Genomic DNA, 121896 nt, shown 5'->3' with positions numbered 1-121896 from the left:
AACACCCTGGAGTTGTTCAGGGAGAGGTGGGCACCGCAGCGAGTGGAGCGCATTATTTCCCCTCCAACTCTATTTTGATTTAATCCCTGCCCTCCTCTTCACTGTTTTGATCACACAGCATTGCCCTTTGATGTGAAGGGCGGTGCTGGTAACTGGCTACTTGGGTGTTTCCTTTCTTCCTGGTGGTGGAAACTGAATAAAGATTCGTGCACCTTGTGTCTCTCACACCTGCACAAACACACCATGGATGCTGGGGGAAAACAACAGGAGTGTCGAATGTCCTGTTATATTTTTTAAAAAGTACATTAGAGCCCAGGTGTCTCTGGAGAAGGAGCACACGGGTGTCCACCACCACCTTTAAGCAATTCAGGGAGAGGTTGGCACCACAGGGAGTGGAGTGCATTATTTTCCCCTCCAACTCTATTTTGATTTAATCCCTGCCCTCCCCTTCACTGTTTGATCACGTAGCATTGCCCTTTGATGTGAACACACTGCTTGGCACTGGCCACGTGTGTTTCTGTTCTTCCTGGTGGCGGAAACTAAATAAAGATTTGTACACCTTGTGTCTTTCACGCGTGTGCAGGTGTGAGACACAAACATGGGTGCTGGGTGGGGAAAAAATAAGCACTACCACAGTTAGGCAGGAGTGTTGGGGTATTTAAAAAAGCAGGAATGTCAAAAAAAAGGATGAGTGTAAGAGACTGACATAATAATGTTTGAGCCCATTATGAAGCAGTACTATAATCAAGCACAGTTCACATGTAAATGAAGACGAATTGGTGATGGGATGTCAGCATTCATTGCATTGTTGAAATGATAGCGGCAGCTTTCTTCAACAGCCATAGTGAACAGAGCATTACGTAGGACTGCAACACTGGAAAAGAAATTAAGGCATGCGATTGAGTCATAATGTGAGAAACATTAAGGAAATTGAACAACATGATGCCCATATCCTTCAATTCATTATCCATCTTGTTGCCATTAATTATTCACTTAAGTATCTTTTACAGAACAATAGCATGCTAGTGCATACAAATTGTATGTAGAACAGCTCAGGTCTTTTCCAGAAGGATGCTTTCTTCCTTAAAGTTAATATAGCCATACTGATAGACAGTTAAACAGCTCCTCTACCCTTATGCCGTTGTTGGGAGATAGAGGAATTACAGGGTAAAATTCCACCATTTCCTTACCTCCCCTTTATCTCAGTGATTATTGTCATATACCAATGTTCGTTCTAAAGCAGGTAGGGTAGGTTATGTGTACAGAGTACTGTGCCTACCACATATCAGAAACTGATGAGCCCCATTTGCTAGTATTTAGCAAATATTTTTATAAAACTATCCAGACACTTTTTAAGTGCTGTAATGGTATCCATTTCCACCACTTTCTCTGGCAACTCCTCCCATACACACATTGTAAGTAATCCAATCTACTTACGCCAGTGTGGAAACAGGCCCTTTGGCCCAACAAGCCCACACCGACCCACCGAAGCGTAACCCACCCATTCCCCTACATTTACCCCTTTACCTAACACTACAGGCAATTTAGCATGGCCAATTCACCTAATCTGCACACTTTTGGGTCTGCAGGAGGAAACCGGAGCACCCGGCGGAAACCCACGCAGACACGGGGAGAATGTGCAAACTCCACACAGTCAGTTGCCTGAGTCAGGAATTGAACCCGGGTCTCTGGCGCTGTGAGGCAGCAGTACTAACCACTGTACCACCGTGCTGCCCCAAATAGGGTGATTAGCCATGGTTTTTTTGCCTCAGGAGTCCAAAACAAGAGGGCGCAAACTTAAGGAGAGAGGGAAAGAAGCGGAGGGACCTGAGAGGCAACATTTCCAGAGTGATTCATATATGGAATGAACTGCAAGTGGAAGATGCAGGTACACAGTTACAAGATTTAAAAGACATTTGGACAGGTACGAATAGGAAAGATTAAGAGGGACATAGGCCAAATGCAGGCAAATGGAACTAGTGTAGTTTGGGAAACTTTTGACCCATAATCTTGTCTACTATAAGCAATACATTCTACAAAATTGGAAAATCCAAAGTGTGGTCAATTACAATTCTGATGCTCACTATGGACATTTTAACCGTGCCAACAGTTAAGCATTTAAAAGGTAACCAATTCCTTATTTCACAAGACATGGAGTTGCATTAAGCCAAAAAAAAAAGCATTGCTGTGCAAACTCTCCAGAGACAACAATGCTCAGTCAGTTTAGTGAACCAGCTGAATGAGAAATGCAATGTTTCAACAGGAAAATCATTTGACTGCAGCATGGGCAATCTTACATGAAGTGACCAGGGATAAAAGCTTTTTCAAAAAAAAAATCAAATATGGTTTCCAGTTCCTCTTAGTAGCAAGATCATGCAGGACTCTGGCTCTACAAGCTCTAAAGGATTACAGATAGTTTATTTGCAAATATAAATTGGAAGAATGAAGGCTTAGATTACAGAGAAGTAATTTTCTATATTAAAAAAAAACTGAGGTGCAATTGTGAGGTCAGTTGATAGCTACGGAAGACAATAATTTTGATGGAAGCTGGATCTGGATACTTCAGGGACATGCCAGCTCCAGGACGGACGGACGGACTTAAAGTAGCAGCTTGACATTCAACAGAGGAGACAGCAGTAAGATCGGACAAGGACCGCCAAAATACCTGGTTATAGCCCAACAGGTTTAATTGGAAGCACGAGCTTTCAGAGCGCTGCTCCTTCAACCAATACCCATAAGCAAGCTGAAAATTGCTCTCCCTCGTAGTTGGCAAAACAACAAAAAAAGTGTTTGAGAAAGAATGAACAATTCTAAACCAAAACCAAGACCTAGGTCCAAGTGACCAATTACCAGATTGAGGACCAGCACCACCACCGTGATATTGCAACCAAGAGCCGAAAAGAATAAAGTCACCTTATGCCACTCCATTTGCAGTTGGGCTTTGGTACAAAGATATCACGCCTTTTTGTCTATCTTCCACCTGTGACATTTCTAAGACTGCCTCATCTGTCTCTGCCCAGTTTATGAATGTGTGCATGAGCATGTCGGGTGGGTGTTTAGGTTTGCAATTGTAATTACTATTGTTTCTTTCTCAAAAGGACAGGCTCTTTATTATGAAAGATTAAGAAAACAAATCCTTCTTAAATCTTGTCAGATTGTGGTGACAGTCAAGCATTAACCATCCTGATCAAATTGATCATGTTTCACATGTGAAGACCCAAGGTAGTAGAGCTTGATTTCCAGTGCACAGTTCCTACCATGGTCACAACAATGCATACTGCTAGGAAGCCTCATGTTAAAAGGTACTGAATTGTTAGCAGCCAATGTACCAGTGATCACCTGCTCCAGAAATTTAAAACTACCCTACCTATACAAGTGCCAAATCTTGAAATTCTCTTTCTCCTCCTATGCCAGAGGCTCAACTGGAAAAGTTTTTTGATGATCGATAAAAGCATTGAGATAATGATGGCAGCATCACTTTACCGACCCGTGATCAGGAAAAGAATAAATGTTTTTTCTTTTGAAGAAAATTAAAGAAGGTTAGGATCTGAATAGTGCTACAGAATACTGTGAAATCGACATTACTTTCAAAAGGGAATTAGCCAATTATCTGAAAAGATTTACAGGGCTTAGAGAATAGCGAAGTGCTTGCTTAGGAGCGCTTTTGGGACAGAGGACAGAATGGATACAGCACAGGAATGAACTTTTTTTGGAAAAAAAGAATTGGTGACAGTTCTGCAGCAGGAAGATGATAGGGAAAGCCGATCACAATAGGACTGAACTCCACTTCGATCTTCCATGGAAAAATGGCCCAGCAAGGCTGTGTTCAACACCCAGACAAGCATATGATAGACAATAGGTGCAGGAGTAGGCCATTCAGCCCTTCGAGCCTGCAGCGCCATTCAATATAATCATGGCTGATCATTCCTAATCAGTATCCTGTTCCTGCCTTATCTCCATAACCCTTGATTCCACTATCTTTGAGAGCTCTATCCAACTCCTCCTTAAATGAATCCAGAGAGTGGGCCTCCACTGCCCTCTGGGGCAGAGCATTCCACACAGCCACCACTCTCTGGGTGAAGAGGTTGCTCCTGAGCTCTGTCCTAAATGGTCTACCCCGTATTTTTAAGCTGTGCCCGCTGGTTCGGCACTCACCCATCAGTGGAAATATGTTTCCTACTGCCAGAGTGTCCAATCCTTTCATAATCTTATACATCTCAATCAGATCCCCTCTCAATCTTTGAAACTCAAGGGTATACAAGCCCAGTTGCTTCAGTCTTTCAGTGTAAGGTAATCCTGCCATTCCAGGAATTGACCTCGTGAACCTACGCTGCACTCCCTCAATAGCCAGAATGTCTCTTCTCAAATTTGGAGACCAGGACTGCACACAGTACTCCAGGTGTGGTCTCACCAGGGCCCTATACAGCTGCAGAAGCACCTCTTTGCTTCTATACTCCATTCCTTTTGTTATGAAGGTCAGCATGCTATTAGCCTTCTTCACTACCTGCTGTACCTGCATGCTTGCCTTCATTGACTGGTGTACAAGAACACCCATATCTCTCTGTACTGCCCCTTTACATAAATTGATTCCATTGAGGTAGTAATCTGCCTTCCTATTCTTGCTACCAAAGTGGATAACCATACATTTATCCACATTAAACTGCATCTGCCCACTCACCTAACTTGTCCAGGTCACCCTGTAATCTCCTAACATCCTCACTTTTCACCCTGCCACCCAGCTTTGTATCATCAGCAAATTTGCTAATGTTATTGCTGATACCATCTTCTATATCATTAACATATATTCTAAAAAGCTGTGGTCCCAGCACGGATCCCTGCGGTACCCCACTGGTCACTGCCTGCCATTCCGAAATGGAGCCGTTTATCACTACCCTTTGTTTCCTATTAGCCAACCAATTTTCAATCCAATCTAGTACTTTGCCCCCAATACCATGCGCCCTAATTTTACTCACTAACCTCCTGTGTGGGACTTTATCAAAAGCTTTCTGAAAGTCCAGGTACACTATATCTACTGGATTTCCCTCATCCAACTTCATAGTTACATCCTCAAAAAATTCAAGAAGATTAGTCAAGCATGATTTCCCCTTCATAAATCCATGCTGACTCTGTCCTATCCTGTTACTACTATCTAGATGTGCAGTAATTTCATCCTTTATAATAGACTCCAGCATCTTTCCCACCACTGAGGTCAAACTAACTGGTCTATAATTACCTGCTTTCTCTCGCCCACCTTTCTTAAAAAGTGGTATAACATTAGCCACCCTCCAATCCTCAGGAACCGACCCTGAATCTATTGAACTCTGGAAAATAATCACCAACGCATCCACGATTTCCCGAACCATCTCCTTCAGCACCCTGGGATGCAGACCATCAGGCCCCGGAGACTTATCAACCTTCAGACCTAACAGTCTCTCCAACACCAAATCCTGGCAAATATAAATTCCCTTAAGTTCAGGTCCTTCAGCCACTGTTACCTCAGGGAGATCACTTGGGAAGACACAAGCAAACACAGATCTGAAGTACCCATTTAATTCCTCTGCCATTTCTTTGTTCCTAGTAATATATTCCCCTGTTTCTGGCTTCAAGGGCCCAATTTTTGCCCTAACCATTTTTTTGCCTTGCACATACCTAAAAAAGCTTTTACTATCCTCAATATTCTTGGCCAGTTTACCTTCGTACCTCATTTTCCCTCTGCGTATTTCCTTCTTAGTAATCCTCTGTTGCTCTTTAAAAGCTTCCCAGTCCTCAGTTTTCCACCACTGAGGTCAGAATGATGAACTAGCTATTGCCATGCAGCTGAAGACAGCCAGCTTTATGAACAGTGGTCAGCAAGGAGTCAACATCTTGGAATATGTCTAAGTTTATAAAGAAAATTTAAAAATCCAAAAGGTCAGCTACAGTAACACAAAAGTAATCATAGGTCACCTTCCCCAAAGTAAAACTAAACCCACCACATCTCTTCCGTGAAAAAGACTGTTTCTACCCTAACCTCTCCCATTAACAAGTAACCCATACTCTAACTATGTAAAAGGAAATTTCTAACAAGCGTTTTTTAAAAAAGCATTTGAATTGCATCAAATTGTCAGACTGCTTGTCTTGTAGCAAGGACTGGGTGACCAAAAATTCCCTCCAACTAAACATCAAGACTGAAGCCTTTACTTTCAGTCCCTGATCCTATACCATTCCTTAGGCAACTAATATGATTAAACCAATCCATTTTCAACCCAGTGCGGCCTAACCATAATCTAACAGAGGCCTTAAATTCAGAGAGGGCGGTCACAGAGTGGGCGGTCACAGAGCTGTTCCCTCTTGTGGGAACCAGTACATCTCGGTATTGGTACAACAGTAGTCACTAAGAAATCCAGTGAAAAATTCAGAAGAAACCTACTTCCAAAATCGTCAGAAAATGGAACTCCATTATCACATGCAAAAGGAGGAAGAACAAATTTGATGGTTAGGATGAGAATTAGATGAGAAATTAAAGAATTAGGTGAGAAAATAAAAGATGGCAATAAAAAATTTGGAAAATGCTCAAGTGGAGTATAAACATTAGACACTAAACATATCTGTTTCTCTCCACACATGCTACCAGACTTCCTGAATTTCTCAAGTAGTGTTTTTATTTCAGATCCCCAATACGGCACAGAACAGGAGCACGGGTTCGATTCCAGCCTCAGGTAACTGTCTGCAGTTGAGTTTCCACATTCTTCCAGTGTCTGTGTGGGTTTCCTCCCACAATCCAAACTGTGCAGGTTAGGTGGATTGGCCATGCTAAATTGCCCATATGGTGTCCAGGGTGCACTCACCTACCTCTCCCAAAGTATAAGATAGTTACAGTTTTCCATTAAAACAACTCTGCTACATGCTTTGCAGTTACACAAAATATATTAGGCAGATTAGCCATGGTAAATGCAGGGGTAGGGATAAGGATGCTCTTCAGAGGTTTGGTGTGGACTCAATGGCCACTTGGCCCGCTTCCACACTGTAGGGAAGCTATGTGTAGTATCTTGGTTTCGCTGCAATGCTTTTGCTGACATTCGAAGGTTTACCTCCTGACAAACCTGAAGCCATCCAAAACTCTGGCTTTTCATGTGCCAATTCACATTAAGTTCTACTCCCTCACCTCTAGGCTTGCTGATCTACATTATATCCTGGGTATACAATATTTCCATCTTAAAATCTTATCCATTCTGTGAAACCCACTGGCCTTAAATTCCATCTGTCCTCACCCAATGTAGCTCAATGACAAATTTTGTTTGATAATGCTTGTAAAGTGATGTCATGACATTAAATGGCACTGTATAAATGCAAGTCATTGACTGTGCCTAGGGTAGCTGTTCACTACGTTGCCTGACATTTCTCTATTTGCATGCTAAAATGCAACAAATGTTGTCTAGCAACATTAACATGAAAATACTGCTGTGATTTCTAGCATTGAGTTTAAATGAACATAGCACCTTAATAAAAATAAATATCAGGAGTAAATTTTGCAGCAAAAGCTTTAATTTACACCTTTAACAGGCATATTGTACTTAATGCATAATGACTGACAACATAGGAACAGTACATTCCTGGCTAAAAGAGGTCCTGATGTTTCAGATCACTTGACACATGCATTTCTCTTTCAGGAAATATTGTCTGGCTCAGTTACTTCGGAAAGTGATTCAACCTCAGAAATTGCAGACATGATTAGTCTCTATAGTTAGCATTGGGCTAAACTAATTTTGGAGCTTCAAATTTTAAATGTCAAGTGAGTTGCACAGTTTCAGAATCCAGGACTACTCCTTGTTGTATTAATTCATTAGCAAGGGCATCGGTCTCACCACTGATTTGTGGTTTTTCCCATAATACACCTGAAAGACTTTTCACTAAACATGTCATTGCATTTTCTATGGCTTTAATCCATGTTCTCAGCATGGGATTTTCTTGGATGTACTTTTAAACCACTTAAGCTCACTGTCAGCATTATAGCCCTTATTGTAAATTTCCCAGAGCTTAAATTCAACACTTCCATTACAGTACCTTAAAAATCTTATTAGTCAGGAATAAAACTGGAGATTACAACTTCGCTTTTAATTGGTAAAGTTTAATCTTTGCTTTGATAATAGTTTCATCTGATTTAGTTGGTGTACCAACAACCCTAAAATAGTTTTAATATTTTCTCCAATTTTGCATCTCATTTAGATGATACTCCCCTGACCTTAAATCACTTTGCTTTTAAAGTTAAAATGCCATTTCTGCTATTTATACCGGATGGACTTTTTTTTGCATGATATAACAGCATCTCATTAATACTGAAATGGAGAACCTGCAGCTCCAATATTCACTCTCAGGCACACCACAAGCACTGACTATCAAGGGAGTTTCTGACCTAACACTGCCTCCCACATCTCAGCTACAGTCTGCCCATCCATTCAAAAGTCAATTTTAAAATCCAATAAATCTTACAAGTGTTCCACTTGTTCAGGGGGCTTGACAAGTCAAAGCAAATTACCCACATGTGAATAGATGATTTAAAATTACTGTGCATTGTGATGCCAATACTAACAGCCCAGTGCCCCTCAATCCAAAACTGTACTGGATCCCAAAGGAGGTCTCACCCATGAAGGAGTAAAATTAAACAATGCAGAAGGACCTGTCACTGTACTGTACTATATGTTCTACATTCTGTAAGAGACACAGTACTCACTAGTGAAGTGCAAGAACTAATCTCTCCCCTTTCTTTCCTAGATTTACGCCAGCACCAACCCCCAAAAAAGTATAAAAATTAAAGTGTGCAGTGTATTTAAAATATTTAATATAACAAGAGCTGTCTTAAGATGGTATTCAAGTACACTGTAAGCAGAATGTAAGTTATTGTACTAAAGTACAATTAGTTGCATAGAGTTCAATCCATTGGATCCCTATTTTGTTTGAGTTCAAATTTTAATAATTTCCATGAAACAAAAGTGCAATTGAGAGGTTTTACACAACTGAAACTGACAACTCATACTGGAAAACAATTATATTTTGGAAGAACTTTCACTACAGGTGACAGAATTCCAAAAATCAAATTACATGAAAATATACATCACCATTTCTCTTTGTACACTCCAGCAGAAAATCTGCATTATAGCTAGAAAGGAAAGAAAACGCACACACACAAACAGCATTTTAATACCAAAAAAGTCCTCAAACTCCCACTGAGAAGGGTGAAAGCCTACACCTAAACATGTGAAACCTACTTCAAACACTCCCCACAAGTCAAGCTCAAAACATTGTTTCAGCAGTTGGGCAGTGAAGACTAATGAGGTCACCTTGGCTAATTTTCAAATTCAGGTATAAACTTTAACCCCTTGCTGTAGAACCAAAAGTATCTGCATATTAAATTTGAACATCTGCAAATTATTCATGCCCAAAATATTTTAGGCCAAGTGTTAATGCATCAGAATATCTGGCAAAACATTCTCACAATGGAATCCATTTTAAAACATTGATAAATGCAACTTTCAGTTTGACAGTGCAAGATACCTTTTACAAGACTGGTTTCGTTTTAATAGTAAACTTAAGAAAATTGAATGCACAAAGCCCCCTTGCTAAAATCTTTCAGAATTTACACGATTCTCTAACTACAAGCAAGCTATAATTTGGTACAATGCATATTGTGGGTGTCTAAGTACAGTATATAGAATATCCAGATAATGTTGTGCTATGTACACGTCTTTACAATTTCTCCTGAAGATCAAAGCAGTTCACAGGAATCCTGATGCATCATTTTGTCCCCCCCTCCCCAAGTTGGCACGATAGGTTTTACTCAACAATGAGGATGGCATAATTCACTCGCAGCTCCATAATGCCTATCCAGGATTTCCAACTTGTTACCAGTTTGAAGAGGTCCAACAATTGGTGGGTTGAGTGCAGAAAGTCAACAGTGCCATGTTGGTTCTTAATTGGAGACCTGCAACTCAAATTTCCCATTAGTTATTGCTTCAATTTAGTGCAAATTCTTAAAACAAGCTTTAATACCATCGTTTAAAAGCAAACATATCCTACCAGTACATCAGATGCAGCCTCACATGGGCTACAAGTCTCTTGTGGAGATCTCAAAAGCATTTTTTAAACAGATTTCTAAAAACTCTGAAAAACCTATTTTCCCAGTGTAAAACATATCAATTTAGCTTCCTTTCAAACAGTAACTGATTAATTATACACTACTGGGGATTGTGCCACAATGTATATGAAATGCAGGTAAATTGGAGCCACTTGGTTTCTTTATAGTTGTTTGTAGAATGCTAATGAATCCAATTTGATTCATTAGTATTCTACAAAATGTAAAGAAACCAAGTGGCTCCAATTTTCCTGTATTTCATATTAACTGGAAGATTAAGGGTAAAGGATTTACAACTGGGAGCTTCAATCAGGCAACTGCTAACTTCCAATTTTCCATACTTGGCAAGCTCTCCCTGACTGTTTCACTGGTGTTTTATTTAATTGCTGATTAATATTAATCCCTTTCACCACATTCATACTACTCTACCCCTCCATTCTCACTGATCTGAGCAACTCTTAAGACTTGTATGCCCAAAGGCCACTGAAGCAAATAAGTTTGTTGTATTTTCCCCAGCACTATTGAAAATAACATGGGAGGAAAAGAAAAAAAAAGAGATTATGCTGATTGGTGGGGCTTGATATGGAAATAGTGTAAACTTGAAAATACATGCATCGAAAATGATTGGATATCACCTACATTTTGGTAACAGGGCGTAGCTGCCAGTTGAGAAGAAACATCATTAATTTTAAGTGACATTTAAGGCTTTTCACTAGCAGGAGCTAAAATTGACTTGGCTTACGAACTGTGAGCCTAGTCAACGGTGGAGGAGCCTCAGCAGTAAGTGGTCTACTCCTGCATCTAATTTCAATGTTTGTATGAGTAAAGGCAATTGTGAAACTACACATTGCAAGACCCTAACTTGTTCATTTTTGCTTTTCTTTTTGAAGGAAACTTTTCCATGTCCTTTCCATGTCTAATCTGACTCCAATACCAAAAGCAATGAAATTTACTTTATGTGTGGTACCCTCTCAATGTGGCTGTCAAATGATTTAAAACCTATTCTTTGTTCAAAAAAAAAAAAAGCAGCTCACCATTATCTTGAAGGGCAGATGGACAATCAAAGCTATTTTGTTATTGAATAAAAAGACTAAATAATTAGTCATTCTTGGTGGAATCTGCAGGAGATGCTGCTGTCCTGGACAACATGCAAACCAGTTGGCTTAATCCACAGGACTGCAAACTGTGGGAGGAAGTGTTCAGGGCACCTTTCAATCTCATTATGCTTGCTCCCAGTAGCAAACATTAGTTGGGAAACTCATTGGTATTTTTAAAAAAGGAAGCACCTTCACTTAAGATGGTTCTTGCGTCACAGTGCCAATTATCAATTCATGTATCACTGGTTAGTTTACAAAGAGTTTTACCTTTGAAGACACCAAGCCTCAGTAAATTCACCTTCAACAGGAATTAAAGAAAAAAAAATTAATCCAAAATGCCAGGCATACATTGTAGACTGAACAAGTAGAACAGCCTTATGGGGCAGAATAGCTTACTCCTGCCATTTCATATGACTTGTGACATTTATAGCATTTGGATGCTAGCAACTATGTGACAAAAGATCAGATGAGATAGTAAAGCAAACCTGGAGCTTAATGGACTTGGGTACTTCAGTTGACCTGTACCACGCAGGAAAGAATTTTACAACGATAAGCATAGCTCTCGAACTATAGCACAAACTTCAGATACTGGAATATAACTCAAACAATGCTAAATCTGACTATAGTCTCATCCTGAAGTCAATGTGAAATAAGAGTTAAGCGTTGATAATGTTTTGCTTTGGCATGTGCAGTAGATCAAGTCATACCATTGACCTTAAAGGCTTCAACTGTCCATACTTGCTGGACTTGGGATGGCACAGCGGCTCAGTGGTTAGCACTGCTGCCTCACAGCGCCAGGTACCTAGGTTAGAGTCCCACCTCGGGCGACTGTTTTGTGGAGTTTGCAAATTCTCCCAGCGTCTGCGTGGGCTTCCTCCAGGTGCTCCGGTTTCCTCCCACAATCCAAAAATGTAGAGGTTAGGTAAATTGGCCATCGTGTAAGGTGCATTAGTCAGGGTAAATATAGGGTAGGGGAATGCGTCTGGGTGGGTTACTCTTCGAAGGGTCGGTGTGGACTTGGTGGGCCGAAGGACCTGTTGCCATACTGCAGGGAATCAAATCTAAGGTTAAAACAATAGCATCGGGAGGCCAGTGAGGTGGTGCTGTAGTCCAATCTGTGCATTTTGCTGTTCATAAGTCTCGACAATAAACTAAAAAACTATATTATTACTGTTTAACTCTCTCCAATCAATCAACATGACAAAACAGCCTGATAGTGGAAAGATCCTAATTAGTCAATTTTGCACTCGATTGAAAGTTCACTATCTTCCTTACCAGAAAGTGAAGCTTCCTGGTGAACGAAACATCACTCAAATGCAGTTTCTTGACTTTTTCTTACACAGCGTGCAACTTTTCTTTTGAATTCCCCATTACGGTCTTCCCTCCATTCTTTCTACAATTGTAAGCCAGAGAAAAGAACGAACAAAATCAGAGTACATTCATCTGTTGCCCAAATATTAAAAATTGGGGAGTTGCAGGAGGGTGAATACAAATCACAGGGCAAAATACCAAGATGATCATAAACTCTTAATGTAACACAAACTTATTTTCCAATCATGAAATTCAAATTGCAGCATAATGTGTTCCCTCAGGGTGGCCAAAAACAAATAGTACAAACACAGAGGTTTTAGTTTGGTGGCAATTACAGCCAGTGTAGGAAAGCAATTAGTACACTGTGAAGTCAAAACTGCAGTGAAAGCAACAATGAGATAACTTTTAAGTATTGGTCAGGATATGAAGATCATAAAACTGATAGATGTCAGGCAGGCAGGGGGACACCTGAACTGTACAGTGATACACAAGAGTGCTGAGAAATTTCGTGTTCAACAGGAGGTTTTAATAAATGCTGGAGTCCATTTTGAAGTCAGCTCCACAAGCATTCAGGCAGAGCTTTGACAGAATTAACTATGATGATCTGTACACTATGCCTGAATCTTGCTTTCTCAGTTCCGTTAACATGCAGAGTAAAAAAGGTGCCAAAATTTCATTTTGCAACAGTTTTGCGCAAGTATTCTTTTGACTAAATATCCACCAAAACTGTCAAAAAATGTAACCATTCGGCAGGAGCAGGACATTACGAATTTCAAATACTAATTAAGGAGCCAACAGGAGTGGATAATCTCACTATACAAGTTCAAAGAAGTGGAGAGATGTGTGATTTACAACAGAAATCAAAAGCTGTAAATTTTAGTATGGTTTTCACAAAAGATATACAGAAGGCAAGACAGCATGGGAGGGTGTCATAAGAAATCCAACAAAACCATGATCACCAGGATGTTGAATTTCCACATTAATGTGAAAGTATCCAAAAACCAGTTAATTGTGACTCATTCCTCTAACAAAGTATGTTAAACTACAATACGCAATAGCAAAATGAGGGCTGAGTGACCAGGAAGTAACTGCAGATCCATCAAGGCTGGCAATGGCAAGTATACACAATGGTTGCATTTCAGGCTAACTCAAGGGCTGCACTGTACAAACTTTCATGGGTTGAATATTTTTATGCTGAGAAATTGGGATCAATATCAAAGTTCTGCCTTCTTTCTAAATATGTCGAAGGGTTTGTGGCAGAGTGGTAGTGCCCCCACCTTTTGATCAGGAGGCCTAGGTTCAAATCCTACCTACTCCAGGAGGTGTGTAATAACATATCGAAACAGGCGGATTAGTAAATATTGTAACTCAAGGACTGGGTCTCCTGTGGTGCAATGGTTTTGCTGCCACGAGTCAGGAGTTGAGTTAAGAGTCCTGGAGGTGTCTTGCAGGATATCGGAGGTGGCTCATTAAAAATAACTAAGCCAAGGGCTATTTCTCTCCAACCAGAATGGATGCAAATATGCAACCATTACAAGACAACTCCAGTGGGCTGCAACAAAGCTGGCTAAGCGCCAACCTTTGCTCAGGTGCACCTCAGCTCGTGCTGAATTACTAAGTAAGTAAAACAATGTTTTCTCAAGGTGAAAAAAAGTGGCCAAGATTTCAATCAACACTGAAGGCAAACAAAGGGGTCAGAAACATAATTGCCAGTATCTGTAACGTCCAATCCTGTCAAAAACTTAAGTTTTTTTGTGAAATAGAAAAACATGAAACCAATTAACATTAGCTAACAACTTCCACCCTGCCCTCAAATTCATCTGGTCTATCTCAAACACCTCCCTCCCCGGTCTTGATCTGTTTCCATCTGTGGAAACAGTTTATGGAACAATATTTACTATAGACCAAGACTTCCATAACTACCCGGACTCCGCCTCCTCCCAACTTGCACCCTGCAAGTAGTCCAGCCTGTTTTCCAATTCGTCCATCACATCTGATGAGAAGTTCCACTCCCAAGTATCCCAGATGTCCTATTTCAAACAATGATTCTCCCCCCTCCCCTCCCAGCCCAATCAATCATCCAGACAGCCCTCCACCACACCTCCATTCTCTGTTCCACTACTCTAAACCTACCCCTCCAAAAACAAAGATAGGATCTCCCCCCACCTTGTCCTCACTTTCCACCCCACCAGCCTCCACCTCTAACACAACCTCAAAACACTTTCAACAACTTCAATCTGACCCTACCACCCAGAACATCTTGCTCCTCTCCACCCCTCCCTGCCTTCTGCAAGGACTCATGCTCTACACCACTTCTTGGTTCGCACCACTCTCCACCAACCCCTCCCGTACGTTCCCCATAACTGAAAAAGATGCAACATCTGCCTTACACCACCTCGCTCACCTCCATCCAGGTGAGATGGAAGTTCACCTTCATCTCCTCCAACCTAGTCTACTGCATCCAGTGCTCCCAATATGGTCTTCTCTACATCAGTGAGATCAAATGTAGACTAGTTGACAGTTTCACCAAGCATCTTCGCCTGGCCCAAAACAGCCAGCCTGACCTCCCAGTCACTGCCCGTTTCAATTTCCCCTCCAACATATATCCTTGGCCTCTGCCATTGCTGCAATGAATCAGACTGCAGCTTTGAGGAACACCACCTTATCTTTCACCTGGGCAGCCTACAGCCCAAGGGATTTAACAGAGTTTCAATATCCTTCACACCTATCCCATCTCCTTTCCACCTACCAACTCTTCCTACCAGCTAACAACCAGATTTATCACTCCCAACCACCAACCAGGTCATACCCACTACCTTTGTCCACCTATCACTACATACCTCACCACAACCCCAGCCCCTTTATCTGTAGCTCCCCCTACCTCCTCATCTAGTCCCAAAGGGTTAGCAATAAAAACATTGACTTCTCCACATCCTGATGCTGCCTGGCTTGCTCCATTCTTCTAACCTCCTGTTTGTCTACTTTGGACTCCAGCATCTGCAGTTTTTGTTTAACATTAAATGCTGGATTTGTAGTGATACCCATATTCCATGAATATATTAGAAGCAAATTTAAGTACAGTTGGTGTACAGTCCAAAGCAAACTTCATCATAGATGCCATCTGATAGTATTGAGTTTCCAAGGCATACTGGTGTATTTTAGATTAGACTGGTGCTGGAAGCACAGCAGGTCAGGCAGTATTGGAGGAGCAGGGGGGGAAAAAAAAAAATCAGCGTTTCAAGCAAAAGCCCTTTATCAGAAACAGCACCACTCCAATATGGACTCTAAGCTCCAGCATCTGCAGTACCCACTTTCGCCTACTGGTGTAGGTGACAAGTAACACTGACTGTGGGAGTGACATGAAGAACACTGCAACAAGAATTCTCTACCAGCATTTCCCAAATGGCAATTGAATTAACTATGTCTCTGAAGTGGGCATTCCTAGGTATTATCAGAATAAAAAAAAAATGTCAATCTAGATCTACTTGAACGGCAACATATTCCCCTATTCCCAGGTTTTCATACAGCAAGACAATAGCAGCCAAAATGATAAATTTAACTTTTCCCCAAAAATCTATTAAAAAGACAACATACTGACTAGAACTGTGTTCAATGAAGTTGCTACTTATTAATGAGATGTCACTTCCAAGACTTAAAATTTTACAAAATACACGATTGAAAAATTTAATGCAACCCCATTGAGGATCAATAAAGGATAATCTAAATTACAAAGAAACATCATATATAATATAAAAAAAGCAGTTATCAATTTAGACTCACTTCATCCCACTTATAATTTTTAAAATTATGAAAATAAAAAAAGAGTTCATTTGTTCTGGTCTTAGAATTTCACAACCTGTTGGATTTAATCTGACCTCTGATCAGACTCCCCAGATGAGAATCTTGGTCTTGCTGTTACTCATAATGGAAACCAATGTTACTAAGAACACCATTATAGCCTCAGACTAATTTTGTTTGAGAAAACCTGGCCATGAGAAGCAATGTTAGTGCTGAAGTCCCAACTCAAAACAAAAGATCTTACTGCTGCATCTACATTGGCTGGCGAGTCTCCATTTGGATCTGCCAACATTGAAATCACACTAATAAGAATCGTCTCTACAGTGTGAATTGGCAGCCAGCGCTCTTCAGGTTTTTCATATCCATATTTATCCTCCCCAGGCTCATGAAGGATTGAGATGCACACCTCACCATTCTTATCAACTGTAAGAAAACCAAAAAAAAAGAGATCCTTAACTCCAGTTAGAGCATTTCACTTAGAGTAGTGCACTGATTCTTTAGAAAAATATTCAAAACAGTCAACATATTGCTATGTGTTTTATATTGCTATACCATCAAACTAGAAAGCAGCAAATAAATCCTCTAGGGAAAAAAGGAAGGAGACAAAAAGGAAACTACAGGCCATTTAGCTCAACATCAATTTGTGGGAAAGAATTGATTAAGGAAGTTACAGCTGAACACTTCAAGGATGAATTGGGAAGAACCAGCATGGTTTTATGAATGAGAAACCACATTTTTTAAAAGGAGTCCTTTGAAGTAGTAATGTGCAAAGTAAATAAAGGGAAGCCATTAGATGTACTGTACTTGTATTTCAAAAGGCACTTAACATGATGCCACACATGATTGCTGGCAAACAGGAGTTCATGGTGTGGGAGAAAATCCGATAGAAGGCTGACTGGCTTGCAGTAAACATAATACACACAAATGAGAGTCTTATTTTGATTTACATGGAGTTACATGCAAAAACTGCAGCCTCAACATTTTACAATTATATCAATGACCAATATGACATGAGCAAAAAGGCACAGTAGCTAAATTTACAGATGATCAAGATAATTAGGAGAAATGCCCTTGCTTTCATGTGAACAGTTCTATTGTGGACCTGCTGTAACTTTCTAATGAAGAACAATACAAGCTCAAGGAACACTACCTCATTTCTGGTTTACACATTTTACAGCCTTTAGGTTTCAATATTGCTTTCTAAAACTCCAAAGCCTGACTGCATGGCGGCTGGTCGCTATTTGTCTTACATCAGGAGATGGAAATGTGAAAATTGGAACAGATCAACCATGATCTTACTGAATGGTGGAGTAAGCTCAACAGGTCAAATAGACTGCTTCTGCTCCTATTTTGTATACTTTTGTGGTATTGTGTCACAACCAGCCAGTAAACCATTACACTTCATTAGTGCATTCGCCCATTAAGCAAACCTTAGGAATAAAGCATTATTGAGGAACCTGAGCAAACAAATAATCCTCGCAGTTGGTTATAGAAAAACACAAAATCCTTGCATTTTGACAGCTGTATACATACCGTACTGCTAAATGTATATGAAATTAATTCATCTGAACTGATAGCATATATTTAAAACAAAAATCAGCTTTTCTACACCAGTTAAAAGTTATTTTTTTCTACAGGACAATCAACAAACCCACACTTGTTATCCAAAACATTTGGAAAGGGTTAAGTTTGTGCTACTTATTTTTCTATTTTCAACTAGAGCCAGAGAACAAAAAAGGGAAAAATTCAATTTCCAAAGAAAGACATGAGTACTACATGTGATGAACAGTTATGACAAGCACTCAAGTTCTGTAAGTATTGTAAAATCTTCCCCATTTAGCTGAAGTATAATATGTTAACTTGAACACAAGGCACACAAACTGAAACCAAAATCATATTGATGCAGTGACCGAGAAACAGTGCAAAAAGCGAAGATTCTTGTATTGGCCATGGGAGGAGAGATAACCCTTACTACTTGCAATCAGTCTGGTTGTTTTGGAAAGGTAGGCATGTGTTTATAAGCCTACTTTAGCATCTGGTTATATTAAAGAGTAGGTTTTAAAATAAATAGTTATTCTCTCACCCAAAGAAATCTAACCATATTATCATCCACACACCACATTCAACCATTAAAAGGAATGCATGTTTAGCTCAGTCAAGTGAAGGCAGAAGACTTTTCCACTATAGAATTGTATAGTTTGTTTGAATTCAAACTAACAAACGTCATATCAAATTTATTGCCGAATCCCTCAAAAGAAAAAGAACATTCAACAGGTCATGAAGTCAGGTACTTTTGGCTTTCATATCAGGATATCCAATGGGCTTGGATTTATCAATTGAACTGGGTGACTTTAAATGTTTTACAATCTCCAGGGTCTCCAAGACAAATATGGAACATTTTTCTGCAGCTGTTGTCTCTACAGGTGACTTCTCTAGACTGTATCAGCCTTTTCCTGAGTCTGGAGATAAAAGATTTCAGTACCTGAGGCCAGAATCTGTTACATGATCAATAGCCTCTGTGTACCTAAAACGATAGAGATTGGATGGCAGCCATTCACACTTGCAGCTGCAAACTCCACAGATGACATTAGTTTTGGTGTGCTCATTCCAGCAGTACGTGCCCACCCAAGGGATTCAATTTCTTTGCAAAGGAGAGAGATTCTGAAGAGGTCACATGACATTTGGCAGCTCCCTCAGCTAGCCTGCATGCATTCATTTGAAAAGCCAATTCCACAGGAAGTGCCTCCATGCTTGAAGTTACGAATACAACATGTCTTTACTGGACGTGGCACTGTATTATTGAATACAGTGACAGCGATGTAAACAAGCAGATCTTCCTAGGTTTATTGGGCACATTTCCAGGGAGAATTGCTCCAAAGACCATTCAATGCCATCATCCCTCTAACTGCAATACTCCAAATTCCACAAAACAAAAAAAGGTGGATAGGGTGACTTGATAGCAGGAATCTGTATTTTTAAATTCACCTTTTGAAGAGGAGAACTACAATTATCAACTTGCCCATGGTCCCGACACTGAGTGGCCAGGGACAGAGTGTGCAGGCTCAAGAGATGGCTTAAAGCATTTTCTTTACTGAGGGGCTCAGCCAGTGTGTCTACATGGGGAGCTGGCACAAATTATCTGGTGGGTGCATGAAAACTAATCCAGTTGGGATTAGATACTGTAAGCCAGTCTGGCCAAATCCACAGAATTCCAAACCAGAAGATTAAGCAACAGAAATAAGCAGCTGCTGAGACAAGTTCTGCTGCCTGACAGCTACTTGCAGCTAGACACAAGACAGCCTACAGGCTGAGTTTGAAGGGGAGTAAATAATAAAGCCAATGGCCAAATATTTAAGGACAGACAAATTCCTCATGGAGGGAGACAAATTGAAAAAGGACCCTGTTTCTCATGTTTCAGTAAAGTCCAAGTTCACTGCTGAGTAAATTATTAAAACTGAGACACCTGGAATTCAAGGTTTAATTTATGATTTACATTCATTCATTATTGGCTGCAATGCTTCTGTTCTGGTATTCAATCTTAAACAGCCAGAAAGATGGTCAAATTACATCTGATGAGCTTTACAAAATCTGAAGGCTAAGTGCATATACAGTGACATCAACTTTCAGCTCCATTATATTCCAAACAGCTCCAGTAGATTTTCATCAAAGAGTGGAATAGTATTTCTGCACAGATGAAGCAACGTTTTTATAATAAACCTTGCCTGGAGGTCAGAGATCCTATCAAGGAGGGACCCAAGCCAAGGTCACCCTCATGACAGTCAGCTGTGTTTAGCTGCATCAAGTTGTGCTTAGACCCGCAGTATGCAAACTCGAAGTGTCACTATGTAATCAGATTCTACCTTTCCCTGGTGTTTGGCCATGCTATTGTGAAATGCTCCAAGCAGTTGGGACCATACGTACATACATACATGTTCCTCATTGAGAAGTTTGTGCAGAAAACCAACGCTGACCACAAGTCCATCAGATGTTGGTCCACACGTAACATTCCCAAAGCCCTGCAGAAAGACGTGGTAGATCCATTCGGATTGTTCCTGGAGCAGATCAAAGTCATTTGGCAGAATGTTTAAATTTGCACCACGACCAGGCTGAGAGCTGCTCTTAGGAACATACACTATCAAAAACATCAACTTCTGCCAGGGATCATCGTTTTGGTGAAACTTGCTCATCAGTCTAACAAACTTGTTCATCTTCCAGTGAAAGAAGTTGCCCACCACACATTGTTGCAAAGTGGTACGTTCCAAGCTCGAAAGCTACATGCTAAGGGGTCAGTAAAGCTTAGAGCAGACATTACAAAAGGCACAAAGGGGGAGAACGACCATTGACAAAGCCCTTTCAGCCATCGCCCACTGACAGGCTGGAAACGGTCAAACTCCTTAAGATGTATATCTAAAAAATACTTACACTGCAACTGTATTGAGGCATCTCAAAGTGCAGCATAGAAAAGTTGACATTTATTGCATTTTATGTGCAAATTGAAAGGTTTTGAAATTTACTTCTGCAAAAGTTATGAATAAACTATATTTTTGGAAAGTTACAATATGAATATGAAACAGACATTACATCCGGATAATGGAAGATAGATTGTAAAGTTTGTTATAGTGCAGAATACTACATGAGATTTAGAATGCACGGTAAAGTTGCCACAGTTGTACCAGACCACAGGACTACTTTCTCAAGGAGACAACTGGTGGTCGCTTAACCCAAGGGTCACCACACTTCAGGGGAGTGAAGAAGTTGACAAGGAGTGTCTTTCACGTAACCTCAGCCGGCATGGGAACTGAACCCATACTATTGGCATCACCATCACAAATTAGCTGTCCAACCATCTGAGCTAATTGACCCATCGAGTAGAAACATAAATCATTAACTTTGGGAAAACGATTGGAGAAAAATTGATGAACCTGGCATCAGAAGGCATCATTTTAAAAATAAAAACTGCCAAGTTAAATGCAGATGGGAAAGTTATGCATCTGAACCTATAAACACCACCTGAATTGTTGACATGTATAATAAAGGAATATGTCAAAGCAAACAAAAAAGGCCTTTATAATTTGAAGTATGATTTATTTTCTTTCAACTACAGAAGATTAAAAGAATAGCTAAATTAAGAACTTCAAAATGTAGGACTATAAACATTTCATATCCCTCCCTCACCACTTTTAGAATTTGGAAATAGTACTGTTATGTCAGAAAGTGTCTCACTAGCAATTAACACTGACAGTGATATTTCATTATACATTTGAGTAGAAGAACAGTTCGCGTCCATGACTTTCAAGCATAATCAGTTGTAGAAAACAATTAAGTTAAACTGTGTTCCCAGACTTTTGAATGAACCTCTAATGTTAATCTCTCTGCACCTTCCCAGCAGCTGTAACATTGTATCCTGCACTCTATTCTGAAACCCTGATATAAGTGTATGGTACGATCTGCTTGTAAAGCACTAACAGTACACTTTTCACTGTACCTCTGTACGTGACAATAATAAAATGTTCTATGCTTTCACAAAAAAATTAAGCATAAAAAACCATAATTGCAGCATAGTTTACAAGCATATGCAGCCATTGCATGAAAGTCAAATAAAACTTATGTATTTCATAATTTAATCTCTCCTGCCTTCCATCCTATGGTAGAAGTTTATTTTCCTTCCACCCCCACTTTTTTTGCCCCACACTATACTTGCTAAAACCAATTACATTAAACACTTTCCAGCCCTGAAGGTCATAAACCTGAAATGTTAACTTTTTCTCCACAAATTCTGCGTGACCTGATTTCCAGCGTTTGTTTCTATTTCTAATTTCCAGTCCATGAGAACTCCTGTTCCTCTGATTCGGTTTCCACAGTTTCAATTATCCGCAATTTACCGCAACCCAAAAGTGTTACATGGAACATTGCAGAAACAACTCGGGGGGGGGGGGGGGGGGGGGGGCGCTTCTGGAGAGTTAGGTTTGCCATTTAAATGGGAGGGTTTGCTACTATCTATGGTTTTGGGCATTCGCAGTAGGTCTTGAACATATCGCCCATAGATATGGAGGTGGGTGGGACCTGTGCCTGCAACATTTTGCTTTTTATTCCAGATAGGAAATGATCTGAGTATACTACTGGATTGCAGGCTTTACTTTCATTAGTGCTTGTTATTTTTACTGGTTTTTCAGAATTTCTAAGTAGTACGTGGTTTAGGAGAACAGAAGACCTAGGAACAGGAGAAGGTAGTCTGGCCCGTCGAGCTTGCTCCACCATTCAATAAGATCATGGTTGATCTTTTCATGGACTCAGCTCCACTTACCCACACTCACCCTATCCCTCAATTCCTTTGTTCAAAAAAATCTAATTTGCTTTAAAAAAAAAGGTACTGAAGTAGCATCAACTACTTCAGTGGGCAAGGAACTCCATAGATTTTACGACCATTCTCAATTCAGTCCTAAATTCACTCCTTCTAATCTTGAGGCTATGCCCTCTTGTCCTAGTTCCATCTGCCAGTGGAAGCATCCTCTCTACTTTCTTATAAAAAAGGTATAAAATTATGAAAAGGAATAGATATGATTTCCACCTCATTCTTCTGAATCCCAATGAATATAATCCCAGTCTACTCAGTCTCTCCTCATATGCCAACCCCATCAACTCCAGAATTAACCTAGTGAACCTCCTCTGCACCCCCTCCAGTGCCAGTACGTCCTTTCTCAAGTTTTATATTTCAACAGCAGTATGCTGCAGGCTATAACTCGACAATATTCAGCACACCCTTTTTATGTGCCAAACACACGCCACAAAAAAACATTAAAATTACAGGCACTGGAAGTTAGCAGATTTTGTCAAAACACAAGTTTATGCTTTCTCCTCTTAATTCTCTCATTTCTTGATCATCAATGCCCCAATCTACAGTAAATATTTCCAATACTGAGGAGTTGATTCTCACCATTTGGATGCCAGATTTCTGTGATGAATTTCATCTTCGGCGGCCTGAGAGGATAGTCCTTGGGGAATGTAAGATGAGCTTTGAAAACACCACCTTCACTGTAAATAAAGATACAATATTTACACAATATAGCAAATACATTTAATTCACAGAAAATATCAAACTGGATAAGCACAAAATTAAGTGGGGGAAAAGGATCATTTGATGACCAACTGATTTTACACAGCTTTACGTAAAAAGGTCAAACAAACTAAGAGCTAAGATGTTGGAGACGTTGGATGCAGGTGTGACTGGATCATCGCAAAGCCATCAAACACGCCAGGAGACAACTCCGGACGGAACTACAGTCCCAGACAATGCCTGCATGCACCACTTCCTCAGTTCATTCCACACTCTAAATCACTTAAAATCTTAAACCTGGAAATGCGTTGCTGGAAAAGCGCAGCAGGTCAGGCAGCATCCAGGGAACAGGAGAATCGACGTTTCGGGCATAAGCCCTTCTTCAGGAATGATTCCTGAAGAAGGGCTTATGCCCGAAACGTCGATTCTCCTGTTCCCTGGATGCTGCCTGACCTGCTGCGCTTTTCCAGCAACACATTTCCAGCTCTGATCTCCAGCATCTGCAGACCTCACTCTCTCCTAAAATCTTAAACCCCCTGGGTCTTTAAAATTTCTTGCTTCTCACCTTAAAAGTATGCCCCCAATCTTCATATTCCCCCATCCTAAGGGAAGACACCTATCATTAACCCCATCTATGCCCCTCATTTTATAAACCTTTAACCTCCTACATTCCAAAGAAAAAACCCAGGCAATCCAGCCTCTCTTTATAACTCAAACCCTCCATACCCAGCAACATTCATGTATCACAAAAAGGTTAACAAGCAGGTATAAAAAAAAATTAGAAACAAGATTTTTTTTTTTAAAATGAGGGAAGCAATATAAAGTAGATAAGGTTTGCTACCACTGTAGCACATTGGTGAGAACACAACTAGGAGGACTCTAGATGGTCTCCTTACAAAAGGAGGGGCACGCTTGCATTCGAGGTTCATTAGGTTGATATGCTCAGAGGGGACTTAAAATATTTGAGGGGATTGGAAAGGGTATGTGTTGAGAGGCTGTTTCCACTCAGGTGAATTTCAAACTAGGGAGCACAGTTGCAGAATGAAGGATCTCCCAAATATTGCAGACAGGAGGAAAAATTTCAGAGGGTCTCTGGAATAAGTCCACATAGATCACCTCATCTGCTGGTGCCCTCATCCTCTGATACTTCAAAAAAACTCTACCCCATGAGACAAGCTTTGTCATTACATGTATTGAAAGCTTATTTATGCGAATCAGGCAGAAAAGTAGAGTTGAGGCCACCATCAAGTAAACTATAATCCAAGTGATGGACGTCACGCAAAAGTGGGAATGGCTGATCGTTTTATGTCTTGGGTTTTATTTTAACAAATGGGAAAAGAAAAAGGAAGACAGACAGAAAAATCAAAATGAGAGATGTCCAAAGCAATCATTAGCTAAGACTCTAAATTCACACAGCACCAATTTTTAAATCTTCTAGCTGACCCCTTTTTTGATAAATTGTGCACACAATTTTTGCCATAAATACATTTGAAAATAATGACCATGTTATCTGGAGCATTGTCAGAGCACACTTGCAGTCAAAAACACATGCTTTACAGTTCTCACAGGAACTGCTTGAACGTAACTCCAGCATCATGTTTAAAATCTTGTATAGATGCACAATAGGCTACTTACCTCCTCCTACCGTCCCCTTGACCATAACCCCACCCCCCACCACCAAACCATCATCTCCCAGACCATCCATAACCTCATCACCTCAGGGGACCTCCCATCCACCGCCTCCAACCTCAGTCCCACAACCCCACACCGCCCGTTTCTACCTCCTGCCCAAAATCCACAAACCTGACTGCCCCGGACGACCCATCGTCTCAGCCTGCTCCTGCCCAACCGAACTCATCTCGGCATACCTCGACACGGTCCTGTCCCCATTAGTCCAAGAACTCCCCACCTACGTTCGTGACACTACCCACGCCCTCCACCTCCTCCAGGATTTCCGCTTCCCCGGTCCCCAACGCCTCATCTTCACCATGGACATCCAGTCCCTGTACACCTCCATCCCCCATCACGAAGGACTCAAAGCACTCCGCTTCTTCCTTTCCCGCCGTACCACCCAGTACCCTTCCACCGACACCCTCCTTCGACTGACCGAACTGGTCCTCACCCTGAACAACTTTTCTTTCCAATCCTCCCACTTTCTCCAAACAAAAGGAGTAGCCATGAGCACCCGCATGGGCCCCAGCTATGCCTGCCTCTTCGTAGGGTATGTGGAACAATCCATCTTCCGCAACTACACTGGCCCCACCCCCCATCTTTTCCTTCGCTACATTGATGACTGTATCGGCGCTACCTCGTGCTCCCACGAGGAGGTTGAACAGTTCATCCACTACACTAACACCTTCCACCCCGACCTCAAATTCACCTGGACAGTCTCGGACTCCTCCTTCCCCTTCCTAGACCTTTCTGTTTCTATCACAGGCGACCGAATCAACACTGACATCTACTACAAACCAACCGACTCCCACAGCTACCTGGACTACACCTCCTCCCATCCTGCCCCCTGTAAAAACGCCATCCCATTCTCCCAATTCCTTCGTCTCCGGCGCATCTGCTCCCAGGAGGACCAGTTCAAAATACGTACAACACAGATGGCCTCCTTCTTCAAGGACCGCAATTTCCCCCCCGACGTGGTCGACGGTGCCCTCCACCGCATCTCCTCCACTTCCCGCTCCTCCGCCCTTGAGCCCCGCCCCTCCAGCCGCCACCAGGACAGAACCCCACTGGTCCTCACCTACCACCCCACCAATCTCCATGTACAGCGCATCATCCGCCGTCACTTCCGCCACCTCCAAACAGACCCCAGCACCAAGGATATATTTCCCTCCCCTCCCCTATCAGCTTTCCGTAGAGACCACTCCCTCCGCGACTCCCTTGTCAGATCCACACCCCCCACCGACCCAACCTCCACTCCCGGCACCTTCCCTTGCAACCGCAGGAGGTGCAACACTTGCGCCCACACCTCCCCCCTCACTTCTCTCCAAGGCCCCAAAGGAAACTTCCATATCCGCCACAGATTCACCTGCACCTCCACCCACATCATCTACTGCATCCGCTGCAGCCGGTGTGGCCTCCTCTATATTGGGGAGACAGGCCACCTACTTGCGGAGCGATTCAGAGAGCACCTCTGGGCCACCCGGACGAACCAACCCAACCACCCTGTAGCACAGCATTTCAACTCCCCCTCCCACTCCACCGAGGATATGCAGGTCATTGGACTCATCCACCGCCAAACCACAACAACGCGACGGTCGGAGGAGGAGGAGCGTCTTATCTTCCGACTGGGAACCCTCCAACCGCAGGGGATGAACTTGGACTTCACCAGTTTCTTCATCCCCCCTCCCCCCACCTTGTCTCAGCCGAATCCCTCCAGCCCGGCACCGCCTTCCTGACCTGCAGTCGTCTTCTTGACCTCTCCGCCTCCATCCTACTCCGACCTATCACCCTCACCTTGACCTCTTTCCACCTATCACATTTCCAACGCCCCTCCTCCAAGTCCCTCCTCCCTACCTTTTATCTTCTCCTGCTGAACACTCTCTGCTCATTCCTGAAGAAGGGCCTGTGCCCGAAACGTCGAATCTCCTGTTCCCTGGATGCTGCCTGACCTGCTGTGCTGTTCCAGCAATAAAGTTTCAACTTTGATCTCCAGCATCTGCAGACCTCACTTTCTCCACTTAGCCTGTCAATCCTCTCCACCATTCAACAAATCACCTGTTCCGACAGTCAATTCTACATACTGGTCTTTGCCCCATATTCCTGAATACATTAACAAAATATTTAATTTTAAAATTATTACCACCTACAACAGGAAGTTCTAGTCATTTACCAACCTCTGAAAAGGAGTTTTAATGTCACTTCCAAAAGCTGTAGTTTGAATTTTAAGCCAGTTTTTGGTCATTTAGTCCAAGATTCCTCAACTAGTGAATACAGATTTCCCAATATTTTTGTTTTCTTTTAATACCATGAAACTGCAACCAAATCAACCCTTAGCCTTCTAAAATCCAAATAATTTGACCCCAGCTCGTTTAATATTACCCCAGCTTCACATTTGGAGCCCAGGTATTATTTATTATTCATGTACTGCCTCCAAGGCCAAAAACACCCTTCCTAAAATTGTGGCTAGAACTGCTTGTAGTATTTTCGTGACCCTGAAAATAGGACTTTTGCTCCCATGCATGCTAGCCTTCATCCTTTGACAGATGCCATTAACATTGAAGGAGAAAAATGCAAAATGGGCAAACACTTTAATAGGATTAATTAAGATCACAATTCAAGATATATGTAACATTAACCATTAGGTCATAAACCAAATCTGGCTCATTAAATCTATATGGCCCTGCAATACAGCTGAACAGACAGGCATAAAACTAAAGTTTTATAGCATCAAACAGAAAACCTGTCTTCCTTTTGAAAAAGCTCTTTCATTCTAAACAGGATAGTTTGGAAGATACATGTTAACAGATGGCACTGTAGAAAACAAGCAACTTGCCCAACGCACACAAGTGTTGACCTTATTTCTGAAAATACAGGGTTACAAAGCAGACTACCTGCTAGCTCTCCAAATTGGGTAGAATAAAACTCAATTACAGTTTCATTAGAGATTATTCTTCTTTATTGTTGTGACAGGATTCTACATAGTTGCTAAATACGAATATTGGAGGATAAAATAGTACAGGGAGTCCATTCAAATCAATTTATACTTAAATTGGAAAAGAATGCAAGAGACAGCCACCCAAGGGTGGTGGCACAGTGGTAACATCCCTACTTCTGGGCCAAAAAGCTAGACCTCAAGTCCCACCTGCTCCATAGCTGCGTCAAAACATGGCTGATTAGTTTGAAAATACAGTATAGTATGAGGAAACTTTCATATGTTGGATTTTTAAAGTTGTACTGCTATGGCATCACGGTTGTAAATTGGGGACATGGTTTACCAGTAATTTCTATTCTCCCATGTGCTTTAGAGACTTGGACAAGCTACAGAAGGTATTTCAAAGCAGTGGAGAATAAAAGGGTCCAATGCCAGACTCCCACAGCAACTGCTCTAATCAGATCAGAGGCCATCAGGGGTACAACAGAAATGCTTTAGAAATGACCCTGAAGCATTAATGAAGGACCACAGAATCCCTATGTTTTATAAGGTGGCCATTTAGCCTATTGAATCTGAAGAGGATCTCATCCCCATCCCACACCGCCCCCATAGCCCTGCGTGTGTTTTTTTTTTGAAAAAACATTCCTAATCCTCCTAACCAGCATATTCACAGACCATGGAAGGAAACTTGCTGTCCACGTTAGAAAGAGGTCATAAAGGATATTTTAAAAATTCCAGTTGACTCACAGGAGTTCTTAGCTCGAGACACACCAACACAGAGGGCAGGAAGGCACTGAACTCAAAAAGACTTCACAAAAGGGAGGCCAAAAACCCAATAACCAGGCTACCTGACTAAATGTCCTGTAAAGTTTCAAATTTAGAATGCAGAGTCTGCAGATTGTGGACTTCCAAGCATCTCAGTACCAACATATCATCCTCAATCCCAATTCCAGAAAGAAAAGAGTCTGGGTGGGTTACTCTTCGGAGGGTCAGTGTGGACTTGTTGGGCCAAAGGGCCTGTTTCCACACTAAGGAAACCTAGTCTAAACTAGACTGCCTCGAAGAAAATGCTAAATACAAGACAATCAGTTATGTTCAATTTCTCAAGTTTTTACAGTGCAGATTAATAAAAGCTGAAGTAAATGTGACAAGTTGAAAATCATTTTAGTGTAAAAGTCTTGTGCCATTTGTAGTCTGCACTGAAATTTGCGCAAAAATGGTTGTAACGAATGTCCCCAAGCTCAATGACTGATCATGGTACATGGTCTTCAACCTTCTGTATTGCTCTGCTACTTTCAAAGTAAATCACTTCAACTCATTCCTCAATGCCTGCCCTGCTGAGTTGCACCGTCCTGGTCAGATTCCATTCGCACCTACCTAAATCAGAATATGCTAGTGACTTCTATTCTTGCTCCCACATTGATTAAACATCAAAAGATCAAAACCACTGCGGCTCATCTCTCCTAAAGCCCCTCTCCCTGGACAGTGGCTAAAACCAGATTGCTTTCAATCCCAATGCCCCTTTTGACCAAGAATATCTTCTCCATCACAAAGACTATTTGCTTCCATTCTAATATTGCCGATAGCTGTCCCAGCCTCATCTCATCTGGGCTAAAGTTCACACTGTTGTTACCTCAACTATTTGAATGCACTTGGGTGACTTCCGAAACCATACAATTGTATTTCTTAATTCACAGATGCTTGCCCATCAAAACTGTTCATTTGGATCCATGGGTCCAGATCCACCAACAGCTTAACTTCTCAAGTGTTAATTCTACATGGCAACATCCACAGCAACCAGGAGATAACCCCATTTGGTGGGGTTCACTAAAATAGGAGTAAAGGCACGGATATCATGACCAACTGGATGCTCGCAGTTGAGGGATGGATGATTTATAAAGTAATGACTCAGCCACGCCAGCTGATTTATTTAATTGGGAGAGGTGGTTTTTCAGTTACACCAATGCAATTCCATGTTCAGAAAACAAAGTAGTGAAAACAGATATTCAGAAATGCGGTTTTCACGGTATACTAACAGATCGTGAAGAATATGCTTTTTAAAGATAGTATCACAACCAGTCTTGGCTCTCTTGCAATTTCTAAAGCATCAGTAAACAAGATGGACCACTTTAAACCAGTTTCCTGGAATTTGATAGTATGGAAACAATCAGAAACTTAAAGGAAAATGTGAAGCAAGAGCAAAACATTATGAGCTAAGAGTATGACAAACAGAAGGAAACAAATTCAATCACGTTTTTTCAAAAATAATTTTGACTATCATGGTTTTCTCACTAAGGTGCAGTCTGAAATTGACAGATCTGTAATGCAATCCTTGATAACTGCTCCTTTGTTTCTGGCCCACGACACAGTTGAGTGTTGTGCTGTGAGGATTAGCGCAATTTGAAACAGAAATGCAAATAATGCGCTGTGCAATTTTAACCGTCTGAATGAGCTACTGAAGTCCGGTAAATAGTTAAAACGGAAATTAAAGCCAGATCATTTCAGGTTCAAACAGATAGGCTGGGTAATCCATCCACATTCAGAGAATCTGGTAGTTGGTAAAAGCTCAAGGATTAGATAAGATTCCTTACAGTATGGAAACAGGCCATTTAGCCAAACAAGTCAACACTAACTCTCCGAAGAGTAACCCACCCAGACCCATTCCCCTACCCTATATTTACCTCTGACTAATGCACCTAACACAATGGGCAATTTAGCATGACCAATTCACCTGATCTGCACATCTTTTGATTGTGGTAGGAATCCGGAGCACCCAGAGGAAGCCTGTGCAGGCAGAGAGAATGTGCAAACTCCACACAGTCGCCCATGACTGGAATCAAACCCGGGTTCCTGGCGTTGAAGCAGCAGTGCTAACTGCTGAGCCACTGTGCTGCCCATTTCACTCATTTTCTTAAGAGAAGGTTTCCTAGATAGATCAAAAAACCAGGGCTGAATTCAATTGAACATGCTTGCAGGCCAGGATGACTGTAGTCTTTCCTCTGAAAACAACCGGCTTTCCTCCTGATTATTTGACTCCCATAATCCTTCCTTTGACACAACCTCTGATCTTTCACCTAGTCGGAGGAGGTACAGAAGGGAGGCCATTCAGTCCATTGAGTCTATGTCTGCACAATGTTGATCAAATCAGTCAGCCCCATTCACATTTACCTTTGTAGTCCTTTAAGCTCCTATCCAACTTACTTTCGCAACCTTCTTTATAAGCTTCACTTCCAGGCAGGGATCTATAAATAATTTCAGTTGGAAATGTGTATTTCGGTTTTCTATCCAGACCTCTTCCCCAGCATCCTCACTGTTAATGCCTTCAAAACTTCTCCTTCTGAAAGATGGACTAGTAGTCGAACTAAGGCATCTTATTTAATTAAAGATTGATAAATGTAATGCCTTGTAAAGGCTCCACCTATCCAGTACAGGCATCACTGCAAATTCAAGTTTGCAATTGAGGAATCCCATAATCTCTAGTGCGATGTCCATTTTTTGAGCCCCCACCTCCATATTTCTTGACTAATCATCAAGAACTTACATCAACAATGCACATTATCAGCTTTCAAAACCATGTCAGATTGCAACTACATATAGACAGAGCTCAACTCCTCTACTGTATGATCTGTATTTACCCAACATCCAGTACTGGTGGAACAGACATTTCTTCTAAACAAAGTAATGCCTTCACTCTATTCCTGGACTGATTTCATCCATCTACCTGGTAACTACTGAAACTGAACTAGTAAAAAATAATTTTTAACCATAGTGCCATTTAATTGAATAAGCCTCTGACCACACATCCACACCATATCCAAACTCTCTACCCCAACTTCCAGCATTGCTCATCTGTACCTCAATGTATCTGAAATTTTCCACCATATTCACATTACAGGTAACAAACTGATAGAATAAGAGTCATACAGCATGGAAACAGACCCTTCAGTCCAACCAGTCTATGCCAACCAAATGCCCAAACTAGAAGTCCCACCTGCCTGTGCCTGGGCCATACCCCTCCTATTCATGTACTTATCCAAATGTCTTTTAAAGACTAATTGTACCCACATCCACCATTTCCTCACGAAGTTCATTCTACACACATGAACCACCCGGCTTAAAAAAAAATTTGTCCCTCATGTCTTTAAATCTGTTGCCTTAATGTTCCCTCTAGCTTGATCCATTCACTATATAGTGTCTTCCAAGGAGTAACCAGTAAAATTCAGACTTGAAGGAAAATGCCAACTTTTGTGAAACAATTCTAGTCAAGCTGTCATTCCTTCATCCAATGTGTACACATCAGTTCTTCACTGGCATAATTTCTACTTGTAATAGGTTCTGTTACAACTGCTCATTTCCATTATAGACTACATGTAATTACTTTTCCTTCCAATTCCATGCAGTGTATTGTTCTTTCTTATTACCATCACAATAGTGACCACAAACAGTACTAAAACTGGACTGGGGCATAGGACTGGGTAATGAACATGGAGAAGTGTGTTTGCAGTCTGAAACTATTAAACTCAAATGTTGAGTCCTGAAGGTTGAAAATGTGTTGCTGGAAAAGCGCAGCAGGTCAGACAGCATCCAAGGAGCAGGAGAATAGACGTTTCGGGCATGAGCCCTTCTTCAAGAATGTCTCCTGCTCCTTGGATGCTGCCTGATCTGCTGCGCTTTTCCAGCAACACATTTTCAGCTCTGACAATATTTGACAACTTGTTAGTTTCATCCAATAAAAGTCTTGACTGGAGTAGTGTATGAAGTGCTGAATATCTGGTTTGGTTATAACTGATGAGGAGCAATTTGTTAGAAGGGTCTTTTCAAAATCTGAAAAGTTGAGTTACTCATTGGTTATTCCTCAATTATAAACTGAAGAACCCATTTCAAACAGCCTTTAAAAAGTGTATTAAAATGTTTCAAGTTAATACAATTGCAAAACCTTTTTACCCCCTTCTGCAAATGGGAGCAAGTTATCAGTATGCCCAAGGATAATATTGCAAATCACTACGTGGTGCATGCTGGACTCCTGAAAGGGCAAAGAAAGCACAATCATAAGAATAGGCCTATGGATTCAATACTTACAATAGCGTATCAGGAGGGCCTATGATAAGTACTTCCCATCTGTATAGGTCATTATCGTCGATCAATCCTGCTGAAAAGCCATCAACAGGATTCTTGTTCAGCTCTAGAAATGATAAGGATGGACAAAGGTTACATTTCTAGCAAGTTCTAATATTTCACACATCATGATAGAGCATCATTCAAAACTAAACACAAGTTTGACTTTTGTCTGCAGGACTGACTAAAGGTCTAAGACCATTGTGAAAACACAATCTGTTACTCAAAAGTTAAGAACACTGAATTTTTAAATTGCATTGATAATGAATGCAGCATTTGACAGACCAGCTTAATTAAATTACATTTTAATGGCCAAGGTAAGCATGAATAAGGTTCTACCATATGCTTAAGCCCACATCTACACAAACTGCAAAGGCTCTTGTGGTGCACTGGTACGGTCCCTACCTCTGAGCCAGAGGCTGGGGCAGGTAGGTCTTGAACTCAGAAGTGCAAGATAACAGATCCTTGCAGGCCAATTAGAAAATACCTACAATGAGTCTTCCAAATGCGTGCAAACAATACTGGAACAAGCCACTCACCTTGGACATGCTGCAACTACCCTGTATTTACAGCATTGACACATCCTCCAACCATAAACCATTATGATGGGCAACATGTTCAGGCATACTCAACGTCATGGCAAAAATCATTGGAGACTGAAGACCTCAACATGCAAAGACAAAAAACAGTACAGGACAGGAACAGACCCAAGACTGTACTAACACAGCACCTTTGAAGTAAAATTCTTTTGCTTCGATGCAGCTTGTAGTCCCTCCATTTCCTGCCTACTCCGGTGAGGGGAAAGATTTAAAAAAGGGACCAAAAGGCAACTTTTTCCACACAAAAGGGTGCCATATGTATGGAATGAGCTGCCAGAGGAAGTGGGGAAAGCTGGGACAATTACAACATTTAAAAAGGAATCAGGATGGGTATACAAATAGGAAAGATTTAGAGGGATGTGAATCATGTACTAGATTAATTTGGGTTATCTAGTTGGCATGAACGAGTTGGACCAAAGGATCTGTTTTTGTGCTAAATATCTGACTATGTATCTGTCAAGGTACCTCACACATTACTATTGTATCTGTTTCTACCACTTCCTCTAGGAAGTACATTCCAGGCATTTACCACTCAAAATACTTGCCGCATCTCCTTTAAAACTTATTCCCTTTTACTTTAAACCTCTGTACCCTAGTAATTGACATTTCTACTCTAGGAAAACTATCCATGCCCTCAGATTTTATAAATGTCTAGCATGTCGCACCTAATTCTCCAACATTCATATTTATCCAATTTTTTTCCTCATAGTTAATACCCTCCAAACTGAGCCACATCCTGATAAACTGTTTCAGTCCCCTCTCCAAAGCCTCCACATCCTTCTGGTAGTGTAGCGACTGGAACTGTATGCAATATGCCCTCATTGAAGTGCTTTACAGCTGTAACATGACTTGCTAATTTTTAATACTCTATTCACTTTCAAGGAATTGTGGACCTATAATCAAGATTTCTTTGTATGTTAATACTTCCAAGGGTTCTGCCATTTACTGCATACTTCCCTCCAGCATTAGACCTTCCAAAATGAATCATCTTGGATTTGCCCGGTTTAAATTCCATCTACATTTCTCCATCCCAAAACTCCAACTTATCTATACTGTTGTATCCTCTGGAAATCCTCCTCACCACGTATAGCTCCCAAAGTCTTTGTGACGACAACGACAACAACGATATAGCATTGATCCAGATCCCTGCATCTCACCAGTGGTCAGTTAGAAAAACACCCTCGCCACTTTCTTTGACCAAGTCGGCTCGACATCCACTTACCAGCTCACTGTGGATCCCATGTGACTCCACCTTCTGTAACAGCCTGGCATGACAGATCTGAGTAAATCCTGTCCACAAGAAGTTTCTCCAATAATTTCCCTATGATTCATGCAAGGCTCATTAGCTTGTAATTTCCCAGATTGACCTTGCTGCCCTTCTTAAACAAAGGAATAACACTGACTATTCTCCAGTCCTCTGGGACCTCACCGGTGACTAAAAGGAATGTAAAGATTTCATACAAAGGTGCCAGCAATTAGCAATTTCCTTCCTTGCCTCAGTATTTGGGATAGATCCCATCAGGTCCTGGGGGACTGGCCTACCTTAAAACACCCAATACCACCTTTTAAAAAAAATCAACATGCCCTAGAATATTAATCTACCCCTTTCTGCACTCACCATCCAGCATGCCATTCTCCTCTGTGAACACAAAAAAGAAAGAATTTGTTAAGAACCTCACCCATGTCCTCTGGCTCCACGCACAAATTCCTTCCTTTGTCCTTCAGTGGACCGACTCTTTGGTGAGCTATCCTCTTTCTCCTTGTATAAGTATAAAGGATGTTGAGATTTTCTTTAGTCTTGTTCCAAGAACACCACCATTTATCCCTAACTCCTTATTTAAATGGTTTCCTGCTTTCTTTATATTCTTCAAGGGCTCTGTCTTCAGTTTCTACACCTTAAGTATGCCTCCTTTTTTTTTTGAAAGAGCTCAATTTCTCATCATCCTTATCCTTTGTTTTCACTGGAATATTCCTGTCCTGAACTCTAATCAACTAGCCTTTAAAAGAATCCAACAGTGTCAGATATGGACTTGCCCTCAGTCACCCCAAATCTACCTCCCCAGTTCCTGCCTAATACGGTCAGAGTTGCTGGATGAGCCCTCCCAGGAATCATCCCTTAGTACAGCTGTGATTATCTCCCTATTCAGTCATGTAACTCCCCCACTTCTTATATCCCCCTCTATATTGCCTGAAATATCTAAATACCAGAACATTAAGCTGCTAGTCTTGTTGCTCTCTCAACTAAGTCTCTGCCTTACCAGTCATATTTCTTGTATTAAAACAAATACACCTCAGACAGACAGTCAATCCTACAGAGTGTTCGGTAAGCGCTTCCTGTTAGTTTCTCACTCCTCGCTTCACTTGCTGACCTACTGCTCTGGTTCCCACCCACTGCCAAACTAGTTTAAACACTCCTTCCAACCCCAATGAAATAATCTATTCTCTCGTGGGAATTGTCCTCTTAAAAAGATTTGTCAAGTTCTCTGCAGAAAATCCACAACCACATTTCAGGAATTAGCATCCAGAAGGAAACTAACTTGGTTCAAATATTAAAGCTCTTTAAATCAGAAAGAAAACTGTTTTGTGGCCTCAAAGTGTAAATACACACAGTCTCAGCTGGTTATAAGATTAAGGCGATGCATGCAAATAATAAAACTGGCTAATTCAGCATAAATTAACAGCAAATTGATTAACTTAAAAACCCTTGTCAAGTTGGTTGGTCATTCTTATTATCAATGCAAGGAAGTTTTCATCTGCATGGGTCAAAATCAAAACTCTAATGCCGTGTTGCTCAGCATGTTCACTAATAGACCACTACTTATTATCAGCCCCTAATCAAGAACTAACCACACACATTGCTCTTAAACAGTAACCACACAGTCAGATCTTGATAACATTTATCAAAATATAATTGTCAGGTTTCTAATGAACCACAAGTTGAAGGGCCACTAAGAAAAATATCTGCTTTCTCTACTTCTGCTCCGACTGCTTCTAAATGACAATGCATTTAGATTCTGCAGGACTGTTCAATGAAGTGCTGTAAAAGTTACTCGAGGTGAATCCAGTAACACAGGCAATGCTAATTGAATAACTTGATTTTAACTTTGCTTAGTTGTCAAACATTTGAGGTGCGCAGGTGTTGGATTATATTAGTCATCGCAAATGAGGGTAGAAATGAGGACGGCACGGTGGCAGTGTTTAGCACTGCTGCCTCACAGCGCCAGAGACCCAGGTTCAATTCCCACCTTGGGCAACTGTGTGTGGAGTTTCTCCCAGTGTCAGCATGGGTTTCCTCCAGGTGCTCCAGTTTCCTCCCACAGTCCAAAGATGTGCAGGTTAGGTGAATTGGCCATGCTAAAATTGCCCGTAGTGTTAGGTGTAGGGAAATGGGTCTGGGTGGGTTGCTCTTCGGAGGGTCGGTGTGGACTTGTTGGACCGAAGGGCCTGTTTCCACATTGTAAGTAATCTAATCTAAAAAAAATGCCAATAAGCTAGGCCAGTGTAGCAAATTCCAAATCTGTTCAGCCTTCATCCTAACATTTGTCAAGATGAGTAGTTGTTTGGTTTTTTTCCACTAAAACATCAGATGTTTTGGTGTAAAAAGGAGCAGGATTACTGGAGACAGTCCATGAACAAAAGGCCTGTTAAAAATCTGAAATGGCAGGCAATGGAGTGCAAACAAGAGAAGAATCAGGGTACAAAAGCCAAAAAGAGATTTGTAGATTGTTTTCCCTCCAAGTCCAATATACCAATTGTTAAATGTAGACAGCATATCCTAAGGTTTTAAAAACAAACTGCAGAATGTGGTCAGAAAAAGATTAGTTAAGAAAATATCACCACCCTTTGCAACCTTTTCAAAACTATTCTCCTAGATTTAGTAGTAATTGCATGCATCTTAAACGCTGTTAGCTTAAAACTTCAATCCTATTTTGTTAGGAAGCCAGTTACTATAGAATGCATATTGCTGAAAAACATTGTGAAATCTTCTTATTTTGTATTCAAGGCCATTCACAAGGAATACCACAGTTAAGGGGAAAAACCTACATGACTGGAGTTTTGAATCATTAATAAGTAAATTCTGATATATCAAGACATTGGCATATACCTCTTCATAATGACTGGCAAACTCAAATTTCAAAGAAAAAGTTAACTTGATTGGTCAAGGCACTGGTTCATTTCTCAGGTCACACTTAGAGAACTTCAGTACAAGTGCACCAAATTGCATGCCTGACTGAATCCTAAAATCAGTTGTCAGCATAATTTTTTGCACAGGTTCACAAAGCAAATGCTGTCCAATGTAGAATCACATGTTTTGTTGTAAACAGTATTAAAAGCTTTGCAAACACGAGCTGGATGAGTGGTACCAGCATCCCCTCCAATTTCCTTTCTTGCTCTCCAAGCCTCCAAAGCTTGCGCATGGGAGCAATTTCTGGAACCAAAGTCAATGTCGTGATCAGAATGCTATGACAGACCACATGCCTGGAATCTTGGAGCTAAAAGGAAACATTGTTAAGACCTTGTGCATTATAAGAACTGATGCAATGTGACACTTGGTATAATCTTCCAGTTTTTGGAATTTGCAGTACACATATCTGGCAGCATACAGGCACTGAAACTCATGTACCATATTACTAATTTGAGATGCAGACAAAATGTTTTGGCGGCTGGATGTTTTAGCAGCAAACATCACTAGTATTGCTAGTGTATAATTTTTTAAAATATAAACTTTTTTATAATTAACCTGTTCAGAGATGTTATTGCACAGCACTGGAGCAGTGGGACTTTAACCTGGGCTTTCCAAAGAGGTGAGACACCACTACGCCACAAGAGGGCCACTGCTGCTGCAGCATTGTTGCAACATGTACTTAACTTCACCTGTCAATCAAAACCTTGAGATCACATTGCTCCAAGATAACCTAGGTACAGGTCGTTCTACGATAATGCTCCAGTTGCGTTCCTCTGCAACCCCATGCTATAGAAAATTGCACTATGGAAACAGCTAGAAAATCATGCTGTACATGATTGCTGTAGAAACTCACTATTTCCGTTCAGTACAAAGTTCACATTATCCAAGCAGCATCCACAGTTCATCGATCGTGTTTAACCAAAATGACCTGTAGGTTGGACACTTTTCTGGACCCAAGAGATGGTCTTCGGACTGTTCATAACAACGTCAACACTACTTTTACTTCTTTATAAATTATTACAACTTCATTTTGTAACAAGCCACAAATATGGTTAACTGATCTACAAAAAATTGATGAGATTAATAATCCTATTAGATAATACTTTCCCAATACAAGTTTTAACCAGTACTATTGGTAGGAGATTAGACAGACCTGGAAAAACAACCTGAAATTCTATTTGCCTTCAAGTTTTCTCATATGGTTTGTGCACAAGGTCAGCTTATTCCCTACAATAATTAACAAAATGAGATTGCACAGCATATAACTTTTACCAAGGAGTCTTGTGACGCAGTGTCTCTCCATGGGCGAGAAGTTCAATGTTCAAATCTTTGCTACCCTATAGGTATATAAAATATCCAAAGTCATAATTAAATTGGCCTGTTGATGTAATCTTTGATGGTGTTATGGTGAGCAAAATGAGTCTATCCAAAGAAGATTGATTTAAAAACTCTTTCAATTGGTTAGTGGAAAATTATAATCCTTAACTAGGAAAAGTGAATGATTTTTCATGATTGAAAACTAGTTACTGTAGAGGCTCCACCCAATACATGCTTAGGCCAAGAAATTCAGGCAGGAAAACAAAGCTTGGTTACATGCCCAAAAATGTTAACCTTGCATCTGGTTATTATTATTCTTGGAAAAAGTAGTCACTCATTCCCATAACTTGCAAAATATCACTAAATTCTTTCAGAGACAGCATGTGCACAAAAAGTGCCTCATTGAGAGGGACCTTGGGGAATGTTAGTACACTTGTATAAAGTTATGCTGGCAGACTAACCTAATTTTAATGCAACATTTGACTGGCAGTGATGTACTTTTAGAACAAAACTATTTAATTATTGACTCCACTTCAGTCAAATTATCTGAGGCAAGTTAATTCTAAGATGTTGAAACAAAACATCCTTATAAACTCTAGAAAAATCTTACTCCAAATCCAGGTTACACAAGTAAGGACAGTTCCACAGCACTGCATGAATAATTACATAATAGGACTTGTATCATTAGCAACTCAGATGTATGTCACACATTTTAGATAATATAAATTTGTTAGTAAACCTTGGAAGGTTTGGGCTGTTGGGAGGGCACAGTACATTGTGTTTTGAGTTTGAGAATGTCACTTGTAGCATAGGGAAAGCAGAACTAGTTGATAATAAACTGAGGGCAATTTCCAAGCTGCAGTCTCTAATTGTTTTCTGGCTGCTCAGGCCTCTGATTCAGAATCAAAATTCACTGCCATCTGTTGGGAACCTCAGTGGCTGTGCATGCACGTGGCTTAGAGGAAACGTGTTTGCAAGTAATATCAATACAGATAGCAAGAGCTTTGTTAAAAGTATGAGAAGGAAGAGCAGCTAAAGTGCACGTAAATACCTTGGCGAATGAGACTTGGGAAGTAATAGGGAATCACGATGGCAGAAGAGTTGAATAAATACTGTGCATCTGGTTTTACAATAGAAGACATTAGCTTTGCCGAATTACTAGATATTCAAAAGCTTAAACGAGAGAGGAAGTAAACACTATCACTGAAAAGGTGAGTGAAACAAAATGGGGCTAAAGGCCAATTAGACCCCTGAACTGCTAATGTAATCTTTTCCCTTATTTGGAAAGGAAAGGAAATCAACCAGTTTGTAGGCTAGTTAGATTAATTGGAATATTTTAGTCTATTATAAAACTTTGTTCATTATAAAGAACAGAGCATTTAGAAATAATGCTTAAGCAGAGTCCATGTGGCTTCATTAAGGAGAAATCTTGCCTAACAAATTTATGAGAATTCTTTTGGAGGTGGTAACCAGCAGGATAGATAAATGGGGAAGTAGGGGGATGTACTTTACAGCAAACGTTGTTTTAACTGGCAGTTTATAACCTGGTGCTGTTGATAAATGGGCAAAAGTTATATATCAGGTACTTCAAACACGGCACAGCTTATCGTGATCGTGATTATCGTGATCTCCATGTCTGAGTAGTCATTTGAAGGCACAAGTAACAAGTCTGTCTGCTGGTAAGTTTTATTTAAGGCAAAGTTGCATTATTCAAGTGATTTATTTAAAAATGGGGTCATAGTAGGACAATGTTTGGAAAACACTATACAATATTTACACTCTTCCTCTCACACTGAAAGCAGACTTTTGTGGTCACTTTTGCTAGCTTAACCCTGTATCCTGTTTTTTGTTTTCAGTTATGTAATCTTTGATTTTTTAAAAAATCCTTCCAATCCTCAGACTTGGCATGCTCTTTAACAATTTAAATCTTACTTTTAAGCTAGCAACTTTCTCTCCTTGATGTTTACCACAGGTTAGTAAACAAAATTAAGGCATAATGGATTTGGGATAATATAGTGGTATAGATTGAGGATTGGTTGAGAGAAAGCAGAGTGTACAAATACCAAGTCATTTTCAGGATGCCAGGCTATTACCAGAAGGGCTGGAAAGATCAGTACTTGAACCACAGCTGGTGTGAGGACAAACTGCAATATTTCCAACTTCCTGATGGCATACGTAGGTGGTCTGAATAAGAGTTGCAAGAGGATACAAGGGAGGTTCAAAAACAGACCGGGACAGATTAAGTGAACTGGCAAGAACAAGCAGATGGAATACAAGTGGAAAATCATCCACTTTGGCAGAAAAAGGAGAAATGCTTTGATTTGTTTTGATAAATGAAGGGGGCTGGGAAATGTGGTGTTCAGAGAGACCTGACATCCTTACTCAAGTCACTCCCTCAGGAAATAAAAAGCTACCATGAATATGAGTACAAACAGTTGTACTAAGTTGTTAGCTTAAAAGAAAGAGATTACATTGTTAAAGAGAATGCCAAGTCTGAGGATTGGACTGAAAGGCAACAGGACTGAAAGCAAGAGAAAGCAGGATACAGGGTTAAGCTAGCAAAAGCAATCACAAAAGGCTTCTTTCGGTGTAAGAGGAAGAGAGTGTAAATATTGTATAGTGTTTCCCAAACATTCTCCTATGACCCCATTTTTAAATAAAATCACTTGAATGATGCAACTTTGCCTTAAACAAAACTTACCAGCAGACAGACTTGTTACTTGCGCCTTCAAATGACTACTCAGACATGGAGATCACGATAATACATTAAGCCGTGCCGAAGTACATGATATATAATTTTTCCTCATTTATCAACAGCACCAGATTATAAACTGCCAGTTAAACCAACGTTTGCTGTATAGTGCGTCCCCGACTTACCCTTTATCTACCCTGCTGGTTACCACCTCCAAAGGCATGCTCACAAATTTGTTAGCTGAAAATGTGTTGCTGGAAAAGCGCAGCAGGTCAGGCCGCATCCAAGGAGCAGGAGAATCGACGTTTCAGGCATGAGCCCTTCTTCAGGAATGAGGCAAGTGTGTCCAGCTAAGATAAAAGGAAGGGGCGTTGGAAATGCGATAGGTGGAAGGAGGTCAAGGGGAGGGTGATAGGCTGGAGTGGGGGCAGAGAGGTCAGGAAGAAGATTGCAGGTTAGGAAGGCAGTGCTAGGTTCGAGGGTTGGGACTGATAATTTTGGGGGGGGGGGGGGGGGGGGAGGAAATGAGGAAACTGGAGAAATCTGAGTTCATCCCTTGTGGTTGGAGGGTTCCTAGGCGGAAGATGAGGCGCTCTTCCTCCAGCTGTCGTGTTGCTAGGGTCTGGCGATGGAGGAGTCCAAGGACCTGCATGTCCTTGGTGGAGTGGGAGGGGGAGTTGAAGTGTTGAGCCACGGGGTGGTTGGGTTGGTTGGTCCGGGTGTCCTCTGAAACGTTCCGCAAGTAGGCGGCCTGTCTCTCCAATATAGAGGAGGCCACATTGGGTAAGGCGGATGCAGTAAATGATGTGTGTGGAGTAGCCATGGGCACCCGCATGGGCCCCAGCTATGCCTTGCTCTTCGTAGGATATGTGGAACAGTCCATCTTCCGCAGCTACACTGGCACCACCCCCCACCTTTTCCTCCGCTACATCGATGACTGTATCGGCACTGCCTCGTGCTCCCACAAGGTGGTTGAACAGTTCATCCACTTTACCAACACCTTCCACCCCGACCTCAAATTTACCTGGACCGTCTCAGACTCCTCCCTCCCCTTCCATTTCTATCTTGGGCGACCGAATCAACACGGACATTTACTATAAACCGACCAACTCCCACAGCTACCTAGACTACACCTCCTCCCACCCTGCCCCCTGTAAAAACGCCATCCCATATTCCCAATTCCTTAGTCTCCGCTGCATCTGCTCCCAGGAGGAGCAGTTCCAATACCGTACAACCCAGATGGCCCCCTTCTTAAAAGACCACAATTTCCCCCCCAGACGTGATCGACGATGCCCTCCACCGCATCTCCTCCACTTCCTGCTCCTCCGCCCTTGAGCCCCACCCCTCCAATCGCCACCTGGACAGAACTCCACTGGTCCTCACCTACCACCCCACCAAACTCCAGATACATCGTATCATCCGTCGTCATTTCCGCCACCTCCAAACGGACCCCACCACCAGGGATATATTTCCCTCCCCTCCCCTATCAGCATTCCGAAAAGACTACTCCCTCAGTGACTCCCATGTCAGGTCCACACCCACCAATCCAATCTCCACTACCAGCACCTTCCCCTGCAACCGCAAGAAATGCAAAACTTGCGCCCACACCTCCCCCCTTACTTCCCTCCAAGGCCCCAAGGGATCCTTCCATATCCGCCACAATTCACCTGCAACTCCACACACATCATTTACTGTATCCGCTGCACCCAATGTGGCCTCCCCTCTTTTGGGGAGACAGGCCGCCTACTTGCGGAAAGTTTCAGAGAACACCTCTGAGACACCCGGACCAACCAACCCAACCACCCCGTGGCTCAACACTTCAACTCCCCCTCCCACTCCACCAAGGACATGCAGGTCCTTGGACTCCTCCATCGCCAGACCATAGCAACATGACGGCTGGAGGAAGAGCATCTCATCTTCCACCTCGGAACCCTCCAGCCACAAGGGATGAACTCAGATTTCTCCATTTCCCCCCCACCCCTACCCCGTCTTAGTCCCAACCCTCGAATTCAGCGCCGCCTTCCTAACCTCTCTGCCCCCACCCCCACTCCGGCCTATCACCCTCACCTTTACCTCCTTCCACCTTTCACATTTCCAACACCCCTGCCCCAAGTCCCTCCTCCCTACCTTTTATCTTAGCCTGGTGGACACACTTTCCTCATTCCTGAAGAAGGGCTCATGCCCGAAACGTCGATTCTCTTGCTCCTTGGATGCTGCCTGACCTGCTGCGCTGTTCCAGCAACACATTTTCAGCTCTGATCTCCAGCATCTGCAGTCCTCACTTTCTCCTCAAATTTGTTAGGCAAGATTTCTCCTTAATGAAGCCACATGGACTCTGCTTAATCATTTCTAAATGCTCTACTCTTTATAAAAGAAGAAAATTTTATAATAGACTAAAAATATTCCAATTAATCTAAATAGCCTACAAACTGGTTGATTTCCTTTCCTTTTCAAATAAGGGAAAAGATTACATTAGCAGTTCAGGGGTCTAATTGGCCTTGAGCCCCATTTTGTTTCACTCACCTTTTCAGTGATAGTGTTTACTTCATCTCTATTTTAAGCCTTTGAATATCTAGTAATTCGGCAAAGCTAATGTCTATTGTAAAAACAGATGCACAGTATTTATTCAACTCTTCTGCCATCGTGATTCCCTATTACTTCCCAAGTCTCATTCGCCAAGGTATTTACGTGCACTTTAGCTGCTCTTCCTTTTCATATTTTTAACAAAACTCTTGTTATTATTGATATTACTCGCAAACACGTTTCCTCTAAGCCACGTGCACGCACAGCCACTGAGGTTCCCAACAGATGGCAGTGAATTTTGATTCTGAATCAGAGAGGCCTGAGCAGCCAGAAAGCAATTAAAAAGAGACTGCAGCTTGGAAATTGCCCTCAGGTTTTTAACACTTTTGTTTTTAAAAACACATTTCTCTAACTATTTATCTGAGATTGTATTTTTTTCCTTTCAATTGGGTGCTATCCTGAACTTCCCTGGGTAAACAGTTGACTTGGCCCCTTTCTAGAATCATCCTTCCTCACTGGATGGAGTGTGAAGCACAAACTCTTTTTTATAGCATCTGCCAAATGTCTTTTTGCTAAATTCCTTTCCTAGTCCACTGCAGCTAGGTTTTTGCCCCCAATTCATTTGTGATTATCCTTATCTAAACTCAGTTGTTTCTGGCCCAAGTTCCTCCCTCTCAAATGTTAAATCTAACCATGTTACAGTCACTGCATCAGAGGGGGATCTTCGACATTTGTTAAATCTGTTTCATTACACCAGCAAATTCAAAATAGCATGATCCCTAGATGGAATCATACATTGTATTTGGGACATTTTCTTAGAACATCAATTTCTTCTCACAATTAGCAGGCTTCCCCTGCTAATGTGACTATCCCAATCTACAAGATTGAAGCCATCCAAGAATGTCTTGCCTTTGTTACATCCATAATTATCTAATTTATTCTGTGCACTGTATAGCTATAGTTACAGGGCCTACAGACTCTTACCACTATCGTTTCTTTCCTTTATTTCTTACTCCACTACATGGATTCTAAGTCTTCAGATTCAAGATAATTTCTCATCATACTTATTCCAACCCATATAAAAATGCTAACCCACTACTCGTTCCTTGCTTCCTCTCCTTTCAAAAAAGGAAACACATATTTAGCTCCCTGCGTTGATTTCTATGCAACCATTTCTTCCTTGATGGCTATAAAATCAGTTAAAAATCACAACTCCAGGTTATAGCCCAGCAGGCTTTTCGGAAGTACTAGCTTTCAGAGTGTGCTCCTTCATCAGGTAGCTGTGGTGCAGGATTATAAGACGATTTATAGCAAAAGATCAGTGTCATGCATGCAGCTGCGAGGATATATTGAACAAACCTAGATTGCTGTTAGGTTATCTAGCAGTCTAGGTTTGTTTAATATATCGTCTCATTGCATGCATGACTGATCTTTTGCTATATAAATTTTGTGGGATTACCATATAACAAACCTGTTAACTATAACCTGGTGTTGTGATTTTTAAAATTTGTCCACCCCAGTGCATCACCGGCAACTCCACATTACAAAATCATAGCACAGAAGCAAAAGTACACCATTCAGCCACTTGAGCCCATTCAGCCTTTCAATGTGATCATACCTGACCTGTTATTGAAACCCCATACACCTGCCCTTGACCCAGATCCCTTAATACCTTTGCTTAACAAAGTTCCTCAGATTTAAACATTCATCCAACATCAACGGTTTCCTTTCTCGAGGAAACAGATTAAATTTGAACACGGTTAATACAATCTTCCTAAAGTGTGGTACCCAGAGCCGCTCTTCGTTTACTAAGTGGGGTTTAACCAGGGCATTATATACAACCAGTTATATATCACAGTTTATAACTATTGATGAAGGGTTTATGCCCAAAATGTCGATCCTTCGGCTCCTCGGCTGCTGCCTGACCTGTGTTTTTCCACACTCCGACTCTGATCTCCAGCATCTGCAGTCCTCACTTTCTCCCTGTTGTATAACTACAGTACAACTTCTACATCCCAATACTCCATCCCTCTAAATATAAAGAGGCCAGTATTCCATTAGCTTCCTTGATTATGTTCTGTAAAATCACACCTATTAACCAATCTATATTCGTGCTGCCGGTTCATTCAATTTGTTCCAAACACTAACCGTATTTAACGGAAAGTAATTCATTTGTCCCACCGTTTGGCTTTGCTAGACGAAAGAAGTGTTGTTATACATCGCTCCTTCCTGTTCCCGACACCCCGTCCGGTATCGGTGTCACACACACGCGCACACACCAGTTGAATGGATTACAGATACCAGAGGGGCCAGAAAATTATAGTTTGGAGGTTCTGTGCAAGCAAATCAGGAAGTGTAGCCAAGTACAGACCTGGTGTGAGAACTTGTTTTGAGAGTAGAGTGGAGAATTTAAAAAAAAAAATCAACACTATTTGCTAGGTTGTAAATTTGCTCACTGAGGTGAAAGGCTTGTTTTCAGATCACCATGCTAGGTAACAGTGAGCCTCTTCTGTTCCACTTTCTATTTGTGTCTTTTGGTATGTTACGGTGAGTGATATCATTTCCGGCTTTTTCTCAGAGGTTGGTAAATGGGGTCCAAAATCAATGTTTATTGATGGAGTGCCGGTTTGAATGCCAGGTCCCTAGGAATTCCTATTTAGCCTATCCTCGGATAGATGTGCTGTCCCAAAGTGGTATCCTTCATCTGTAAGTAAAGATAGTGATAGTGGGACATGTCGTCTTTTTGTTGGCTAGTTGGTGTTAATGTATCCTGGTGGCTAGTTTTCTGCCAGTCTGTCGTTGTAGTGTTTGTTGCAGTCCTAGCATGGTATTTTGTATGACATTAGTTTTGCTGGTTGTTGGTATTAGGGTCCTTTAGGTTCAGTGTGTTGGTAGGTTTGTGGGTTACTAAGGGGTTAAAGTAGTCTGATAGTCATCCCCAAGGTGTCTTTGCATAGTAGTGTGGCTCGAGTTTGAGGGTTTTGTCTACTTGTTTGGGTTTGTTGTTTAAGAATCGGCAGACTGTTTATTTTGTACCCATTCTTGAATACTCTATTACATATTTTTCTTCTGCTTGTAGTTCGCTATGGCCCATTTAAATAATTCCTAATGCAGCTCCATTTGTGGGTGCTGGGAATGGTAGCTTCTGTAGTTAAATATCTGGTCTTGCAGTTCTCCATTAACTTTGTTCCACTGGTAACATCTAGAAAGGGGAGTCTGTTGCTCGCTTCTGTTTAATGAAATTTATGCCAGTAAGGATATTGTTGATGTTGTAGGTTTCCTTTAAATTTGTTCTGTTTTATGACAAAGGTGTCATCCATGTAGCAGACCCAAAGTTTAGGCTGGATCGCGGAGAGGGCTGTTACTGCTGACTCTGTCTCTGGAGTCTCTGCATTACTGCTTCTGCTAAGAAGCTCGATACTAGTGATATCATGGGTGTTCCTTGATTTGTTTGTAGGTCTCGTCATTGACAGTGAAGTGGGTTGTGAGGCACAAGTCTACTAGTGTCAGGGTGTTGTCCTTGCTGGTGAAGTTGGTGCTATGTTCTTGGTTCTTCTAGTAGCGTGGTCAGTGTTTCTTTGGCCAGGCTGCTGTTAATTGATGTGAATAGAGCAGTTACGTCAAATGAGACCATTATTTCATCCTCTATTTTGGTGTCTTTGATGTTCAAAAATTATTGGGTGAAGTGAATGGTATGGCATGAATCTTCTACTAGGTATTTCAGTTTTCAGTGAAGTTCCTTTGGTAGTCTGTATGTTGGTGCGCTGGAGAGTGAGACAATGGGTCTGAGGGGATCCATCAAGTTTCATATTCTAGAGACCTTTCTTGTTAATTTTTCCTGATTCATGTAGCTTCAATATAGCCGCGATGCTGTTTTCTAGCTGTGGAGTCAGGTCTATCACCACCTGTTGGTAAGTGTCAGTTTCTGCAAACTGAGTTCACCTTTTCAACGTACTGTGTTCTGTTTAGAATAGCAGTCTTGTGCCCTTTGTCTGCAGGTGGGATTACAATGTTTCTGTCTTTGAGTCCTTCAAGGGCTTTCCTTTCCTGTGTTGAGGGTGTTCCCTTCCTTTTTCCTGCTTTGTGTTGGTGCAACTGTCTGACAGTCTGCTGGGTTTCTTCTGAGAGTCCATTGCCTTTCAGGGTTGATTCTAATGCTGCTAAGTAGTCCTGTTTGTCCAGGTCTCTGTATTTGTAGTTCATCCTTCTTGCTAGGATGGCTTTTTTCCTGTAAGTGGTTGATCCGCTAGGTTATTAATCCAAGCTTGTGTTGTTTTGAGCGCTTGTCCAGTTTTCTTATGGGGATCTTTTATTTTTCGTGGTCTGTTGTTTGATGCTGATGGCTCATTCTAGTGTCCTTGTCCATTCGTGGTGTGTCACATTGGTGTACAAAGGTTTGTAGCACAAAATTTCCTGATTGTTCATGGAATCTGTTGTGGGCATCATTTATCATTTCTCTGAGCATTCTGCACCCACTCTGCTGATATTCTTCTGACTTGTGGGGTATTGAGCAGCGGTTTGTACTGGAGACATTTTGGTAATAGGTGTTTCCTGAAGCATTCATGTAGAAAAAATATAGTTGTTAGCAGGTGACGCTCAGTTAGATGGCCTTGCATTCAAAGCTGAACTCCATCAATAAACATCAATTTGGACCCCACTTACCAACCTCAGAAAAATAATCGGAAATGATATCACCCACATTAACAAACCAAGACAAATAGAAAGTGGGACGAATACCAGCACTTCACCAGAGGCTCACTGATCACGTTACCTAGCATGGTGACAAATGTCTGAGAACAAACCTTCCTGCTGCAAGCAAAATTTACCACCGGAGCCACCAATCTTCCCAAAAATTGCAAACACTATCTGCTAGGGTCTGCAGATAGGTTAGAGTTTGTCAAAAATCAAGATAGACCATAAGACATAGAAGTAGGCTATTTAGCCAGAGTCTGCCCTACCATTCACTGACCCAATAATTCACAACTCCACTTTCCTGCCCACGCACCCTGCTCCACCACCTGGATTCCCTTACTGGTTAAATATCTCTCAGCCTTAGAGATATACTTAATGACTCAGCTTCAACAGGAAACCCAGAATCTTCAATTCAAGTGCAATTCACCTTCAAAACACATTGATTTATTTGTTCTAAACACAAACACCACTTGATCTGCAAAGAGCAGAATCAAACATCCTAAGTTCGAGTACTGATGCATGCAGTCTGACACAGGTGAAAGGAGACCCTTAGCCCAAGCACAAAATCGGAGATGAAACAAACAAATATTCTGTGACTGGGGCCACGTGGGTGGAAAGAATATTGGATTCCAGGCATCCTGAATCAGCCTCTAAAAATGACAATGACATACCCTAAGCCTGCACCAGCTTACTGTCTGCTACTGGAGGGGTAAAATAAGCTATCATACTTGGATTTATAAATATGAATTTTGTTCTGCAAGTTAAGGACAATTCACATTGGACATTAACACCATGATTACACAAACAACCCATTTAAATCAATAGCCGTTAAAGCAAAAGCAATTACATCAGACCACAAAGTCCAAATATTGAGAGTTCCTGATACAGGCGATGCATCAACGCAACTACCAATTTGTAACTTTGATTAGGTCCTGTGTGCAAAGAAAATAGGTCACATCATACTGGAAGCAGACTCATGTGAACACTTATGCAGGGACTGCACCCAGTCAAGCATACATACGAATTAGGAGGTGGCCATTCAGCTCCCTCAAGCCAAGTGCTCAGTGGTTAGCACTGCTGTCTCAGCGCCAGGGATCCAGGTTAGATTTCAGCCTCAGGCAACTGTGTGGAATTTGCACATTCTCCCCATGTCTGCGTGCACTTCCTCCGCACATCTTTGGATTGTGGGGTTAGGTGAATTGGCCACGTTAAGGTTACAAATCTTCTCAAAACTCACTGGCCATGTTAAATTGTCCATAGTATTCAGGGATGTGTATGTTAGGTGCATTAGTCAGGAATAAATGTAGGGGAATGGGTCTGGGTGAGTAACTCTTCGCAAGGTCGGTGTGGACTTTTTCGGCCAAAGAACCCCTACAGTGTGGAAACAGGTTCTGTGATCATATTGTAAAATAAAGGTGTGTCAGAGTCAGATAGGTATCTGCATGCTGGTTAGCTAGGTCAATTCTGAAATTTCTAAAATACAGCCAAGGACTCCCATCTGGATAATGTCACTAAAACGTATATTGAGTTACTCTATATTGGTGATTTAATTACAGCAGTAACCAAGCACAGGAATCCCACAGGCTTCAGTACAAATCTCACATGTAGTTGGTATGGGGAAAAAAATCATTGCCAAGCAAATGGAACTGAAGGAAATCTTTGCTTGATTTGGATAGCTTAGGGACGAAAGACTTAAGTGATGGATAGGCAATCATATGCAGTGAATAATAATAATAAAAAAAAAGTGTCTCTGGCACATGCTAAATGGCCAATCAGTAAAAGCAAAATACTGCAGATGTTGGAAATTTGAAACAAATGCAGAAAGCTGGAGAACCTCAGGAGGCAGCCTGACAGCATGAGAGAGAGAAAAAAAAAGTTATAATTTTTCTTCAGAACCTTAAGTGCCATAAGAGTCACACAGGACTCTAAACATTAACTCTCTCCTTCCACAGATGCCAGATCAGATTTCCTCCAGCATTGCATTTGTTTCATTCGAGTTAGTGATAAATTTACAAGTACAATCGTTAGAGGCTTTGACGGAGTAAAAGAAAATTGCCAAGTGACAATACTTCAAGTGAAGTACCTATTGAATGCTCCATAGAATCCCCACAGGCCAAATGACCTGCTTCTGCACTATCAAGTCTACAATGACCCTCCAAAGATCATCCCAGCCAGACCTACCCCACTACCCTATTCCTATAAATCTGCATTTCCCATGGTTAACCTATCTAGCCTGCACATCCCTAGACACCATGGTATAATTTAGCATGGCTAAATCTACATAACCTGGACCTTTTAGACTGTGGGAGGAAACCAGAGCACCCAGAGAAAACCCACGCAGACACAGGGAGTGCGTGCAAACTCCACTGTGACCAGAGAGTGGAACTGAACCCAGGTCCCCGACACCGTGAAGCAGCAGTGCTAACCATTCAGTGACCATGCCACTCCATTCAACCAACTACAGGAGGTACAGTTGAAATCCATGGATCATCTTTACTACCACCTGGAGATGAGAAAGCAATTTAGCAGTTCAGATGTCCTAACGTGAAAAGGGCACAATCCTCAAACTGCAGAAGAGAGTAATCACGGGGAGCTATATAATTTGGACAATGTTGGAAGTGGCTTGTGAAGGATTGTTAGCAGTAGTCTCTCAACCAACCACACTTTCACACTATTGTGGATTGCAATTTGAGAGATATGAAACTGGATTCAGCTAAGGAACTCAAACGATAGACCTATAGGTGGCAGAGAGGAGAAACAAGCAGCATATCGCAGCAATCATTTGAAATTCCAATCAATTTTAACGTTTCACTGCCAAGTGCCCTTGAATTCAAAATCATATCTAAGGCAGGCGTCTTGAAATCACACCAGGGTGATACAAAAAGGTCTCCTGGCTGAGTCTGCAACATGCAATATTTCAAAGTTTGATGTAAATTTCTCCTACAGAGGACTAAACAAAATCTGTTCAGTTCACCCTGAGTGAGATTATAACCAAAGGCTGACATTTGGGTTTACCTCCAGCATTTGTCCACATGCAGATAAATTCAGAGTTAGCAGGTAATAAACAGTGGGATAGCAGTTGAACATTGTAATTCTGTCAGACAAGTACAAATGCAGCAACTGAAAATATTAATATATTGCACAAAGCATAAGACTACTATAAAAAAAATGAATGGTGAAAGATTAGGAAGTTAAGCTGGCTAAAACATTGCACACCAGAGTGAAATGCTATAATACTGAAGAGATCGAAATACACTGAAGACAGCCTTATATAGATCAACTGAACACGTTGGTAAGTTTACAACTTCATTGTCAAGGATCAATGCAAGAGGTTTTCCAATTAAATGGTACACAAATCAAAATGCAAACAAGTGCTACTCAAAACCAATTAATGGTCCAAAGTTAGAGCACCGATAGCACCAATCTTGGTTTATGTCAAGATATTAAACAGCTCACTAGAAATTATTTTATGTCAATTAGTAACCATTCTGCCCTCCCTCCAGCTGATCTGCTTGCAGAACTCAATCAGAACAGAGAAAAAGAAATGCAGCCCAGATTCTGCACCATTCCCAGCTGGCTTTACTTCATGCCAAAATCAAACAAAAGTACAGGCAAGAGTCCAAACCTTATCGCATGAAAGTTTTGCTAGATCTAACCTTGCATTTGCAAGAAATAGCACAAATACTCATTGGGATCCAGGTTCCCTTTCGCCATTAACGTTTTGATTTTAAAAAGCCAGAAAAATAAAAACTCTGGAGCCACTCCACAGCTGATAGCAGGGAGAAAAACATTAATGTCAGAGCAGTAATAACTAAAAACCTTCACAGGAAATAAAGGCAATACAATGGGAAATGAACTAGAAAGGAAGACATCTGAAAGCTACAGTAGTCATTTGTTTTCCAAAGTCGCAAACAAGTACAACTGTAAAATGTTGGAATATTTCAAATAGGTCAAATGAGTTTATACTTTCCTAGGACAGTATGTTCTGCCAAAGGGTGTGAATGGTATGTGTCAGGAAACCCTCGACTGTGCAAAATACTTTTGGATGGGAAACTTGGCTTTTGGAAAAAGCAGAGGAGCACCAGGCTTGAAAGAAGCTCCCAAGTAACCAGAGATGGAGCCAACATCAACTTGTAAAATACAAGTCATGTTTCAAGGCTCAGTTCAGAATATCAGTTGCAAAGTATCAATACCCAACAACCTAAGTGCAAATATTGCAATGTCTTACCAGCCGCTCTGCAGGAATGTGACAATGAGGTCCCTCCTTGACCAGACATAAATGTTGACTTATTTTTTAACCTTTACCAGTACAATTATAGGATATATAGCATTTAACTTCTGAAATCAAACTTCCCTATTTCACATTTTAATTTTGCCTTCACATCGCATGGGGAAACAAATGGTCTTCTGTGGAAAAAAACCACAGTAGACAACAGACTATATTCATTTAGGCCCACTTAAAGGCCAACAGTCCACTTACATTGCTATACCAGATCAATCACATATCAGAATCCCTACAGTGTGGAAACAGGCCATCAAGTCCATACAGACCCTCCGAATGGCATCCCACCCAGACCAACCCCCTAGCCTACCCCTGTAACCCTGCCTTCCCCATGGTAATCCACCTAGCCCGCACATCCCCAGGCACTATGGGCAATTTAGCAATTCACCTAATATCTTTGGATTGTGGGAGGAAACCCACACAGACACTGAGAAAGTGCAAACTCCACACAGTCACCAAAGGCTGGAATCAAACCCAGGTCCCTGGTGCAGTAAAGTAGCAGTGCTAACCACTGAGCCACAATGATTCCCAGAGCAGAGCAGACACAAAGGAACATTTTGGTCTACACCTGCTCCATTTTCTCATTTTCTAAAAAGACTCAAGTGTTTCAACTTAGCTGTTTCATTTCACAAGATTAAAAAACTGGTAATACTGGAGACTATGCATCCAAGATGACAGGAGGTTAGAAAAACAAATCAGTAGCACTCAAGAGATTTTAAAAGAAACAATTCTATTAAACCAAGTTTTGATAAAGAACTAGAGAAGATACAACCTTATACAAAAATGAAAAGAATAGGCCTAGGAATTATAAGCAGATTTAGGTTTACATGTGCACTGCATGCGTAAATAAGTTAGATTACCATGAAAAGGTAAACTTATCAATCATCAGGTTGACTCTTCTTAAAGACACACCGACAGTCGGTGGTAGTTTAACCCGAAGGCTATCACAGCTCAGGTTGAAAGGTAAAGATGGAGAAGGAGAGTCATTTGTGGTAACTTCAGCTGATGTGGGAAAGGGGCCAAAGCTGTTGAAATTGCATGAAAAACCAGCAACTGAGTCAACTGGGCTAACCTAACTAGCTGGGAGTCAGTTATGTTTAGCTGTAACAGACTCTCAAACTCAACTGGGATTTTTAATGCTCAAGTATACAGTCAGAGCAAGTGTATTCTTCCAATATTCAAAATGCATTCAAAAGCTCATTTCAACTGAGTTCACTATAACGGTCAATGTCCTTTTAGCAAATAATGCCAACAGATACATGGGCCCACCTCCAAGTTCTCTTGGAAATTCAGATGGAGTGCATGTCTATTTAATGACGTGTAATCAGCAATTCAGGATTGCATCCTCTGCCAACATGTATTAGAATTTGTCAGAAAGTGTGGTGCTGGAAAAGCACAGGTCAGGCAGCAAGCAGCAGGAGAATCAATGCTTCAAGCAAAAACCATCAGGAATGTGAGAATTCATACAAATAACTGAGGATGCTTGTTAAACACCAGGTGGTTAAATATTGTTTAGACAGGGTCTAGGCATGCGCTTTTCTGATCAAAGTTTAATTTCAATACAATTACAGGTGTCCCCCCATATCCGCAGGGGGCTGCATTCCAAGACATACCGCGGATACACGAAACTGCGGATTGTGGCGAACCCTATCATTTAAATGGAAAAAAAAAACTTACCTCCTCAGCAGACCCTGGAATTATTTTTGGAAAGTTCCACGTAAACCAGTAAACCATGAAGTGAAACCGCAGAAACCAAATCCGCAAATATGCACGTTCTACTGTACTTGCACCCTAAATATAAACATCTAGTCCTCCCAAGTCTCCTTAACCAACATTAAACATCACCTGGTCTCAGTCTACTGGCCTGAAGTATCCCTGCCAAACCCTGCCAGATAACAATGCTCCATACTGGCTGAGAAAGTGAGGACTGCAGATGCTGGAGATCAGAGCTGAAAATGTGTTGCTGGAAAAGCACAGGTCAGGCAGCATCCAAGGAGCAGAAGAATCGACGTTTCGACATGAGCCTGAAGAAGGGCTCATGCCCGAAACGTCCATTCTCCTGCTCCTTGGATGCTGCCTGACCTGCTCCATACTGGCTGAATAAAGCCCAAAAGTAAAAAGGCATTTAGAATTTAATGAGTTGCTACTGAAGTGAAAAGAATATCATGGTTTATTGATTACCATAGCAGAAACCACTCATGACCATATTATAAACCTCAAAGCGAGCTCAATGGTCTGCTTCTGCACTTGTGTTCCTAAAAACAAGGAAGCACACAAGGAGTCAGGTAGATTCGCAAAGTGAAGTAGTATTTTACAAACAGTGCGCAAAACATACAAAGTAGGGCACACTCCAAAGGACAATGCCAAGTCAAATTTGGCTAGAGTGATCAGGAGCTGACACATTTTGGTAAGAGCATTCAAGGAACAAACTGAGTACAGAGCCAATATGGTCCAAAATAAAGAATTTGGGACCAGCAGATTCTATGAACTCTGGAGATTAAGAGGACATACAGGAGTGGTTAAAGAGAAAAAACAGAGATCTACAGGAGGTACTGAGTGCTTAAAACAAACGATCACTGGCCATTAAGCCCTAGCATGTGTAAAAAAAGAAACCGGGAGAGAAAAAAAAAAGGAGCAAGAAGAATGGCTGGTAAAATGAAGCAAAGCCCGTCATCATTTTGCAATTACATTAAGGATAATTAGGGAAAGAGCACAGCCCATTAAAGACCTGAGGAGCAATTTGCACATGGTGCCAGAGAATATAGTGGAGTTCTAAATGACTACCTTTTGCGAGTGTTCACTAGTGAGGGGATTACATTAGATTAGATTAGATTACTAGTGTGGAAACAGGCCCTTCGGCCCAACAAGTCCACACCGACCCTCCGAAGCGCAACCCACCCATACCCCTACATTTACCCCTTACCTAACACTATGGACAATTTAGCATGGCCAATTCACCTAACCTGCACATTTTTGGACTGTGGGAGGAAACCGGAGCACCCGGAGGAAACCCACGCAGACATGGGGAGAACGTGCAAACTCTACACAGACAGTCACTTGTGCCACTGTGCCGCCCACAAATTTGGGACACAAAAAAAAATCAGGTAGAAGGACTGTGATATACTTAGAAGTTAGCATAGACATAGATGGTTGAGTGGTCTGGTAGATACATCTCCATGACTGGATAAAATACATTCCAGGGTATCGAGTGAGGCAAGGAAGAAAATAGCAGCAACACTGGTAATCATTTTCAATTCCTCCTTGGTCAATGTGGACTGTTATTCAAAAAAGGAGCAAGGAATGAACCAGGAAACTACAGGCTAGTCAGACAAAAATCTCAAATTTGAAGAGGCATGGATTAAACAAGAACAACCAGCATGGTTTAAGGACAGATGATCAACTTGACTGAATATTTTGAAGTGGTAACTATGTGCATAGACAAGGCCAATGCATGTGATGTAGTCAACGTAGACTTCAGAGCACCAAACAGAATCATGAAGGTGGAGCAAGAGGCTGTTCAGACCATCGAGTTCGCATCCGCCCTTCAAAGAACATTCCACTCAGACCCATCCATTCCGTAATTCTGCATTTACCATGGCCAATCCACCTAATCTGCACATCTTAACACTGTGGAAGGAAACCACAGCATCAGCAAAAATGCATACAGACATGGGGCAATTATACAAGCAGTCACCCAAGGCTGGAATCAAACCTTGGTCCCTGACAGACAACAGTGCTAACCACTGTGCCATCCTTTAGTAACATTTTTAAATCAGGTCCACCTGATAAGTAAAATCTAAGAGCTCTTGGGATCCAATGAAATTTGGCTAATTGGATGCAGAATTGGGAGCAGGCAGGGCACAGGGGGAATTGTTTCAGGGGCGTTTTTATGACGAAGTATCCAGAAGCAAGTGGTTATGTGGGGACCAGTGTTGGGCCCTTGCTGTTAGTGGTATATATAAACAATTTAGACTTGAACATAACAGGGTTGAATTATAAGCTTGTGGATAAAAACCGACGCCGTGGTAAACGGTGAGGAAGACAGACAGTCTTAGACTACAGAAAGGTATAGACAGGCAGGTCAGATGGCTTGATCAGTGGCAAGTGGAATTCAATCTGGATAAATAAGAAATGATGCAAACCTGGAAGCAAAGGATCAGTGTGTTCACATCCACTGGTCCCTTAAAGGTAGAGGGTCAGGTAGATAAAGTAGTTGAGGCAGTCACTGGGATACTTTATTCACTTTAAATGCCTAGAGATGTCATTACAACTGTATAAAATATTGGTTGGGCCACAGCTAGAACATATTGTGCACAGTTCTGAAATCCACATTGTTGGAACAAATTATTGGAGAGAATTCTGACAACAGGATTTATGTTTACATGGAAAACCATAGTTTAGAGATAGTCAGCATGACTTTGGAGGGGGCAGGTCATGCCTCAAACCTTATTGAATTCTTTGAGGATGTGACAAAACATGATGATTAAGAGCAGTGGATGTGGTGTACGTGAATTTAGCAAGGCATTTGATAATGAAATGGCTATCACGGCAGGGGGGCATAATTTTAAGGTGATTGAAGGTTTAAAGGAGATGTCAGAGGTCAGTTCTTTACACAGTGGTGGGTGCGTGGAATGCACTGCCAGTGGTGGTGGTAGAATGAGACACATTAGGGACATTTAAGCAACCCTTGAGTAGGCACATGGGTGATAGCAAAATGAAGACTATGTAGGTTAGTTTGATGTTAGAGTAGGATAAGAGGTCAGCACAACATCGAGGGGCTGTACTGTTCTACGATTGCACTGGAGAGGGCACAAGAGATTTACTGGCATGTTGCCTAGACTGGAGGGTTTTTTTTTTAAGTAGCGAAGAGAGATTGGATAGACCAGAGGAGACTTGGGAGCAGGGGCAATAAGGTGGTGATTGAGATTTATAAAATTATATGGGGCATAGATGGGGTCGATGAGAAGAAACATTTCTACTTCAAGAAGAGATAAGCAAGGGGACATGGATTTAAAGGTAAGGGGCAGGAGGTTTAGAGGATATGAGAGAAAAACTTATATGCAAAGGGTGTTGGTAATCTGGGAATTGTCTGTTAGTAACCTTCATAAAATTTTAGTACTTAGATTCACACTTACAAAGTCAGGAATACAAGAGTATGGGTCAAGTACTGAAAGGGAGATTAGATGGTTGTTTTTGACCACAGACTCGAAGGACCATTTGGCCCTTTTTTGGTGCTATAGACTCAATGATCTTTTTTTGAGCTCTCTCAATTGCAAATTCCACCACCTTGACATTGAGCTATTTGAGCTGGAAACTATATTCAACACATTATGGTAATAGCCCTGACATGTTGAGTCATTAATTTAGGTGGATAACAAAACAAAGAGCAGCGGCCCATGAACATCCCCCATTCTGATGGCGTCAGAACCTAACACACCATCACAAAAGACTAGGCTGAAATATTTGCACCCATCTTCAATCAGAAGTGCTGAATGGAGATCCATCTGCCCGAAATCTCCAAAAGTAATGATATTAAAACAATGAAAGGTTTTTGAACAGGAAACATCCTGAATCTAGTGAATTCCCCTGCTCCATAATTAGTTGTAAGTCTAGATAAACACTTCCTGTATAACTACAGCACTGGCATTTACCTGTCAATGTGGAAGCTTGCCAGGGTATACTGTATTTTGTTCACAAAAAAAGTTAAATTCAAGCTGGAAATAGTCTCTGTGCTTTAACCTAAGCCTCTTGCTGTGTTCCAATGAAAACACATGCCAGGAACAGCACTATCATTCAATTGTTTATTTAGAGCCCCCTCAAAATTAATTTCATAGCACTGTCCACTGTTTCCTTTCACTTAAGGAGTTTTGACTTTCCTCTTTTGTTTTTGACAGCTGTTCAGGATTCAACACCACATCTCCTGTAGAGATACCTTTTGTTTCTTATTTCATTACCAGGCCCTTTGGCCATATAGCTTTAAAGCCAGTCAATCCAACCTCCTACCCCAATCCCACTTGTGACTTCCTTAAAACAACTTACATTTCAATGTTTTCCAGCCTTACTGAATTTCAGGTTGATGTTACCCTCTCCACAGATGGCACCTGACCTGAGAATCAAGCATTTGCTGTTTTAAATGTCATAAGTCATACAGTCCAACTACTCCATGCTAGTCACGTTCCCAAACTAAGCTAGCCCCACCTGCTAGTGTTTAGCCTATATCTCTCCAAGCCTTTTCTATTCATGTACTTATCCAAATGCCTTTTAAACATCCAGCACTTTCTCTGGCATTTACTCCACATAGGAACTACCCTCTGTGCAATAAAGTTGCCCCTTATGCCCTTATTAAATCTTTCTCCTCCCACCTTAAATATATGCCCCCTAGGTCTGAATTTCCCCACCCTATGGAAAAAGGCTCGTCATGCCAGATTTCCAGAATCTGCAGTATTGCCTTGGATCATCTGAAAGTTTACAGCCTAGCAGATAAGTGAAAAACTAAATTAACTCAAATAGAAGTCAATACTTTCAAATATCACAGGCCAACCATTTACCATGCACTAGATGCTTAACCATTTAGACTTGCTGCAAAATAAAAGCATCAACAAATAAAAACATCAGATTGTGGCTCGAATCCCCCAGTTTACATTGTTTGGTGGCAAGGAAAACTATTTTCCACGTGTCAGTTAAAAACCCCAAACTTTTACAAACTTTCTAAATTTATACTTATGCTATTTTCTTTCCAAGAAGAGTAATTGACTCACCACCAAGTAGTACCATATGAAAATATTTTGCTGTTGCAGCAAAGTAGCTGTCACATCTGCACCTATTCCAAGGCAAAAAAACTTTGCTTGTTTTTAAAAATACTTTTTACACCAAATCAGAGGTTTACTTGCTTAAAAGAAAAGTGTTGTAGCTCTTGAATCCACTAAAATAAGCTGAATATAACTTACTCATTTCTCATTCATCTGTATCATTAGTTTCTTGAAAAGCAACAAGCACTGGACAATTCATATACACATTACTAAAAAGGCAATTCAGGGACAGAACACTTGGACTGCTATTTCAGTCATCCAGTCTTGCATTACAGCTTTGTTCTTCAACATTTAAGCTCAAACATGTTATTAGAAAAACCAAATGTTATTTTAGATATAGCGCTGACACAAAACATTACTATAGCTGAAGTGGTTACTCACACATCAGGCCCGAAAGACCCACATAAACTTGGAAGAAGAGAGACCAAGTTAGCTAATCACTCAATAGTAAAAAGGGAATCTCATGGACCCCAACATCTTTAAAAAGGAAGATTCATACAGCACGGAAGCAGTGCTTCTATCCAACTAGTCCATGCCAACCAAGTTTCCCAAACTAAAACTAGTCCCACTTGCCTGTGTTTGGCCCATATCCCGCTGAACCTTTCCTATTCACGTACCTCTCCAAATGACTTCAGTTGTAAGTGTACCTGCATCTACCATTTGACAGTTCATCCCACATACAAACCACTCTGCGGGAAAAGCTTGCCCCTCAGGTCCGCCCTTAAAATTATGCCTCCTAGTTCTGAACTCCCCCACCCCAAGGAAAAGGCCTTTGCTATTTGCCTCATCTATGCCTTTCAATTTTATAAGCCTTTAAAGCTCACCTCTCAACTTCCTACACTCCAGTAAAAGTTCCCAGCTCATCCAGCCTCCTTAATCTTTCCATTCCCAGCAAAATCCTGGTAAGTCTTTTCTGAACCTTCAATTTGATATCCTATAACATGGCAACCAGAAAAATGAACACAGTACTCCAAAAGAGGCCTCACCGACATCCTGTACAACCTCAACATGACACCCCATCTCCAAAACGCAGTGGTCTGAGCAATGAAAGCAAGTGTGTCAATGTCTTCTGATCCACCCTACCTGCGACACAAATTTCAAAGAACCACTGCCTCTGCACATTTGGGTGCTTCTGCTCAATACTACCCAGCTGTATAAGGCCTACCCTGTGTGCTTTTTAAACCTCACTTTTAGCTAAATTTAACTTCACCAGCCACTCCTCAGCCTATTGAGCCAATTGATCAAAATCCCTATGTATTCCAAGATAACCTCCTTCACAGTCAACTATACCACCAATTTTGGTGGCATCCACATACTAACTATGCCTCATAAACACTCATCCAAACCATTTTATATAAAATTACAAACAGTGGATCCAGCACCAAGCCCGGTGGAATGCTGCTGGGCTGGTCATAGAGACAGAAAGAAAAAAGCATGGAAAAAAAAAAGACCTTTCAGTCCAACTCGCAATATTGGAGGTGCAGTGGACAGTGAAGAAGGTTACCTCAGATTACAACGGGATCTTGATCAGGGCCAATGGGCTGAGTGGCAGGTCACAAGGGATATTGGGTCCAGGTCAATGTGCTTATTGATCGACCTGGACCCAATATACCGACCACTGCAACGGACAGCTGGAACTGACAACCGGAAGCGGCAGAGACAAACCACTACAAATGCCGGAGGAAAGATCACAGAAGCGCTTCACAGGAGGCTCCCAAGCACTGAGGAGGTCACCTAGACAGGGGACGAAACGTCTGCAACACAAATTCCCAGCTCGGCGAACAGAACCACAACAACAATACCAATATTACAAGGCACAAATATGCCTGGGCAGGTTTGCTGCAATGCTTTCCAAAATTATGCATATGTATAAATTAAGCAGGTATGACGATAGTAGCTGGTGACTTATTGCAGCTTAAGACAAGAATGTAAACTTTAGAATTGATAACTCAAACATTTGGGATTGATGTGTGAAGGTTCAGTCAAGTTTGTAAATAACTGCAATTCACCTAGACTTTCAGTATTAGGATAAGCAAAGCTCTGTTGGAGACAAAGTTAGTTATTTCTATAGTCAAAACAAATTTCTCCAACCAGCAGTAGGATGAGTGGGAAGTCCCGAAGTATTAGAGGCGAGTGGGTAGATCAGTTTGTTTCTTTCCTCTAAACAGATACTTTTAAATAGATTCTGAAGAATTATAAATACTCAAGTGTACAGCTAATCAGCTTGATGGAAATACAAAATAATTGAGTGACATTTCTAAACCAAGTAGATAGGAAAACTGTAGCATTTGGACAGCTGTTGAGTGATTGATAGCAACCAGCTCCAATAAGGTATTTGCAGCTAGAGGAACTTCAATTCCAGATGACCTGGTGTCTAAGCTTCAGATATACTGCAATGCATAAGAGAAAGGAAATTACCCGCTATCTTTGTTGTGGGGCAGTCACAGCCATTAGGCCAGATACGCCAAATCTGGTTTATGCTCAGGGACAAGTAGGTACGGGGATTCAGAAGACAGCACTAGAGGAGACTAAACCCTTGAAGTTGCCCATGGGGTGGGAAGGTGGAGCTAAGGAATCTATTTGTAATAAAAGGGACACTACAGTTACAGCACTCCACCGTGAGTTTGAGAATCCCAAAAACAGTGTTTCCTGCACTGTAAGTCCCTAACTGGCACAAGGTTGGAGGGGAATTTGAAGGGGCAGGGCAGGGCAGTCATGGCTAGTTCTAGGGAGGATTAAAAGAAAAAAAAAGGCTCTGCTAAGAGAGTCTGAACAACTAGGGATCAAATTAAAAATCAGCACCACAAAAATCTTTGGACTGCCAAGTCGCAAGCAGTTTATAGATTAAATAAGATCAGAACACATAGCTCAAAGACTGGTGAAAGAGCAAATTTTAATTCATGGGCCACGAACTTTAGAACTGCGGGAAAAAAGAAGAGCTGCACTGTCCATATGGCCTTCATTTGAATCACACAAAGATGAGAGTACTGGTGAGTTTAGCTAGGGCAGTGGAGATTTGGACAGTAAAAGGATAAGGCAATAGTGTACAGTAATATGCGATGTGACGCAGTCGCTTTAACAAGGTTATTGCGTCTTTGGTTTTTTTAAAAAACCAGGTCATAAAGGGGAGAGGTGTTGAGGGGTCTAGAAATAGCCTAGTTTGACAATGGCAGAGGAGTGACCAGGTCTCCTGGTTCAGGTTTATTTCTAGTTTGGTTAAGCTATAGCAATCAGCAAATGCTGGAATCCAGAAAGGTTCCAAGCTTCAGCAGATGTTTTTCTGACTAACTCACCAAAATCTCTTTCGATGTTGGTCCCTCCTGCCCGTAAGAATCTGTTTCAATTTACCTTTTTGCCAAGGGATGTGGTTATGGGATGTTACTGGATTGGAACAGTTCCTTACTGAAGTTGCTATATTGGGTCGGTTAAGTTTTCCAAATTCCGTTTTCTTTTGTTCATGTTTCAACTGTAATGTTCTAAAAAATTCCGTTTTGTGTAAAGCCAAGTAGTTTGACCAGCTGCATCACACCTGGAATATCCAATTCACGTCAGTCTTTAAAATAAGAAAAAAAGTTAGGGTCTAGGCTACCTTCAAATATTTTTAAGGGGCCTGGCTTGGTCCACAACATATGGCTAATGACGACCATTATGACAGGCAGGATAGAGGGTTCAATTTTTTCCAGGGTGGCCCAGAAAGGTCAGAGCAGGCAAAATCAAAGTTACAGAACTAAATGCTCTACATGAGTGTGCTTGCAGCATTTGCAACAAAGTGGAGAATTGATATCAAATGCACTTATTTGCATTTGTACTATGATAGCCATTACACAGGGGTATGGCTGCAAGGTGCCCAAGCCTAGGATCCAAATATTCAAGGATATTTGAAATTTCCAAAGGCACAGATGAAAAGGCACCTTGTGTTAATGAAATGACATTGGTTCAGAGATCAGGACATAGAACCAGTTTAGGTGAAGGTTAGAAAAAGTAAAACAACTAACTGGTGGGAATAGTTTAAATGGGTATATAGCAGATATGGAGATTATATTGGAGGTTGAAAGAAAGATACTCCAATAATCATGGGTGACTTCAATTATCATATCAACTTGACAACTTGGCAAAGGTAGCCTGAAGGATGCATTCATTAATTTCTTAGAAAGCTGTTTCAGAACAAGGTATTTTGGTTGTGGTATTGTAAAATGAGATGGAAATTTTTTTTTTAAAAAGGCACCTAGTAAAAATGTTCCTCTAGCTAGAAGTGAGCATCAGGTGAAGAATTTCACGTTAGTTTGAGGGCAGGAAAAATTGATCCATTACTAGCACCTTAAAAAGGAGGGCAATTATGCGTTTGAAGGCAAGGCCAGTTAAATATAATGGTGAAATAGATTTTAAAAGTTTTCTGCAGGGCATAGAGTCAGATGTACAGCACGGAACCAAGGCCTTTCGGTCCAACTCATCCACCTGACCAGATATCCTAACTTAATCTAATCCCATTTGGTAGCACTTGGCCAATATTCCTCCAGACCCTTCCGATTCACATACCCATCCAGGTGCCTTTTAAATGCTGTAATTGTACCACCTCCACGACTCCCTGTGGCAGCACATTTCATACATGCACCACCCGCTGATTGAAAAAGTTGCCCCTTAGGTCTCATATCTTTCTCCTCTCACCCTAAACCTATGCCCTCTAGTTGTGGATTCCCCTACCCCAGGAAAAGGCATTGTCTATTATCCTATCCATGCCCCTCATGATTTTATAAACCTCTATAAAAGGTCACTCCTCAGGCTCTGATGCTCCAGGGAAAAACAGTCCCAGCCTATTCAACCTCTCCCTATAGCTCTAATACTCCAACAAAAGCAACATTCTTGTAAATCTTTTCTGAACCCTTTCAAGTTTCACAACATCCTTCCAATAGGAAGACCAGAATTGCAAGCAATATTCCAAACGTGGCCTAACCAACGTCCTGTACAGCCACAACATGACCTCCCAACTCCTACACTCAGTGCTCTGACCAATAAAGGAAAGCATATCAACCACCTTCTTCACTGTGAATCTCCACTCTTTGTTCAGCAACACTCCCTAGGACCTTAAAATTAAGTGTATAAGTCCTGCTCTGATTTGCTTTTCCAAATGCAGCGCCTCACATTTATCCAAATTAAATTCCATCTGATTAAGATGCCGTTGTACTTCAAGGTACCTTCTTCACTGTCCACTAAACTTCCACGTTTGGTGTCATCTGGAAACTCATTAACTATACCTCCTATGTTCACACCCAAATCATTTATACAAGTGACAAAAATGATGGCCTACTTTCCAGGATCTTAAAAAGTGGATGCAAAGATTGTAATATCCCAAAATGCTGTACAAAAAAAAAGTGTCCCAAAATTAACAAAAAAAAGGAGTAAAATGAGATTAAAGAGATTAAAATTAAAATTTAGAAAATCATAATAGCCAGGTAGAGTCAACATGGTTGAGAAAGGAAATTGTATTCAGTAAATTTGAGTTTGTAGGATATAACATCGGAGGGAGAAATAAAATAGGGATACACTGGAAGGAGATCAGAGAGGATTCCCCTGTGATGAGGACTTTGTTTTAAGAAGGTTAAGCAGCTGACAAAGGAACAGCACTCAAAACTTGTGATTTCAAATAAATCTGTTAGACTAGAACCTGGTATCATGTGACTTCTGACATTGACCAACCCAGTCCGACACTAGCATCTCCAAATCTTGGAATTTAAAAGAACAAGAAAGCATGCAGGATGCTGAGAGGTTGCTTCCAACTCAGGAACATAGGACTAGGGTAAAGAATTTCAAAACACTTCCATTGAAGACACTAGGTGAAATCATTTCTCCTGAACGGTCATTACATTTGGAATTCTCTTCCACAACAAGCAGTGGAGGCTGGGTCATTGAACATATTCAAAGCCGAATTAACTTTGATCAGGTTCATCAGAAGCGTCCATAATGGCCACAATCTTACTGAGCGGCACAGCAGAAATAAAGGTCAAATGATCTACTCTTGTTCTTATCTGATTCGATTCGATTAGATTAGATGAGATTCCCTACAGTGTGGAAACAGGCCCTTTTGGCCCAGCCAGTCCACACCAATCCTTTGAAGAGTAACCCACCTAGACCCATTTCCCTCTGACTACTGCACCTAACACTATGGGCAATTTAGCATGGCCAATTCACGTGACCTGCACATCTTTGGACTGTGGGAGGAAACCGGAGCACCCGGAAGAATGTCTGTGTGGAGTTTGCAGTCACTCAAGGCTGGAATCAAACCTGGGACCCTGATGCTGTGAGGCAGCAGTGCTAATCACTGAGCTACTGTGCCACCCAAGTGCTGTATTTGAAGCTGTATTCAAAATAGAGGTATAGACAGGGTGGATAGTAAGAAGCTTTTTGCCCTCCCAGAGTGAGGGACTTGATTATTAGGAGTCATGAATTCAAAGAGAGAGGGGAAAGTTTAAAGGGAGATATGGGAAAAGTTCTTTATACTGCCTGGAACGCGTTGCCAGCAGAGGTGGGCGTGATAGCATCATTTAAAAATTACCTAGACAGATACATGGATGGACAGGGAGCAGAGGGATACAGATCCTTAGAAAATAGGTGTTGGGTTTAGATAGAGGATCTGGATCCGCGCAGGTTTAGAGGACCAATGGGCCTGTTCCTGTGTTGTAATTGGTTTTGTTCTTCACTACATTTGCTCAGGTGAGTGCATCAACAAGGTACTGTGAAACAGGAGTCCATATTCAAGCATGTTGGGGAAAAAAGGAGGTATTAAAAAGTGAGGAAAACTAAGTATGAATTTCAAAGTTACTAAAGGTGGTCAAAAATAAGTTCCAAAAATTCAATTACTCTATGCATAATTGTTTTTGGGGTCTTTTTTACTTGGCCCAACTACAAATAGTAAACACTAAAGTGTATAATTCTAATACTGATTGACTTTAAGTGTTATTTTGTGTAAGAGTTCACACTTTCCCAGGTTGCAGTGGATATTTAGGTCAAACAGAATCTGACAGCTCAGTTCTTTCCAAAACTCTGCGTCATAATAGAACTGCAGTCTCAGCTTTTGGCAGTAACAACTTCAAACCAGCAGTACTTAATCTGACAGGATGTCAAGGTTTGTTAAACTGCAACCCCTCAACCCAGAAGACCATGATTCCCACAAACATATGGACAGTAAAAAGTGCAGATTGCTGCAGCAAAGAACAGCACAATTTAAGATATTTGTCCATCTCTAGATGGAATACTTAATTCCTGCCATTTTTCTCTCAGGCAAAACCTGGAAGTTTACAAGTACCATTGTCTAGCAATTTCTTTCAAACACACGTTAAATAGTATAATGCAAGTTGTGCAGTGTGAAGAGAGTCTGCCTCAGTTATTAATTACAAGGTTCAACATTAGTCTTTCGCAACTGTAATGTCACTAACTCAATACAAGCAAGCAAATTACCAGTCATCATACAATCTCTAGAGTGTGGAAACGCCATTTGGCCCAACAAGATCCACACTGACTCTCTGAAGAGCATCCCACCTAGACTCATTCTCTCTCCTCCTTCCTTCCTCACACCCCCCCCACCCCGCAAAGGAGCGGCGCTCCAAAAGCTAGTGGGAGGCACGGTGGCACAGTGGTTAGCACTGCTGCCTCACAGCGCCAGAGACCTGGGTTCAATTCCCGCCTCAGGCGACTGACTGTGTGGAGTTTGCACGTTCTCCCCGTGTCTGCGTGGGTTTCCTCCGGGTGCTCCGGTTTCCTCCCATAATCCAAAAATGTGCAGGTTAGGTGAATTGGCCATGCTAAATTGCCCGTAGTGTTATGTGAAGGGGTAAATGTAGGAGAATGGGTTACGCTTCGGCGGGTCGGTGTGGACTTGTTGGGCCGAAGTGCCTGTTTCCACACTGGAAGTAATCTAATCTAATCTAATCTAGTGTGCTTCCAATTAAACCTATGGATTATAACCTGGCGTTGAGAGATTTTTTAAAAACTTTGTATACCCCAGTCCAACACCGGCATCTCCAAATGAAACTCCACACAGACCTTCACCGGAGATTGGAAATGAACCCAGGTCTTTGTGAGGCAGCAGCGCTAACCACCGAGCCACCATGCTGCGACATCTTTTCACCAACACAGTTAGTCCTCTGAACAAGGTGCAAAACGTTGCACGTCTTCAGGAGTGTTTTAGGTTAGCTGGATCAAGAAATCAAAAACACGACACAGCATAAACAGTGCACTGATATACCACAGGTGGAATTCTATTGAATCTAGTGCTGTGTGCAATCTTAACAACAAACAACTCTCAAAGCAAATATACCTCGGTTCAATCTTTCGCATTGAATAAAGAATTTTAATAAAAAGCTAGAGAAGAAATATTTTGAGCTGCATTTCAACAAGGAGTCTGCATGTAAAAACAACTGAAGAAAATAACTACTTACTGGAAAGGGCTCATTGCATATCTGAGTAAACTGTGAATTAAATGCCAATTACCAGCTACAGCTGACATGTTTTCAAATGAAAATATCACAAGTAAATGTAAGTTTTACCAATGCGAATTCAAGCACAAGAATGGTTTGTTGAACGCTTGATATGATCAAGATATGAAATGGGCGCAGCATTGAAAACAAGGACATCAAGACACAAGGGACAAACCGTTTCCGCATTTCCTTTAGGGCTTTCCCTGAAGAGAAATTTCATTCTCCAAGCATGTTTACTATTACTTGTGGGAGCTTGATGTATATTGGTTGCCATATTTTCTACGTAACTGTGATGAAACTCCCCATAATCTCAGAGCACCATAGTGCTGCTCTCAGACTTTAAAAAAACTCAGGATGTGAGAGTCACTGGCGAGGCCACCATTTATTGCCAAGTCCTAATTGCTCAGAGGGCAGCTGAGTGTCAACAACATCACGGGTGGGTTTGAAGTCTGTGGGCCAGAACAGATAAGGATGGCAGTTTCCTTCCCTTAAAAGGACATTAGCAAACTGGATAACTTTTTCCAGCAATTGACAACAGTTTTGTTATGAGTAGACTCTTAATTTCAGATTTTTGTTTTAACTGAATCCAAATTCCACCATCTGTCATGGCAGGATTTGAACCCAGGTCCCCAGCTCATTGCCTGGGTTTCTGCATTAATATCAATATTACTGGGCAATCACCTCCTCTTAACTGGCGGTTAGTTTAGCCCAAGGGTCACCATGCCTCAGGCAAGATAAAAGCAGCAGGACCTTCAAAGTAACTCAAGTACAGGAACTGAACATATGCTGTTGGCATCACTCCACACTACAAACCAGCGATCCATACCAGTGACCCCCAGAATGCCTGAGTTGAAGTCCCACCTGTTCCTGGTTTAGTGATGACAGGTCTGAATAGGCTGATTAGAAAATATCCTCAACTGCTTAAGAGGGCCTTCTTGGTAGTAGTACCGTCTCTGCCTCTGAGCCAGAAGGCTCACATTCAAATCTCACCTACTTCAGAGGAGTGTCATAACATCCCTGAAAAAACAGATTAAAAATACCTTTAATTGCTTAAGTATATTAATATTTTGTAGGACATCCTGTTATGAAAGATGCCACTTTAGTGTGCAAAATAGTGCTGTATTGCTACAGTTTTATACAAATGTTTTTACAATTAAGCTATTGCATCCTCAATAAAAACAGCAAGTTCTTTTTTAAAAATTGAACTATTGTTTGCATTTTACACTTTGCAGTATACAAGTTGATATAGGTGGTTGCCATTTTGAAATGTAAAAGATGGAGTGTCAATGCAAGTAACTTAAACCACCCATATTGCCTGTGACTCCAAATCAACTGGAGATGAACAAATGCAACCTAACCTTGCATTTTTGAACTGAAATGGAGGCTGACTCAAAGCATAGCCTTGTATATATTAGTTTAAAAAATTAGTGCAGAGTTGATGTATCAAGTACCCAATTTACAAACATTCATTTACAATCATACAAGTGTGTAATTTTAAAGACTTACATACAAACATTTCCTGCACCCAGCAACAGCTCCTTTATGTTGTCCTGTATTGTGTTCCATTGTCAATACAGATCTAAGCATTCATACTTTCAAAGTAATGATAGTCTTAAGTGCCAGTACACCTATTCGCCTCAATCTGCGTAATGTTTTTCAACCAGTGGTGCCATGAAATTTTCAGGAAACAGTGCCAAGGCCACGTCTGTGCTTCTAATCTCCTCCAGAACCTTATTGTCCATTACTGAAGGGTAGTATCAGCTGACAGGGCACCTACAATGTACAAGCCTCCAAAATCATGCATAGATTTCCTACATCATTGAAAATAGTGGACGTGCCATGGAATTCTGTCTCATTAAAGTATGCCTTGATGCTGAAAAGGTTAATAACCACTGACCTAAGACACCTGTTTGTTATCTGGCATAGTTATATAAATTCGACCAGCATTTAAAGATCAAAATCCACAAGCTTCCATACTGTATTAATTTATAGGGAATTTCAGATATTAAGATGCTATGCTGTTCAAAACATAGCCAAAAAAGTCCCTTCATATTTACAAGTGAGCCAGAATCCCAGAAGTCGTTGAAGAGACAAAAAAAAGTGCTTTATTAAAGAGTCTATTTTTTTTTAAATTTCATGGAATGAGAGAGTCACTAACAGCCTAAGTATTTGCTATCCATTCTTGCCCTCGAATGGAGTGGCCACTAGGGTCACATGGCAGTTAAAATTCAACCATATTTTTGTGCATCGTAGAGCACATAGGCTAGACCAGGGAAGGAGGGCAGATTGCCTTCTCTAAAGTGTAACCAGATGGGTTCTAAAAGATATGGTCACAAATGCTTAATATTCCAGGTTTTAGTTATTGAATTTAAATTCCAGAAGCTGCTATAGTGCAATTTAAACCAGTGTCCCGTGAGCATTGGCCTAAGCTTCTGCATTAGTCGCATGCAGACTACACCACCTTCCCAAGATGGAACTTCATGTCTAGAGGTTCCAGCTTACAAACAGGAAAGTGAAAGAGTGAAAAAGAAAGTTCAAAATAGAAAACTGTATTCAAATAACACATAGCAGGCTTTGGGAACCATGTTGAAAAATCTCAAGGTTCTGGAGAAATCAGAAACTTGGGATGTAAAAACAGATGATAACCTGCACACAGCATGAGCATTTATTGATTTTAATTTTTTCCTCAACACTATTAGCAGTCCTTGAAAGTACTCTGCAAGTTGCTAGTGAAGGTCGATAAGAAATTATCAAACTACATCTAATAATCAAATTGCTCAGAGCTCTGGCTACTTTCATGCAATTGTCTTTAGGTTTCAAAGCAAAATACAATTTTCACTGATGCATTATTTTTGATCTATGCAACTTTTAATTATATATTTAATAGCAACAAGAAAGATGAAGGGACAGGAGCCAACTGGTATTTTTCGCATTGCAAAATAAATGCAACAATAAAAACCATGCCTCCAGATGAGACAGAAGCATGCCAAACAGGTTTAACACTACAGACCAGTCATCTAAAATCTTGAATAGGCACCTAAAACATTCATGCATACAGTATGTTATAACATTTGTACCAAATATGACCATAAAGAAACTTGCTTTGTTTTAAGCCATCTAATTGGATTCTCTGGGAATCATTCCCAAAACTAAATTAATTTAATGGCAATTAAAAATTCCAATTTTAAATAAATACTATTTTTAAAAACTTAGCACAAACGTTCTCTGGTTTTGTCCCCAGATTTAGCACTAATTTGAATTGGTTTAGCTATTACACATTTTGGTGCCTCCCAGATGAGTCACAGCTTTTCAAATGCTGAACATGCACCTGGAGTCTGCTAGTAATGTAATTCTTGCCAAAACAGTGAAATGGAGCAGGCACAAAAATAGAAGTTGCTGGAAAAGCTCAGTAGGTCTGGTAGCATCTATGAAGAGAAATCAGAGTTAATGCTTCAGGTCTAGAGACCCTTCCCCAGAACTGATGATACCTAGGAAAGTGGTGGGGTGGGGGTGTAAACGATAGGTAGAGATACAGTCTAGGCTAGGAGGGCGAATACCTGTAGCTGTTAATGGCCAATAGGTAGTGAGTAATGGTAGACTGTGATAACAAGGCCTGGTAAGGGACTCGTGCATGGGAGAGTTCTGGCTCCAAAATTATTGAACTTGATACGGAGTCCTGAAGACTGAAAAGATGCCCAAGAGGAAAATTAGGTGTTCCAGCTTGAGCTGAGCTTTACTAGAACACTGCAGCAGGTCTAAGAAAAAAAATAGATGTTGACCAGGGAACATGGTGGTGGGTTAAAGTGGCAGGCAACTGGAAACTCAGGGTCTTCTCCACAGGCAGAACATAGATGCCCTGCAAAGCGGTCAACCAGTCTACACTTCATTTGATCAATGTAGATGAGACTACATTGTGAAACAGTGAATGCAGCAAACTAGATTGCGCGAAGTGCTGCTTCACTTGGAAGATACATTCAGGCCCTAAAATTAGGGTCTGAAACGCTCGTCCTAGTCCCCTACCCCCCCACACCAGATTTGATCAGTCTGCCATTACACTCTGTTAGCCACACAGTCTCCATGAATAGCTATTCACCATCCTAGCCAGCTCATTATCTACTCTTTTGTCTGTCCAACTGCTCCTCTGTTTGGGCTGTATCACCACGTTTCGTTTACCCCTCCCCTCTTTCACCCACCACACCGTTTTCTGCATATAAATCGACATTTTCAGAGCTACCATCAGTTGAGTAAGGGTCACCAGACCAGAAATGTTAACTTTGATTTCTCTTTATAAACGCTGCCAGACCCGAATCTTTCCAGCAACTTCTGTTAGTATTTGATTTACAGCATCTGCAGTTCTTTCAGTTTTTAAATGGTGCAGGCAACCTGGCCTCAGAATTAGCCTCTACAACAACTTAATGTGCAAGATGGTGATTTAAGTTAGTGTGACAAAAATCATGAATCCATTCATCTAGTATCTTAGAATGGTAGGAAGGAGCCACGAGATCTGTCATATCCATGAGTTTTTGCTTTAGGCTAGACCCATCTCCCTGCACTGCATCTCCAGTCATGCAAGTGTTCTCTTTTCAGGTATTTATCCAATCCCCATTTAAAAGCCACAATTGAATCAGTCTTCACGAAGGCAGTACATCCCAAATACCTGCCAATTAGTGCTTACTTTGTTTCTATACCATCACACCCCACCCATGTCATGGCACCTTCAAATCACGACACCCATGCCATTCTTATATCATGTCCTCTAGCTCTCAACCCTTCAATCAACAGCAACAGCTTTTCACACACTATTCTGAGCATCTCCATCAAATTCTCTCCAAACATAACAGCCTCAGCTTCTCCAATCTATCCACTGAGTAGAAATCACACTATCACACTATCCTGGGAACATTCAAAACCACTCTGCATTCGTGTCTTTGCATCTTTCCTAAAATCTTCAAGGAGAAAGTGAGGTCTGCAGATGGAGATCAGAGCTGAAAATGTGTTGCTGGAAAAGCGCAGCAGGTCAGGCAGCATCCAAGGAGCAGGAGAATCGACATTTCGGACATAAGCCCTTCTTCAGGAATGAGGAAAGTGTGTCCAGCAGGCTAAGATAAAAGGTAGGGAGGAGTGACTTGGAGGGGCGTTGGAAATGCGATAGGTGAAAGGAGATTAAGGTGAGGGTGATAGGCCGGGGTGGGGGCAGAGACGGAGAGGTCAGGAAGAAGATTGCAGGTTAGGATGGTGGTGCTGAGTTCGAGGGTTGGGACTGAGACAAGGTTGGGGGGGGGGGGGGGGGGTGGGAATGAGGAAACTGGAGAAATCTGAGTTCATCCCTTGTGGTTAGGGGGTTCCTAGGCGGCAGATGAGACGCACTTCCTCCAGCCGTCGTATTGCTATGGTCTGGCGATGGAGTCGTCCAAGGACCTGCATGTCCTTGGTGGAGTGGGAGGGAGAGTTGAAGTGTTGAGCCACGGGGTGGTTGGGTTGGTTGGTCCGGGTGTCCCAGAGGTGTTCTCTGAAACGTTCCACAAGTAGGCGGCCTGTCTCTCCAATATCGAGGAGGCCACATCGGGTGCAGCGGATGCAGTAAATGATGTGTGTGGAGGTGCAGGTGAATTTGTGGCGAATATGGAAGGAAACCTTGGGGCCTTGGAGGGAAGTGAGGGGGGAGGTGCGGGCACATGTTTTGAATTTCTTGCGGTTGCAGGGGAAGGTGCCGGGAGTGGAGGTTGGGTTGGTGGGGGTTGTGGACCTGACGAGGGAGTCACGGAGGGAGTGGTCTTTTCGGAACGCTGACAGGGGAGGGGAGGGAAATATATCCCTGGTGGTGGGTTCCGTTTGGAGGTGGCGGAAATGACGTCGGATGATACGATGTATACAGAGGTTGGTGGGGTGGTAGGTGAGGACCAGTGGGGTTCTGTCCTGGTGGCGATTGGAGGGGTGGGGCTCAAGGGCGGACCAACCAACCCGTGGCTCAACACTTCAACTCCCCCTCCCACTCCACCAAGGACATGCAGGTCCTTGGACTCCTCCATCGCCAGACCCTAGCAACACGACAGCTGGAGGAAGAGCGCCTCATCTTCTGCCTAGGAACCCTCCAACCACAAGGGATGAATTCAGATTTCTCCAGTTTCCTCATTTCCCCTCCCCCCACCTTGTCTCAGTCCCAACCCTCGAACTCAGCACCGCCTTCCTAACCTGCAATCTTCTTCCTAACCTCTCCGCCTCCACCCCCACGCCGGCCTATCACCCTCACCTTAATCTCCTTTCACCTATCGCATTTCCAACGCCCCTTCAAGTCCCTCCTCCCTACCTTTTATCTTAGCCTGGACACTTTCCTCATTCCTGAAGGGCTCATGCCCGAAACATGGATTCTCCTGCTCCTGACCTGCTGCGCTTTTCCAGCAACACATTTTCAGCATCTTTCCTAAAATGCAATGCTCAGAATTGGACACAGTTATAGTTCACCACACTCTAGATGGTAATTGCCAGATTAATGATTTTGTTGCTTCGCCTGCTTCACAACACAAGCAGGGCAGAAAAAGAGTAGTAACAACACCAGATTGTATTGTAAAGTGACTAATGTTCACAAGATATTGTGCAAAAACACAAGCGGCATCCCTCTGGTTTTCCCCATTGCAGAAGGATTTCAGTGATTCAAGGCCTGATGCAGAAACTGAAGTGAATACTGTAAATGCCATTTAACTGGTAATATTTTGCTATGCAGTTTATTTAGATTAAAGTAAATTCCTCAAAAAGATACGACTACACCACAATTACTCTTAATAGCTTCAGTATTGTACTGGCTTCTGTTTGTACTTAATTTTGTAAACATTTTCTGAAGTGCCATAGTATAACACTATTGCATAGTACATACAATTTATGAATTAAATATACAAAATGGTGTTCAAAGGATTAGAAAATGACCTGCTCTTCCTTCCCCATCATTAATACAACCTTGTAATGCAAAAATCAAATTTAAAAACATTTTTCCAACGCTACTGCTTCATACAAAAAAGGAGAAACAAGTTGCTTTGCAATAGTATTTAAAAAAATACTAGTGCCTTCTAAACACGAGAATAGTACCTGGAGGAAGTGCGCCTCATCTTCCGCCTTGGAACCCTCCAACCACAAGGGATGAACTCAGATTTCTCCAGTTTCCTCATTTCCCCTCCCCCCACCCCAACCCACCTTGTCTCAGTCCCAACCCTCGAACTCAGCACCATCTTCCTAACCTGCAAGCTTCTTCCTGACCTCTCCGCCTCCACCCCGGCCTATCACCCTCACCTTAATCTCCTTTCACCTATCGCATTTCCAGCGCCCCTCCAAGTAACTCCTCCCTACCTTTTATCTTAGCCTGGACACTTTCCTCATTATGCATGCATAGGGAAATGCTCAATTCTGAAAATCAATTCAACAGTAACCACTGTACACCTCTTCCACTATGTGTTAGATATTAGCATTGCATTTGTTAGTTTCAAATGTAACGAACAGTTGCAGTTTTACTGTGCCTCATTTTCACTAGATACTGCTGGCCAAGATTAACCTTCCTATTGTACAATTGTTCCCCATTACAGCTGCTTATTCGAGCAGATTAATTTTATTTGGCCCAAGGCCATTCTACAGCTGTGGTATTGTGGTAATAATCTTACTATACAGCTGCTTTCCTCCGTATTCCAGAACTGAATGTTCACTGTGTATCCTTGAAAAACATCTCAGCTGAATTTGCAAACAACAGCACAGTAGTTGAAGCATTAAAATGCCATACCAGACTTAAAGCAGCATGCAAAGATTTCCAATGCTAGTCACATGTGGTGCTGCACAGGGCAGAATCAAGTCAGCTAACTAACCTCCTCCACATTAGGAGAGATCAACTTTTCTTCAATATTGTTCTTTTATACAGTCAGTAAAAGATGTGATGAGAAAGGGAAGCCTGGCAAAGCCTGGCAGGAAATCTAAACTGATACCGGAACTGACAAATTATAGCCCAAGAAACATGATAGAAGATCTTTAAAATGAAGGACCTTAGTAGTATGGTGCATAATGTAAGGTTAGGGGCCACAAATAAGGTAAGCACCAATAAATTCAGAATGGAATCTAGGAGAGGATTAGCCAGTGTGTGGATGCATTTGCTTTATCATGGAGTAGTGAGGTGAATAACTGATGAAGTTTCATAATTTAAAACAAGGGAGTAGACAGTCACATGACCTGATAAAACAAAGGTACAAAAGAGCTATATGGGAGTAACAATGCTGACACAGAGCAGCTGGGCTGAATTTCCGATTTGGATGTGTAAATTCTGAGAGAACCTACATCGGGACTCTGAGCCACTGGGATTAATATTGTAATTTATAAAAGAGTAAAGTTACAACTTAAACATTTTCAGCCCACAACTTTACAAAAGCACTACATGATGCAATCTTTAAGAGCTAACAAATGCTAAAAGCAGCTTGCAGTCAAAGCAATTTAAAACCACGGCAAATACTGGACAGTTTTAATGCAGTGGACTCCTATCACCAAGTTAGAGTAAATCAAACATTCTTTGTAAAGATTCAAGACCAGCATACTAATTTTTGCCATAAATGTGTAAAGGGCAAAATGCTCACGATATGTAATAGCATTAAAACTCTAGAAGTGTTGCTCCTTTAGAGCAGACATATCCACAAATATTGCTGAACTAATGCCAACTACACTAATAACCAACTCACATGACTCAACTGTGCATCATTATCTAGCTAGCACAGCAAACTTTGATCAAAGTTACGCCCACCCAGGCTTGGCAGCTCAAAATGGGAAACTGCAATGTCCCATATTGGCATGGCTTAAACAAGTCCAAATATAACAAAAGTCAATCTTTAAGACATTGTTGCTGTTTGGCTCAGGGTCAGATTTATTTACTAGACTGATGACTTAGAACTAAACAACTTCACTGGAAACATTAGAATCTCCTGACTACAGCAATTTTAATATTGCTCCAAGTATACCATATTTCAGTCATGCAAGAATGTCAAAAAGGCTGTATTTTTAAGGGTCGTAGAAATTAGTACTTAGCATCAACAGTTTCTGCCCTTTTCTAATTTGTGCCCCAACATCTCTGCCAAATACCTATTTACAAAACTATAAACTGGACTAGCAAGCTATTCAGCCTTGAGCTGAATCAAGAAAAATCTGTGTAGTCACAGTTTGGAGAGGCTGGTGTTTGAGGGGGGGGGGGGGGGGGGGGGGGGGGGGTAGTACAAAAGTCAAGAACCACAACACCAGGTTATAGTCCAACAGGTTTATTTGGAAGTACTAGCTTTCGGAGCACTGCTCCTTTATCATGTAGTTGTGTAGTCACAAGTTGACATCCACACACTTAAGACAACTGGTGAAACCATACATAACACCCTCACTGCCCTGGCAAAGGTCAGTTAATTTATCTGAGACCATTTTAACCTCTTCAAAGTCACCCAAGTTAAGTGACAGGAGAACAAACATATGTTGCCATACAGCATCTTTAGTCTTTTATCATTCAATTCAATCTTCAGTGACTTAGGACTTAAATTTACCCTAGTTCCATTAACTTTCAATCCTTGGCCACCAACACAAATTCTGGTTCAGCAGGGTCCTGAAAATACTAGACTGCATCTCTCAGTATTGTTCTAGATATTCTCAAGTATTTCCTCATATTGTCTTGACCTTTACCATTGTGTTGATCCATAAGATTTCAGCTTTTGCTGACACTGCAAAAGGTAGAGATGCAGTAAACTTATGGAATTTAAAAGGAGCCTGAGATTGCTCATACCTAGGTGAAGATCACCTGGGGCCAGAAAATCATTTCTGCACGATTTCTGGACTCAACATATGATAAACCCCTAAATTTCAGAGCCAGGTTCCTCTACCTTTCAGAGGTGACAGCTGCAGAGTTATTTCATGCAACAATGATTTTCAGTTGATGATTAGACAAATTAATGTTAAGCCAGATGAAAATAAATTATATCAGAATATTCCTGTTCATTCATAAATAAAAATAAACAGCTGTGGATGAAGCGTTCACCTGTAGTATAACCAAGATGAATATGTGCAATATTGGAAATATAAGACTATGCTCTATGCACATGGATAGTAACAGTAAAAATCTTATATCACCATTATACTGGCGAATCTGTTCAACAGGGAACTAGTGGCTTCCTTGGTTCTCAGTCTAGCTTTGTCGAAAGAAAAAAATTATTCATTAATATTTTCCATCTGTCACAACATGCTGTATAAATTAGCTGCCACATTCTCTCAAATAGTAACTACACTTTGAAAGTGAATTTATTGGTTGGGAATCCCTTTCACACATTCCAAGGCCAAAAGAAAAGCTGCCATAACAAGCACAAAACGGGCAAACAGCTAAACAACTTATTACCACTGAATCAGAGTGGTTACAGAAAGAACGTAGTTGACCTATTTGTACACAACTCTCTGCACAAGATTTTAGTTAGCCCCACACAAAACCTCACCACTTCCTCCCAATTTCCTTTTGAAGGCAAAAGTAAACCAGTCTCAACCAAACAATAAAACTCATGTCACAGTTGGTTCTTTTGCCAACCTAAAGATGGTATTCACTATTGCTCAAGCCTGCCATATCCACATGATTTTAAGCACATCCATTACAAAGCCAGCAACATTTTTTTCAAATAAAAAATACTTAAGTACTAAAGCTTGAAAGATTATAAGCTTTTGGTTCGCATCCAGTCCTTATCTTTCTTGACACTTTTGTTACTGTTTGTAAAGCAGGTATATAATGTCTCAACTATCCCAGCCCAGATCTTGAGCATAACTGAGGAAATTCTGCAATGACATCTGTTAGATACAACAAAGACTCAAGCAACTAATGAGGCACTATTTAAGCAACAGTATCCTGCCATAGTATCTGGCCCCAGAATTTCAGATCAGAACCTCATTCAACAACCAGAGCAGGTCTTCAACATACTGAGAATAAAGTTATTCATTATGTACACAATAAAAATGCAAGCATTTACTTCATGTGAAGATTCAAGAGAAAAACAACCTTGCTGAGCATTGAGGGGAATTTATTTTATTCATTCACAGGAATAGAGTGGCACTGACCAGGCAAGCATTCATTCCCCATCCCTAATTGCCCAGGGGACAGCAAAGAGTCAACCATATTTCTGGAATCACATCTAGGCCAGACCAGGTAAGAATAGCAGATTCCTTCCCTATAGGACATTAGTGAACCAGATGGGTTTTTCCAACAACTGACAATGAATTATCATTAGACTCAAATTCCAGACTTTTATTGTATTCAAATTCCATCATCTGCTGTGGTGGGTTTCAAATCCTGGTCCCCAGAACATTACATGGCCCTGGATTAACAGTCCAGCAAAAAAGACGACTTGTTTTGAAGTGATTTTTTAAAACAAAAAACAATTTAAAGATATAACGGATCTTATTGGTGCAAAATATCCAGGGAACCTTTCTCGTTATTAGTGTAATACCAGACTGCATGAATTCCTAATCAACAGACTTAAATCTGTTTCTGTTCACTACAGACTCTGTGTGTGGGATGGGGGGGGAGAAACAGAAATGCATCACCACACTCCTGCGGTTCATTTGAGAGAGGGAAAGAAGCTGAGCGTGGACTGGAGGAGAAAGGGGGACGCTGGCGCTCCAACTCAAATCCAACAATAGAAGCACAGAACAGCAGTGCCTCTTCCATGACACTCATGGCGCCGTGCGCATGCGCGAACCAGTCCATGTGCGACTTGACGGGGGTGAATGGGAGAGTCAATTTTTTGGGGGGGGGTGTGAAGAAGGGAACTGAGGGCAGGCGATGGCAAGGGGGGGGGGAAAGGAAAAAAAGGTGGGGGGGTGAAATACAACCTCGAGCAGGACAAAGGAGCGGGCCTCTTGGTTCACTCGGCGGTAAGAACTAAATCCCCTCCAGGGACACTCTGGGGGCCCGGGAATCGTTTCAAATCAACCGTCAGCGGCCGCGATTTGGGGGGGGGGGGGGGGGGGGAGGAACAAGAGTTGCTGCGGCGCTGGTCGCTCCATATTCGTGAAACGACCGTGTCTAGAAATGGTGCAGGAGATACCGCGGCTCCCGATAAGATTCCTTTACCTGCCAGCTGCCTTCGGAGTAAGAGTGCCGACTGCGGCTCTGTCATGTTTAGCTGGCCGTCGAGCACAGAGAACCGTTTGGCTGCTTTTCTATTCTTCTCCCTTTCTTGTCTCTCTGTGTCTTCCCTCACACACTCTATGTCCCTCTGTTATCGGCACCGACTCGCTTTCTCTTCAAGTTTGAGGCTCGCCGGCCTGCTCCGCGCATGCGCAGGGCACCTCCCCGCCCATTTCACTGTGCGACCGAGCCTTGTGTGTAAGGGGCGGGGCTACCCGATTAACCCGCCTCCATCATCAATCGCTATTGGTGGATGTGGGGTGCCGGCGGGTCCCAGCTCCGATCAGGCTATTGGCTGGGTCTCCTTATCAATCAGACTGTCGCGCAATGCCCTGTCGACCCGCCCCCGCCCTCAATCACCGTTGGCAGGATTGCGTGAACGGCGTGCAAGGATCACTGCACTCAATTGGCTAAGCCCTGTGTAAATCATAACGACGCGGCGTGCAGCTTCATCCCGGCCCCACCCTCAATCCCCATTGGCGAGGGGTAGGTGTGAACTCCAAGGATCCCATTGGCTAGTCGTTCTGTTAATCAGTTAGATGCCACGCCCTCCCGGGGGTGTGATGCGTCAAGGGTGGTTGAGGCGGTCCTCCCTTCCCCATCCCCCTACTGCTCCCCAAATTTGGTAGGAAATGCACAGCGCTCTGCAGATTGGTCGCGCACTTTGTTTCCTAAATTAATTGCCAAGTGCAGCAGCGAATTTTTTTTTGCGCTGCTGCTGATGAAATACGATCTGACTCTGTTTAATATGCATTGGGAAGCGCCTGGCTGTTGACATATTATGGCTGTTAATGCAAGTAAAAACAGCTGAAAATCTTCCCACGTGTCTTCTGTATAAAGCAGAGAGATCTTGTCAGGCTGGTAGAGTGACATTATTTACTTCAATTTCATACATTATACTGTATGCGCCTTTCGTACGGGAGCAACACCCTGGAAAGTGTTTATCAGGAATATTGGCATCTTACCCAGTGAGGGGAGTAACCTGTGCCAAATAAACCCTGCTCTGATGAAAGGTCATATGGCTGTAACGTTCAGTCTCTAGACAATTGCTGCATGAACTTGCTGAGGATCTCCAGCATATTTTTTAGTTCCAAAAAAAAAATACTTTGCTGCACAATGCCCCCTTCAACCCTGGTAGGAGCAGACTTAGGCCACTCAGTCCATTGAGGAGAAAGTGAGGAGTGCAGATGTTGGAGATCAGTCCAAGAGTATGGTGCTGGAAAAGCACAACAGGTCAGGCAGCATCCTGGGAGCAGGAGAATCGTCGTTTCAGGCATAAGCCCTGATTCTCCTGCTCCTCTGATGCCATTCAGTCCATCGAGTTTGCTTTGCTATTTAATGAGATCATGTCTGATCTGGTAGTTCTCAACTCAATTTCGTGCTTTGTCCCCAAACCCTTGATTCCTTTCCTGATTAAAAATCTGTTTATCACAGCCTTAAATATACTCAATGACCCAGCCTCACAGCCCTCTGCAGGAAAGAATTCCACAGATTTACCACTGTCTGAAAGAATAATTCCTCGTCTCTCTCTCTCTCTCTCTCTTAAAGGGGACCCCTTATTCTGAGATTATGTCCTTCTGTCCTAGGGTCTCCCATAAGGGAAAACAACCTTTCCACATGTACCCTGTCAAGTCACCCAAGAATCTTGCATGCTTCAATAAGGTCACCGCTCATTCATCCAAACTCCAATAAATACAGACCCAACCAAGTCAACTTCTCAGAAGAAACGTTCTCCATGCCTGGGTTGAGCTGAGTGAACCTTCCCCGGACTGCCTCCTATGCCAGCATGTCCAAAGTTATTCACAGTATTCCAGCTGTGGTCTGACTAGATCCTTTTACAGTTTTAACAAGACCTCCCTACTTTTATACTCTATTCTCTGTGAAATATGCAATTCTCTGCATTCCATTTGACTTCCCTATTACCTGCTGAACTAGGATAATAGTTTTGTTTTGGATTTGTGCACAAATCCCTCCGTGCTATCGTTGTAGTCTGTAGTCTTTCTCTATTTAAATAATTATTCAGCTCCTCTATTCTTTCTGCCAAAATGCATAGCCTCATATTTTCCCATATCATCTAGCATCTGCCAAGCTTTTGTCCACTCCCTAACCTGTCCATATCTCTCTCTGCAGAAAGTTAAAAATCACACAACACCAGGTTATAGTCCAACAGGTTTAATTGGAAGCACACTAGCTTTCGGAGCGACGCTCCTTCATCAGATGATTCACCTGATGAAGGAGCGTTGCTCCGAAAGCTAGTGTGCTTCCAATTAAACCTGTTTTGTCCCCACAACTCTTGATTCCCTTCCTGATCAAAAACCTGTTTATCACAGCCTTAAATATACTCAATGACCCAGCCTCACAGCCCTCTGCTGATTAACCTGGTGTTGTGTGATTTTTAACTTTGTAAACCCCAGTCCAACACCCGCATCTCCGAATCATCTCTCTGCAGACTGAGACATCTTTCACTACTCACTATTTTTGGGTCATTCGCAAACTTGGCAATAGTGCGTTCCCCATCCAATAACTGTAGCCCCAGCATGGATCCCTGTGGCACTCCACTAGTTACAGATTACCATCGTGAAAATGACTGTCTTATTCTAACTGCTTGTGTCTATCCATGCTACCTCCAACACTCGTATTAAGTAGGCTAACATGTGGTGCCTTATCAAATGCCTCCTCAAAATCCAAACATGTTACATCCGCCAGTTGCTGTTCACCGATCCTATTTGTTATCTCCTTAGAGAATTCTAATAAATTTGTCAGACATGGTTTTCCCTTTGTGAAGCCAGCTAATTCTGCTTCATCTTATTACTTCTAAATGCTTTGCTATTACATCCTTTATAATAGTTTTTACTATTTCCCCAATAGTAGAAGTTAAGCTAACGTCCTATAGTTACTACTGTTTTGTCTCCTTCCTTTTTCAGTAAATGTGTTACATTGACAGTTTTGCTGTCCACTGTAACGTTTCCAGAATTTAATGATTCTTGGAAGATTACTTCCAGTGCATCCACTATCTCCGTATATACCTTTAATATCTGAGGATGCATCCCATCATGTCCAGGAACATTTTTGTTCTTTAACCTAATTATTTTTCCGAGCATCTGTTCTCAAATCATAGTTATTGCACTTATTTCCTTTCTGTCTTTTGCCTCTTGATTATTTAGTTATTCTGGAATGCCAATAATATCATCTACAAGAAGACTGATGCAAAGTATTTATTCAACTCCTCTGCCATTTCCTGATTCCTCATTATTATTTCCCCAGCCTTGTTCTGTAAGAGCCCTATGTTCAATTTGGCTGTGTCTCTTTCTTTTTATATTTTTAAAGAAGTTCTTTCTGTTGTCTTGAGCTCCCTTGCAAGTTTCTGCTCCAAGTTTATCTTCTCCTTCTTTTTATTTTGGTTGTCTTTTATTGGTTTTAAAATCTTTTCCAATCCTCTTGATTACCACTAATCTTTGCCACATTGTATGTTTTTACTCTCAATTTGATGCTATCCTCAACTTTCCTGGTTCACCATCATTGGCTTATCCCCTTAAGATTCTTCTTTCTGACTGGAATATATCTTTGCACTGTGCCGTGATTTTTTTTTAAACATCTGCTATTGTTCCTCAAGCATCTTTGCTGCTAAACCCCTTTCCCAGTCTACTCCAGCTAGTTCTACCTTCATTCCTTTGTAATTATTCTAATCTAAGTTTAGCAGACTTGGTTCTGACCCAAGTCCCTCCCTTTCAAGCTGAATATTAAATTCTGCCATGTCATGGTCACTGTTTCCTAGGGGATCTTTTACTGGAACATAATGTATTAAAGCTGCCTCATTACACATCACCAGATCCAAAGTAGCCTGATGCCTGGTTGGGCCCACTGTGTAGTGTTCTAGAAAATGGTCCCAAATATACTCAATGTATTTTTTTCATGACTACTTTTGTCAATCTGACTTTCCCAGTCTACTTGGAGATTAATATATTGCCTTTTTTACAGGCCCTCACCATCTCATGAGCATTCTGTAAACACAGTATAGCTACAGTGGCAGGGTAGGGGGTTGCGATGAGTCCTTTTTTATTTCTTTCCTCCACCCATATGTGTTCTGCATCTTCCCATCCAGAACTATTTCTTGCTTTCATATTTATTCCATTCTATACCAAGCTATCCCAGCATCCTTTCCTTCCTGGCTGTTGTTTTGAAAAGTCACATACCCTTCAACATGTAATTCCCATTTCACCTTTGATCTCTTTTTACAAAGTCTCTGTAAGGGGCTATGAAACCATAAACATTAAACTCTATTTAGACCATTAACTCACTTATTTTGTGTACTATGTGTTTTCAAATAAAGCACCATTAAGTTTGCCTTTTTACTATTTTTGCCCCCTTGGACCCTACTTCCAGCTGTTTTTCTACATTTGTACACAATGTCCCTTCCAGTCCAACTCTGGCTATCATTATCTAAATAGCTGCCCTGTAGTGCTGCCATGTCCTCTTGTGTTAGAAACCTACATTTCCCAAACCCCCCACGAATAGCCCTGAATATGGCTTTTGCCCGAAACGTCGATTCTGCTGAAGCTCCTCGGATGCTGCCTGAATTGCTGTGCTCTTCCAGCACCATTGATCCAGAATCTGGTTTCCAGCATCTGCAGTCATTGTTTTTACCCTGAATATTCATTTGCCAGGACACTGGTCCCAGCCCAGTTCAGGTGGAAGCTGGCCATGCTGATGCTTGCAATTGTAAAGTCTGCAGATGGTACTAGAGTCTCCTGAAGGGTGGAGGATGTGGACACTGCTGCAAGAGATCGAGGAAATAGTTTATAATTCATTAGGAAATCCTTGAACTTCCATTTATTCATTATCCAGAGATTGAAGATGAGATAAAGGAAAGCCAAGGGAGATGAATCATGCAAGCTGATAATGAAGGGCCCATTGGCTTTCAAATGTTGGGGTGCTGTGAGGGTTGATGTATTAGATGACCCACGGGTAGACGTGGAGGCTTCATTAGACGTTCTTGTGATGAAACATCTCCAATATACTGAAGTAATGCTGTCAAGACTAGTACCATGACACCATTTTTATGCAGCTTTCTTCAACTGAATTAAGCTGTGTAATGTTGGAATAGTGCTCCTTCACAACCTTCTGGCGTATTCTGGGGATACCCACCCTAAGGGTCTCTGACTCCCCATTTGCCTGGATGGGTGCAGTTCCAACAACACTCAAGAAACATGACAGCATTCAGGACAAAGCAGTCTGCTTGACTGGCACCACATCCACAATCCTCAACTCCATCCACCACCTACGTAGCAGCACTATGTACAATCTTCAAGATGCACCACAGAAATTCACCCAGTACCTTCCAAACCCATAACCACTACCATGTAGAAGGACAAGGGCAGAAGATACATAGGAAAATCACCAGCCGCATGTACATCTCCAAGCCATTCACCATCCCGACTTGGAAATGCATCGCTTTTCTTTTACTGTTGTTGGGTCAAAAATCTGGAATTCACTTCCCACAGCACTATGGGTCTACCTACATCTAATGGTCTGCAGCAGTTCAAGGAGGTAGCTCACTATTTGCTTTTACTGGACAATTAAGGGTGAGTGATAAATAGTGGCCCAGCCAGTCATCTCCTGAATAATCAAACAAAAATAATGTGATTTGGAGGAGCCGGTGTTGGACTGGGGTGAAGAAAGTTAAAAATCACACAACATCAGGTTATAGTCCAACAGGTATAATGTGAGTCTTACAGTTGATACAGGAATTAGGGGGTGGGGCCCCAGGTATTTTTACGGTGGCAAATTATACCAATGCAGCTGAAATGGAATTCATTCCTCAAGCTCCTTTTCACCATATGTACAAACACTTGTGCTTAGTTGTCTGGATTCAGGCTTTTGTTACCTCTGGATTATTCCAACACAACCTGGCTTGCCTCTTTCATTCTACTCTCTGTAAACTTGAGATAATCAAAAAATCCTGTGTCCTAGCTCATGCCAATCACATCATATGTTTTCCCTAAGCTACTGAGCTACATTAGCTCCTGCTTAGACAAAGACTTGATTTGAAAATTCTGTTCCTTGTTTTTAAATTCATCTGGACTTTGACTCTTGCTGTCTCTAATCTTCAATTGCACAACATTCCTCGATCTCTGTGCTCTTTCAATTGAGGCCTTTTGAGCATCCTCAATTTTAAGCATGAATGACAATGACTGGGCATTAATGATCTGGTTGAATAACAGAATAGATTCGATGGGCTAAATGGCCTACTTCTGCTCCTGCACCATATCATCGTATGGTCACTCTGGAATTCTCTGCTGTATTTTTCTGCACCACTCTTTCCTCCATTAGGACAGTCCTTAGAACTGACCTATCGGTCAGAGATTTCCATTGTTGAAGAAGTCATTGCAATGAAACAGGAACTCTGTTTTTCTCTCTCCGTAGTTGCTGTCAGACCCACTGAGTTTCTCCAGCATCCTCGGTGTTGCGGGTCTACAGTATCCACGGTTTTCTTGTTTATTCTTCAGCACTTTTTGTTTTTATTTCAGATCTCTTTTGGTTATCTGGCTTGGTGTCTCATTTTTTTCATACAGCTCCTGTCTTGGAATGGATTATTATATTAAATACACTAAAAGTATTGTTGTTAAAAAGATGATTTGTTGTATTCCCTTAATTTTGAAAAGTAGTTTTTGTGGTCAAATGGTCATTTAATGATTTACATTTGACATTCTCTTGATCACGCTCTCTGTGTAAGATTCAAACCATAAGTGAAGTATAAACTCTATTTTGAGCTGACCTTGCAGCATTTGGCAAGACTCGCTGATCACTCTGCCAGTGCCTACTCATGCAGTGGTTCAGGAGCACAAAATCAGCCCTAACATGTCCTGAGACTATGAGACAAGCTTCTTATGTGCTGTGTCTCTTCAATGAAGTCTCAATTATTATCTCAGCCTTTGTTCACTGGTAGCACAGCCACCTCTAAGTAAGAAACGTACACACTCAAATGCCACTTCAGGGACTCGAGCACATAATGTAGAATCATAGAATCCCTTCAGTTTGGCCCATCAAGTGCACACTACCCTTCCAAAGAGCATCCCATCCCGACCCATAACCCTCCATTTCTCATAGCTAATCCACCTATGTGCACGTCCCTGAATGCTATGGGCAAATTAGCATGGCCAATCCACCTAACCTCCACATCTTTACACTGTGGGAGGAACTGGAGCACCTGAAGGAAACCCATGCAGTTATGGGGAGAACGTACAAACTCCACGCAGACATTTACCCAAGGATGGAATCAAACTCAGGTCCCTGGCACTGTGAGGCAGCAGCGCAAACCACTGAGCCACCCCTATTTCTAAGTTGGTATTGCCCTCACACGCCAACAAGAATATTGCATAGCAAGAAGTTGTGGAGTCTTTCCCATGATCTTGTCAATATTTATTCTTGAACTGAAACCTAAAATAGATTCAAGATGAACCTAAAGCAGATTTTTTTGGTTATTCATGTCACTGCCGTTTGTGGAACTATCTGTGCATGTTTTATTCTGCTATGTTTCCTACATTACATCAATGATTACATTTTAAATGTACTTAATTGGCAATTTAAAAGGTCCCTAGTTAGTGGACATTGTTTTATGGACACAAGCATTTCTTTTATATGTATCTTCATTAGATTAAAATAGATTAGATTACAGTGTGGAAACAGGCCCTTCGGCCCAACAAGTCCACACCAACCCACCGAAGCGAAACCCACCCATACCCCTACATTTACCCCTCACCTAACACTACAGGCAATTTAGTATGGCCAATTCACCTGACCCTGCACATCTTTGGACTATGGGAGGAAACCGGAGCACCCGGAGGAAACCCACGCAGACACGGGGAGAATGTGCAAACTCCACACAGTTAGTCGCCTGAGGTGGGAATTGAACCCGGGTCTCTGGCGCTGTGAGGCAGCAGTGCTAACCACTGTGCCACCGTGCCGCCCTAAGGCTTTCAAAATTTCTCAATTCTTACTGTTCAGCTTCTCAGTGAAACCCATGGTGAAAATAGCATGTCGCACTCTCCCCACAGCTTTGACAACAAAATTGCTACTCTTATTTGTTCAGCAATTCTGCAATTTGTTTAATTCAGGAGTTCCTCAGGGTAGTATCCTAAGCCCAACCATGATAAGATCAATGATCTTCCCTCATAAGGTCAGAAGTGAAGATGTTCGCTGATGATTGCTCAATGTTCAGCACAATTCAAAACTCATCTGAATCAGTCCATGTCCAAATATACACAAGATCTGGACAATATCCAGGTTTGGGTTGACTAGAGGCTGGCAACATTCGTACCACATAAGAGTTATGCAATGACAATCTTCAACTAGATAGAATTCAACCATTGTTCCATGGCATTCAATGGCACAAGCACTGCTGAATTATCCATTATCAACATCCCTGGGGGATTTATCATTGACCAGAGACTGACCTGGGCTTGGCATGTAAATACAGTGGCTACAAGAGAAGGTCAGAGGCTAGGAATGCTGCGGTAAGTGTCTCATTACATTACATTACAGTGTGGAAACAGGCCCTTCGGCCCAACAAGTCCACACCGACCCGCATCCCACCCATACCCCTACATTTACCCCTTACCTAACACTACGGGCAATTTAGCATGGCCAATTCACCTGACCTGTACATCTTTGGACTGTGGGAGGAAACCGGAGCACCCGGAGGAAACCCACGCAGACACGGGGAGAACGTGCAAACTCCACACAGTCAGTCACCTGAGGCGGGAATTGATCCCGGGTCTCTGGCGCTGTGAGGCAGCAGTGCTAACCACTGTGCCACCGTGCCGTCTCACCTCCTGACTCTCCAAAGCCTGTCCACCATCTATAAGGCACAAGTCAGGAATGTGACAGAAAGATCCCCACTTGCCTGAGTGGGTACAGGGACTAGGAGAAAGTGAAGACTGCAGATGCTGGAGATCACAGTCAAAACATGTGGCACTAGAAAAGCACAGCCTGTTAGGCTGCATCCGAGGAGCAGGAGAATTGACGTTTCGGGCATCAGTCCAACAATACAAGAAGCTTGACACCACCGAGGACAAAGCAGCTGACTTGATTTGCTCTACATCCACAAACATTCACTGTCTCCATCACTGACACTCAGTAGCAGAAGTGTGTACATCTATAAGTTGAACTGCAGAAATTCACCAAACATCCTTAGTCAGCACCTTCCAAACCTACCACCACTTCCATCTAGAAGGACAAGGGAAGCAGATACATGAGAACACCACCACCTGCAAGTCCCGCTCCAAGCCACTCACCATCCTGACTTGGAGAGATATCACTGCTCCTTCAGTGTCACTGGGTCAAACTCCTGGAAGCCCCTTCTTAACAGCACAGTTGTTGCACCTACACCAAATGGATGACAGCGGTTTAAAAAGACAGCTCCCTATCACTTTCTCAAGGACATCTAGAGATGCACAATAAATGCTGGCAGAGGCAGCAACACCCATTTTCCATGAATGAATGAAACAAAACTCATGTTCTGCCTCCACTTTCAAATTATCCTTTTGATCTGTAATTGGTCCTGAGTCAATGTCTTGATTTTTACATATTTGTAGAACTGCTTTGGATTTTCCTTTAACATTTAAATAAGTTAATTAGAAGCCCCTTTACTCTTCTAATCCTTTGCAACCACCACCTAAATAGTCAAGTTTGAATATTTTCTAATCAACCTGTTCAGAGACATCATGACACTCCTCTGGAGCAGGTGAGACTTGAACTCAGACCTCCTGGCCCAGTGTTAGGGACATAAAAGCCCTTCCTTAATCTTCTAACAATTTAATTTTAAACTTAATTTTATCATAATTTATTTTCATAATTTAATTCTTTTAGCCCCTGTATTATTGTGTAGGCAAATCTCTGCTGCATACCTCTATCACCAGTATATTCATCCTGAGGGATAATGTGTCTAATTGAGTGCAGTACTCTAAATGGGGTCTAACCAGAGCTCTGCATAGCTATAACATAACTCCCATGCTTTTGTGGCTGTGGAGTCCTGCCTGACATCCCTCATGTAACAGCCTACAACACCATTAGAATACAAATCCAACATTCTGCATGTTTGTTGCATCTCTCACACCCTGCTGCATACACTACCGTAAACGTTCCATCACAGATGTAATTGGTCAAAAATAATTGCATCAATAGTCTTATGATTGATGGCAGGAGCCGTTGACATTGACACCGAGAGAGTCTGATAACCCTCAGTGCATTTTTCTCATACTCACTTGCTCAGAAGCTCTGGATAAAGGTTCTGTCTGTGATCAATGATTCTGCCAGTGTTCACTGAATAAGGAACAATTGGGCAAGATGCCAAAGGGTAACTTATGTCAGCTTGGAATCATCACACTTAGAAAAAAAAGAGAAACATGCTTTTTTTCTGTATGCTTTGATACAAAATAAACAGTCCTTTCGATATACAGATATTAATGATTAAATATGCCCAAAAATTCCTGTCGTCTCCTGTCAAGCGTAGAGATACAGCTTTTCTATCTGGTAGCTACAGCCCTGCTGCTTTGCAATTACCCCTACAAATGCCTTCTGCACCCTCTCCAAAGCCTTCATACACCCTCGGCATTCTCCATCCTCCCCTCCCCCTTCTCATATTAATCCTCCTCCATCCACCTCTCTCTTCTCCTATTCCTCCTCATCTATCCTTCCCCATCTCTCATCCTACCACTTCTCCTCCATCCACTTCTGCCCCCACTTCTCTATTTACCCTACTCAAACCACTCCCTTCCCCCGACACAAATGAGTTCCCTCATTAGCTGAAACATCAGTTCTGTAGGGACTTTGACAAAGGGGATCAGATTACACATTCCTAACCTGAGCGATAGTATTGGGAATCCTATTTTTACACCAAAGCAAGACTGCACACTTTTGAACAGAAAAAGAAGCACATTTGATGAGTCAGTGTATGCTTTCAAAAACGAGTTCTCATTAGCCTTTTCTCTTGCCAGAAAATTTGTGCATTCAAATACACATACAGACACAAATAAGAATTTGTTTTATTCTGCCATAGAAAGTGAGAGTCACTGGCTGAAGCAACACTTATTGGCCATTCCTAATTGCCCTTTCAGAAAGTGGTGTCAAACTGCCCTCTTGAACCACTGCAAAGTGCTGTAGGTAGACCTTTACGGAGGGAATTCTAGGATGTTAACCCAGTGACAGTGAAGGAATATTTCCAAATCAGGATGGTGAGCGGCTTGGAAGGGAACTTGAAGGTGATGGTGTTCCCACATATCTGCTGCCCTTGTCCTTCTAGATGAGAGTGGTTCTGAGTTTGGATGGTGCTGTCTAAGAAGCCTCAGTGCATCTTGTAGATGGTACACACTGCTGAACATCAGAGGGAGTGAAAGTATACACACAGACAAATACAGATTTACTAACACCCACACACAAATAAACGTGATACAAATGCACATACACACTGAACATACAGAAACATGCTCAGGTACATACAAACTCAGACATAAATACATTGATGTATACGCACACATCCATAAGCAGTAAAAAAACTGCTGCTCCTCTGAGGATATTGTGAATCCTGTGCCCTCAGCTGTAAGGGAAAGGAAGGCAATGTCAACACTCCACGCCTCTTTCAAGCATTTAGAAAAATGGTTTATGTCTGTGATATAAATTGGATTTGAAGTTTTCTAAGACATAGCATGGTCGTGGTGCAATGTGCTCAGTCACCCACACATTTTGTCTATGCAGTCATTGAAACTGGTTTTATTATAAATGTATCTTTAATACCTTCCAAATTTAAAAGGCTACAGTGTCTTGTTTTCTTTATATGAGTCACATTTTTATGAAAACACAGCTTTTTACACTGTGGGATAGACATTTACCTTGGGCAGTAATATAAAACAGTAAAATTCACAAATAAAACCGGGCTATAAATGGACGACTGTTACACTGTCTGGAATAAATTTATACCTTCATTATTTAGAATCCGTGGACACATGCTGCTGTGGATTTGCGGATGGAACCTGAGATCTGCTGCACTTCCATTAACCATAGAAGAGTACATTTATAGAGAAATAGGCTACATAAGACTGGGGAGTAGAGTGCTGGGAAGAGAAAATGGTTTATTTTAATTTTCAGAAGCCTTTCGACAAGTTCCAACCAAAGGGGCGAATAAGCAAAATTGGAGCACATGGACTTGGAGGTGATGTGCTGGTCTGGATTGAGAATTGTTGCACAGACAGGAAACTATGCACTGATAAATTGTTGATTCAACAGTTGGCAGGATGTAACCAGTGGGTTACAGCAAGGATTCATGCTTGGGTCCTGCTTATTCACAATCCATGTCGATGAATTAAATGTATGGATCAAATCTATTGTTTCCACATTTGTTGATGGCACAAACCTGGAATGTCAGAGGGTGAGAGATGACCTTTTAGAGGTTTATAAAAATCATGAGGGGCATGGATAGGGTGAATAGCTAAGGTCTTTTCCCCTGGGCAGGGAAGTCCATAGATTTAAGTGAGAGGGCAAAGATATAAAAGGAACCTGAACAGCAACATTTTCATGCAGAGGGTGATGGTGTATGGAACAAACTGCCAGAGGAGGTGGTAGAGGCAGGTATAATAACAACTTTTAAAAGACATTTTGGACAGGTACATTAATAAGAAAGCTTTAGGGGGATATGGGCTAAATGCAGGTAAATGGGACTAGTTCAGTTTTGGAAACTGGTTGGAACGGATGAGTTGGGCCGGAGGGTCTGTTTCCATGCTGTATGACTCTATGATTCTAAGCCTCTTAATTCATACAAAAATATTTGGAAGGACACAAAGGGGTTTTTTTTGGTCCTATCTCGCTCCTTTTCCTTTACCACCTATTTGTAATGGGATCACGGGAAGATCCATGCAGGCAGGAATTCTTAATAGTGGCCAATAGCTTGGTGGTTTACTTGATAAAAATTACTTTTCACTGTTGCATTCTTCATTTCATCCCATGTCTGGGTGACACACAAGGCAGACAAAGCACAAGGCTATGTCTGTTTACAGAGTTAATTTTTCCTGGATTGGGCTGCAGAGGCTGTGAGGCTGACCTGGAGACTCTCCCACTCTTACACCCAGACATATGGACATGAGTGCTATTTACAAGGTGACTATCAAACTGTTTGGTTGCACTGTGAATGGACCTTCCTTGGTTGTCATGTGGGACTTAAACCCACAGCTTCTGGCTCAGAGGCAGAGACATTGCCCACTGCCTCACAAGACCTTCCCAGTGTTGACATTACCTGCATTCTCAATGTCACCAGCAGGTGGTGCATTTGCAGGGAAACACCGTTGAAGCCTGTTATTTCACACAAAAATATTCGGAAGGGCCCAAATATGTTAAATCTGTTTCTATCATCTTATCAGGCAGTGTGTTTCAGATCAATTTGACATATAATAACTCCCTCATCTTTTCTCAAAAACTCTACACAGGTTGCTATCCCATCACCAAGCCACCCTTTATTTACACATGAACAATCCTTGACCTTATTACTGCTTCTTCAGAGTCAGCCATCAGAGTCAAGGACTGGTGACAGGATACCGACCTCTGTGGAGCATCTCAGTGGTGATCAGAGTGGCATCATACTGCATCAATAGCTTTGAGGATGACAGCTATTTCTTTACTTTGTTGAAAGCTAGGACGTTTCTATGCGATCAGTTCCAAGGCTAGCAGTTGGCGCAAAGGTACCAGGATGGAGGTTAGGCTACGTATGAAGTTTCCGTAATAATTTACCAGCCCAAGGAACGACATAAGTTCCTAGACAGACATGGGAACCGGGGCACCTTTGATCGCCCTCACTTTATCTTCCAACGGGTGTAACCCAGTCTTGTCGACTCTGTAACCCATGTAGGTCACTTGGGGTGCCTGGATGGCACATTTTTCCCTTCTTAGGCATATGCCCACCTTGGAAAAACACCTTAGGACTATACCCAAGTTCTGTAAGTGCTGCTTCTCAGTCTTTCCTGTTCTTAGAACATCATCCAGGTAAATAGTGACCTGAGACAGACCTTGCAAAATGTTGTTCATCATCCACTGAAAAATTGAACAAGCTGACAATATCCCAAATGACATTGATACAAGCCCTTATGGGTATTAATTGTAGCATACTCCTGGGAATCTTCATCTAAATGCAATTGAAAATATGCATGGCTCATGTCCAGCTTCATGAAAGACAGCCCTGCTACCAGCTTTACGTATAAATCCTCTATATGAGGGATTGGATATTTATCCAAATGCAAAAAGTGGTTTAAAATCCCCACAAAGGTAAACCAACCTCTCATGCTTCGGTATGACTGATGCTGCCCATTCTGCAAATTGATCTGGCTTGATGATTCTTTCACTTTTTGGTCATCTGATATCTGTCTGTACTCAACGGTACAGTGTGAGCCTTACAGAATTGTGGAAATGCTTCCTGGTCAACATGTAAGGCGGCCTTGGTTCCTCTGATAATCCCTAGACTTAGGGATATTTAATGAGGATTCCAATCAGGCAGCCGTTTTCTGATTGAAAAATGTTGAGCCAGTCTAGGTGAATCCCTCACAACCAATTTCACCCCGTCTAACTTGGCCTTGAGCCAGTTAGAGACCGGAACCAAAGTTGTACCTTAATCTATAAAAGATCCCCCAGTACAGGTTCTCAGCCTAGTCGAGGTCTTTCACAAACATAGGGGCTGGAGTCCAGCAGGAACATTGTTAAAAACTGGTTCTGTGGTCACTACACGGCTGCGCCAGTATCAACCTCCATTAGAACTGGGTGACCATTTAACCAGAAGTTTATTTTGATTGGGTCTGATTTGGATGTTGCTAAGCAATGTCACTGTTCCCAACCAGATGTGGGTGGACTTTCCATGGTGAACATTTTCCTGGATACAGGCCCATGGGTTCTCTTGCTCAATTTAGGGCTAGTAGTATTCTTTCGCAGTCTCAAGTCTGCATGCCAACAGCAATTACAATGGCTTGCTGGCGTGGATCCTGAAGAAAATTGTAACCATTTGGTTAAGGCTTGTGTTTTGGAGTTTTGCTGTGGGCCAACCTAGAGTCCCTATGATCAGGATATGTCCTGAGTGGCATTCCCCAAGCACAGTCAACCTAGCAAGGATATCCAGCCTGAGGCTGGAATCAAACCCGTAAAGCAGCAGTGCTAACCGCTGAGCCACCGTGCCTTTATTTTACAATCATCAGCTGCTAGAGAGGCCATCTGTCAGCATTACCAAGCTAATCAACACCCTTCGGGTTGTGTTTCCTATCTCTGGGGTCCCTGGGGCCTTCTCAAAGGCTTTCGCAGAACACTAGCCAGCTCTCAGAGAGAGAAAGAGAGCTGTCTGAAAGAGCTCTGAGACTAATTTCCTGGGTATTTTCACAGACACAGCCCCTGAACTTAGGAAGAGCAGGTGGCGTGGCTGCCATTTGCTACCCCACCAAACAGAATGTGAGACACCCGCTTTAATTGGAGTGGAGTTGTGAAAACTCTGCTTGAGCCTTAATTGCAGCCTTTATCAACGATGGTGCAGCATCTGAATCCTGACTGGAATCTCAGGCCATTTTCCTCCAGCTTTTACAAATTTTTCTTTTAAGTGAACAGACACGCTGGCTTACAACATTTCCTGAACTTGTAAGCCTGAATTTGAATGGGGATGGGGTGGCTTTGGCGGTTTTTAACCAGAGTCTGGCAAAGCCCAGGAACACACCTTTAAAAATGCATTGTTGTTCTGCTTTTTGCAACCACCAGACCTTTCAAAGCTCTTTACAGCCAAAAAAGTACTTTCAAAGTACCTCCAAACAGCAATGTGGCAATGAACAGATAACCTATCTCTATGATATTGATTGAGGGATAAATATTGACCAGGACCATACGGCCATAAGATCATAAGAAATAGGAGCAGGAGTAGCCCATTTAGTCCCTCAAGCCTGTTCCACCATTAACCCTTGACTGCTATTAATTAAGAACCTATCTATCTCTGTCTTGAATACACTCAATGGCTTGGCCTCCACAGCTTTCTGCAGCAAAGAGTTATGTTTATTTAAGGCTGAGATTGGTCGATTCTTGATTAGTAAGAGGATCAAGGGTTACCTGGAGAAGGCAGGAGAATGGGGTTGAGAAACATATCAGCCACGATCGAATGAAGGAATACATTCAATAGCTGAACGGCCTAATTTTGCTCCTATGTCGCATGGACTTCCGTACGGTCATAGCTGTCTATGGCGAGGAGGTCCAAAGACTCAATCCTCTGTGAGAAGAAATTCCTCCTCATCTCAGTTTCAAATTAGCACCTTTTTATTCTGATACCATCTGGTCCTAGACTCTCCCATGAGGAGAAACACTCTCTCAGTATTTCACATGTCAAACCCCTTATGAATCTTATTTCAATGAGATCACCTCATCGTTTTAAACTCCGGTGAGTAGAGATCCAATCTGTTTAGTCTTTGGCTGTTAAGACAATTTCTCCAATACCAGGGATATTCCTAGTGAACCTTCTCCTTAAATAAGAGGTCCAGGATTGCTCACAGTCCTCCAGAAGTGGTCTCACCAACACCTTGTACAGTCACAGTAAGAACTCCCTACTCTTATACTGTCCAACCCCCTTGAAACAATGCCAACATTCCATTAACCTTCCTGATTACCTGCTGCACCTATGTGCTAGCTTTCTGAGTTTTGTTCACAAGTCCCCCCCTCCCAAGTCCTCTCGTGTGTTACCTTTCTGCAGCTTCTCCCAGTTTGTTCTCCTTTCCAAAATGAACAACTTTGCACTTTCCCACAAACTCCATTTGCCAGCTTTTAGCCCACTTACTTTCGCTGTGATTTATTGGATTCGATTTCTTTATTGTCACATGTATTTTGTTGTAAAATACAGTGAAAAGTATTATGTAGTGTCCCCACCTTCTGGCACCGTCTTAAAACGCATAAAAATAAATCGAAACATAGAATATAAAGGCAGAAAAACAAATAAATAAAAAGTGTTCAAGTTTACAGTCCTTCGTGTTAATGCTTCGCCACTGGCGTGGTGGCCAGGCATGGGTCCTTTGGTTGTGCCACCACTGCTGCTGGAATGAAAGTTGCCATTCTTTGGTGCCATCTCACCCACATCAAGGCCCTTACCATTGAGTCCTCTCTGGACCTCGCCCATGCAGATGCTACTGGGTACAAGGATAACTCCTCAGCTCTTTATGAAATAATGCCATGGAATATTTCACAGCAAGCCAAGCAAATAGTTGGGTATTAACCTCTTGTTCCAAAGATCTGCACTTCCGAGAGTGTAGTGTTTCCTTGTTACTGATTGGGCACGTCAGCCTTGATTTTTGTACTGAAGCCTGAGAGTGAGACTTGAACCTAGATCTGGCGATGGAAGAACTGTAGAAATCCAGCATCTTATGCTGTTGTGTTTCCCTGCGGTAAAGCAGTAACTATTCTTCAAAGGTATTGCATGGGATTTAATGCCCTTTGGGATATGCTAAGTGCTGAATAGATTTAAAGAGTGTGTAACTGTCTGGCTGCCCAATAAATAAGTGTTCAGACCTGGATTCAGTTCTCTCAGATAGCTCTGTCTCTAACATCTAGCATAAAGGGCCCTATGGAGTTGCAGAGTCCTACAGACCACCTTCAAGGCTGGCTATTCCCTACCTCAGGCGAAAATGAGCACCGCAGATGCTGGAGATTAGAGTCGAGAATGTGGTGCTGGAAAAGCACAGCAGGTCAGGCAGCATTCGGAGAGCAGGAAAATCAACATTTCGAGCAAAAGCCCTTCATCAGGAATCCTGCTCCTCGGGTGCTGCCTGACCTGCTGTGCTTTTCCACTCTCACTATGCAACACAGAAACAGACCATTCGGTCCAACCAGACCATGCTGACCGTAAGTTAGTCCCGTTTGCCTGCCTGCACTTAGCCCATATCCCTCCAAACATTTCCTACTCATGTACTTATCCAAATGTCTTTTAAACATCGTAGCTGTAACCGCAACCACCACTTCCTCTGGAAGTTCATTCCACATACGAGCCACTCTCTGTAAAAGAAACTATTCCCTTTTCCTTTTAAATCTTTCAAAGTTAAAAATCACACAATCCAGGTTATAGTCCAACAGGTTTATTTGGAAGCACTAGCTGCTCCTTCATCCAGTGGTTGTGGAGTGTAAGATTATAAGACACAGATATAACTGAAATTATATATTGAAAAAGATGAGGATGAGGAGGAACGTGACAGGCACCTGGAGGTACTCAGGATGCCCTCATAAGAATGAGGTACGAAGCTCAACTCACACTAACTTTAAATCTTTCGTCTTTCACCTTAAAAATATGTCCCCTTATTATAAAATTCCTCATCCTTGGGAAAAGCCACCAACCATTCACCTTATCTATATCCCTCATTATTTTATAAAACTCTAGAAGGTCACCCCTCAACTTCCTACGCTCCAGAGAAAACTGTCTCAGCCTACCCAGCTTCTCCTTATAACTCAAATCCTGTATTCCTAGAAACATCCTGGTAAATCTCTTCTGAATCCTCACCAGCTTAATAATATATTTCCAATAACAACGCATTCAGAATTGGACACAGTGTTCCTAAAGAGAGGCCTCACCAATGTCCTGTACAATCTCAACATGATGTCTAGCTCTTCCTCACCCAACTGATTCCTGCATGGCCTATCACTCCCTCGACACACTTCATCCCCCCCTCCACTTTCTGCTCACCTGCGCCAACGCTGTCTACTGTGCCACCCCTTCCATTACTTTCATTCCAGGAGGAAACAGCCCACAGCAAGACAGAAAGAGCCAAACAATTGGCAACATGTCTGACATTCAGACCAGTTCCAAACAAGGGTCACAGGAACTGAAACATTAACTCTGATTCCTCTCCACAGATGTTGCCAGACCTGCTGAGAAGTTCCCAACAATTCCTGTTTTTGTTTCTGATTTCCAATACCCACAGCTTTTTTGGTTTTTAAAGTAAACCATTTGAAGCACATACAGTGTGTTTACCGGATATACCTCAGATGTGAGACTGATATAGCAGAAACATGACCACCCCCTTGACAGCTGATAACCAGGCCAAGTTTCTTGCCTTTGTGTCTGTGCTGAAAGACAAACAGAGGTAGACAGAGGTACTGGGCACTTGTTAGCTCAGACTGAGGGGGCCAAAGCATCTAAAGGCAAGGCAAGAATCCAGGTAGGCACTACATGAATGAGCATTTGGAGAGCGAGCAGCCCTGAAATGCAGCCCAGTCGAATCCATGAGCTGGTTACCTTTCCTTGCACATTTTGTGTCCTTGCAGCAGCAATTGCGGAGTGGAGATGTGCCCTGGTGGCGCAGAGAAGCTGGCATGTATCATCAAGTGCCTGGGTTGTGAATGTGAGCAGTGTGCAGCCACTACCTGGGGTGTGCTGTGGGTCTGGGGTCACATGTAGGCCAGACTAGGTAAGGATGGCAGATTGTGAGCCAGATGGGTTTTTACAACAATCAACAATGGTCATTATTAGAATCTTAATTCCAGATTCTTTATCAAACTCAAATTCCACCATCTGCCTTGGTGGGATTTGAACCCAGGTCCCCAGAACATTACCTGTGTCTGTGGATTAACAGTCCAGTGATAATACCACTAGGACATCACCTCCCCTCACGTTGGTGTTGGGGTGTCCAAGTGGAGCAAGTGGTGTGGTTGAAGTCACCAGGTACCTGCCCAGACATTCATTTTGAGAATTCTCGTCCTGTAATTTCTATCTGCCTTGGTGTGAGAATGGGCGCCTGCATATTAACGAGGGGAGATTAGGTAGTAATAAGTGAGTGATAATCCTCATTAATAGGCCTCTCACTAGCGAGAATTTTGGCTCCATGTCAAGATCTCTGTTGGAAAACACGTTTTGTTGCTCCCAAAATTTGGAAAGCCTCACTGGGATTCACATGCAATACTCTCAGATTTCTCGTCATAGCCCAGAACATTCAGGATCTTCCATCCATTATTACCACGGTTATGATAGAGCCCTGAATGTTAGATCTTTCACCTCCGAGATTCAGAATTGTTCTGTCTGTCCCCACCCAAATCCTGAAGACTTCATCAGATTGGGTGGAGCAGCTTTCAGAATTCATCCTTTCAGAATCAGTACCTTCTAAAACGGTTACACCAATAGAACATCGTCAGTCATGAATTGCGGTAACCATTTTCAACAATGCTTCAGTCTCCTTAATACTTTGTCTTGAACTGCATGTGTAGTTCCCCTCTTGCTCAACAGCCAGAGCACACTGACCTATCAAAAGTTCCTCCATCTAATTCAAGGTCACCCCGACTGGAAAGTATTTTCTTCAGAATGTTTCCACACTGTTCAGAAGCACTTAGCTCTGACTGACAGGGGTGAAAGGACAATATTGACACTCCCTTTCAGCACAGCTAATGTTTCCAGATATATTTGATCATTTTTGCTTGGCACAGTGCAGGGTTGTTGATCTGACCTGAACTTTTGCTCACATTTCCTACTTTGGTGACGTTTTCAAATGACATTGATGCTGTTTAAAAATTTAATTGAATTTATCCTGAAACTGAGGGTTGAAAGGAAACCTTGATTCATATATGTCGAAAGCAGTCAACAACTTCTTTCCAGCCAACCCCTTGTGTTAGTGTGTCCTATATTAGTTCAGTCACAAACACCACTGAGATTTCTCATAGCTCAAACTGTGTGACCTGATCTGATGGCTGAGGATGACCTATTAATTGACAGTCATATCCTTTACTGAGTCATAGAGTTATAGAGATGTACAGGATGGAAACCGACCCCTCAGTTCAACTCGTCCATGCCAACCAGATATCCTAACCAAATCTAGTCCCATTTCCCAGCACATTGCCCATATCCCTCCAAACCCTTCCTGTTCATCTACCCATCCAGGTGCCTTTCAAATGCTGTAATTGTACCAGTCTCCACCACCTCCTCTGGCAGCTCATTTCATACTCGCAACACCCTCTGTATGAAAAAGCTGCCCCTTAGGTCACTTTTAAATTTTTCCCCTCTCATCCTATCCTAATTTGGACGCCCCCTACCTTAGGGCTTGACTATTACCCTATCCCTGGAGACAGTGAGGTCTGCAGATGCTGGAGATCAGAGTTGATAGTGTGTTGCTGGAAAAGCGCAGCAGGTCAGGCAACATCCGAGGAGCAGGAAAATCAACGCTTCAGGAAGGAGTCCTTCATCAGGAATGAGGATTCCTCATTCTTGATGAAGGGCTTTGGCCCGAAACACTCTCAACTATTACCCTATACGTGCCCCTCATGATTTTATAAATTTCTATAAATACACCCCTCAGCCTTCAACGCTCCAGGGAAAATAGTCCCAGCCTTATACTCAAACTGGTGCTGAAATATAAATTTCTTTCTAAAATTGATTTCTGGGTAGAGACTATGCTGCACAGGAATCCAGAATTGGATGAACACAACCAACTCAGAGGGCTGTAGGCAATTTTCCGATAGCACTTAATGGTAAGGTCCTAGGGAGTGTTGTTGTACAAAGAGACCTTGAGGTGCAGGTTCATAGTTCCTTGAAAGTGCAGTCACATGTAGATAGGATAGTGAAGAAGGTGTTTGGTATGCTTGCCTTTATTGGTCAGCGTTTTGAGTATAGAAGTTGAGACGTTATGTTACGGTTGTACAGGATATTGGTTAGGCCACTTTTGGAACATTGTATGCAATTCCGTTCTCCCTGCTCGAGGAAAGATTTTGTAAAACTTGAAAGGGTTCAGAAAAGATTTACAAGGATTTTGCCAGGTTTGGAGGGTTTGAGAGAGAGGGAGAGGTTGAATAGGCTGGGGCTATTTTCCCTGGAGTGTCAGAGGCTGAGGGGTGACCTTATAGAGGTTTATACAATCATGAGGGGTATTGATAGGATAATTAGACAAGGTTTTTTTTCCCTGGGGTGGGGGAGTCCAGAACTAGAGGGCATAGCTGAGAGGGAAAAGATTTAAAAGGGACTTAAGGGGCAACTTTTTCATGCAGAGGGTGGTAGGTGTGTGGAATGGGCTGCCAGAGGAAGTGGTGGAGGGTGGTACAATTGCAACATTTAAAAGGCACCTGGATGAGTATGTGAATAAGAAGGGTTGAGAGGGATGTGGGCCACATGCTGTCAAATGGAAGTAAATTTATTTAGGATGTTGGATCAAAGGGTCTGTTTCCATGCTGTCTATCTCTATGACTCTAAGTCTCATGGTCATGTGGTCCCTCCACAGGGTATTCATGACTAGGTTCCTTTAAAGGATCAGACATAGGTGGCCATGCAATTAAACTTCATCTCTATTACCTGCAGACTCCCAGAGAAAAACAAAACAGATGGAATGTAGGTAGTAAAGCTGGAGGAAGTTAGAGAAATTAATAGAGGAGAGTCCAGGAGTGATTTGAGCACTTGGGTACCAGTATTCCCGAGAGCCGGTTTGATACTCTGAGGATGTGGTTTCTGAAATGCTCACCTGAATCATGACTGATGTTGCCTCGGATTTGAAGAAAGATTTGTCTTCAATGAGTAGTTTGTGAGCCACAGTGTAGTGTAGAAGGAGCGTTGCTGTGAGGTCAGGCTGGTTAGAAGACTTGCCTGGGTAAATCTTCTCTCAACCTCACTCCTAAACCTCAACTCTCAGCACCATACACACTTCTTCGTACTTGCCATGAGCCCTTGAATTCCCACTTCCCCTCCAGTATCTCCCATGCATTAGGGTGATTGTCCATGCTCAATTGCCCATAGTGTCCAGTGATGTGCAGGCTAGGTGGATTAGCCACAGGAAATGCAGGGTTTCAGGAATAAATATGGGGGTGGTTCTGGATGAAATGCTCTTCGGAGGGTCAGTGTGGACTCGATGGGCCAAATGGCCTGCTTTCACACTATAAGGATTCTGTGATTCTATGATTTACCTCCATAGCCAATTGCACAGTATTCACTGAAGCCATAGTAAAGCAATGGGAGCCAGTGAAAACATTTAAACCTGTACCAATTCAATAAAATTCCCATTCAAAAGTTTGTAATTCATACTGCAAAGAAAAATACTTTGGTTCATCAAAAAAAATTAGTCATTTAATTAGCCATTAAGAAGTGTAAATAAGCAACCATGAATCAGGGAGCCACATCAAAAGCAAACTAGATTCGTACAACCCCTGAAAACGGTCAGTCACTTTCCTGAGCAGTTGTTTCTGTAGACCTCACTACTCTAACAACCTTTGGAACTCAGCCAAGTATGCATAACAGCCACAGCTTTCAAAACATGAACTTGCAGCTCCAGAATCCCTGAAACTAAAACAAAAAGGATTACAATTCCATTTTAAAACAGATTGTCTGTCAGGACACAATTACAAAATTTAGAAGACATTTGGATAGATACATGAACAGCAAAGGTTTGGAGTGACATGGGCCAGGGGCAGGCAGGTGGGACCAGTTCAGTCTGGGATTATGTTCAGCATGGACTGGTTGGACCGAAGGGCCTGTTTCTGTGCTGTATGACTCTATGACTGTACTAGTACAGGAGAGCAGTTAGCTCTACCATTGGTTCTGCTATAATGCACATTTGTTCAACGCAAATTAGCTGTAACGTGATCGAAGAGTTTAGATCATTATTTGCAGAACGCAAAGTTTCCTTAGCTGTATTGGCTATAACGCGATTCCAGTCCCATTGGTTTAAATGGTGTTGCTATTATGTGATTTTCTTATAATGCAGGATCGCACAGGAACAGAGCTGTTGCATTACATCAGAACAGACTGTAGATCTTTTACCTTCAGTAGAAGAGGCCTGTTTATTTAAATACAGTATAACAGGTATCTGGATATTTGAATCTCAATTAAAATTAACTGGTGAGTTTTTCAGCACATCTCTGATGCTTTCTCTGCAAAATGTACTGCTGAACAAAGCCCTCTCATCACTCACTGCCCTTAAGATGCATCTCCATTACAACAAAGCATCTAATAATGAAAGTCAAAACACCATACACTTAAACCTGTTAGAATATTCCGGATTCCCTGCAAGCTTCCTCCAGGGGTCATTAGCTCTACAAAGAGATTTCTTTAATGGGGTGACAAAACTCACACCTGCGTATGAAAATGGTACGGGAAAGGAAATTCAAATGTTCTACCATCTTCCAAATAGTGACCCCGGCTTCAAAAGAGGTCTGTGTGCTGTTTACACTCAAGGTCAAAAAGTGTGGCATTGGAAAAGCACAGCAGGAGGGTGGGGTGTGGAGAAGGGGGCTGAGAGGTAAATAGGAGGGGAGTGGGACTGGGGGGAAGATGGCTAGGAAGGCGATAGGTAGATACAGGTGGGGGGTGATAGTGATAGGTCAGAGTAGAGGGTGGAGTGGGTAGGTGGGAAGGAAGATGGACAGGTAGGACAGTTCAAGGGGGCAGTACTGAGTTGGATGGTTGGATCTGGGATGAGGTGGGGGGAGGGGAGATAACGAAACTGGTGAAATTGACGTTTGTGCCGTGTGGTTGGAGGGTCCCAATGCGGAAGATGGGGCGTTCTTCCTCCAGGCGTTGGGTGGCTAGGGTCTGGCAGTGGAGGATGCCCAAGACTTGCATGTCCTTAGCGGAGTGGGAGGGAGAGTTGAAGTGTTCGGTCACAGGGTGGTGGGGTTGTTTGGTGTGTGTGTCCCAGAGATGTTCCCTGAAACGATCCGCGAGTTGCATCCTGTCTCCCCGATGTAGAGGAGACCACAGCGGGAGCAAGGAATACAGTAGAGGTGATGGATGGAAAATCTCTGCCAGATGTGGAAGAATCCTTTGGGGCCTTGGATGGAGGTGAGGAGGGAGGTGTGGGTGCAGGTTTTACACCTCGTGCAGTGGCAGGGGAAGTTGCCGGGAGTGGATGGTGGGTGGGGGGAGAGGCATGGATGTAATGAGGGAGCCACAGAGGGAATGGTCTCTGTGGAATGAAGAAATATATCTCTGGTGGTGGGGCCAGACTGTAGGTGGCAGAAATGGCGAGGATGATGAGTTGTATCCAGAGATTAGTGGGGTGGAAGGTGAGGACCGGGGGGTTTTGTCCTTTTTGCAGTTGGAGGGGTGGGGTTCAAGGGCAGAGGTGCGTAAATGGAGGAGATGCGTTGGAGAGCATCGTCAACCACATGGGAAGGGAAATTGTGGTCCTTGAAATAGGAGGCTATCTGGGGTGTCCTGGAATGGAATTGCTCCTCCTGGGAGCAGATATGGTGGAGGCGGGGGAATTGGGATTAAGGGATAATGTTTTTACAGGAGGGGGTGTGGGTGGGAGGAGGTGTAGTCCAGATAGCTGTGGGAGTCAGTGGGTTTGAAGTAGATGTCCGTGTTGAGTCGATCACCAGAAATGGAGACGGAGAGGTCCAGGAAGGGGAGGGAGGTGTCCAAGATGGTCCAGGTGTACTTAAGGTCTGGGTAGAAGGTGTTGGTGAAGTTGATGAGCTGTTCAACCTTCTCATGGGAACAAGAGGTGGCACCGATACAGTCATCAGTGTAGCGGAGGAAAAGGTGAGGAATAGTGCCAATGTGACTATGGAAGATGGACTGTTCCACGTACCCGACGAAGAGGCAAGCATAGCTGGGGCCCATGTGGGTGCACATGACTACCTGTTTGGTCTGAAGGAAGTGGGAAGTTTGGAAGGAGAAGTTGTTGAAAGTGAAGACCAGTTCAGCCAATCGAATGAGTGTTTTGGTGGAAGAGTACTGGTTGGGTTGGTGTGAGAAGAAGAAATGGGGAGCATGGAGGCCTTCGCTATGGCGGATGGGCGTGTATAGGGACTGGATGTCCATGGTGAAATTGAGGCATTGGGGCCTGGGGAAACAAAAGTCATAGAGGAGGTGGAGGGCGTGGTGGGGTCCTGAATGTATGTGGGGAGATCCTGGACCAAGTTGGTGTTGAGATATGAGGAGATACGTTCAAAGTTTGTGAGAAGATTTGTAGCTCAGTTGCTCGTTGTTGTGGTTCTGTTCGCCGAGCTGGGAATTTGTGTTGCAGACATTTCGTCCCCTGTCTAGGTGACATCCTCAGTGCTTGGGAGCCTCCTGTGAAGCGCTTCTGTGATCTCTCCTCCGGCATTTGTAGTGGTTTGTCTCTGTCGCTTCCGGTTGTCAGTTCCAGCTGTCCACTGCAGTGGTCGGTATATTGGGTCCAGGTCGATGTGTTTGTTGATAGAATCTGTGGATGAGTGCCATGCCTCTAGGAATTCCCTGGCTGTTCTCTGTTTGGCTTGTCCTATAATAGTAGTGTTGTCCCAGTCAAATTTATGTTGCTTGCCATCTGCGTGTGTGGCTACTAAGGATAGCTGGTCGTGTTGTTTCGTGGCTAGTTGGTGTTCATGGATGCGGATCGTTAGCTGTCTTCCTGTTTGTCCTATGTAGTGTTTTGTGCAGTCCTTGCATGGGATTTTGTATACTACATTGGTTTTGCTCATGCTGGGTATTGGGTCCTTTGTCCTGGTGAGTTGTTGTCTGAGAGTGGCTGTTGGTTTGTGTGCTGTTATGAGTCCTAGTGGTCGCAGTAGTCTGGCTGTCAGTTCAGAAATGTTCTTGATGTATGGTAAAGTGGCTAGTCCTTTGGGTTGTGGCATGTCCTCATTCCGTTGTCTTTCCCTTAGGCATCTGTTGATGAAATTGCGCGGGTATCTGTTTTTGGCGAATACATTGTAGAGGTGTTCTTCTTCCTCTTTTTGCTGTTCTGGTGTGCTGCAGTGTGTTGTGGCCCTTTTGAACAGTGTCTTGATGCAACTTCTTTTGTGTGTGTTGGGGTGGTTGCTTTTGTAGTTCAGGACTTGGTCTGTGTCTGTGGCTTTCCTGTATACCCTTGTGGTGAATTCTCCATTCGGTGTTCTCCGTACCATTAGGTCTAGGAATGGGAGTTGGTTGTCCTTTTCTTCCTCTAGTGAATCGGATTCCTGTGAGTGTGGCGTTGATGATCCGGTGTGTGTTCTATATTTCTGTGTTTTTAATGATTACAAGGTGTCATCCACATCTGACCCAGAGTTTGGGTTGAATTTGCGGTAAGACTGCTTGTTCTAATCTTTGCATTACCACTTCTGCTATGAGAACAGCCAGAGAATTCCCAGAGGCATGGCACTCATCCACAGATTCAATCAATAAGCACATCGACCTGGACCCAATATACCGACCACTGCAACGGACATCTGGAACTGACAACCAGAAGCGGCAGATTCAAACCACTACAAATGCTGGAGGAAAGATCACAGAAGCGCTTCACAGGAGGCTCCCAAGCACTGAGGATGTCACCTAGACAGGGGATGAAACGTCTGCAACACAAATTCCCAGCTTGGCAAACAGAACCACAACAAGGAGATAAGTTCGATGGGGCAGGAGCAGGCGGAGACGATATGTCGACTAGGGCAATAGGGATTGTGAATTTTGGGGAGGAGGTAGAACCGGGTGGTGCAGGGTTCCGGGTTTATGAGGTTGGAGGCTGTGGATGGGAGATCCTCTAAGGTGATGAGGTTGTGGATGGTCTGGGAGATGATGGTTTGGTGATGGTGGGTGAGGTTGTGGTCGAGGGGGCAGTATGAGGAGGTGTCGGTGAATTGACTCATGGATTCAACGTTGTAGAGGTCAGTGCGTCAAACTATCTTTCACGCTCCAGGTCTATTGTGATCCATGGAAATGGCCTGGGGTCAAGCAGGTAAACAAACATTATTTCTCCAGCAATGCAAATACTAAGTTCAACGTTCCATGACCCATCTCCATTTAGGGAGAGTTGACACTTCTAGAAACTAAATGTTGTAGTACCAGCCAATAGTTTAGCTAAGTGTTTCATCATCACGTCCTCTGGGTCTGCCTGGCCTATCAACTTCAAAGAGCTGACAACTTCTAAAGCAGAGTATATTCTTACAACCTCCTAAAACTGTCAATGCTCCCCTGAGCAGTTGTTTCATTGGACCTGACTACGTTAACAACTTTTGGAACGCAGCCAAGCAGGCATAACAACCACAGCTAGCAAAGTATTTAGCATGCCCTGACTGAATCTAGTATCTTCCTCACTAAAGGCACCAAAAACCTTGCTTCTACCGACCTCATTTCTCTGTAGCGAGTGTCCCTTTTGGTGACACGCCCATCAGCTGAGAGCTCAGAAACCTCCTGTTTGCCTTCTCCAGAGTCTCGGTATTCCCTGTCAGTTATACAGCTTAAAACTAAGACAACACAATCCAACTCAAAGCATGGATACGCCAAAGTCTTACATGGACAAAGTACAGTGCCTTATAGTTGATATGCAACGGCCACAGATATTCAAGCAGCTGCAATGAATCCTAGCCTTTAAAGAAATATCTGCTACATAGTTTCATCGGATAACTGCCCACTGAGCTAGCTATTTCAGTGCTTATTTCATGGTGTCCTGGGTTTCCTGCCTACAGCTTCTTGAAGCAATTCCCCAACTGCTATGGTGGGAGCAGAAATTAAGCTCTCCCTCAATAGGGTATCCCTGTACTGGCTGTCCTTCCCACAAGTTGAGAGGACGGGGATGATGGCAGGAGGCATTTACTTCAGGCTGAAGCGTCCAGGATGACTTCAACCTGATGAGACCTTTTCTTGGAAAGCTGAAAATGTGTGGCTGGAAAAGCGCAGCAGGTCAGGCAGCATCCAAGGAACAGGAGAATCGACGTTTCTCCTGTTCCTTGGATGCTGCCTGACCTGCTGCGCTTTTCCAGCAACACATTTTCAGCTCTGATCTCCAGCATCTGCAGCCCTCACTTTCTCTTTTCTTGGAAAGGGCTAGTTCCCAGGGCCCCTCTGAGTCAGTGAGATGAAACAGCCCAATCGCTCAATACATCGATCTAAGTTTTTTTGAGGATCCAGACTGCATGGTGATAGGTGTCACACATACTCGGTGCCATATCAAGTATCGCGTGTAATGCAGAACTGTACTCATTGGAATTTAGAGGAATGTGGGGGGGGGGGAAGGAATCTTGTAGAAACATATAAAAGTGATGAAGGGAATAGATAAGATGGAAGCAGAGAGGTAGTTTTCACTGAGGAGGGTGAAACTAGAACTAGGGCAAATAGCCTCAAAATAAGGGGTAACAGGTTCAGGACTGAGATGAGGAAGAACTTCTTCACCAAAAGGGCTGTGAATCTGTGGAATTCCCTGCTCAGGGAAGGAGTTTAGACTTCCTCATTGAATGTTTTAAGGCAAAGATAGATTTCTGAACAGTAAAGGAATGAAGTGAGAGGGCGGGTAAGTGGAGCTGAGTCCACTCCAGGATCAGCCATGATCTTATGTATGTTCAATGAGCCAGATGGCCTAGTCCTGCTCCAATTTCTTATATTAAGATGTATTTGGAAAGTTCCACAGATGTTGGCACCATTGGGCTGGCAATCTTTCTGAGGCTAACAACTTTCTCCTTCATTTTCTCTCAGGAGATGGTCACAGGTGGGACAACATCTGCTCAAGTGTTTGAGTATTGTACACACGAGTCAAGCTCTTCAAAGGACAGGCATTCCCTGGAGCAGACAGATACTGACCATCTCTGCATCTTACATTGATGAGGTGGAAATTTTGGAAGGACAAGAAGAGCCAGAAAGGCCAGTGGCTCAGTGGGAATAGGATTGAGGGACCAGGAGATAAATCTCATCACAAAATCCTTACAAAGCGGAAGCCGGCCTTTCTGCCAAGTGAGTCCACACCACCTTCCGAAAGCATTCCACCCAGACCAACACCACCAAGTCCATCCCTCTCTATCCTTGTAACTCTGAATTTCCCGTGGCTAATCCATCTAGGAGTAGGCCATTCTGCCCTTTGAGCCACCACCACCATTCATTATGATCATTCCTCAATCAGTATCCTGTTCCTGCCTTATCCCCATAACCCTTGATTCCACTATCCTTAAGAGCTCTATCCAACTCTCTCTTGAAAGTATCCAGAGACTTGGCCGCCACTGCCCTCTGGGGCAGAGCATTCCATACACCACCACTCTCTGGGTGAAGGAGTTTCTCCTCAACTCTGTTCTAAATGGCCTACCTCTTATTTTTAAACTATGTCCTCTGGTTCGGGATTCACCCATCAGTGGAAACATGCTTCCTGCCTCCAGAGTGTCCAATCCTTTAATAATCTTATACATCCTTGGACACTATGGGCAATTTATCACAGCCAATCCACCTCACCTAAACAAGGGAGGAAACTGGAGTACCTGGAGATACAGGGAGAATGTGCAAACTCCACACAGCTAATCAGCCGAGGCTGGAATCGAACGCAGGTTCCTGGCACTAGGAGGACCTCAAGGAGGTGAACGGCCAGCAAGCCTCGCTCTTTGCTTCGGAGGCCTCCAAGATAATCTTCCGGTCCAGGGTCCGCTTGGTGGAGCAGGACGAGACGTGCTCACGTTTCTTCTTCCAGAAGGTGCAGAAAGAGAGCTCTGTGCTCAGCAGCCTGGAGGAAGAAGATGGCTCGATAACGTCATCTCAGGCTGACGTCATGAGGATCAGTAAATCCTTCTATGCCAGTCTGTATGTCGTGAAGCCGACTGACAGCGCGGCCTCCCAGTCATTCCTGTCCTCTATCACGGAGGTCTTAGACGACAGAACACGTGAGAGGCTGGACCAGCCGCTATCTCTGGACGAGCTGACCAAGGCCCTCGAGTCCTTCGAAAAGAATAAAACTCCCGGAAGCGACGGCTTACCGGTCAAGCTCTATTCCGCTCTGTGGGACTTGATTGGCCAGGACCTGCTGGAGGTGTATGTCAGTATGCTTCGGGCAGGTACCATGAGTGAATCCATGAGGAAAGGCATCATCACCCTCATCTACAAGCGGAAGGGGGAGAGAGAAGAACTCAGGAATTGGAGACCAATCTCACTGTTGAATGTGGATTACAAAATTCTGTCAAAGGTAATCGCCAACTGGGTCAGGACTGCTCTGGGGTCGGTGATTCACCCTGACCAAACCTGTGCTGTGCCGGGCAGGAAGATCGCTGAGAGTCTCGCACTCCTCAGGGATACGATCGCCTACTTGCAGGACAGAGGGTTGGACACCTGCCTGATCAGCCTGGACCAGGAGAAAGCCTTTGACAGGATATCACACAGGTATATGAGAGATGTTCTCTCCAAAATTGGCTTTGGGGAGTGAATCTGCAATTGGATCAGACTGCTCTACACCAACATTGTCAGTGCAGTCTCAATCAACGGGTGGGAATCAGATAGCTTCTCAGTCAGATCTGGAGTCAGGCAGGGCTGCCCTCTCTCTCCTGCCTTGTTTGTGTGCTGCATAGAGCCATTTGCCGAGTCCATCAGGAAGGATGCGAGCCTGAGAGGGATGACTATTACTGGCTGCGGGGCCTGCAGGTTAAGGCCTCCCTGTACATGGATGACGTCGCCGTTTTCTGCTCAGAACCGCTGTCTGTGCGCAGACACATGTGCATATGTCACCAGTTCGAACGGGCCTCGGGGCCCAAGGTAAACCGAGGCAAGAGCGAGGCCATGCTCTTCGGGAACTGGGCCGACCAATCCTCGATCCCCTTCACAGTCAGGACCGACCACCTGAAGGTGCTGGGTATTTGGTTCGGAGGGGCTGGGGCATGCGCCAAGTCTTGGGAGGAGCGTATCAGCAAAGTGAGGCAGAAACTGGGCAGATGGAAGCTACGGTCGCTCTCCATCGCAGGAAAAAACCTGGTCATCAGGTGTGAGGCACTGTCATTGCTGTTATATGTGGCACAGGTCTGGCCTATTCCCAGAACCTGTGCCGCCGCAGTCACCCGGGCCATCTTCCAGTTTATATGGAGGTCAAAGATGGACCGGATCCGAAGGGACTCGCTGTACAAAGATCTGGGCAACGGGGGAAAAAATACACCCAATGCCACCCTCACCCTGATGGCCACCTTTGTGTGTGGCTGCATCAAGCTGTGCGTGGATGCCCGGTACGCCAACACCAAGTGTCACTACGTACTGAGGTTCTACCTGTCACCGGTGTTGCGAAGGATGGGCCTGGCCTCGCTGCCGCGGAACGCTCCGAGTAGTTGGACCGTTCCGTATCACCTGTCCTTCGTGGAGAAGTTTATGAAGAAAAACACCTTTGACCACAAGTCCATCAGGAGGTGGTCAGCACGTAGTGTCCTTGAGACCCTTCAGGAAAAGGAGAGGGCGGATCCTATCGAGCGGTTCCCTGAGCAGACTGTCAAAGCCATTTGGCAGATTGCCTCATCACCAGAACTTTCCAACAAGCACCAAGACATGGCTTGGCTGGTGGTGAGAAGGGCTCTGCCTGTGAGATCCTTTATGCACACCCGGACTCTCTGCCGCACCGCACGCTGCCCTCGAAGCGGCTGCGGGGGGGACGAGACTGTCACACACCTCCTTCTGGAAATTGCCTATGCAGAAGAAGTCTGGAGAGGAATGCAGTGGTGTTTGTCGAGGTTCGTCCCGAGCAGCGCCGTGACGCGAGACTCCGTGCTCTACGGCCTGTTCCCCGGGACGCACACCGAGATGAACATCAACTGTGCCTGGAGGATCATCAACTCGGTGAAGGACGCTCTCTGGGTGGTCCGAAACCTGCTGATCTTCCAGCTGAAGGAGTTGACCCCGGGCACATTCCAAGGTCCAGGACTACGTGTTGAGGGACGCGCTGAAGCTTGGGGCAGCTGCCGCCAAGGCACAGTGGGGAAAGACCACTGTGTAACATCTGCCTGCCTAAAGAAGAACAGGGGGCCCACCCAGTCATTTGGGCTCTGCTGACGCCTCAGCTAATCATATGGGCATATGATTGAAAAATGTACAGACCTGTATAAAAATGATAAATTCTGATCTCTGTATGTACATGTTTACATATGTATGGCATGACCAACTGTACAGACCATCAAATTATTTTATGAATAAAGTATATTTTTGAAATAAAAAAAAATAACAGTTTGGGGCAATTTTAACTCAATCTGTTAGGGATAAGCAGTTCAAATTCCTGCCTTCATTCCCACTTTTCTTTGCATTTTAGTTTTCCAAGTGACTGCCCTTCTCTGGACCTGGACTAGAGCCTCAGAGATAAATGAAGCCACCGCATGTTTCATGTCAGGTCAAAGACGCCTCACGACAACCAGGTAGGCTGAAGAAGTCTAAAGGGTATCAGAAAAGCTTTGCAGCGTAGGCATGTCCCTTCTCTGAGCTCAAAAGAAGGGGAGACCTAGTTTCTCCATTCCAGGCTGACCTCCTCCTCCCCCCAACCCACCACCCCATTTTCCCTCCTGCAAGTTAGGAGGCTAACCTTCCAGGAATGTCCCAGCATTCTCAGGGGTTAGAAATTAATCTGCTGACTGTGCCAGAAAAATGATTAAAAGTTGAGTCCGCGGGTGATGGAGATATTAGAAACGCAGTAAAGGAGTGATTTGGCGGCATTGGCAGAATTAGACATGGGAGGTCATGCAATGAAACCTTCAGAAAATGTCCACCCAAAAGTTATTTGACCTTCTGAAATCCTTCAGCACAGTTCACCCTGTTTATCGAGGAGATTTCCCTTGGCCTGCTGGTGATGTCCAAAATGTGCCTCCTGGCAGCAGCTGACTTAGTGAGTCTGGATGAAGCTGACTGCTAAAATAACCCAAATTGCAAATTTTGACCAGTCATTGAGTCTGTTTTTAATTCATTGTCCCGCCTGCCCCAGTGATGGGGGCAAGCAATTTAAATTAACTCCAATTCTCTTCTGCCTGCGTAACTTCCACCCAGTTAACACAATTGCCTCGAACCTTGTATACAAAGGTTCAAAATTTGCATTCAGGCTTGTTATAACATGCAGAAATCCCTTGAGCCTTTCATGGCTGTTGGCAATAATCCTAGGTGAATCCTAAACAACATTTGTTGATAGACCTGCTGATAACTAACCACTTTTGATCTGCAAACTGATGTACCAAAGCAAAATAATGTGTCACTTTGAATGAAGAACATTTTGTTTGTCATTCGATGCATGCTTCGGTCAAGGGAACAGAATTAACAGAAGTATCTCTGCGATATTTACTCCAGGAAGGGGATTTTAATGTGAATTGTAGTTCCCCTCATAGCCAATGGATGGAGTTAGAACCTTTTGAGTTTGTAATATCTAGAAAAAGAAATCAGAAGTTCTGTTCCAAATTTTCCATTTACAAATAAAGTTACATAGTCAACAAAGTTTGCATATCATACAAGTGATGATGCATTGCATTTACATTGGCATACACTTCATGTATCAAGATAACTTTGTCTCTATTCATTATTGTAACATTCAACGTTAAAAATCACACAACACCAGGCTATAGTCCAACAGGCTTATTTGGAAGCACTAGCTTTCAGAGCGCTGCTCCTTCATCAGGTGGTTGTGGAACAGGATCATAAGACACGGAATTCATAGTAAAAGGTTACAGTGTCGTGCAACTGAAATGATATATCGAACAAATCTAGATTGCTATTAAGTCTTTCATCTTTTAAAATGGGTTACGCGTTTCAGTTCATTAATATGTAAATCCCAGAACTTCTTTTAAGTCACATTTTTGAGATAATTTAAGGTCTAATAAAAAAAGGTGACATCTCAGCTCAGATAATACATTTAAGGTGTGAGGTTAGAGTCTGTTTGTATCCAATCTTGAGCCAGACTGGTTCTATTTCCAAAGTAGAAATTTATAAAATGTTATATGGATTGACTGCCTGCAGATTGTGCGCTTTTTTGAGCAAAATAGAATGTATCTGCAAATATAATTCTGCAAATGCAAATTCACCCCATAGACTTGCACATGTGTGTGCATGCATGCATGAGAGAGGAAGAGTGTGAGTTTGTGCTGAGTGTGAGTGTGTGTTTGCATATGTGCATGCTAGGCAGAGTGTGTGTCTGAGTGTGTGAGTATAAGCCTGTGAGAGGGTGTGTGCGTGGGTGTATGTGTGTGTATATGAGAGAGAGCATGTGTATGAGGGTCTGCGTGTGTGAGTATGTAAGAGTGTGTGTGTGTGTGTGTGTGTATGTGTGTGTGTGTGTCAGAGAGAGGGAGAGAGAGAGAGAGAGAACATGTAGTGTCGTGGGGGTCACCTGTAGTGTGACATGAACCCAAGGTCCCAGTTGAGGCCATCCTCATGGGTTCCGAACTCGGTTACTAGCCTCTGCTTGGCCACTCTGCGTTGTTGTGTATCTCGAAGTCTGCCTTGGAGAATGGTCATCCGAAGATCCGAGGCCGAATGTCCCTGACTGCTGAAGTCGCACGCACTCACACTCAAATGCATGCACTCACTCCCTCCCTCATGCGTGCACACACACATATAAATCCATGGGGGTGAATTTGCATTTGCAGAATTATATTTGCAGATCTATTCTATTTTGCTCAAAAAGCGCACAATCTGCAGGCAGTCAATCCATTTAACCTTTTATAAATTTCTACTTTGGAAATAGAATCAGTCTGATTCAAGATTGGAATACAGACAGATCCTAATCTGACACCTTTAATGCATTTTCTGAGCTGAGGTGTTACTTTTTTTAATAAAACCTTAAGTTAATTCGAGAATGTGACTTAAAAGAAGTCCTGGGATTTACATATTAATGAACCGAAACCTGCAACCCATTCTAAAAGATGAAAGACTTAACAGTAATCTAGGTTTGTTCAATATATTATTTCAGTTGCATGACACAGTGATGTTTTGCTATAAATTTTGTGTCTTAGAATCCCATTCCACAACTACCTGATGAAGGAGCAGTGCTCCAAAAGCTAGTGCTTCCAATTAAACCTGTTGGACTATAGCCTGGTGTTTTGTGATTTTTAACTTTGTCCACCCCAGTCCAACACCAGCTCCTCCACATCATCACTTAAAATTAGACAGTGATCAGTGTGCTTGTTTCTTTTATTGGTTTGTTATATTACCATGAAGTAAGGAACCCTGATCATTCTCCCTTTTTCCAAACCCATTGAAATCGATACCAATCAGGGTTGTACGTGGACCATTCTCTACTGACCTCACTATGAGACCACCTTGTGGAGGACCTCTTCAAAGGTTTCTGCATTTTAAAACTCATTGAGTTGTGCCATCACAGAGCCCCGATGTCGGTGGTAGTGCCCAATTTCCACACTTGGACCATGCAGGATTACACAAAAGCTAATTTCTATGATAAAACAGAAATTACTGGTAACTCTCTACAGGTTCGGCAGCATCTTTAGGGAGAAATCAGAATTAACATTTTGGGATCAGTAATTTGCTAACTCTGATTTCTCTCCACAGATGTCGTTTAGATTTTTCAGCAATGTCTGTTTTGTTTCAGATTTCCAGCATCCACAGTTCTTTCAGGGTTTTTTTTAAAGTTGATTTTGTTGGCTGTGCAGTTCTATTCTTAAATGGAAAAGTTGGAGCAGGATCTGTTTGAAATGTTACAAACTCAAAGGGTTCAAACTCCATCTATTGGCAATAAAAAGAACTGCAAATATCTTCACCAGTTTCTTCCTCAATTACACAAGTGGAGTGTGGTGGGGGAGGGGTGGGGGGGGGGGTTGGGGGCAAGATTCTATTAGATTTGCTTCATGACAAACATATGTATCATTTTTACAAGGTACTGCTCCCCATTTAAACTGATCCCGTATTTCAAAGTGATCCACAGATCACTGGAGCTAGTGAGGGTCACCTTGAAATGGTTGTTTTTTCTTTAATTGTTCATAGGAGTCAAGAATCACTGCATAATTATTACCAAATCCTAAGCACAGGTTCCATACCGATCCCTGGGAAACTTCATGACTAACCTCCCACCAGCTTGGAAAATACCCATTGACTGTTACTCTCTGTTTCTTATCATTCAGCCAATTTTTATCCACATTGCTACTGTCCCTTTTATACCATGGTGATAATGATTTGGAGGTGCCAGTGTTGGCATGGGATGGACAAAGGTTAACTTTGTCCTTTTATACCATGACCTTGAACTTTCCTCACAAGTATGTTGTGTGTCACTGTATCAAACACCTTCTGGAAATCCATGTATATCACATCAACAGCATTACTGTCATTGGCCCTTTTTGTTACTTCTTCAAAAACCTCCAGCTTGTTAAGTAAACACAATATCCACTTTTGAAATCCAAGCTGACTGCTCCTAATCAGCCCAACTTTGTCCACGAGATTATTAATTCTATCCTGAATAATTGTTTCCATTAGTTTTCTACCATTGAAGTTAAACTGAATGGACTGTAAATACTGGATCAGCCTTACAATCTTTCTAGAACAAAGCTTGTCTTTTGTCACCTCCAGTCACCTCCAGTCTTTTGACACCTCCCTCAAAGCCAGGGAAGACTGTGGCCTGTGCCCCCCCCACTTTCTATCCTCACTTCCTCAGTATCCTCAGATGTACCTCTTCCTGTCCCAGAGCCTTGTCAACTTTAAGTGCCAACAGTCTATCTGAGACTTCCTGCTCAGATTAATTTTGCACCCTTCTAGTGGCAGTTTCCTCCGCTATCATCATAGCCTGAACCGCTGATTTTAGAATATTTGGTCATCTGACTCCTGAGGATCCCTGCTTGGGAGACCATAGAGTCATAGAGATGTACAGCATGGAAACAGACCCTTCGGTCCAACCCGTCCATGCCGACCAGATATCCCAACCCAATCTAGTCCCACTTGCCAGTACCTGGCCCATATCCCTCCAAACCCTTCCTATTCATATACCCATCCAAATGCCTCTTAAATGTTACAATTGTGCCAGCCTCCACCACATCCTCTGGCAGCTCATTCCACACACGCACCACCCTTTGCGTGAAAAAGTTGCCCCTTAGGTCTCTTTTATATCTTTCCCTTCTCACCCTAAACCTATGCCCTCTAGTTCTGGACTTTGCCTATTTATCCTTTGCATGCCCCTCATAATTTTGTAAACCTCTATAAGGTCATCCCTCAGCCTCTGACGCTCCAGGGAAAACAGCCCCAGCCTGTTCAGCCTCTTCCTATACCTCAAATCTCTAACCCTGGCAACATCCTTGTAAATCTTTTCTGAACCCTTTCAAGTTTCACAACACCATGTGGAGATCCATTTAATTAGATCACTATTCAATTTTGATTCTAGTTCCCACTATCATTTCTAGAAGCTGCAAGAATTATTGAACCAATTTTAGGTAATTCTACGCCAATGAGATGAAATTATATCTTTAATTCATATCCCTATTTTCCAACATTTCAGTCTTATTTTCACTTCCTGCTGATACACAATAGATGGCCAAGACTGTTAGATGGTGTGGAGAACACAGAAAGACATTGATGAATTAACTTTATTGTCACATATACTCAAATGAGTACAGCGAAAACTTTTCAAGTCCCTGCTTATGGCACCATTGGAGATACAGGGTACCTAGGTACAGATTCTTCAGTACAAGTTCTTAGAGAAATAAAATTCAGAAAAATAAAGAAATAGGAAGTCCAGCATTACAGATAATGGGAATACATTGGGAAAAATAGAGAAATAAAAAGTTCATAATAAAAATCCTTCCAACCCACATCTGCACCTTGCCTCCAGTCTGCACCAAGCCTTGAATCACCTAAAGGCTATGTCAGGCCGAGAGACTGCCACACTGGGCTAGGAGATCACCAGGCTGTGCCCAGAGATCACCATAGGCCACTGAGAGGCCACTACGCCGGGCTGAGAGACCACCACGTTGAGGTGCTGAGAGATGACCATGTTGAGGTCCTGAGAGACCACCACGTTGAGGTCCTGAGAGACCACCACGTTGAGGTACTGAGAGATCACCACGTTGAGGTGCTGAGAGATGACCACGTTGAGGAGCCAAGAGACCACCACGTTGAGGTACTGAGAGATGACCACGTTGAGGTACTGAGAGACCACCACGTTGAGGTGCTGAAAGATGACCACGTTGAGGTACTGAGAGACCACCACGTTGAGATGCTGAAAGATGACCACGTTGAGGTACTGAGAGACCACCATGTTGAGATGCTGAAAGATGACCACGTTGAGGTGCTGAGAGATCACCACGTTGAGGTGCTGAGAGATGACCACATTGAGGTGCTGAGAGACCACCACGTTGAGGTGCTGAGAGATGACCACGTTGAGGTGCTGAGAGACCACCATGTTGAGGTGCTGAGAGATGACCACGTTGAGGTGCTGAGAGACCACCATGTTGAGGTGCTGAGAGATGACCACGTTGAGATGCTGAGAGATGACCATGTTGAGGTGCTGAGAGATGACCACGTTGAGGTGCTGAGAGACCACCATGTTGAGGTGCTGAGAGATGACCACGTTGAGATGCTGAGAGATGACCATGTTGAGGTGCTGAGAGCCCACCACGTTGAGGTGCTGAGAGCCCACCACGTTGAGGTGCTGAGAGATGACCACGTTGAGGTGATGAGAGACCACCACGTTGAGGTGCCGAGAGACCACCACGTTGAGGTGCTGAGAGACCACCACGTTGAGGTGCTGAGAGCCCACCACGTTGACGTGCTGAGAGATGACCACGTTGAGGTGCTGAGAGATGACCATGTTGAGATGCTGAGAGATCAACACGTTGAGGTGCTGAGAGATCACCACGTTGAGGTGCTGAGAGATGACCACGTTGAGGTACTGAGAGACCACCACGTTGAGGTGCTGAGAGATCAACACGTTGAGGTGCTGAGAGATCACCACGTTGAGGTACTGAGAGACCACCACGTTGAGGTGCTGAGAGATCAACACGTTGAGGTGCTGAGAGATCACCACGTTGAGCTGCTGAGAGACCACCACGTTGAGGTGCTGAGAGATCAACACGTTGAGGTGCTGAGAGATCACCACATTGAGCTGCTGAGAGACCACTACGTTGAGGTGCTGAGAGATCAACACGTTGAGGTGCTGAGAGATCACCACATTGAGCTGCTGAGAGATGACCACGTTGAGGTGCTGAGAGATCACTACGTTGAGGTGCTGAGAGATCAACACGTTGAGGTGCTGAGAGATGACCTCGTTGAGGTGCTGAGAGATGACCATGTTGAGATGCTGAGAGATCAACACGTTGAGGTGCTGAGAGATGACCACGTTGAGATGCTGAGAGATCACTACATTGAGGTTCTGAGAGATGACCACGTTGAGGTGCTGAGAGATGTCCACGTTGAGGTGCTGAGAGATCACTACGTTGAGGTGCTGAGAGACCACCACGTTGAGGTGCTGAGAGATGACCACGTTGAGGTGCTGAGAGACCACCACATTGAGGTGCTGAGAGATGACCACGTTGAGGTGCTGAGAGACCACCACGTTGAGGTGCTGAGAGACCACCACGTTGAGGTGCTGAGAGATGACCATGTTGAGGTGCTGAGAGATGACCACGTTGAGATGCTGAGAGATCACCACGTTGAGGTGCTGAGAGATGACCACGTTGAGGTGCTGAGAGATGACCACGTTGAGGTGCTGAGAGATCACTACGTTGAGGTGCTGAGAGACCACCACGTTGAGGTGCTGAGAGATGACCACGTTGAGGTGCTGAGAGACCACCACGTTGAGGTGCTGAGAGATGACCACGTTGAGGTGCTGAGAGACCACCACGTTGAGGTACTGAGAGACCACCACGTTGAGGTGCTGAGAGATGACCACGTTGAGATGCTGAGAGATCACCACGTTGAGGTGCTGAGAGATCACCACGTTGAGGTGCTGAGAGATGACCATGTTGAGGTGCTGAGAGATCACCATGTTGAGGTGCTGAGAGATGACCACGTTGAGATGCTGAGAGATGACCACGTTGAGGTGCTGAGAGATGACCACGTTGAGGTGCTGAGAGACCACCACGTTGAGGTGCTGAGAGATGACCACGTTGAGGTGCTGAGAGACCACCACATTGAGGTGCTGAGAGACCACCACGTTGAGGTGTTGAGAGATCACCACGTTGAGGTGCTGAGAGAACACCACGTTGAGGTGCTGAGAGATGACCATGTTGAGGTGCTGAGAGATCACCACGTTGAGGTGCTGAGAGATGACCACGTTGAGATGCTGAGAGATGACCACGTTGAGGTGCTGAGAGATGACCACGTTGAGGTGCTGAGAGACCACCACGTTGAGGTGCTGAGAGATGACCACGTTGAGGTGCTGAGAGTTGACCACGTTGAGGTGCTGAGAGATGACCACGTTGAGATGCTGAGAGATGACCACGTTGAGGTGCTGAGAGATCACCACGTTGAGATGCTGAGAGATGACC

General features: G+C 42.7%; 1 protein-coding gene across 5 annotated transcripts; it reads right to left on the bottom strand.

Moving 5' to 3' along the window:
- Positions 1-527: 527 nt before the first annotated feature.
- Positions 528-80963, bottom strand: ube2g1a (ubiquitin-conjugating enzyme E2G 1a (UBC7 homolog, yeast)). Of its 5 annotated transcripts, none has more exons than XR_006315833.2 (7): positions 80761-80963; positions 33051-33153; positions 23249-23346; positions 16559-16737; positions 12481-12598; positions 11473-11503; positions 9011-9958 (listed from the first exon to the last, which is right to left on the bottom strand). XR_006315833.2 is itself a non-coding variant. In XM_087977549.1 (6 exons), the coding sequence occupies exons 1-5, from the start codon at positions 52807-52809 to the stop codon at positions 12512-12514; spliced, it is 525 nt and encodes a 174-aa protein (XP_087833675.1). In that variant the 5' UTR covers positions 52810-52895; the 3' UTR covers positions 528-874; positions 12481-12511. The 5 variants fall into 5 exon arrangements, 3 of the variants coding, with proteins under 3 accessions (XP_087833675.1, XP_087833674.1, XP_043574750.1); XR_006315832.2 differs by lacking the exon at positions 80761-80963 and adding an exon at positions 52752-52894; XM_087977549.1 differs by lacking the exons at positions 9011-9958; positions 11473-11503; positions 80761-80963 and adding exons at positions 528-874; positions 52752-52895.
- Between the last annotated feature and the right edge of the window lie 40933 nt (positions 80964-121896).

Source organism: Chiloscyllium plagiosum, unplaced genomic scaffold, assembly GCF_037043375.1.
Source record: "Chiloscyllium plagiosum isolate Xiang-an unplaced genomic scaffold, Cpla_swu_hap1 HiC_scaffold_31, whole genome shotgun sequence".
Lineage (NCBI taxonomy): Eukaryota > Metazoa > Chordata > Chondrichthyes > Orectolobiformes > Hemiscylliidae > Chiloscyllium > Chiloscyllium plagiosum.
This window is presented reverse-complemented; position numbering and strand designations above follow the sequence as displayed.

Excerpts from the sequence above, each read along its gene's own strand:
- ube2g1a (XM_087977548.1), bottom strand. The coding sequence starts at position 5,705 with ATGAGGTACGAAGGTAAACTGGCCAAGAATATTGAGGATAGTAAAAGC.